At 41.7% G+C, this 144179-nt stretch overlaps 2 protein-coding genes across 8 annotated transcripts; one reads left to right on the top strand and one right to left on the bottom strand.

Annotated features, from left to right (window-relative positions):
- Positions 1-27415: 27415 nt before the first annotated feature.
- On the bottom strand, positions 27416-74894 carry MOSPD2 (motile sperm domain containing 2). 3 transcript variants are annotated; one of them, XM_014607777.3, is made up of 15 exons: positions 74799-74894; positions 74632-74698; positions 59766-59921; positions 58587-58673; positions 55750-55904; positions 50251-50311; positions 47693-47731; positions 44988-45112; positions 42220-42390; positions 36292-36404; positions 35940-36036; positions 34586-34682; positions 33456-33585; positions 30674-30773; positions 27416-30056 (listed from the first exon to the last, which is right to left on the bottom strand). In XM_014607777.3, the coding sequence occupies exons 1-15, from the start codon at positions 74805-74807 to the stop codon at positions 29910-29912; spliced, it is 1554 nt and encodes a 517-aa protein (XP_014463263.1). In that variant the 5' UTR covers positions 74808-74894; the 3' UTR covers positions 27416-29909. The 3 variants fall into 3 exon arrangements, with proteins under 3 accessions (XP_014463263.1, XP_006261145.2, XP_059576890.1); XM_006261083.4 differs by having other exon boundaries at positions 74632-74701; positions 74799-74893; XM_059720907.1 differs by lacking the exons at positions 74632-74698; positions 74799-74894 and adding an exon at positions 71675-71764.
- A 53-nt stretch (positions 74895-74947) lies between these two features.
- Positions 74948-108128, top strand: FANCB (FA complementation group B). Of its 5 annotated transcripts, none has more exons than XM_006261084.2 (9): positions 74948-75021; positions 79815-80851; positions 81993-82145; positions 82675-82767; positions 99079-99207; positions 99770-99936; positions 102852-103291; positions 105305-105542; positions 107586-108128. In XM_006261084.2, exons 2-9 carry the CDS (start codon positions 79919-79921, stop codon positions 108004-108006), a joined length of 2574 nt encoding a protein of 857 aa, XP_006261146.1. In that variant the 5' UTR covers positions 74948-75021; positions 79815-79918; the 3' UTR covers positions 108007-108128. The 5 variants fall into 5 exon arrangements, with proteins under 5 accessions (XP_006261146.1, XP_019350606.1, XP_059576889.1 ...); XM_019495061.1 differs by having other exon boundaries at positions 74969-75032; XM_059720906.1 differs by lacking the exon at positions 74948-75021 and adding an exon at positions 75694-76080.
- The last annotated feature ends 36051 nt before the right edge of the window (positions 108129-144179 follow it).

The raw sequence follows: 144179 nt of genomic DNA on the forward strand, positions 1-144179 counted from the left end.
CCCTAATAAGTACATGCATTTCTGCTAGTCCTAGATTGAGAGAGATGGTAAATAATAAATTCTTATTTCTTTTTTTTCCCCATAATTTTCATTATTTTATAGACCTCTATTATATTTCCCTCACAGCCATCTTTTTTCTAAGCTAAAAAGTCCTTTCATATTTAGTTTCTCTTCATACAGATGCCTCTTTATGCCCCTGATCATCTCTGTTGACCTTTTCTGTATATTTTTACTTATAATATATACTTTGGGAGGTGAGGGGACCAAAACCACACACAGTATCCAAGGTGTCATCATGCTGCAGATTTATAGTGTCATAATGATTTATAGTGTCACACCAGAGGGCAGGGAACAACTACAAGCAGACCTGGACAGGTTGGACATATGGGCAGAAAACAACAGAATGCAACTCAACAAGGAGAAATGCAAAGTGCTGCACCTAGGGAGGAAAAATGTCCAGCATACTTACTGCCTAGGAAATGACCTGCTTGGTGGCACAGAAGCGGAAAGGAATCTTGGAGTCCTAGTGGACTCCAAGATGAACATGAGTCATCAGTGTGACGAAGTCATCAGAAAATCTAATGGCACTTTATCGTGCATAAGCAGATACATGACGAACAGAACCAAGGAGCTGATAATTCCCCTCTATCGGGCGCTGGTCAGACCGCAGTTGGAATACTGCGTGCAATTTTGGGCGCCGCACTTCAAGAGGGATGTGGATAACCTACAGAGGGTCCAGAGAAGGGCCACTTGTATGGTTAAGGGCTTGCAGGCCAAGCCCTATGAGGAGAGACTAGGGCACCTGGACCTCTTCAGCCTCCTCAAGAGAAGGTTGAGAGGCGACCTTGTGGCTGCCTATAAGTTCATCACGGGGGCACAGAAGGGAATTGGTGAGGATTTATTCACCAAGGCGCCCCTGGGGGTTACAAGAAATAATGGCCATAAGCTAGCAGAGAGCAGATTTAGACTGGACATTAGGAAGAACTTCTTCACGGTTAGAGTGGCCAAAGTCTGGAACGGGCTCCCAAGGGAGGTGGTGCTCTCCCCTACCCTGGGGGTCTTCAAGAGGAGGTTAGATAGGCATCTAGCTGGGGTCAGCTAAACCCAGCACTCTTTCCTGCCTATGCATGGGGTCGGTGTCGATGATCTATTGAGATCCCTTCTGACCCTAACATCTATGAATCTATGAATGACTTTTTTCTGTTTTGGTTTAAATTTCTTTCTTAATAATTTCTAACATCCAAACAGAAAGTTTGGAACACTAGCCCAAGTTTTCAGAGAACTATCAACACTAATTCCAAGTACTTCTTCTTGAATAGTAACAGCTAGTGTAGAGCATATTGTTGTATATGTACATCTCAGATTATTTTTCCCATACGCATCACTTTGCATTCATCAACATTGAAGTTCATCTGTCATTTTGTTGCCAGCTTGTCTTCATAATCTCATCTCCCCAGTGGTTAGTATTCTGGTCTACTATTGATCTTCTTTTCAAAACCTTTTTATCATTAGTATTGCTTTCCCCCAGACTCTGACTAGACTTTCTGATTGTCACACAACTCCATGTTTCCACTGAAGTCTAAGCAGTGTGGAGTATAGAGGAAAGTGACTAGCGCTTGGTGCTTCTGCCTCAGCTGCCTCTTTGTACACCATCCTCATGAATTGCTGTTATGGTAAGTTAAATGCTGTGAGCCAGTGCCCTCCTCTCTCCCCTCCTTACCATACATCTGCGCAACCTGTAAGCTCTTATGATATCTTTTGAAAGTTTAAAGGCATGAAATGCCAGACTCTCAGCCCACCTAAATTTCTGAACAACGGTTGGTTTCAGTGGATTGAAAAAAAAGGCCCCAACATGTTCTTCAGTTGTTTGGGGGAATGGCTTCTTTCATGGGCAGATCTAGAATTTTGAAGAGGGGGTGCAGATGGTGAGGTGCAACAGCACATATAAAACAACACTTTTTTCTCCAGTTAAAAATAAACCAGAGGTTTTACTAATATGCCAAGGGCCTAGGGCTGTAGTAGTCAGTTTAGGATCAAAGCAAGAACAAATATAATTTAATTGGAATGAGTTAAAAACAATCTGCAGGGCTGTGAAATAAGAGCTTCATTACCAGGGGCAGCTAACAGCAGAATTGCAGAAGAAAGGATAACTTGATTCATGGAACATCAAGATCATTAAAAAGAAGAGAGGATTGTTAATACTGGTGTAATGAAGAGTTTAGAAGAGATTAGGTAGATGATAATGAACCATGAAGTCAAGTGACTCCATCACTTATGCCGGACTAGATATGCTGCAGCCACTGCCAGGCAATTAGTTTTAAACTTTGGGTGGAGCAAGAATCAAAGTGGGAGTGGGGTGCAAGTACACCAGAGCACCCCCCTGGATCCACCCCTGGCTTCTTTATGTTTACAGAAGAAAACTATTTTTAAAAACATTACATTTTTGTATTACTGGCACTTCACATAGCACTGTAGCTCTCAGATCGAGAACCAGCTGTGAGCCTGAACTCTCAATGACAGCGGGATTAGAGAATGGTACAGTTTAATAAGCAGGGAGAAGCCACTGTAATTACTTCTAAAAAGGGCTTTTTAATATCTTTCTTAAAAAACATTTTGGAAACAGGAATGCCTGAGTGCTATCATAAAGACAGCATTGCAAAGCAGCTACCAGTTTTCAAACTAGCTTCTCACTGCTAGAGGATTGCATCAAAAATCATTAAAGTTCAGGCTCTTGAGTTTGATGAAATAGGAAAGCATCCTGAGAAATAATTTACTGTGTAAATATTTTATCAGGGACAATGGGTGGCTTGACAGCTGGATATTACTCTTGCTAGACTCTGTGTAACATGTACAATTGTGTAGCTTTTATCTGAATGACAAGATCACTCATGGACTAAGTGCTTACATTTTAAGAGTAGTATGACCAAAAATGTCCCTGCTGCTGGGTGCCCAACCTGAGATATATTAGACCTGATTTTTGGAACACCAAGCATCCTTGACTCCAGTAGACAAGAAGCATGGTCAGTTACTTGACCCTTAGTTTAGGATGCTGCCCCAGAATTCCTGTGTCACAGGACAAGTTACTTTGCCTCTCTGTGCTTCATCTGTAAGGTATGAAGGATACCATGTTCATATCTCACAGGAAGGTTGTGAAGAGAAATCCATTTAAGGTTATAAATGCTTCATATACTGTGGGCATGTGTCTCACATACACCATTTTAACTAGAATCAAAATCAATAAAAGTTATGGGTTCTTAGCATTTTGTGAAAATAATGGCTGAATCATCCAATGGCTGGCATAAACAAAAAACTAAGTCACCCCAACTCTTTAGGTTCTTTTTAAAATAAAGGTATAAACAACTTGATTTTTCACAAAAACTTACTATATAGGGCATACTCTGAGGGATTGTGATAACTTGCACTGGTGTAACTACAATGATTAAGTTATGCTTGTTCATGCCCACACTGTAAACAGGTTGGACTGGACAATGGATACATTTTCTTAGTGAAGTCCTAGAGCAGAAAATATATATGAGTCCACACAGGGGCTACGGGACAGAAGTTACACATAAACCAGTTTAAGTGATTGAAAACTGATTTAAACCTGTAACAGAACAGACGTTCAGTGTACATAAACCACTTTCAAAATGGCCAAAAGCAGTTTAAGATAAACCTGGTTAAATGTGGTATCAGATTTAACTGATTTAGGTCACTCAGGCTTATGGAACTTCTGACCCAGATCCCTTTCTGGTTCAAGTTAACCCACGGTCCCCCAGCATCCCAGGATACTTTGCAGCCCTGGACTATGCTGTCTGCTCCAGTGGAGCAGGGAATGCCTCACCCCTCTGCTCCTTAGCCTGCTTCCTGCCAGCATCCACCAGCCTATAGGAACTGGGGGGGGCGGGGGGAGGAAGCAGGGGAAAAGATCCCCAGACCCCCCTAGCCAGGATCTACACAACATGTGGGGGGAGTGAAAGCCCCTGTGGTGGGGACTTTTTGACCCTTCCCAGCTGCTGATTACTACAGCAGCTGCCACAGGAAGGAGGGAGAAGCAATCCTCAAAGCCCAGCGTGGAGGCACTAGGAAGCCCCTGCCTGGAGGGGCTCCCCCCACCCCAGCCCAGGGTCCCCCAGCCTAGGGCAGCCCCAGGGAGCTGAGGGGAATTCTTCCCCTCCCCAACCCCATAGCTGCTTGCCTCAGCCCCTGCGAGTCTGAGGCAAAACTAGTTTCAGGGAGTGGAAGGGCTTCCCTCCGCTCTCTGAGGCTGCCCGGGGCTATCCCTGGGACTTGCAGGGGCTGAGACAAGCAGCTGTAGGGCTCAGGAGGGGAAGAATTTCCCTCATCTCCCTAGGGCTGGGGAGCCCTGGGCTGGGGTGGTGGGAAGCCTCCCCAAGGCAGGGCTTTCTGGTGCTCTCATGCTAGGCTACATGGGCAGGCACCCAGCCTAGAGGACTTTTTCTCCCTGCCTCTTGTGGCAGCAGCTGAAGCAATGAGCAGCTGGGAAGGGGAAGCGGGGGAATTCCCCTCAGGTGCCCAGGGCTGTCTGGGCTGGGGGAAACCTTTTGAGGAGGAGCCTCCCCCAAGGTGGGCCAGCACCCAGATAGGGGGCTTCTTAACCTCTTGTGTGGGGACAGCAGAGGGTTGGGGACACTTGACTGGGCTGGCAATGGCCAGCAAGCTGGGAAACATGTTCTAGTGCCCCCTGCTTACTGGCCTGGGTCAGTAAACGCCTCCCTCTGCCTTTCTCAATTGAAAAGTGAATGCACTTTCAGTTGGTTGTTTGTTCAACCTATGCAGCTAAGAGGAAGCTGCCTAGATTGAGTAGATTCTGCCTCAGGCTTTTTGACTGTCTGTACTTAGCCATGGTGCCACCAGGAAGGATCAGCCTGGAGGCTAGACTTAGAAATATTTTAGCAATATTTATAGAGAAGTAAAGTCTGGTTTTATGTGAATGAGCCACTCCAAAATGAATACAAAACCAGCATTTGGTTTTAATTTGGAATTCTGATATCAATTCAAAAATAGTCTATCCAGTGTCTTCATTTCAACACTCAGATTGGTATTGAACATATCCACTCTACCCGTTATTTTGTTAATACTGCTATAAGATTTTGAGGCCCTATGCATTTATTGAAGTCACAGTCATATTTTGCTTTGTTCAGAATTCCAATAGAGAAGGTCCTTATTTGGAGCAGAATTATCCAAGTCATTAGAGAGAAATAGATACTTAAGATACATTTTTTTACCCAATATTACCCATCTTCTCATCATAAATATGAACCATCCCAACCTTTCAATTTCAGAACCGGTAAGAAGTAATCTCTTCAAAGTCACTCAGAATTCCTTGACCATGATGAAATGAGACTAATGGAAATGTCAGGAAAACTAAAAAGAATTATCAGAAATGAAGCATAACAAAAAGTTATTGCAGCCAAAGATGACAGTCAGGATTTGAATTGAATATAGCTGCCAAAGTTATCCTTTTATCCCACATTCTGAAAGCAGGGACCATATCTATACAGTATCTATAACAAGAGCTGATGCTGGCTAGGGCTTCTGGGAACTACCAAAAAAAACCAAAACCCACCCCAAATAATGGCCAACAATGCTAAAAGCAACAAAAATCAGTCTTCTCATTGAGTCATTGACTTCCTCACTTAAATTCACTGCTCTCTGACTGCTATTCAGTATAGGTCTAGTTTGTATAGGGAGGTAGCTTAAACTTAAATTCTAATCAGCTGGATATATGTAGGTTATCTTGCTGAGGCTGAGGCAGAGGTTCCTCCACAGAACTCCTATTGATGTGTTTTAATAAGAACTTTAACAAGTGAAGAAAAACCTGACTGAGTTCCAAACTGCTGAGAGAGAACCATTTAAAAAGAAAATAATAATTTCTTCATCCCATCAATTTACCTTCTCTTTCCATTCTCGTCCATACTACCTCTGAGTTTGACTTTTCTTCTGAAATGAACCAAACTGTACATATTTTATCTCATGTCTAAAACCTTAATTGGAATGGAGTCTGCTAGTTTGAACATAAATTTCTGTACGTGATTCAGGAAAAAAATACCCAGAACTACTGAGAGTGCGGGGAATTATAGCATTTGGCAACAGCCTCTACAATTATATATTAGTCATTGTAGAGTATTCTCCACACTCTCATTTGTTGCAATTATTACATTTTAGCATGGTGTAATGTAAGTAGAGATGACCACATAGAAAGGAAAAATGCGTAAACATTTCTGTGGATAATATCTTTTATTGGGCCAGCTGTTTAGCTGGGAGGGACACAGGCAAGCTTTTGGGCACCACTGTACTCTTTGGCATCCAAGGCCATTAACACTCAAACATGTGTGAAGCTTTGAAGATCACCTGGGGTCTGAGCTTGGAGCCTGCCCCAGCAGCAGGCAGCTCCTGGGGGTAGGGAGCAATGTCCCAGCCCCTGCTCTGATTGCTTGGTTCTCCCCCTGGCTGCTGCAGGAGGGCAGAACAGGGTGGGAGCATCCCTTTCCAGGCTACTCCCATTCAGCATGTCCAGACAAGCATAGACATTTGGTTCCCCTGGGACAACTAGCAGTGGTGCACATAGTGCCACTGCTACTTGTCCCTGGAGAATGCCCATGCTGTGTGCAGTTTGGCACGCAGCAAGTTACCCCAAGTGCGGTAGGGGAGGCTGGGGCCAACACTGTGCTGGCTCAGCAGCCTTACCTGGGGTTGTGGGGACCTCCTAGGGCTGCAGCAGCAGCAATTCTGCCATGCAGAGCCTGGCCAGCAGCTGCAGTGTGGCTTTGGGTGGTCCAACTGGTCTCAGCTCTTTGTTCTTGGGGCTCCTGGCACAGGATGCAGCCTGTCTGACTCACAAAGAACTCTCCCCCTCCCCACCTCTGCCTGAACAAGAACTGATTAGAGGAAGGACTTACAAAAGACAAGGAAGATGCATTGGGAAGACACACCTAAAACCCTCCAGACAAAGTTGATAGGAGTGAAGCAACTCCCCTGGTCTCATTTACATCAGAGACGGAAATGGATGACAACTCATTTAAATGGGAGATGGGACAGGCATGCACCTTCATTAGCATTCAGAATGGGGAACAGAGATTCCAAGGCAAGGACTGCACTGAATTCGGGGATCAGAAAAGCAGGGGAGCACTGCATGAGGGGGAATCCTTGCTTCAAATGCTAATCAACCCACATCTACACACACCCAGCTCAGCATTTATGAGATCAATTCTAGTAATGATTCCTCTGTTGGTACCCAAAACACTGAATCTGCCTGCCTGTATTGTGAGCTTCCTCACAGTAATGCCACCCATAGCCAGGGGTGATTAGTTCCTATTATCCACCATATGAGCCACGGTTTACCCATAAACAAACCTAGCATTCTCTCTTGAGCCATTGTTAGTTGTCTACAAAACCCCTACCCAAGCTCAAGTTTCTGTCCTGGTGCTTGGATCCAAAAAGCTGCACCAGTTTCACTCCTTTTCTGCCTGGAATCCCTCCATGGGTCATGCTGAGGGCTCTGCCTGCCTGCAAGCTCCAACAAACACCTGGGAACCTCGACTAGTTCAAGCTTCACTGAGTGGTGAGACCCCAACTCTCTCTCTCTCTCTCTCTCTCTCTGACTCCAAGCTCTCTGAACCTCACTTACTCTTTCTTCCTCTTGACCTCCCCATTTGCTCTGCAGCAACGCTTCTTTTACCTAAGTCAAAGATCCCTGTAATTCCTAATACTACAGTGGGGTCTGCTCATCAAGGGGGGGTTACTACTAGGACCATTGTGATAAGAGATTGTGACGTACTGAGTTTTGAGGCACATGACGGTATCGGCTGAAAGTGCTGATCGGACCCAGCCTGCTCAGATGTACTCTGTTAGCATGTGTGTATGTGTGTCTAACTGCATTTATTACTGTCCTGCTGAAGTAAGGGATGAACTGAGTTCAAGGTACATGAGGGTGTCAGCTTATCAACGCCGAATAGTCCGGCCTGACTCAGATACGCTCTGTTAACCTGTGTGCTTGTGTCTGACTGCATTTCACTGTTGTTTTTCCTAACTCCGTATGTGTTTGAGGAGAGGTAGCTAACAAGAAAGGGCAGAGAGATCTGAAACGTGTAATCGGTCTTCTTCAACAACAGGGACAGAGGATTCAGTCTTACAGCAACGTGAGACTAAAAAATCCAGCAACATTACTGTCAGATAAAATAAACATCTCTAAAGTGAAACTCAGATCACAGCTTGAACATTTGCTATAGTCTGTTCAAATGAGACCAACAAGCAATGGAAGCTTTTGTGTCCTATGATTTGAAATAAAAGCTGTCCCTGCTGTTCAGGACTCACTGAGAAATGCTGTAGATATGTCACAAAGGACTCAGGGGTGCAGACACCAGTACAGAGTACAATGCTCATTCTCACAAGTGGTTATATTGAAGTAATTGTTTAAAGGACTAGGCCTAGTCATACCAACATATCTCCACCTGAGGGTCATTCTGCTACAAACACTGTTTTCTCCATTTAGAACAATGAATCATTTCAACGAGGATTCATCAGCAAGTCAGATACAAAGTCAGTGTTAAATATTTATATTCCCTCCACAGTTCAGAAATGAATTTAGTGCATGTCTGAAGAGGCATTTGTCTATAGTAAAAGCCAACAACTAATAAAAATGAGTTGAATCTTTCAAGTAAACTGATATTAGTTCCTTATCAACCATTTGTTTACTGAATTTGCTTTACTGAAAATACAAATAACTTTGTTAATCACACACTTTTCTATTTAAATGTGGATAGCTAACATTTTGTCAAATGAAGCTGAAGGTTGTCTTCCAATGCTTCACTCCATTTTGCAAAGCTGCAATATCATGCCTAAGTGAAAACAGATGGTACTTTTTCATTCAATCCGCAATACATGTCACCTGAAATGTGTGTGGGGGGATAGTTTCTGAAGAAAAAAATTCTGACATGGTCTGTGTCTTCCTTGAATATATCCTAAAGGTATCAGGTACACTGCCTGAAGAATGTTAGTCTTTATGGAAATTTAAGCTCTAGTATATGGACCTTTATTGTATACAGAGGGGGAGGAGGCTAAAAATAGTGTTTGAAATAAGTATGGGGCACTCATTTCAAGATGACCTGAGAACAACTTTCAGGAAGGAAAAATTGTTTTATAAGCAAGATGCATTCTGAAGTACGGTTATATAAAAATATAATCCTGCTTCCTCCAAGGAAGCAGTCCTAAAACCAGATTCTGTGTTGGGTCAACCTGAGTGTTTTGTAGTCCGCAGGTTTGTCATTACCCTGAAATAGAATAGTTTTCTGAAAGCATACTGTTAGGTTTACAATAATTTGGATTATTAAGAAGTATTAGCTTTACAGCTGAATACAAGGCATGACCTGTGGCCTAGTAATGCAGCTGACCACAAGGCAAAATGATAGCTAGGCCTTTGCTTGTGTCAAGTAATCATTTTAACTGCAACAAGCATTTTCTGAGTTAAAAAGTGAATCTGTGTCTGTGTGCTAAAAAAAATCAGCTACAGCAAGAAGTAAGATAAGACAGAGAAACCATTGTTTGAGCTTACTGGTTGTGTCCTTGAGAAGTATCTTCTACTGTGTGAGGTTTTGCTAACATAATGTTACTGTTACTTAACTTTTAGCTTTTAAAAAAGTGCTAGTTCAGCTTAATAGAAATATGCTGTTACAAAGATTTGTAGAGCACCGCCCCAAGTATTGCTTTTTGTTAACCATATAGTCTTGCTTTGTTGTAAGAAGTATAAAAGATCGCCTTACCCTTGAGGGGGGGCCATTTTGCCTTTTGCTGGCTTTATGGTCTTTGCTCGAGCAAATAAACAGCTGTCTTTCTTTACCCGCGTTGTCTGTCAATCAAATTACAGCTAGACAACGGACCTTAGGGAGGTTTCTCCCACCACAGTTTGAAACAGTGAAAAAATAAAAGCTACAATGCTCATTTCAACCCTAATGTCTTTGAGCCTAATCCCTCATGAGTCTAATAGACAAGAAATTGCATTGCCATACTTCTTCAAATTAATATCCCCCTCGTTATCAAGTGGTAACTGTTGCAAATGAATGTTCTAGACTACTATGAGCTAAACTGTTTTGAAAGAGCCTCAATTTTTACATGAGATTGAACGCAATTAAACTATGTTGCAAAATGGTGGGATGGAAAGACGCGTAGGTGTATTGAGGTAGTTGAGATGAAACATAATACTGCAACGAAAGCAGTGTCACCTATACAAGTCCTTGTCTTTAAGCTTGACATCTTTAACAAATTCACTCCCCTATTCTGAACGTTTTAGCACTTTTCTAGTTTTATTTTTGAAAGCCTCTCTCACTACCTGCCAATGAACATTGCAATGGATCGCTTATACTCCTCGCTTGTCATTTTGAGCAGTTAAGTTTTCATCAGATAAGATAACAGGGTATAGAGTATGCAAAAAACCTATCATTTGGAACAAAGAGCCTCCTGCTGGATACACAATAGTGCTTAAATAACTTTTGTTCCAAAATATTTTCTAGCAAAGCAACACAACCATTCTTGCAAGTCATGTCAGGTACCTCATCTGTACAAGTATTGTCAAACTTGGATCAATCAAACTTCATATTTTCACTGTCATACCTTTACACTTTTGTTTTTCAGTTCTTCAAGCAAATCTGAGGCAATGATGGTAGAATAAAGCAGGCAAAGGTCACATGGTTCCTCAGTCATATCACTGTTTTGAACCAGACAAAATCAGCTCACTGTTTAGTATTGGGAGCACCCAACTTCCATCAGTTGGAAACCAAAAATATATACATGCAACAGATGAAAATGTAATTGGTACTGGAAGATCATTGGACATCTCCATTCTTTTCATCACTGTGTTATTGGAAAATAAGATCCCATCAATCATTTTCTGTTTTCTTTTGGGTCACCACTACAGGCAATAAAATTGACAGACTTTCCTTCATACCTTCCTTACAGTTTGAAAAAGAATTTTTCCTCAAACCTGCTAGTAGCAGGGATAGTCCATGTAACTTCTCTCTTTGCAATGTCATCTTCATATTTTCACTTTTAAGTCTTGGACTTACAGATCAACATTTTGATGATGGTGATAATAATAAATAACTTGTTAGAAGAAGGCTGATGAATGTTCAAACAAGCACAGAGTCATTAGGAAAATTTGTCACAGATGAATATCTGGCTTAGCTTTGCTGGGGACTTCTTGTCATCTTCTTTTTTTTCTTTCTTGTTTTCTCTGGAACTACATAGCGGGCCAGGTGTGACAACACCATCTATTTCCTTTATAGGCCTTAGTATTAGCCTATAAAGATGGATAAAAATGGTGATTTCCTCTGTTGTTCATCAGAATTCTAATTGAAAATTGTTTTAGTTATTTATTATTTTTGTTTTAATTCTAGATTTTTTTAAACTTTTGAGCAAGCCACAAATGTTGTTATTAAATAGTGTTTATGCCAATTTTTAAGGCTCAAGCGATACAGGGTTGTCTAGAGTTGGCCTAGATCCTTATCTAGAGAGCAACAAGTTACACAAGATGTACTTTTCTTTGAAATCAAGAATATTTTGGTTTGATAACCTATTACCACCAAAAAATGTTTCCAGCACAATTCCTTCTATAATCTTCTCATTCTGCCAAAGCTATCAAAGATTACTGCTCAGCTAGGGACAAATTAAAAATAGAAAGCCTACCAGAGAGGTTGTCTTGTGCAACCTAAAAACGGAGAACAATATATTCATAGATCCATAGATGCTAGGGTCGGAAGAGACCTCAATAGATCATTGAGTCCGACCCCATGCATAGGCAGGAAAGAGTGCTGGGTTTAGATGACCCCAGCTAGATGCTTATCTAACCTCCTCTTGAAGACCCCCAAGGTAGGGGAGAGCACCACCTCCCCTGGGAGCCCGTTCCAGACCTTGGCCACTCTAACTGTGAAGAAGTTCTTCCTAATGTCTAGTCTAAATCTGCTCTCTGTTAGCTTGTGGCCATTATTTCTTGTAACCCCTGGGGTCGCCTTGGTGAGTAAAGCCTCACAAATTCCCTTCTGTGCCCCCAAGATGAACTTATAGGCAGCCACAAGGTCGCTTCTCAACCTTCTCTTGCGGAGGCTGAAGAGGTCCAGGTGCCCTAGTCTCTCCTCATAGGGCTTGGCCTGCAAGCCCTTAACCATACGAGTGGCCCTTGTCTGGACCCTCTCCAGGTTATCCACATCCCTCTTGAAGTGCAGTGCCCAGAATTGCACGCAGTACTCCAACTGCGGTCTGACCAGCGCCCGATAGAGGGGAAGTATCCCATCCTTGGATCTATTTGTCATGCATCTGCTGATGCACGATAAAGTGCCACTCGCTTTTCTGATGGCTTCGTCACACTGCCGACTCATGTTCATCTTGGAGTCCACTAGGACTCCAAGATCCCTTTCCGCTTCTGTGCCACCAAGCAGGTCATTTCCTAGGCAGTAGGTATGCTGGACATTTTTCCTTCCTAGGTGCAGCACTTTGCATTTCTCCTTGTTGAATTGCATTCTGTTGTTTTGTGCCATTTGTCCAACCTGTCCAGGTCTGCTTGTAGTTGTTCCCTGCCCTCCAGTGTGACCACTTTCTCTCCACAGTTTTGTGTCATCCGCAAACTTGGACAGAGCACACTTCACTCCCTTGTCCAAGTCGCCGATGAAGATATTGAAGAGTATCGGTCCAAGGACCGAGCCCTGCAGGACCCCACTGCCCACACCCTTCCAGGTCAATACCGACCCATCCACTATGAGTCTTTGGGTGTGACCCTCTAGCCAATTCATCACCCACTGGACTGTGTAGTCATCTAAGTCACAGCCTCTTAACTTGCTCACCAGTATGGGGTGGGATACCGTATCGAAGGCCTTCCTGAAGTCTAAGTATACGACATCCACCCCAGCTCCTGCGTCCAGTCGTTTTGTAACCTGGTCATAAAAAGAGACTAGATTAGTCAGGCACGATCTACCTGCTACGAACCCGTGCTGGTTTCCCCTCAGCATAATTTGTCCTGCCGGGCTCTTGCAAATGTGAGCCTTGATAATTTTTTCAAAGACTTTGCCTAGGATGGAGGTGAGACTGACTGGCCTATAGTTGCCTGGGTCCTCCTTCCTCCCCGTTTTGAAAATGGGGACCACATTGGCCCTTTTCCAGTCCCCCGGGACCTGGCCCATGCACCACAAGTGTTCAAACATTCCCGCCAGTGGCTGTGCAATGACGTCAGCCAGTGCCTTCAGTACCCTCGGATGGAGCTCATCCGGGCCTGCTGACTTAAACACATCCAGTTCCTCCAAGTGACTCTGCACCATCTCAGGGTCTACGCATGGTAGTCTGGTGCCTTGCTGCTGCCTCTCTACAATCCCAGTGAGAGCCTTGTCATGCACCTCACTTAGGAACATCGAAGCAAAGAACTCGTTAAGGAGTTCAGCCTTGTCCCCCCTGTCCGTCACCAATTGCTTCTGCCCATTTAGTAGGGGTCCTATTCCATCCTGGGCCTTCCTTTTACTCCCTATGCATCTAAAAAACAATTTTTTATTATCCTTTACTTGGGATGCCATCCTCAGCTCCATGGTAGCTTTGGCCCGTCTAACTGCCTCCCTACAAGTGCGAGCAGAGGAGGTATATTCATCTTTGGTAATCTCTCCCCGTTTCCACTTTTTATATGCTCCCTCCCCATTTAGTCCGCAGGCTGCCCTGGATTTCTCTGGTCAGCCAAGGAAGCCTCCTGGCTCCTTTCCCTCTTTTGCCTCGGGATCGTCTCCCTCTGTGCCCAAAGGATCATTTTCTTAAGGTACACCACCCTTCCTGGGCTCCCATCTCTTCAAAACTCCTACTCCGCAGTGCGTCCTTGACTAATCGCCTGAGTTCATTGAAATCAGCTTTCCTAAAGTCTAGCACTTTCACCCTACTAATTACCTTACCCACTCGACAACTTATGATGAACTCTATTATTTGGTGATCACTGTCCCCCAGGTGACTACCAATCTGTAGGTCCCCTACCATATCATCCCCCATTGCCAATACCAGGTCCAGTAAGGCATTCCCCCTAGTGGGACCGTGTACCTCCTGCATCAGGTGGAGGTCCTGTATGCAGAATAGGAACATGCATGAACGGTGGGACTTTGCTGTCTGTGTCTCCCAGCAGATGTCTGGGTAGTTTAGGTCCCCCATGACTACCGCCTCCTTAGTTTTTATGGTCTCTGAGAGCTGCCTTATTGCTTACCTGCTTTTTGCATACCTGTGCTGTATTGCTGTCCGCCCCATGGATTGCAGGTTCCCAATGTTCTCCTTCTTCAGGCTGGGCTGCCCTTGTGGGTGCCACATAGTTTGGTGGTCCATGGCTTCCCCCGCCCTCATCTTCCCCTCCCCCCGATGAGCCTAGTTTAAAGCCCACCGGAGGAGATCCACCAACCTAGAAGAGAACACACGCTTACCTTTGGGGGACAGGTGAAGCCCATCCCAACTGATCATGTCCCTTGTCGTGATGCGCGGGTCGTTGTCCAGGAAGCCGAAGCCTGCTTCGAGACACCATTGCCAAAGCCACCAGTTGGTCTCTCTAATTCAGTTCTTGTGCCATCTTCCGTGTCTGCTCACTGGTAGGACAGAACCGCTCACTGGTAGGACAGAACCAGTGTATTTATATATTAATATTTAATTTTTATATTTTTATATTTTATATATTAATATTTAATATTTAATTATTATATATTAATATTTATATACTGCTCTGTAGACACAACTGGATATTTGCTGTAGTGAAAAGAAAGCTGTTGAAACAGTATATTATGGGGCAAATGACACTATAAAGAAATATTAGAACTACATAATTAAGCTGCATTGTTAACATAATTTGGTAATTGAATGAAACTTACTATGCTTTGGTCTTAAAAGAAATTAGGACCTCGCTGAAAATGTATGACTATCAGCAGCTAAAATGGACTCTGTGGGCACATCTGCATGTGAATTAATGCACGTTTCCTAATGTGCATTAAATTTAGTACCTCCAATATGAGGTACTAAATAAATGTGCATCAACCCATGCTAATGCACAATAGTGCCAGTGCATGCTTTTTTAGTGACTCTTAATGTGCGGTAGCCTATTCTACTGCACATTAGTGTATTAGCATGTTTTTATGTGTTGCTTTAATTTGCAGTAGAATAAGCTATTGCACATTAAGGTATATGTGTTGATGCACCCTGTATAAGAAAAAATAATTCTTAATAAGTGGCTTTCATTCACTATCAAGTAAAAAAACATTATTTTTATTTATGAGACCATTTTATATTTCATTTGATATAATTGCTTCCTTACAAGCAAAACAATGGTTGTGATTCTTCAAGATGTCCATTCATGTTTTATTCTTGGTGCACATTCTTGGATACATCCCATGTCCTTGAGATCAGAATTCAAGTACTCTTCTCTCCCCTTTCAAAGGTATGAAGGACAAAATAGAACTAATTGTCCATCATTTCTTCTGAATCCAGATTTTATTAGACACTATACTAGTGAGGAAGGAGAGCACGTTATAGATTACATATAAACAACACATATTTAGGAGCCTGTTACTATTAGGTAATTAATCATTCTTTCATCTTCTAAGGGTTGTCCACAATCTATTACACTCTTGTGACTTGCAGACAGCAACCTGATGACAAGGATGCCCAGAATCTCCTACAGACTGCAACATAATCAGAGTTAGAAGCCAAAAATAGTATCTGATAAGCAAATGTGCTTGTCCCCAGGTAGCTGCTTTCCAAATTACAGGTCTGGTAACACTTCTCAAATCCAGACTAGAGCTCCACATTTCTTTTTCTTTGGTAACTAAAGGGAAATGGTATTGAAAACTCTTCCTTCCGAATAGAAGAGAATTTCTATTGCTCCAACAGTAAGGAGTGATTTCACCTCCGGAATTAATTATCTTATGAGAAGCATCCTAGAAAAGGTGTCTACAGACAGAAATGATTGGAAACTGAACATAATAGGTTTTGATGACTTTTAGGCCTAATCCATGATCATATTGTTTGAAGTTTCATAAAAATATATCAACTGATCCACAAATGCGGAAAGGAAAATCTATTCAATATGATTCCTGGGAAATGGAGTCTGCCACAGGTCCGATCTGCCATGCAGGTTGGACTTTGCCTGCCCCATGCCTTCACCAAGGTCAACAAGAGAGAACAATGTAATGTGATGCAATGATTGAACGTTATCCTGGCCTATAGGAATCCGGCCATAGTCTAGAGCACCTTAATTTATGTAAATTATCTTCCCGTTTCCTCTATTTGAATCCTGTAAATTCTTCTCGAGGCTCCTGGCTTAAAGCTACTTTATCCTGAATCCCTGCTTGTGTATATTGAGCTATCTTTTAATACTCTACTTGTGAAGCCATTTCCATTTATTATTCAATGTGCATAGGACAGGGTATTTTCTACCAACCAAAAACAGGTAAACTCTATTGTCAGAAACAGTTCAGCTTGCTACTGCAGCTGATTCTTTTATACTCTCCCAAAACCACAAGGTCTCTTAATTAAATGCTTTTATTCACCCCTTGTGGAGCATATGCACTTATGCAGCTCCCATTAGCCTTAATAGGAATCATGCTTGCGCTTCAAGAGGCAAGGAGACTTACTGCTCACTCGGGGTAAGCACTTCCCATGAGAAGTTAGTCCAAAACTGTGTATTTTAAAAAGTTTGTGAACACCTAAACTTGTTTCCTGCAAGTTACTGGAATTATTGTGTAGCAAGCTCAGAGCTCCCCCAAACTGCAAAATAACTCAGGTAGAACAGTCTGTGAGCTTCTTTGATAAGTAAAGAATGTCATGAAACATTAAAGATACTTTTATTTCAGCTGTATGCAGTTTCCTCAGAATTTGTCATCTAGCCATTGTATGCAGCAAATATCTTTCTTCCCCAGCTTTGAGAAGAGAGCACTTTGGAAGTCTTCCCTTCCATTTGCATCAAAAATGAAACCATTGTAACCTCGGACAAAGCACTCAAATATCATCTGAGACTTGAACCCTGTCACAGTACATGTCATAATCATTCAGCACTGAACAGCAGTGATTCTCTGTACTGGAGACTAGAGGCACATGACAAAATATTGCTATATTATGCATTGCACTAAGCTGGCTCTTATTGTTGTCTCCTCTTGACCCACTTCAAAATATAGTCCCAAACATCCAAAAACGAGAAGTGCTGGGGAAGGTTATTGCTGTTGTTCATCAGAAAATGATAGATGAAAATAAAGAGTTTGCTTCCGTGACCTGCCTGTCAAACCTTGTCCCAGATTCACTGTGATCTGGAAGTAAATTAAAATAAGATGAGTAAAACTGCCTGGCCCAAATAGTTAGTAAACTGAGAACCATTTTGGCATGTTATGAGATGATGTTCATCATTTATCTTAGTCAAAATGCAGCCTGTTAGGATGCCATCTTGGAACTTGCGGCTCTGGGTTGAACTCCCTGATATACCATGAATTTTCTGCGTGACCTGTCTTGGAGGCCTAGAACCAGAAATACTTGGGTTCCTAAACTACATGTCAGGAGGCATGTCTACATGAGACATTTACTGCAGAGCTGACTAATTAGCTGTGAAGTAAACATCTCGGTGTCTACACATGTGCCTCTATTGGGCTGGAGTAAACTAACTTACTCCGCAGTAAGTTCAGTAAAAGTACTTATCCTGCTGCAGAGTAAAAAACATGGCAGCAGCACATGTGCAGATGCTAGAGAGGTTGGCTGGGGCATGAGGGTTTTTCAGTGCAGGGGCTGCCTACCAGCTAGCCCCATACTGAAGCTCTCTTGTGCCCCAGTTGGCCCCTCTGCAGTACATTGAGCCAGGGGGAGCAACCCCAGGCTGGCAGGCTAACCCCCACGGCCCTCTACCAGCCAGGGCTGCTCCAACCCCGCTCCACATGCTGTACCTGAATAAACTGCAGAGCTTATTATTCCAAAGTTTATTGCTCTTGGCATGCTGTGCACCCAGGAGCAATAAACTTTGGAGCAATAAGCTCTGCAGTTTATTCAGGCACTGTAATAGCACATGTAGACATGCCCAGTTAGGATTTAAGTGCTGAAGTCTACAAATACTCCGCTTAAATGTCTGAAAGGCGGTAGGTGCCTTTTTCACCAGTGGACGTACTCATATGTCTAATGTGCAGGCCCACCATTACCACCATCTTGGCTAGGTTGAGCTAAGCATCATGGCATCTCTCTCTCATGCCTAAACCTCTTCAGGTTTCACAGTTGAGGTGTCTCAGCACTTATGCTGCAAAAAGGCCCGACAAAGTAGGCACGCTCAGAGCAGACACAGCACTCACTGACAGCACTAGATTCAGTACAAAGCACAGCAGCCACAGCCATGTTTATACAACAGTCTAGCATCTACAGCACTCACCGAGCAGTGGGAAACCTTGGTTCTGTGCCCTTTTTGACCTGAGGGGATTACAAAAGTTGCCTAATATCCATTTCCTGAAGTATTACCCAACTGCCAGGCTGAAGCCACTGTGTGGAAAGGAATGCAAGAGTCATGAGGCCAAGAAAGAGAGAAAGCAGGAAGGCACCTGTCTGTGCATGTTGTTTAAATGACTGCCTAATGAAAAATAAATGAGCAACGCTTGGTGTTGGAACAAGAGCCTGGCACCCACCTACATTCCACAATTTGGGGCCCTCATTACCAAATACAGGGCCATGATCCTTCTTGTTCACCCTAGTCACAATTTCTCTGCTTCTTTCTGCTGAGCAGTCCAGCTTCACTTACAGGGGCAGAAAGTGGCTCCAGTACAGATCAGCGCCTCACTTTGGCATTAGGATACTTTCCTAAAGATTGCTCGATTAGGGTTTGATCATCCCAAGGATGAACTCTGCCTCATCTCCTAGACAGATGCCCTAGCAGTAGTGTATGAAGCTCACTGAGTGCCTGGGCTGAGTGCTGGGGTAAGGGGTGGCAGCAAGAGTACACCGACCAGAATAAACGGAGCACCATTCTGCTTACCTCCACTCATGCACCCTGCTCCCCTCCCCTAGATACATTGTACTGCCAGGCTCCTGTGGGTGATCTTCCCCTGCTTCAAAGACCCAAGTGTGTGTGTGGGGGGATTCTTGTACCCCCTCATTATCAGCCCCTCCTCATCCCACCCTAGTTATGCTCCTGTGCTCTAGCCACTAGGCTGTAACAGAATAAGGTGGATAGTGGCAGCAACATTTTGAAAAAGCAGCAATCCAGCCATCTTCACCCAAAGGAACAACTAGGGAAGAACTAGTTCAGGAGAGAGCATGGGCTGTGAACTGCTCTTCCACACAGGCTTGCAGGAAGGTATCTGAAATAGCTAACACTGATTTAAAAAAAAAAGACGCAGGCTTTCAGGCACAACTCTCCATTCGGTGTTTCCTATCGACTGGCTTAGGCGCCCACTCCCTCACTCTGTCTGCTGGCTGGTGTAAGCAGCACTTTTAGGTGCCTACCTCTCCCCAGTGACTGCCTGATTTGAATGAAGCTGGTCAATTCCATTCTGGAAGAGACAACCTAAACATTCAGCCTCATAAAGCCTAGTTCCCTCTGTGGATCTGGCCCTTAGCGCCTGTGCCTCAGGGAACCATTATGAGCTCAAAGCACATTAGACACAGGTGCATCACTTAAATACTGTAACAGTGGGTTTGGCTGAATCTCCAAATCCGAATCGAATCAGGGGACCCATAAAAAGGTCTGAATCAATTTGAAGCTCTCTGAATCGATTCGGAAAAGATTCGGAGAGCTTCGATGATTCAGGCAGTCTCCGCTGGCTGCAGCAGGGAGCTGGAGCCGGACTTGCAGCTGGTAAGTAGGGGGCGGGGGCGGGGCAGAGGAGAGGGGAGGGGACCATGGGGGGACCCCTGCCAGCCCCCATCCCCTGCCTGCTCCCTCAGCCCCTCCTGACACCTGCCGGCTCCCCCAACCCCCACTCCCCCATGGCTGCCCTACCCAGCCCAGCTCCTGGCCCTTAAAAAAAAAAAAAAAAAAAAAAAAAAAAAAAAAAAAAAAAAAAAAAAAAAAAAAAAAGCCCCTCCTTAGCTGGTGCTGCCGGGAGGAGGGGTGATCCCCACTGCCCCACGCCATGTGGGGGGCTCTGCCATGAGCCCCCCAACCCTCCCCCGCTCCCCCATGGCTGCCCCAGCTCCAGCCCTTTAAGGGAAAAAAAGCAAAACAACAAAACCTGGGACTCAGTGCTCCTGCAATGGCCTCGGGGCTTCAGCAGGCTCATGTAGAGCCCCCCATGCAGTGGGGATCAACCCCCCACCAGGCAGGAATGGTGAGTGTGGGGTTTTTTGGTTTTTTTCTTAAAAAAAAGGGCCAGAGCTGGGGTGGGCAAGGCAGGCATGGGGGGGGGGGGGAGGTGGGCTGGGATGGGGGTGGTCAGAAGGCTCATACAGAGCCCCCACATGGCATAGGTAGCAGAGTTTGCCTCACCAGGCAGGAGCCAGTGAGTTGTGGCTTCTTTTTTCCCCAAAGTGCTGGGAGCTGGGGTGAACGGGGCAGCCATTGCCAGGGCTGGGAGTGGGCAGGGGATGGGCCTGGGTGATTCTGATTTGGCTGAATCAATTTGGGACGGTGATTCAAATCACCAAATTGAATCACTGTCCCCCAAATTGCTTGAATCCAAATCTGAAGGGAATACTAGCTGCTTCACACAGGGCTACTGGTTGCCTCCCTTCAGTTATGCTACTGCTTCAGTAAACTAACCATCCCTGGTAAAGGTGACCTCAAGCATCCTGCCTCCTACCTCAGAAGCAGCATGCTTTGGATGTGCTAATTAGTACCCCTATGTTAACTTACCAATATAGCTGTGGCTACACTGCCTTTAATTTAGGTAGCTTATAACTTTTGCAAGTTGGGGGGGGGGAGGTGTTAATGTAGTTTTGGAATTTTTGTTTGTTTATGGATGCAGCTTTATTCTCCTTTTTCAGTATTCTCCAAAAGGATCTGTCACCCCTACTATTTAATATTATATATTAAATGCATCCTATGCCCAGTGCATGAATAAAAACTTCAGCAGGCTTTTTTAATGTAATTAAAGGAGGTTTATACTGGATGGCATCACAGCCTTTGGGAAATTTTAGGAAAAGCTTTTGATTTTTCAATTTTTAAACTGTATTTCAAAAGATGTTACGATGACATAGGAATTAGCAAATACACATTTCAACCTAAATGCTAAATCAGGTGTGTTTAGACGCTAAGTCACAACAGCAAATAATGCTATTGAGTACAAATGGCTGAAAAGATCAAATACCAAATAATGAATCCTGTGACCTAGAGAGAAAATAAAGTAATTTCACATAACTGCAAATACTAAGAATTCCCTTCATATGCTACTGTGTTCTTTCCCCACACCCTGCTGTCCCTTTGGTGCATCCTTTGTCTCCTTCCTTCACTCCACATCCAAGCTACCACATGAAGTACTGCCCATGTGGAAGTAGCTTTTTAATGAACAAACACAAACCTAGCCTCTTGTGGAAGAGAGTGAATTATGAAAACGCATGCAGACATTGGACCAAAATAATGCCAGAATTCAAGTAAATTGTTCAAAACCAAAGTTAACTAGTCATTTGGAAAAACAAACAAACAAACAACTTAGTCTTATTTTTCTGGTAAAATTTTAATTACTGAAGAGCTTCACAGATATTTACAAAGATACCTGGGAATGTAAAAGTCTACTGGAAGTCAACAGGGCTTGGCTAAGCTCCTGCATTGCTTGGGAAAATACAACTTTGAGTAGGTGGAGCTGAGATACCATTCATTCTTTGTTAACCTGACCCCAAATCTTGACGCTTCTGAAAAAAATCTGGTACATAGACCTACACAGACAAGAAAATGGCCACACTGTTACCAGATTTGCCCATCACCTTGGGGTGGGATCATTTATTAGGGATACGTTTCTAGGGTCTTGGTAATTCTGTCAATGTGCTGCTTGTGTTACTTGTGTTTCTATACGGAGCTATGTATCTCCCTTCTGCAAGTTCTCACCCCAAATGGAGCTATCTTGCAGGACTCAGTTTCAATGGGGCTGGGTTCCTCCAGCCACCACATCAGTCATACACACAAACACACACAGATTAACGTGACATGCTTGACCTGGCCGGGTTGGTCAGCATGGATGGGCTGACACCCTCATATGCCAAGAATCAGTTCATCAGAGCAACAATAAACTGCAGTCAGACACAAGCACACAGGTAAACAGAATACCTCTGAATCCAGCTGGGTGTCCAGATGACACCCTCATGGGCCAGCATTCAGTTCATTAGGGCACGTCTGAGCCAAACTGGGTCAATCAGCCTGTACAAGCTGATCCCCTTATGTTTCAAACTCAGCACGTCCCAATCTTTAGCCTCTTGTTGAGCAGACCCCACAGTATTTTTGGGCTTCACCAGGATCTTTAGCTGAGGTAAAAGAAGTGTTGCTGCAGAGCAAGTGAGGAAGGAGAAGTAGAGAAGAAAAATGTACCTAGTTACTACTGGTTTGACTATAAACGTTATTTATTGCTAAGTACATGAAATATATTATAGTATTAATAGTAATAGACATGCAAAGGAAAAACAAACACAAACAATTACAATACTACCCTGGTTTCACTAAGTATTTGGGGAAACTTAGCTCAAGCTTAACTAATACAGCTGAGGTTCAGAAATTTATGCTTAGAGAGGAGAGAGAGAGATAGCGCTGGGATCTCACCAGTCCAAGGTACTCGGGTTGCAAAGCTGACAGGTAAAGTTAGTAGCACAATCCTTGAAGGGAGACGATACATTTCCTCCAGCCTCTCAAGAAGAACAGTGAATGGTATCAGAGATTTTTTCTTCTTGAAGCACACACACTGCTGCTTTTTAGATTTTTAGACCCTCAGATCAGCTTCTTCAATGCATTCTCAATAGTGTAAATCACTGTCTTTTCTCTTGACAAGGGGTTAACTGGTTTGGAGCATCTCAAGAAACTGATTGATAATCAGAAAACACATAAGGTTAGGGAGTAACCAGATACTTAGGAGACAGCTTGAAAGTCCTATGGATAGCAGATATACTGATGGGATATCTCATGGTTTCTTCAGAAACGATAGCTTGCAGCATCAGGATTTTGGGTTTTTACTTGTTCTGAACAAGCCTCAGCTTAGCCTGACTTTTCCAGATCTTACTATAGTCTTTTAACAGACTTAAGGCAATTATTGGAGTGTTCATAACCTTTTGTGGATAGGACTTCCACCAGTTGTCCTGGGAAAAGTATGACAACACTTGTAGTCAGGGCTCCAACAGGCTGTGAAATCTCCACCAACCTTAGACCTGAGTGTTCACAGATGGATGCTGAACTGAGGGGGACATGGCCAGACCTCAGCAGGTTTAAAACCCCATCCTGGCCTGCAGAGACCCCAGCCAGGGTGTGCCCTGCTTTTTCCCCTTGCTCGTGGCTTAGCATGGCTTAGGACCCCCAGCCCAGTGGGTGATCCTGCTGTGCTGTCTGTCCCAGCTGCCAGGGCTTGGCTTTGCTTGGGGGCAGCCCAGAAGCAAAGGCCTGACTGGGGGTGGGGGGCGGGGGGAGAGGGAGGAAGAGAACCACCCACACCACCAAACTGCAGTCAGCCACCGGGCAGGCAGACAGTGACAGAGAAGCTGTAGGGGTAGCACCCCACGCCTGGTACACATGGACATGCTGCACCATGGCTTCTCCATCATTGCTGCCTGGGCCATGGCCAGACACCAACCAGCATGGCCTCCTTAAGGTGAAGAGGACAGGGAAGGGTTTTATTTCTCCCTGTCCCCTCTCCCACCAGGGGACAGCAGCCAGTCTGCCAACCCCGGGCATCACCTCTGCTGCTTGCCCCCGGCCAGGCAGACCCTGGCTGGGGTCCTGCCTGGGGAGGGAGGAAGAGTAAACCCCACTCCTGAGCAGTTGCTGGCTCAGATCCCTAGTTGTTTGTCCCAGTTTCTACTTCTTGTAAGCTTCCTTCTTGTGCTTTAGCTGACTGAAGAGCTCCCTGCTAAGTCAAGCTGGTCTTTTCTCATACATGCTAGTGTTCCTGCACATCAGGATGGTTTGTTCCAGCACCCTCAGCAAGGTTTAAAATACAACCAGCTCCCCGGGACTACTCTCCCAGGGGATCCTGCCCATCAGTTCCCTGAGCCAAAGTCTACTTTTCTTAAGTCCAGCATTCTTACTCTGTTCTCCTTTCTTCCTTCCCTCAAGATCCTGAACTCAATCATCTTGTGGTTGCTGCTACCGAAGCTGCTATTCACTTCTACATTCCTCACCAATTCTTCCGTTTGTGAGCACCAGGTCAAGAAGAGCATGGTCCCTAGTTGGCTTCTCCAACATTTTTACCAGAAAGTTGTCCCCACACTTTACAAAACATTAGCAGTGCACAGGCAATCCAGGATATTGCTCTTCCTGCAGATGGTCAGGATGACTGAAGTCCCTTATGAGAACCAGGGCCTGTGATTGGGGAAACTTCTGCTAGCTGTTTGAAGAAAGCCTCATTCACCTCATCCCCTTGGTCTGGTGGTCATCTATAGCAAATACCCAGCACAACATCACCCTTGTTGCTTTCCCTCCTGACACAAACCCAGAGACTTTCAACAGGCCTATTTCCAGTTTCATGCCAATTGCCTTACTTCCTCAAGAAGAATGAGAAAGCTTCCCGTTGTCCCTTCCTGCTTGTGCTTCCTCCAGGTCTCCCACTTACCTTAGGGCTTTGGTCTCCATCCTCTGGTGAACCTAGTTTAAAGCCCTCCTCACATTCGATGCCAGCAAGTTAAGCATCATATTTGTATGTGCTAGTTGTACTAGATTAATGAGACATCTGTGGTGTTTGTAGACCTGCTTTTTCATTTAGCAATTTATCAATGGTAGCATGCTAGTACATGAAAGAAAAGCTTAACAAATTTTGTTTGTGCTTCTTTTTCATGCTATGACTGTCATCTGTATTTATTTAAATAATGTTCCTCATTTCTGAGATTTTCCCTGGGGCTTATAGACCAGGTGTTCAGGGATAGTTACAAGCTGTCAAAAATGAAACTGTTTGTTAATGATTTATAGTGGAGACAGGAGCTGAGGAAACACAGGAATGTTATTTTGAAAATTAAAAATCCACACACCTAGAATTTTAGCAGCATAGATTATAATTAACCAAAGAAAGTTGAAATAAAACTTTTTTTCCCCCCAACAGGGAAAAAAACCCGATAGTGGTTGTGGCACTGGATAATACTCAAGAAACCTGGTGTGTATTCTCAGCTCTGCTACAGACTTCCTTTGTGACCCTAAGCAACTCACAAGGGAGCTGAAACAAAGTCCACTGCAGTCCGACTCTTTATTGCTGCTTCACTTAATCCAAAATCTTTCCAGACCTCTTGTGTTATAGAGCCAGAGGAAGAACTTCTATAATCCCCTATTACAGGAAGAACAATGCTGCGGAGAGCCTCAAATGCAAAAAGAGAGCGTAAATCACACCACAAAGGAAACTGACTTCCCATGCAGAAGCTGCTAAAGTTGTAAAGCAGCAGCTGATTAATCATCCTGAGTATCTTGTGGTTATAAACAGAGGGTTTGGATGAGTTGACTACATGTAAAGGAGAATTTAAATGTAGTGCCCTAAAGGAAAGAACACTAACAGAACTACTTGTCTCTTCACAAGGTCTTAACACACAGTCTGCTGGCTTCCAGCAACAAGGGTACACATGCACTCAGCCATATAGTTAGCACCCATGTGCACACCTCCACAACACGTGCATGCACACAATTCAGTCCACTCTTCAGAATTTCACCCAAATACATTCCAAATAGAGTGATGGGGAGAGGAAGCAGTTTAACATTTCCAGCATGAAAATGGAAACAATGCAGGAGTAGTATTTCTAGTAATACATGGAGCACTGCTTCTGCACAGCAGTTTTCTCCACAAGTAGTATTTGAACAATCTGTTTGCAAAAATGACAGAGAACTGATACCTGTAGTGAGGTGCTACTTTGAGATAAAAGGTCACCTTTTTACCAGGTGCACATGGAGGAAACGTACATGGAGATTCTGATGCTAAATATTGGAAGGTATTTTAAACTGATTATTTTTTTAAATTTGAAGAAAGGAACAAAATATGCTAATCATTTACCTTGGTGTATAAATAACATACCAAAACAATATCAAATCAGTGATTCTTCTGATCCAGCATGCTATCTCCCATGAAGAAAAGTAATAAAACTTCAATAGCAGTAGTAGTAATACTTCAAAAACTGATTTAAAAAACACCAAACACCTCCCCCCCCCCTCGAAAAAATACAGAAAAACACAAGAAAACACTCCCTTAACTTGCTGACACTGGGTTGAAGGGTGGGGGGGGAGGGAGGGTCCATCAGCTGATGAGCTTCCAGGTCTCCACCTAAAACAATGAGGTAACAGCTCCATGGAGGGCTGCATCAAACCAGCATAAGGCTGCATGGCAAGGTTACACTACCACACATTCCACTGAAGGCAGGATGGAAAAAAAGTTCACAAAAATGTTCCACGCATTTTGTGGCTGATTTCTCCTTTTGTCATGCCCCTGAACATGTGGTACCTGGTTTGTTTATGATATGACTGACAGCTTAATTGCGTCCTTATTGTAACTTGTGCCAGGGTCCTAAGGGAATCCTGTAGTTCAAGCAGTAGGCTTCCAGTACCATCTCTCCAAGTGTGAGTGCATATTATTAATCTAATAATAATTCATTATTTGAAGCACATGCACTCATAGTTTAAATGTGATAAGGAAACGAGGAAGTCCTATACAATTTCTCCCTGTTTCTATTCTATTTATATTATCAAATACCCAGTTTTTGAAAATTCATAAAGGGATATAAAGGTAAAAATGCATAAAGGGATATGAAGATTGAAGGAAATACCTAAAATGAAACTTGATAACAGTCTGCCTTTTAAATTAAGCCATTACTTAAAAAAACAAACAAAAACAAAAACAAAAAAATCGATCTGACTGTTGTGTTTAAATAAGCAACTGTTACACAAAACAAAGAGTTAAAAGTTATAAAAGCTTAAAACAATTGATAATGATAACAGGTAGCTAGCTTATTTTATACAATATTTCATTCAAGGATATGTTTTGAGAAATTTCAATGATGTTATGGAATGACAAAATAATAAAGCTTACTGCTCTACACCAATAAGGTAAAGTCCACTAGAATCGATATCTGTTTAACAAATGAAGCTGGTATGCATTTGTCTTCTTGGTTCAAGTCCATAATTTCACTTTGTGTGTGGAACTGAAATTCTGATTAGGTTTACCAATTATAAAATATAATTATGCTTACATGCCATTCCCACACTGCTGTTCCATTGTGCTAGGCCCCGTACCTTTAAATAAAGTGAGATTTAACTCTAGTTATTTTAAGACTCTGAACAACACTGAAGACCATTTTTATTCCTTATATTTATTTTAAGTGAAGTTATTCTTCTACTAAAACATATTAAAATAGAAAACAGTGATCTGATCAATTATACAAAGAAAATACCAATATAGTAATAAAAATACTGAAAAAATATGAAAGCACCAAAACATTAGAATATTTATGTTGGTAAAGATTCTAAGAATATATTTCTCGCAATTTTACAATAAAGTGCTATTAAATCCAGTCAAAATTAGCATAAGAATTTTATAAACAGGGTTAGTAAAGCTTATCTCAAATTTACAAATTACTGTATTTTACTGAGATCACTTTACAACTAAGGATATACAATTAAATCCTTTCTTTAAAGTAAGACATTTGGAATCTGAATTCTAGGAAAACATTTTAAATTGTGGTAACTTGTTTGAACAGTAATAGTGTCTAACTTGTTAGGGAAAACAAAAGCAAAGAAAGCCTGGTGAATAGACCCTAAAATAATTAACTGATGAAAACTAAGACCTCTGCTAGAATAAAATAAAGAGTAAGTCAATTCAGGATAGATAACTGAGTATGAAATATAATACCATAAAGATCTGCCATGAACATAGTAAATTTTCAGTAATCACACTGGACTGTAGTCTGATTCACTGCAAGAAGTTAACTAATTTAGATGTATTCACTCAATATCAGAATTTTTTCAAAAAACAAAATTGAATTCATGTGAATGATGCTATACCAATCATCACCATTAAAAAAAGAAGGCAGTGTCGTGAGAGGCAGACCTAAAGTTTCACTTCATGCTTTCCTTTTTAGAGGGTTTTGAGGGTAAACTATAAGAAATTCTACAATGATCTTTTATAATCTATTTTATAAATTAAATCCAGCAGCCCAGTATTAATGAGCAGTGTGAGTAACACACAAGCCAATTCATGATAAAGACCAAATTCTGCATTTTTAAATTTTAAACATTTACAGTGGTGAGGGGAAATGATACTGGATCAGGTCTCCTTTCAAGCTTTTACTTTTTAGGTCATTTTAATATAAATATTTACAGCAATGACCACAAAGATTCTTTGCTAGAACATATTTTTACTCACTTTATACACCCTTTCTAAATGCCTTCTGTAAATAGCAGAAATGGAAGATACTGTGCTGTTTACATTTTCTCTTACACATCCAATCTTTTCCTGACCTGGCTTTTTTCTTCTAAATATTTATGAAGGATTAATGTATATATTGCACCTCTCAGGAAACATTCCTACATTTATTCTGTTTAGCTTTTATATGAATCATAATTAATTTCTGATGACCTTCTCAACAGCACATTGATCTAAAGCAGGGGTTTTCAACCTTTTTTAGTCTAAGTACCCCTGGCAGCCAAACACAAGTGAAGGGGGAGGGGGAGGGGGTAGTGCTCAGCCAGACTAATCAGGGGTGGGAAGTAGTGCGTGGTCGGACACGGAGCAGGGAGGCGGGGACAGTGCACCCCTGCCTTCCATGGACGAGGCGGGGTGGGGAAGCTCACTGGGCTGGTGTTTGGTGCCTGTGGCAGCCATGTGTGAGCTTTCCTGCCCTGCAGAGGGGCACTGCTGCCCTCATCCCACTTCTAGCCCTGGGAGGCAGCAGCGCTCCATCCCTGCCTGCCCGCACATACCCCCTATGACTGGTCCAAGTACCCCCAGGGGTAGGTGTACCTCCGGTTGACAACCCCTGCTCTACAGTTTGAATAAAGAGTTCTGAAAGTTTCAGAAAGTGAAATTAATACACTTTAAGAAAAAGAGCCCAACAGAACAGAAATACCTATAATAAATTAAACCAGCCTTCAAAAAGTATTTTCATCAATTATCTTTGGAATTATTACAGAATTTTTTCCTGGGGAATATGGCTACTGTATGTATGCTTTTTGGCATGTAATATTTGTAATAATTTTACATTCAGAAACCAAAAATAAAGGACACAACCATGATAAGAATTCTGTTCCTCAATTTCAAAATGCACCATCACCAAATTATCGCATCTCTCTGTCCATATGTTCATACATATGGAGCACACACATACAACCTATGAAGAAATCTAGCCTATAACTACTCTACTTCATAAAAAAAAAAAAAAATAATAGCTTGCAATTCTTGAATTAATTTAAACAGTCTACTTGTACCTTTTTAGGGGACATTTAGAACACTTGAACAAAAAGGGAGAAAATTATAGCAGTTTTCAATTACAGTTACATTTAGTCATCATTTCAGTTTGATAATATCCACCAACATGTCTCGTGGACATAAATCCTAAGCCTTCTCTCTTCTTTCTGCACCGTAATAAAGCATTAAGATAGTTTCACTACATTTCTTAACAGTTCTTGGTCACTCATTTCTTCTTTTAACCGCAACTATTTTACTTTTCAGTCTTGAAAGCACAGACACATCATTTTTGGCAATTCCAGGGTTTAACAGAGCAGCTTTGGATCCTTTCTTTTCAAACCGTTTATGATAGGCAGCATGTGTAGTAACAGGCAATACTATTTAGCTCTGCTGGGTATGCAACAAGTAGAAGGAGAAGGCAGCCATAGCAACTAAGAGTAATGCTAAAACAACTGTTATCTGCTGGAACCAGATGCAGCAATCAATCTGTTCTTGAAGTCTTTTATTTACTTGTAATAACTGAGTTAGCTAAAAACAAACAAACAAACAAAAAAACAGGTTTCAGAAATTAAGAACAGTTTTTAAACTAATGAGTTCTGCTATTACTAATTTTAGTTGTAGGCAATTATAAGAAGTCACAGTGTGGACATGACCAGCATTTTAAAAGATACATTTAAAAAAAATGTATTTTAAAAAGATGGGCATAATAAAACTCAAAGAATACATTTTCTTTTAAAGCATGCTCTAATAATCTGGATCACTTCTGTAAAATTAAAAAATTACTAGCACTATGAATCAATCCATCCTGCTCTAGGTCAAGAAAATAACATCTTTCTACTAAGTGGCAGCACTGATACTTAAGACCACTAATAATTGTTACATATATTAAATACAAAAGGTGATGAGAGAAATGGAAAGTGCAGTAGAGAATTTTTATTAAACATGTGAAGATTCATTTAAGTAGTTATGTTGTTAATTATTGTTTACAGTTCAGTGAGGTTTTTAACTCTTTGCATGGAAATACTTTCTGCACTGAATTTCTTTTCTATTGTTTAACTAAATCTTTTTTCAACTGCCATTTATAGTTGTAAGGCAGTTTATAAATTTTGTTCAAGGTTCATTTGTATGGAAGAGTACTTTCTTACCTGTAAGTGTAAATCTTCATTGGTTTTGGCAGGAATAAATGAATTCTCTTTTAATGTCAAAGTAGAAGGCTTGCTATTTTCTACAACATGACATCTTAACCTGTTAAAAATTCAAGTACAATTTAACAAAGAACATATTATAAAAGTTTGTTATTTTCAGATTGTTGAAAGGAATTAAGAAGAAACTTTTCATAATGTTTCATAATTAACTGGTAAAAGAATTAAAATTGTGACACAACATTCTCTTCACAGAACCTGATTCTGACCCCTAAAAATCTATCAGAGTTGGATCACTTCCCAAATGCTGTTAAATTGCCTCAAGAATGTAATGCATAACATTAGAACAGATATAACTGAACGTTTCCTTAAAATAAAGACAAAACTAAAGTTAAAATACATATGTACAACCTACTGCTGAATTTAATCCAGAATTCAATACTGCAGGAATGCTGTTTCGCTTGTACTGGAAATGGATATTCTCACTTTTGCAATGTAATTTAACATCTCCATCCCTTTTGTGTTTGAAGCAAGCAGAAACAATTTCAATGCCTAATTATGCTTGGTTATCACCTTGAAGGCCTCAAGTATACAATGCTAATAAAAAAGGGAATGCATCTGAATTAACAATGAAAGCATTTTATAAATTCATGCTATGAACCTTTTTTTGAAACAAATCACTTAGTTTGAAATGAACACATTCCAAATTTATCCCAAGATTCCAAAAACTTATCCCAAGACATTTAGTATTCTCTGAGACAAATTTTATAAATTTTGTGAGAAGAAAGCACAAAAAAAGGGAGAAAATGCTTTAGAACTGACTTTGGGAAAAAGAGAAAAAATGTTAACCATCTACCTTAGGGAAAGGAGTTGGTAAAACAGATATTAATCTGAAATTATAATTATTCAGATAGTGCATATACTGTATAACTGAATCAAATGATGACATGCTCTCCTGATTTTGATACGAGTTTTCCTTGAAACGAAAGATCAGCGTGGGTCATATCATATTACTAGAACCCAAATTTCCAGTACATTTATTTTTATTGTTATTAGACAAATATTCTGCAGGATTCTGTGCCAGTAAAAAAACCCAACTCCCCCCCCCCTCATTACTGTCAAGAATACTAGCAAAGAAACCTAAAATGACATAATACGTAAAGTCAGAAAATGCAAATATAAAGATACCGTTTCCTATATGTGGAAGATTACTGCATGTGAATAAAAAGTATGTCTATGTTTTCATATATGAAACTTCAAAAAAGCCTCCCAAGAGAATTAAGGAGATTAACTCCTTGCACGTCTACTGAACAAAATAAGCAGCTATGAGAATATAATCCCCAAATTACTTGAGAAGTAATGTTGCTTTTATTGTCTCTGGACAGAAGGAGGGCCACCCTGCACAACAATGACAGATCAGAGACTGTACCCAGCAGCTGCAATTATGAACTGCTATCTTTAAAAAAAAATTAGCATCGTATGTATCCTTTTATCAGTATCCATGCACCATTTTGAATTTCAATGTCAGGTTCAACATTCAGATAAAAAACGAACAAACATGTAAACTGAAGAAACAGATTTCATGAAGATTTCATTTCCTGATTTAGTGAAATCCACGCTTGACTAATGATGAAGTATATAAGTAAAGACAATTAAAGTTAAAATGAACATCTGAGGATGAAAAAAAATCTACAGTAATACAAAAATAATAATTGATATTACATATAGCTTTCTTAAAACTTCATGTTATGTGAACAAGATGATCCAGAAGCAGTTTATGCCAGGAAATGAATACTGGGGTACAAGTAGGGGTACACAGCTAAAGATTTTTTTTGGCTGATACTGATAGCCGATTATTAGCAAGCCATATCAGCCAATACTGAACCAATAACTGATTTATAGGAATGCAGCTGGGCAGCTTGGAGAGTAGCATCCTGCTGGGAAGTCCGTGGGGGGGGGGAGGGGCGTGCGGGAGGGAAGGGGTATGAGGGGGAAAGATCAAGGCACCCATGGAGAGGGAAGGAATGAGGCAGGGGCCAGGGCAGATGCTTCCCAGCCATGGCGGTGAATGTAGCCCTGGGGCTGGGAGTGGGACAGAGCCGTGGGCAGCTCATCCAGGGGGTGAGGAAAAGGGGTTGGCTCCCTGCCACTATGCACCCCCCTGGGGGAGGCATGGGGGCATGTGCCTCCCCTCCCCCCCCCCAATTTGTGCACGGGGCAGAGTGGGGTTGCCTGCTGCAGACTTGGAGCCAGGGGCAACACCAGCCTCTTCCTGGTGGGGGGGCTGGGCTCAGAGAAAGCAGGAGTGGGGCAGGCTCAGCTGTGTGGGGTGGGTGGAGAACAGCTATAGCCACCCCAAAATTATGATATGGCTGGCCAATAAGGTTACAGAATTCTTTTCATTTTCTTTTTAGAAAAACCTTAAGAAATTCCATTTGAAATCTCAAAGGAAAAAATGCTAAATTAAGTTATGTTCATTTAAGGGACACACTCTTCCTCCATTAATCCTTTTGGTATATTCATTCACTTATATCTGCTCACTTTAGTGGCAAAAATATTTTTTACTGCTTATTATTCCAGTTAACATATAAAAAAGAGCCAACATAATTACAAAAGCGTGAGTTGAATTCTATTACATCTGATATAACCAAAATCCACACAAGACAACAGAGATGTACGGGTATCATTAAGACAAGAAACATTATCACTAGTGACAATGAGCAAATACTAGGATAAAATTACACAACCCATATAAACAGCATTTTAGCCAAGTCAATAGGCTTACCTATGTTCCATTACTTTGTTTCTAGGGACTTCTTTCCAGAACTGAGCCAATTCTGATGCACCTGCTCCAGAAGCCTGGTCCATTTCTGCTGCCATTATTAGGAAGCGGTCATGCAGGGAAGCTAAAAAACCTGCTCTCAACCAAAAAAAAAAACAAACCAAAAACAAAAACAAAGAAACAAATCACCATAAATAAACCAAATAAACTTAACAGAAATAATGCTTTTTAAGTAAGTACTTTAGGAACAAACTTAAATAGCAACTTTAAGAAAAAGCTTGAATTGGCAATTAATAATCTTCAACAGAACAGCACAAAAATATGAATAACAACTGAAATAGTTGTCCAAGATTTCATTTCTCAATGCATTTTCCCCAGAATGGAGATTTACTTAGCTAATTTTTTAAAACAGCATAGCAGTGCAAGTGAAAGACCAAAAATCTTGGCATTATTGGTATACTTGTTCTGTTGTTCCCTCATGTTGCATTTGATAAGGTTTATAAAAAAGGAGGACAAACTAAGAATTACTTTAGCCTAGCAAAATTATACCATCATTTTGACATGATTACTCGTAGAAAACTATATTTCAAAATCTGGTCCTTTGGAGATGAGAGAGAAGCAACACACAACACCACACTTAATAGGAATGTTTTAAATGGGAACTTATTGGCATATGCATCTGGCAACGACACACAGGAAACAAAACAAATGACTATGGGACAAGTGCATTCTACACACATCTGCCCAATGCTGTATTATTGGGGTTGGCAACGTTTTTGAATGGAGTACCAAAAATATGTGCAACCTCAAATTGTCTGACAGAACTGCATGCAGCCTGAATCTTGTGGCATCACAGCCCCAGCCCCTTCCTCAAGGCACGAGTGCCAAGCAAAATGCCTGTGTGTGACAATCTCTGGCACTTGTGCCAGGGGTTGCTAACACTCACTATAAAATAAGCCCCCCAAAAGTTCACAAGTGCCAAGACATAACTTTGATAATAATCTAGATTTCCCCAAAAATATTCTGTAGGATATTCCACATATTCTGTAGGATATACAGAAATAAATCCTAAGAAGAGGTGCTCATTTGTGTTCTCTTCATAGACTTTCTTGACAAATAAAAATTTTGCTTACCACCATGGAGAGAAACTACTATGTCTAATGATGTACCAGGTTCACAGCTGCTGTTACTTGGTTTAACTCTATACTTTTCAGGAGCAGTTGTTCTCACCTGAGAAACAAAAAAAGCAAACAAACAAACATATAGTGCATACACGCCAATTTAATAACAGTACAAGCTTCTAGTTTTCAACTGCTAAATTATAAAAAAAAAAAAAAAAAAAACCAACCCAACCCCCACAAATCTTAAGATTCTCCCCCCAACCATCCCCTCCTAAAAAACAGGGTGAAATATTCTTGGAATGACACCTGCCTTTACCTTTCAAAAAGAATAAAAAAAAATAAAATAAAAAAAAATGGAGGAGTGACTAAGAATTACTTATTCAAAAATTCTGGGTATCAGTGCTTACAATTTACCAGTTTTGTTCTTCGTTTTTGGTAAGAATAAATTGCTTCTCTCTCTCTTTTTGTCTCCCAAACAAATAAAATATGGAACAAGATTATTGAATGTAACAACTGAAACTGCTGGTTTGACAGTTTTGAAAATAGAATTAATCTTTATACTCAGAAAACATGTAGGAAGTGGCGATAAGCCAAATCTAGGAACATCTACACCCATTTAAATTTCCTGTATGCATCAAGCATGAAACAGTTGGTACTCAATTCCTCTAAAATGATCTGCTGATCATTCAGCAACATTTGTACTGCTGATTGATCCCATGTCATTTTTTGTTTTGTTTAATTTGTTTGGGTTTTTTTTGGGGGGGGGGGAGGGAAGGGGAGGACTTTGGGGAAGAGAGGGAGAAGGGACAACATACAACCCCCCCCCCATCTCACTTTTCAGTGGTTCCCCTTCATTCTTTTTTGGGGAAATCTAGATTATTATCAAAATTTGCCATTACCCTTAAATGCCCTTCACATGAGTTTCCCTCAGGGAGTCACACTCTTAACCCAACTTCTAACAGCTGGGGGCTGCATGAATAGTGACCCACACTAGCATGGGCCATGGGTGCCCAGGACTGCATGCCCCCCCACTACTTCTGCACCATGTGCCCCGTCACCCCCACTGCACCACATGCCCAGCCACAAGCTCCATTACTGCACCATGCTGCAGAGCACCAGCTGTGAGCTTCCCCAGCACTGTGAGCTGCACCATGTTGCAGCTAGAGCAATGGGGAGGAGTGGCAGCCAGGTGGGAGCCCAAAGGCTGAAATTTAACACCTTGTGAACTACATGCAACCCATGGGCTGTCAAGTTGAACAGCCCAGCTCTTTTTTGGGGTGGGTTTGATATGCACCAGATTTTACTTTGGCAAATTTTCATTTTCTAGGCAAGCATGTTCAGCAAGGCAAAACAATGAATTATTTACCTTAAATGCCACTATATTTTTAGTAACATTTGTCAGAACGATCAGGCATTTCTTCTCTCCAGTTTCTTTGGATCCAAAATACAGCTCTTCTGCAGGACTAATTTAAAATAAAATAATTTTTGTTTTAACATGTTTTCAGGGCAAATAAGCCAACCAAAAAATTTATCCAAAAACAAATGATTTTATAAAAAAAGAATAAAAACAGAAACTTTTCTAAAAGACACTTTTGAATTGACTAATATTAATGTAATTCTTGATTTCAGTTCTTCTGGTTTTATAAAAAATTCTAGGGCCTATACAGAAGATGAAAAGAATTAACAAAATAAACAAAGGCAATATTGAATGTTATTACCTGATATGCAATAAAGGTCCTTTAAAAGTGGTTAATGTTTTCCTTGCATTTTTTGCTTTGGAATCTGTTTTGTCATTTTCTTCTGGCTTGGAAATTTGTTCTACAAAACTTACCTAAGGAAAAATAGAGGGCAAATAATATTATCAGTCATCAACTATATATCAGTCTATATATTAGTGTTAGGCAGATGTTTCTGCATCAAATATGCTGGCAAGACTTCTTTTTAATGCATGCTATAAAAAAGATACCAGATGCCTAACAACTTGGTCAGGTCCTTAAACTTTCAAGCATGCAAAATACAGACACCAAGGAAGATTCTAGTTTATACACTACTTGCCTCAATCATGCAGTGACTGCAAAACAGTAATAAATAATAAAGAACTGTAACTGATTGTGGGATTTTTCTAATAGTGTTTTACAGGGTCCAATACTAGGTCTGATACTATTCAATATTTTAATCAATGATCTGGATGTAAATATAAAAGCTAATGCTGATAAAAGTGCAGATCACAATAATATTGATAATGTGGTAAATGATTACATTCATTCAAAGCAGTCTATCACATAGTCCCAATGAAACAGACTCCTTTTTAATCCAGGCACATGAAAATACACTCTGTGGCAGCTGGAGCCAGGCACAAGAGCTGGGGACCCCGTGGTCACAGCCAGGCACCCCAGGACCAGGTCAGGGAAGCCCGGGAACTTCAGGATACTTGCTGGGGAGAGAGCCAGGGAGGGGTCAGAAGCTGCACGAGCCGATGCCGTGTCACCTCTTAAAGCATGTCAATCAAGTTTGGTGGCGCCAGGCTGACAACGTTAGCCTCTGGTGCTACCACAGGAAGTTTAAAAGGCCCAACAAGGGAGAGAGTGGCTGCGGGGCTGGAGCACTCTGGGAGCAGTGTTGCCTGTGAAGCTGCAACTCCAGGACAATCATGGGCCAGCCGAGCCCTGCAGAAGCTGAAGCGGAGTCAGCACCTAGAAGCTGGAGCACCCAGTTGGCAAGGCTGCTTTGAACAGGCTACCTTTCTTTTTTTTCCTCTCTCTCTTTTTTTTTTGTTTTACACTTTCATTCATTTTGTTTCCAGTTTGAGGACTCACCATACTCAAAAGTGAGGCAATGGAGCTGAGGATGGCTGCTGGGAGAATATTGCCAGACTCCAACCTCAACAACCGATCAGGAAGTCAGAGCTGGCCAGGACTGAGTTTGAGTTGCTTTCTTTAGTATTTTGATCATTACCCATTTGCTATCAGCACCAACACAGTGACCGGGGAAAAACTGCATTGTCACACGGGCATTTGGCGGTGAAAAAGATACTGGATAAGCCTGGGGAAAATACAACGTATGGCCAAGCCTCAATGGGCTGGGTCCAGAAACCTGAGGAGGTGACAACTGACAGCACAATCTCTACTGCATGGCTGGTGAGTTGAAGGGGTGTAGGGAAGGTGGAGCCCCAAGGTTGACTACACTGGATGCGGGAGTACTACCCATCCCGGGCAGGAGAATACCCCACTGAACTCCTCCTTGAAGTAATTTTCCAGCAAGACATGGCAGGTGAGTAAGAGAGCCCTGCGTGGGGGTCAAGGAGGCTCACAAGAGCAGAGTTTACAGTGCAGAGACTTGACACACTCACATAGGAACAAGAAATGCTACCGATTCTGAACGTTCTCTTGGAAAACAGATATTCTGAAACAGACTTATGAGTCATAATGGCCAAAAACAATGTCATCCTGTAGCAAAACAAGTAATGTAATTTTTAGATATATGAACCGAGATGCTAACTAGAAATAGGAAGGTGCTTCATCTTTGTGGCATTGGCGACGCCAACAATGAAATGCATAACTTTGGCTATAATTTAAAAAAGATGCAGAAAAATGGTAGAGAGAGCAAAGAAGAAATGTAACAAACATAATTCAAGGATAAGAAGAAAATGCTTTTAAGTGAGTCAAGAGTTTAGAACTTAAAGAATTAATCTTCCATATGTAATCCAGAAGACTGAGAGATGCCTTGATTATAGTGAGCCAGTACCTCCACCTGAAGGAAGTAACAGCTCCCAAAGGACTGGCTAGTTTTGTGGAGGCATAACAAAATCCAATGGTAGAATGCTTAAGCTAGACAAATTCAGATTAGGCATTACATGAAAACATCACTGTAAGAGTGGTTCTTGTGTATAATCAACTACAAAGAAAACGACAGAGCCTCTGTACCTTCATATTAAGATGGGATGCTATTCTAGAAGTTATGTTTCAGCCAAATACAAGATATGCTTTAATCCAATAGTTCCCAAACTCTGCTCCACTAAGCCAAGGCAAAACAGTCCACAGCTGGCACTGTCTTTTCTATGCAATGAATTTGCATAGAAAGAAACTGAGGAAATATTGCTTTAATCAAGCACAAGTTACTAGGCTCAATATAGGATCAGAAGGTGAAATTTAATGGCTCACGCAACAGTTATTTAGTTAGACCAAATGTTCTAATAGTCCCTTCTGGTACTAAACTCAATGAATCTAATTTCATTTCTTTGGCAGTCCTAGTTATAAAAATAAAAGCTTAAAATAACGAATATTTATAGACTAAAGAATAAATAAAGAATAATATTAAAATTATTAAGCTTAAAGGGTACAAGTTATTCTAAAATTAATATTGTGAAGCAGAAATGATATTAGCAGTGAATTCCAGATTCTGGACTACAATAGCAGTTTTAGTAATTCTCTAGGGCAGTGGTGCTCAGTCTTTTTAACCCATGGGTCAGATGGACAGTGTCCAGGGCCCCCTTTGGCCCCGTTCTAGTTGGTGAGGGAAGGAAGGTGGCCTAGCCCCGATCCAGTTGCATGTTGAGCAGGGAGAAGTGTGGCCTGGCCTGACCTGGCCTCTCAGTCTTGCAAATTCAGCAGCAGGGATAGGTGGCCATATTAAATTGCCACTGCTTCACTGGTGTCAAATTGCCCAAACCTTGGGAAGCCCCACAGGCTGGATGCCATGACTTGGCGGAGTGGATTTGGACCAAGAGCTGAGGGTTGAGCAACTTTGCTCTAGGGGAAGTATTTCCTATAGACTACCACCACTGTATAGTGGAATACAAATTTAAGTAAAACTGGATCTTGATCTATTTTAATAAACTTTGCATAGGTTTAAGGCTACATCTACACAAATCATTTCCTTCATTTCCTTTAGATCCATATAAAGGTTAACTGAATTTGTGTAATCAATAAAATGTCTAACATACTCTGCTCTCTCAACCTCTTCAGATGCTAGTGTTAGTCTTACATTTTGTCTACTTTCTCGTGATTAAAACATCCTTTTGAGAAAAATGAGATATATGATTAAATAATAATGCATTAGATACTTGAGGAAAAATTAAAATTTAAACACACTTTTTGGATATATTAACTTTTTTCCATTTTAAATATTAAGACTGACACCAAATATTATGTACAGAAATACTAAATAATTTTCTGTGCATTTTAATCTGTTCATAAAAATCAACTGTTCAATATTTAACTTTTTTAAGAAGCAGAACTGAAAAATAAAATAAAAATAAATGCAACTCATTCTTACATTTTTCACTAAAAGCTAAAAAGATATCTAACATAAAATTATACATTTTGTGGACATTAGGACTGGAAAGAACCTCACAAGATCATCGGGTCCAGCCCCCTGTCCAAAGGGCAGGCAGTCAGCAGGGATTAAATGATCCCATCAAGATAGGCATCCAAGTGTTTCTTAAAAGGAATCCATAGTAGGTGCCTGCACCACCTCTGGGGGGGAAGTCTATTCCAGGTCCTGGGGACTCGGACAGTAAAGAAGTTTTTCCCTATGTCCAGCCTAAAACAGTCTTCCAAGAGTTTGTGATTGCTGAACCTAGTCTTCCCATGGGGTGCCCTGATGAACAGATGTTCTCCCAGTTCCTGGTGCACACCCCTTTTGTACTTATAGGATGCCACCAAGTCAACCCTGAGCCTACACTGAAGAGCACCGTCTCTCAGCCTCTCCTCATAAAGCCTGCTCTCTTGTCCTCCAGTCATTCCTGTGGCTCTCCTCTGGAGTCTCTCAAGCTTCTCCCCATCTTTTCTGAACTGCAGAGCACGGACCTGGACACAGTATTCCAGCTGTGGTCTCACCAAGGCCGAGTAAAGTGGAATGATGACTTCCTGAGTCTTATTTGCTTTGCCAGCTGTGGCACTGCACTGGTGGCTCATGTTCCATCTTCTGCCCTTCATCTTAGGATAAAAGGAACCTTAAAAGTCACCTAAATTCACCCCTTGCCTAAAAGCAGGATCAGCTATCCCAGCTCACAGGTCCCCAGTGGGTCTCCAGAAATTGGGGGACATAGCCAGAGGCCTGGATGGAGTGGCCTGCTGAATTCAGGGGACTTGGTGTAAATGGCAAATCAGTGGCACGAGGATAATCAAAAGCTGATAAAGGCATGGCTACCTTCCAGCTGCTTTGTCACCACAACTGCCACAGCCCTATCTTGTTGATCGCTGGCCCTATGCTGGAGGCGCCACTATGTACCCTATACTGACATTTGAGCTAATGCTGCCATGCCCTGCATGGCAGAGACAGCTCAAGCCCCAGCACAGGGCATACTATGGTGCTGGAGCCAGAGCTGCTGCATACCCTAGGTCAGAACTGGAGCTGAAGCCTGTCACAACCCAAGGGTGTGATTTTGTTTGTGTGCACTTCGGCACTGCTAAATTATTTCCCGTCACTCGTAGCTTTCTTTGCAGGGTGCATTTCTAGGTTGCAAAAGAGAAATGCACGGTGCAAGGAGTTCCCGCCATTCGCATGCAAATTTGTGTCCCACTATTGGCCAGTTCTAAATTATTCCCACGTGGCGGCTAGCGATTGGCTTGCTAGCCGTATAAGAGGCTTGAGTGGTTTCCGCCCAAGTTGGAGGACTCCACAACCATCTGGAGGAGGAGAACTTCACATCTCATGAAGATCTCTAAGTGCTGCGGAGCCTATTGGATCCAGCGTGCATCTCAAAAAGGCTACAGGGGTCTGATCAACCTCTGGCCTCTCCCCGTCGCCGAATGATCCCTCGACGTACCCTTCCCTGCGCGCAAGTTCCACGGAGCCTAGCAAACTTCGTGTGAGTGTATTCAGAGCTCTCTGCTTCGAGTTATTTTCTTCGGTTGACACGACGGGCTCGCGGTTTAGAGCCTTCAACCAGATTGGGGTAGAAGGTTCGCATGGAAGGAACTCTAGTCCGCCTCTCTTCTTTTCTGTCTGTAACCGCAACTCAAGCAAGTTTTCCTGCCTGCACCGTGACCATCTTCGGTGTAAGTAAAATAATCTTAAATCAACCGCTAAGCATCCGTGCCTAATTCTAGTCCACCGGCCTGCATTCCCCGACCCGGCGTGTCCGGGCTGCTGGCCACAGCCTGCCGCGCGCCCCCGAGGGCCTTGGACCGCTCCCGGCCCGCACAAAGCCACTGAAGCCTTAGGCTGGAACCACCCCATGCCCTGAGCTGGATCAGGCCTGCAAGGAAATCTGTGGTATGGATTTAGTCCAGGGTGTAAAATGAGTCTGACACCTCTGACGTGTATATAGGCTGCTGTCTGTCAGTAGTGATTTAGAATCACTTAAAAACAAAACAAAACAAACCTTAGTGAGGTAGTCTATTCCACTAATTCTGAATTCCATTCTAATTTTTTCTAGTATTTAACAAATCCCCCTTATTAGAATTTAAATCTATTACTTCTTTTTCTGTCCCAAGCAAGCATAAACAGCTGTTTGTAACTTCCTCCATATAACAGCCTTTTATACATTAAAGAGATATATGATTTTCCCTAGTCTGCTCTTTTTTCTAAAGTTAAGAAACTCAATTCTTTCAACAAATTCTGTAGAAATTGACCAGAATAAATACCCCTTGTCAAACCTTTCATGTACTGTTTTTTTCTTAGCCTTTGGATTTAACAGATACCTTTTTTGGATTGAGGCTTTGTTCTTCATTGGAATCAGTAGTCTCTTTGCTGTCTGCTTCTATCTCCTCTTTATTCTCATTTTCATCTTCACTAGCAATGGGCCCATTTTCACACAACGGAGTTTGAAAGTCATCATCAACCAGTGGAGGGTAGCTAAACTTGAAAGTATCCTATAATACAATTTGATTTAATAGACAAGTATACCAATAGGAAGGAAAAGCAATTTCACCGCTCTAAAGTAGATCTCTTAAGAGTTAATCTTTTCTTTCATCCATTATCTTCACATATTTTATTTATGTATTTTATGTTACAGGGGACCCTTATGCAAAAATATGATTTATCAACTATTGTGGGCTTTGTCCACTATAATAATAAAATATGACAATCATCTAATTAAAGCTACTAAATTATAGCTAGTGGCATGGTTTACATACTCAAATGAGCTATAGAATTTGTTCTGTTTTGAAACTAGGCATTTAAAGGATTAGCCTAAGGAGAAGAAAAACATTGAGCCATATTTGGTTTGAATCATTTCAGATGCTTTTATATTACACAGAGCCAACTTCAACAACAAAAAAAATTGGATTTTCAGACACTCTTTGTACTTCTGTAACTGTTTTGGCTTCAAAGAAAATCCTACAGGCAGTTAAGTCCATGGTTTGACTTGTAAAATAAAAATGGCCCGTCTATTAATGTTTAAAGAACTAATACTGCATATATATGTATTAAGCTATTGTAATGCCAACTTTTAGCCCGTACAACACACACCATCCACTGATTACAGAGGATATTTTTAATAAGCAAGCTAGGTCAGTATAGCAATCTAAATATCAAGACCTCACATACACTGAAGACATTTGAATTGGTAAATGTTGAACGGGTAAGAACTTCTAAATAATAAAACTCAGTGGAGAAACCATAAAGAATAGGTTCTGTTGGGCAAAGCTATTTCTCAAGTGGTTGAAATAAAGTATGAGCTGCTTTATAATCAACTATTTGGATGTACCTTGGGAAAAACTGTGGAGCAGACAGGTCAGCATGGTCACTTGGAAACCCTGAACACAAACATGTACTTAGGTTGGGTGGAAGAAAGGGGAGTGGAGGGAGGAAGGGGTTGGAGGCTGATTCCAAGTGTCCTTCTACTAATAATGCAGTACTTGAATGCAATACAAACAGCTGGACTCTTAACATCCTTCTGAATTAGCTTTCTTGAGCTCCTGTGTATTCAGACATCTTGGCAGAGGGGCAATATTACTGAAAAGGATGGAAATGTCTTTCCTGGTCCAAACAAAGCAAAGACAGTGGTCAGTCAAATGCCTTTATACTATTCACACCACTTCAGTGGGGCAAGTCCTATATAAAACTTTCCCTTCCTCCATTTATGGAGGATAACATCAAAAATATAAAGACATCAGAATTCATTAAGGTTTGCCTTTCAAAAAGGATGAAAATGATCTTACGTTCCACTGAAATAAGTCATCAAGTTACTAAAACAGCTATGAAATCTTTTTTACTCTTAATATACAAAGATTTGGAAATTAGTTAAGGCTACTGAATGTTAACTTGATTATTAAACAGTTAAATTTGTGACTTACTAGCATCAAATGTACTCTCATCTTGTCACAGTATATCTACTTACAATTATACCTACAAAATGCTGGCTGGCTCCATGGCAGCGCACGTATACAATTGGCAGGGATCTGCATTTTCCGTTTGCCACAGAAAAAAGCAGCAATACCTGGATTTTCTCATTTTAAAGGAGAAAAATGCAGGAAACAGTGAGTTTCCCCTTGCAGGCTGGCAGAGTTCCAGCCTGTAAAGGGCTGGGGGGAATGGGAGGAGAGTGGACAGGCAGGAGACACCATATGCATGTACATGCTCACACATGCACATGGCCACCAGGAAGCCTGGAGAGCAGCTCCTAGCAGGTAAGTCTGGTGGTGGTGGGTGGAAGAATTGAGGCCCCCATAGGGAGTTAGGCAGGGCTGGAGGGAGAGAGTTGGGCAGGGCTGGAAGTGCTGCTTAGCTGGAGCAGTGCATGGGGCTTGGGGCCTGGAATACCTAGCCACAGGGCCCAGGCATGAAATGGGACAGGGCTGTAGGCGGCTTGTCCTGGAGGTGGGCTAGGAGCTGGCTCCCCACTGTTGCACGCACTACCAGGGGAGTCATGGGGGGCATGTGTTCCCCAGATTTGTGAGCAGGGCGGAGGGGGCTTTCTGCTGCAGGCTTGAACCTTCCTGCCCTGCTGCTTTCCTTCTGGGGCCTCTGCAGTCCAACAGGTGGGACCTGGCATGGCAGGGCACAGCTGGACCCGGATAGGGAAGCTCGTTTACACTGCTGAAAACTCCATGCTACCATGGTGAGGAGCTCCTTGCCCACCTAGTAGCAGTGAAGGGCACAACGCTGCCCCACCAACCCTGCTGCTGCCAGGCAGGCAGGGGGCACCTTCCCATGGTGGTGAGGATCTCCTAGCAGCAGTAACAATTTTCCCCGCTGAGTCCCACTCCACCCTGCTGCACTGGGTCCCACCCACTAGGCTACGGAGGCCCCAGGGCCAGAGCTGCAAAAGGTCCTGCCATGCTCCGCTACAAAAAAATGGCAACTGGTGCTGTGCTTGGACCATGAAATTGTGGTGGGGAGAGAAGTAGGGGCAGCCCTCATGAATTAGGTAAGTCCCTATATATAAATGCATATTATAGGCATACAAAAAATAAATTGGATTAAAAAATAGCATTTACAAAGTATTTTGAACTTCCAGTATACTTACAGTTCCACCCATATGAAGGGGTAAATACTCTGCATTGATGTAGACCTGCACATCATTCTTATTTGTGAACTTCAACATGTTTACTGCCTCTGGACCAAGCCAACTCTTCACAATTTTGAATGCAGCTAGACAGAAAATAATTATATATGAAGTTGCTTGAAACAAATTCTGTAGTTTCAGTTATTACTAGTTATTGATAAAAAACTAAGTATTCATAAAAGACCACATACTGAATTGCCAGAAATACCTACCATTGAGTTTGATCTGCCTTATTCATTATAAAAAGCTGCGAAGGCAGAAGGATGCAAAGCCAAAGAGGGACATGAAACCAGGGCTGTGTGATATAAAACCTTAACTGGCATTAATGTTACAGATACATTACTGATGAATGTCAAAGTCTTAACCAAGTAATACAGGTCTTAACAAATAGCTGCCTATACATTTTTTCTGATGCATCATTTTGAACATGACAGATTTTTCAAATAATGTACTTCACAATTTTCGCCATTTGTACTAGTTTCATCTCCCTCTACCTTTTAGCACTAACAAACTATGTAAACTTCTGGAGTTATAAAATAAAAATGCAAATAATGGAAGTTGTCTTTAAATTTTGCAGAGAAAGGATTATGTACAAGCAGTAACTTTTTTCCACTGAACATACTGCCTCCACAAGCCACACAACAAGAATTGTGTGCGTGGGCAGGGGACTGTTTTGAGTAGCTGTTTTCTGTGAGAAGATGCTCTTAATTCCAGAAATCCACAGATCAAAGGTATAGATATATCCTTTCCCCTATTCAGTTTATTTCTATATCTAAAAGCCTCATTTGGATCTGGATCCAATACCAAGAAGAGGGAAAGTAAACATGCCCTATCAAGGCCATGCATTTTGATAGCAATAATTAATGATGTAAGCAATCTTTTTAAATGGCACATGATGTATCTATAGTGCTCATAAGATGTTGTAAAAAAAACATTCTCCATCCACCTGTGCCAAACACAGAAATGAGGCAGCCAATGGACAGTGCAGATCTTCCAACTGCTGCTCTCAAGTGACTAAAAGCAGAGGTTGAAGGTGCCATCAGGGTGGCTTTACTGCCTCATTTCAGGGTTTTCACATGTCAACTGTGAGAAAGTTGGCGAGGCATGCTACCCAGTGGTGCTCTCAGTAATACCATGGCAGTGGTACAGTGATACTCCTGTATCCTGCAGTAGCAGACTATAAAAACGAAAGTTTTTAAGGGAGCAACTAAACAATCCCTGAAGCACTGTCCACGGAAAAATCAGCACCTGGTCTTTTCAAGACAATAGTAATTTGTGAATATGTGAGGTGAACTCCATGCATCAGACCTACCCTTTTATAGAAAAGGGCCAAGACTACTGTAACAGCTTCCTGTGAGACAGATCTCTGAAAAAGGATAGGAAGGATGGGGTTTGATATTTTTTCCACCTAGCACAGTAAAAAGCCCTCCAGGACCTTGTTTTGCCTAAAAGAAACGCACAAACAATCCACAAAAGAGAGGGGGGGAAAAGTAAGGAACTTAATCTTTCTTCTATGGCACCTGGCTTGCAGACGCTTGTTGTCTGGCCCATGGAGCTCCCAGAAGAGCTAGAAATTTGGGGGCAGGACCTGCTGCAGAAACCAGGGTATAAGCCCTGCTGCAGATGTGTTGGGGATCTGGATCTGGCCTGGAAAAGTTGGATACCCATGCTCTATAAAAAGTTTTGGCCCTCCATTTTATTCTCAAACTGACCTAGGTGAAAAAATTACTAGTTGTTGCCAAGGTAGCTGAAGAATACAAGGGAAGCTTTTGAAGGATGTCCATTAGCAACCTTCCCCTGAATACACATTGGTAATCCTCTAAGACCTGCTGTAAAAACAAACTAGGTATACTCAGTCACTGACCTGGTGTCTTATAGCCTTACCAAGGCCTCACTAGCCTCTCAGAGAGGTAACAAACTGATCAAGCTTTCTGCACTTTGGGCAGACTAGAGCAATTATTTTGAAAAAAATGGGAGGAATGTAAGTATATTTCCATCTCTGGGCAGTCTGTTATTCTTAATGACAGCTACTTAAATGTACTGAAATGTTACATTAATTTTGCTTAATGACAGCTGTTCAGTGTTTCCAAATGTTATAGTAATTTCAAAGAAAATAGAATGCACATATAGGAAAAAGGTACTTTTTATGACTTTATATATATATTCCTGACAACCTAATAGGAGAATAACCCATCTATCTTCCAAGTGTGTTGGCTAGGATCATTTATGAACACTCACACTGCCTCCCACCCCACCTCAGTATAGAAGCATATGGCAATATCAGTGTCATGTGTGCTGGACATGTATTGGCTAAGCCTAGCAATCATGGAAGTAAAGCAGATCCTGAGTATGGGAGAATGAGTAAGTGAAGGTCTTGAACTAGTCTATTTATTAAAGGTTGCTTAGTTAAAGGTGAATGAAAGCCCTGGCTTTTATTCTGAAGGACTGCTATAAAATCCTTGAGTCACAGTAAAAGAGTGCCAGGAAAAAATGTCATAACTTAGTAACTGACAAATTTGAAGTAGTATGTATTTAAGTAGAATTTGATCTACCAAGAAAAGCAAAAATGTATAAAACAAGAAAAGTACTTGTTTGAATCAATAAAGATTGTCAGATTAAAAAAAACAATCCATATAAACTTATATTGCTAATATACTTGGACTTACCATTCATTATCCATGGCATTTCAAAGATAACTATCTTTGCTGAAATCAAAACGAGAGAGGCAGAGACTTAGAACTAAAGGTGTTACACATTTCAAGAATAATGAAAGGGACAAAAAGGGTGTAGAGGTATTATTAAAATAAAAATGCTCATCTGAAAAAGCAATTTTTATGCTTTTGGGGAAATAATAGCTCCCCCCTCCCATTTGTAAAAATATGAATGGATGTATATAAAAATATGTATGGTAAGTTGAATAAAGACAATTTGGAAGCTGACTGGAAGCTATATGAAATCACACTATTTTCTGTTTTGGTGTATGAAAATAATTATAGCATATGAAAATGGCTACCAACATTTTGTGTAGAGAAAGCTCACCATAATTATTCAGTTCAATAACCAAAGAGCAATAGCAAGCAACAAGCAATAGCTTTATTATTTTCTGATCTTAATGAGAAAGTAAATGTTCATTTCTTTGGCAAACAGAAAAGTATGATGTTTTAAGACTAAAGTGCTTATATCAAAAGAACTGGACATTTTTTCAGGAAAATTATTTACTTAAAAATGCTGTACTGAAGCAACCAAAACTATTTGTGAATTCAGTAAATAGCCTGACCAAAAATATTCTTTCCCCAGAAATAACAAAATAGTTCACTGTGGAGACAAACTTTGAATTTTTTTAGTGAGAAGGAAGAGGTCTTGGTGACCTGCCTGAGCCCTATAACAGAACTGCTCATAAACTCATTTGAGAAGTGGTTCAGATCCCCTCTGTGCCAGATTTGGAGCACTGACTTGAAACTAGATCACAAGGTATCACAACAAGCTGTCTCAATGTTTAAGTATTCACTTCACAGGAAAGTACAATAAATGACTTTGTAGTGGGGAAACTCATCAGGGTTTGTAGTTAGAAGACTCATCAGTAGACTTGGGTTCCAGTTCCTCTTCCAATGAAGATTTAAATTACTGTATTAAAAATGGAACATCTCCAAACAGGAAAGACTGAGACTTTTACCCATAAAGTTCTTATGCCTGGCTACAGAGTCAATCCCTGTGGCCCAATTACACTGAAGTATTTATACCAAAGGGAACAGCTTTAAAATGGAACAGACAGACACCTCCCCCAACACCTTATACAAGAATTGTAGTTTAGTTACGGGGACTCTCCTCAGAACATGGAAGGTCTGAGGTCAATACTCTACTCTAGATCTGGTGGAAAGGGAATCAATGAGCCTGTTCTTTTACACTGCAGGTGATTGCCCTAAGTATTGGGTATATGAAAAGAAATATAATCACCTCTTCAGTTACATCAGGGTGTCTAACTAGCAGCCTGCGAGGGGTTATATTGCACTGCCCACCTCTTCAGGCTCCTATCTGGCTGCTGCTCCCAACATTGTTCCAGCTGCTGCAGCAGCTGGGGGAATCCAGACTCCCCCTTCCTCCAATTCTGCCTTCTACCCTTTGCCACTGCTCCAGGGGGCAGCGCAGTACAAAACAACACAACCATCAGCGCTGTGGGAAACCTGCAGCCCAGAGTGCCCGAATGGTGGGATACAACTGGGAAGTTTACAATTAGGAAGCCCAGTACAGCAAAAGCACAGGGGGCAGCATACGGATACCCAAGCACAGTTCAGGAGAGGGTGCACACAGCAGCAGTTACGGGACAAAGCATAGTGTGGGGGGAACCCAGAGGGCGGAGCCATAGCCCCCAGTGGTGCAGGTGCAGCTCTTGCTAGTATGGACCCCAGGCAGTTAGCCCTGAGTTCCATGAATGATGTCTAAGCACCTTTGTGAACCTAGTCTGTGATATTATATTTCACTTCGCTTTTATTTAAAATCCCCCAAAACACTACTTATAAAACGTGATCATAATGCATTATCTGACCCAAAAACAAGGTTTTTTTCAATCAAGCAAAAAAGATTCCATCTTGTGTGTTTGATCCCTCAAAAATGTCAGCTGCCAAACTGAAAAAAATCAATTATTTTTATGACTTAAAGGAACTGCTAACTTTAAAAAAAAAAATGTTTGTGATGTTTCATTTAAAAGAACCTAAAATGTACAAAAAGAAACAAAAACTTGACAACCTCTTATCCAAAAGATTCAAGTCCCCAGTTCTAGTCGGTCTTTGGCCTCTATTACGAGGTTGCTAAAAAAGCACCAGTTGTGTAAGGATTTGGCCAAACCCTACAACTATATAAGAAAAGTGAAGGGAATGTCTGTACTGAAATGTCTCAACTCTTAGAATTTCTCTCTAAAGTTGAAAGTACTCAAAATCACTCATGTTTCCAAACCAATGCTTTAAACCCCCTGGTTTTTAGTAAAATCAAAACATTACAAGTGAACTGTAAACAAAAATTATACTCAGAATTAAAATTCTGGGTATTTCCACTAGTATGAGAACCTGGTGAAGACATTTTGCACACAAATGTGCCAACCTTCACAACACCAAGTTTCTGAGACAAGTCGAAGTGCTTAAGAAAATATTTGCAAATTTTAAGGGAAAAAAGGCTCTCCATCAGTTGTAAATGTATCCAATGTGAAATTTATCTAAGACATGCAACTTACTGAGAAAATTAGGATAATAATCTTGAAAACAGTTGATGATGAACCGAACAAAGTCCAAATCCTGAAACAAACACAAATAATAAATGGAGTTTGAATCATAAAGCAGAAATCTTTAAAATGACTAATTTTGCAATAAAAAAAAAAATAGATCTAGATTAACTCATTAAATTAAAATCACAATGAAAATTATAAAGCCTGGGTATATATATTAAGTTACAAAGATTCTAGGTCCCAGTGTAATGTGATGGCCACAAACCTTTGAAGATCTAACAAGTGTGTTTAAGTTGAATCGCAGTGCATAACCATCTTTAAAACTACTTTCAGTGTACAAATTAAGCACATAAGTTAGTTTTCCGCTGAATTAAGGCAGTTCAAAACTCAGGAGCTTTTCTTTATGACTCCATATTGTGGTCTGTACAGTAGAAATAAACCTCTATTACTAAATGAAAAAATACCATATAGCTTTTCTTACGAGTTGCAAGTGATTCTCAACCAGGGAGCCATGACACTGATATACCACGATTAAATAAGGGGTGGGGGAAACCCAATAAAACCCCAGTCATGAATATCTTTGTAAAAATATGAAGCGTGAAAAAGGTCTTATACTAGACAAAAATTATAACTACAAGCAGACCTTAGAATTTACTTTTCAAGTAAGAAAGGTGAAGGAAAGGAAAGGAAAAGCTACTTGTCCGAAAGAATGCCAATTATTTTATAGGGGCGTTACCCCCATAATATATTTCACTCTTGGTCTACACTTACTCAAGACTAAAATTTTGGTAGGCAATACCTATTTAAGCCGAGAGTTCTCATGCTCCTTTAATAAGGGTGTAAAAGACAGAATAAGATCAACACCACACAGTTCCTTTTTCCAGTGCAGAATTCAATTATAGGCGGGCCCCAATGAAGAGGGGATTTTACAGAATTTCTCTTTTGGATTGCAAATCTCCAGAAGATATATTTTATCAGAGTGGAAAACCACGGATGGAGGATCTGTCATGACTTCTCATTCATATTTTTCCAGAAAAAGTAATTGCTATTACAAAAGGAGGTTTACAGCTTTATAAAATGGTAAGAATGGTAAGATTAATGATTAATTGTTTAAAATAAAAACTAACAAATGTCTAGAAGTCTTTTAGGGACACCAGAAAACATAAGGGTATCTGTATCTGTCTGGCAATAATCTATGCTCACAAACTAAAAATCTCTTCCATTTAACCACCAAAATCTGATGGAATTGTTCTCATCATTGGCTGGAATATTCAATACATCTGACAAATACAACAACCTGGCTACTGGCATCCATCCAAAGAAACATCAACATCTGATGTTTTCAAGTTTGGAATTAGTATTGATGTTTGTTTCAGAAGACATCTGAATAACTGCATCTGTTTTGAATTACCAGAACTCCTTGAGAAAGGGCAAATATCATAATGATTTAAATGACATCTTGGCCAATTTTATGGAGTACCCCTGAGTTCAGTGACATCAATGCATAGGCATACACTACTAAATGGGACCAATCAAATGAATGCAACTGAAAGGGACCTTGTGCCTTCCAACTCTGGAATATGAAACCTGATGCTTGCAAACAGCTCTACTGGACTGATGCTTTTATTATCAGAAAATTGCAATGGCAAAAACTTTAATTGTTCAAACTGTCCACCACAATTCTATATACACAGGAAGTTAAACTGCTGTGAGGTTTGTTTATGAATGCATCAATTCCATATTCCAAATGCTTCTTTACTGAAGTGGGTAATGGTGATCCCGTTTGCTTTTGATCACGAGTTGGACAGACAGTCCTTCCTTGTAGCAGAGAGAACTCAAATCTTGCCTTGTGGACCTGAATTCATGTATGAAAAGGTCTCTTTGCAAATACATTTGCCTTGGATTTGATGATGATGTGGGTATGCCCTTGTCCCCCACCTGCGGGGGAAAAAAAAGCAGCAATGCAATGATTATTAGAGCCTTGGTTAGAAGACTCTGGCTTTGCCTGCAGCAAAATGAATCTGAAATCACAGGAACACTTCTCAACATAGCAGGCTGCTGCTTCAAGGAATTCAATCAGACCTGTATCATACCAGGGGTGGAGGGAAGAGGCTGTACACAGCTCCATTATATGCACCATGTGCACCTCCCTACACACACACACACACACACACACAAATTTTGCTTAGTCTGGTAGTAATTATAAAGATCTGCTGGGCCCTCAAAAAGGGGTCCACAGAGAAACAGACAGAGGAGCTCAGTTTCAAAAGTACAGAGCCAAGAAAGAAATGAGTGGTTGTCAGCTGTGCACTGCCCTATACAGCCTCAGTATAGGAATCCAAGGGCACAATACATACATGCAGTTCAAACAGACATTATTAAGCAAATTGCAAACATACGCATACAAAACAGCAGAATATAAACTTTCAATGAAATTTAACTTGTCTACTTAAATTACTTTTCCCAATGACATAAGATTTACAAGTAATACACACACAATTTTTAATAATGAAAAAAAACTTTTCATGAAATTCAGTGTGTGTCCATCTTGAAAGAGAGAGCATTTTTCATTAAAATGAAGAACATGATACTAAGTTCTAGATCGTAAGTAGACTGCAAAAAAATGTTCAAGATAGGATTTAAGCACATATTTAATTCCACTTGTTGAACAAAGCACTTATTTCTAAATACCAACAACTTCACTTCAGTGGTATTTAATCATGTACTAATGCAGTTCTCTAAATTGGAAAAGACTGCTAAAACAGAACCTAAAAATAAGAGGCATATATTAAAACGACAGGGGGAAAAATACACTTAGCACAAAATGGAATCAACAAGTCAAAAGAATTGACTGTTATAGAAATATCCAAACTGTGCTTTGTTAAGTGATTTTTTTTGAAACCTAGAAAGATGGATTAATTTATTTTGTGAAGGTTACTGTGGGTTGCCTGGGAAACTGCTCTGATCCCCGTGTTGAACTAATCTATAACTACAATACATTTATCAATAGCTCCCCAAGTAGATGTAAAACCTACTGGTCTGAAATACATTTCAACACTTATTTCTAAATCCCTAGTATATAAAATACTGTATTTAGAAACATACAAATATCCCAATGTCTCACTAACCTTGAAAACATTCAACATTAATCGTTTTGTTCAAACTGTTTTCTGGAATAATTACAAACTGAAATATTTAGACAGATACCTAAAAACCATCCCTCTTTTAATGTTGTACTTATGCGAGACAAAAACCTAAAGAAAATAGTGGTGCTCACTCTATACAGAGGAAAACCCTACTTTTTATATTTCACTTTCTTTTTACAATTACATTATTCTGGAATATCAGAGTACAGAACTGAATTATACTGTTATGTTTTTTCTATTGTGCTCTCTTCAAAATTACAGCATCATGGAACACCTAACAGCATTTAGTAATTTTTCCAACTAATAGTTTGTTCCTTTGAGTACAGGGTAGGAGTCTCAGTGTTTTAAGATCAGGGCTTAGATTAAATGGTTTAGGTTCAGCTTCAGTCAGTGTTAAAGAATATTGGTAGGCTGGAGAAGAAACTAGAAAAAACAAACGTGGATTTTATTATTACCGTTGACTGAAGAAGTGAGACAGACATAGGCCAACAGTTCAGAAGCGATATAGGATCACAGCTGTTCCTAGGTACCTAAAACAGCAGATATGGCTACACTATCTTTTCCTCCATCTGTCCTATGTATAAGCATAATAGTTTCTTCAGTATCTTTACCACACTGCAATCATTTCTGCCTTTGGAATCTTGTCTTCTGTGATTTCCTTTCTATTTACTCCATTCATGAGCAGCAGAGACATTTGACCTAGAGCAGCAGTTCCCAAACTCTGACAGATTGCGTACCACCAATTTAAAATGATACAACCTTAAGTACCACCAGCAAATTTTCGTCATATAAAGCAATTATAATAAATCTGTTAACGCATACCACTGACAGGTTGTCTGTGTACCACTGGTGGTACATGTACCACTGATTGGGAACTGCTAACCTAGTCTCTTCTCTCTTTAGACAGGAGAACCTGCTGGTATTGAGCAATCGATCAAGGATCCTTTAATCTGAAATTCACTTCCCTTCAGTGGTTTACCAGAGTGAAGCTGTTAAGTTCTAGATGCACTATAAAGTCCATCTTTTTACTTTAACTTGCAACAGAGGAAAAATGGCTTGAATTACAGAATGGTACAGTATGGTAAGACAAGGGTATACTCCATTATCAACATAGTGACCTATATCATAGGAAGATATACTAGATGTCTATTGTTAACATTGATTTTTAGATGCTTTACTTTGCACAATGCAAAAACATGTTACTTTAAATGTACTTTGGAATACTACATAAAAATGCAGAGTATACCCAATGTCCTGTCATCTAAACGTATGGTAAAGTAGGAGTGACTGGTAGTAAACAATTACGTTCTCAGATGTACTCTGATCAGCAGCCACGTATGAGAGTTTTCTTTTCATGCATTTCTGAATCTTTATCAAAGACTGTATTAGGACACTGTGGGCACAGTAGTAAAAAGGATGAATGCTGAAAATACAGGAAATGCAAGAAAATTCTGGAGTAACTTGCAATACTTTGCAGTATCAATTTAAAATTAAACCTTTTAAACTATTCGGGACATTTAAGGGATGTAGCAGCATCTCAGCTATACATTTCAATTTTTAGTTTATCTATGTCCAATTTCAGGTAACCAAATAAACATTAGAATGAACACTAAATGAACTACCAACTTACAAAATGAGCAAATGCATGAGCTTTCAATTATTTTTGTCACAGGTGATCTTCAGCTTTTTTTTTCATGTATCCATTAAAGAAAGAACTGTCTTTTTAAAAACCATTCATGATTTTATACATCCTAAAGGAACAAGAAAAAAAGAAAAGGTCTTGTTCCTCTCTATGTGCCACTAATAAGTTTACTAACAGATTTAAACATCAATTATTAAACTATTTCTTTGGTAATCATTTTAACAAAATAATTAAAGCTATTTCTGCATGCACAGACATATCAGGTTAGGGTAGCAGAACACAGTTGCTGTAGAGTCATATTGGGACAATATTCCCTCCCCCTCTTTCCAATAGTTCAAATAACGCAACTCAGGCTAAAAAAAAAAGAGAGAGAAGACAACAGTATCAGAAGTCAAAGTTGCTCCTGGATGCCCTACAGACCACCTCCCATGACTTCTGCAGTACTAGAAACTCCAACCCAGGTCTTCCCCAGGCAACCTCTAAGATGTAGTCATTCACTGCCAAAAATCTAGAGCAAATCAAGAATACAAGATGTTGAAAACAGAATAAAATAAAAGGTATGGACCGATTGGAGAGATTATAGCAGTCATGAGTAGAGAGCTAGTGGGGCAGAGAGGTTTTGACTCTGGGGTTCTTTGTGCATAATAAAGATCAACTGTGATTCATAAAATATGGGACTTCAGATTAGTCTAGACAGAAATTATTAATTTAAATGCTTACGATTTGACTGATTCCAGTTTCTGCCATGTCAAACACAACCGTTAAGGGCTTTCCATGGTCTCTTCTGTTATAATGCTCTAACCAAAATGCTACAAACTTCTTTTTCTCAGACAGCACTTTAGGATCTTTTGTATGACACTTCACCCTGAACCAGACTACAAAGAAAAAAAATAAAAAGACTGAACAATTTATCGTCAGAATAGCAAATTATTATTACTGATTTAATATATATGCATATCATAGTGTACACTGTCTTAAGAAATCCATTTTCATCTACTGCAACTGTTTCTACAAACAGAAGTGGCAAAATTGTCTGCTTTTGTTGCTGTTGCTTTCATCCAAAAAATACCCCAAACAGTACAAAAGGGGAGAGGGGGTGGAAATTATAAGCCGAAAACCATAGTCATAGTACTGGCATCAGACTGTGGGACTATCAACCTTGTGTTCATTCCTCTTTGTGTAAACAACCAATAGTTCTGAAATTTCCAACTTGAAACTTGGCGTGAATGGAGGTGTTGCTTCCTAAATTTAATTTGGATAGCCCTTGATAATTTTTATATTATTTGTATAATGTTAGGTCATTGCAAGCGTGCCTGTGCTTTTACTGAATTTAAGGGGTAATCTATTTTATAGAAGATGATTTGCAAAATAATTATTTCAATTGCTTACACAATAAAGACAATTCAAGCTAAAAACAATTCCCAGGAAGTCTGCCTGCTTCCAACTGGTGACAGGCTGCCAAAATGGCAAAGGAAGACAATCCCCAAGCCACCAAATTATTTAAATCTGTAAACTGCAAAAGGTACCCAAAACAGCAATTTTTAAATCTAAGGACCAATAAATCAAGGGGACAACAAAAGCACTAGCAAGATTCTATAGCCAAAGACTACTGGGTGCTATATAGAGAGTGCTCTGAACTTAGCACCCAGTAGTCCTCTCCAGTCAAATTTCTCAAGAAACAAAGTGATATTTTTCTGGTAATTACTTCATTACAGTATTGAAATGCTATTGCAATTTAAGGCATTAGCCACTTCTGTTAAACATCCCATTATTTCGACCAGTGGTTGGCAACCTTTTTGGAGCAGTGAACTGGAATGATCCGGTCCTGGAGAGTAAAGACATTAAGACTTGGCTGCTGTTGCCAAGCATGGCACATGCAAAGCCCCCTGCTGCCAAACACTGCCAAAGCCCCCTAGGTTGCGAGCCATAACTGACCCATGGGCCATCGATTACCAGTTCCCAGAGACCATGCCTTTCTGGAGAAGAAAGATATAATTACACCTTGATAAACAGAAAGGACAGAATTTAGCTGACATTTAAAGATTAATATTAATTGATTTGGCAGTATCAACACTACTTTGAGTGGTTTATTTTGAATAATTGATATAAGTATTTTCCTTCTGTTTCACAGATTTAAATTATTCCGTTTTGCCCATTTGTAAACCATTTAGGTTATCCAGCATATAGCATGAACAATTTGTGTATCCTTACATAAAATTATTTTGCCTGTGTACGACGCATTGAGAAATAACTCAAAATTAATTTTGCAGTAAGGTACACTTTTGTTCCCCCAGGGGTACACCACCTCTCAAAAGGTATTATTTCAGCTGAAAGCTCTCCATAGAGCAACAGAGGAGAGCTGATGCCTAAAATAACTGTTACTACTTGTCATGCATTTTGTTTTCATTTCCTTTTCCATTATATTTAAAAGAATGTCCAATTTAATAATTATTTACTTGTTTTCAGCTGCAGTTTCCTGTAAGACAGTAATCAGTTCCTGCAACTAAACAGTGGAAGTTCAATTTCTAAACTAGGACTGAGTTCAAAAAAGCAACTTTAGGGCTTTGTTCTTCCTCTAAAGTCACTTGGGTACTCGACCTGAAGCACCCACCTTTCTATTTCACAGCTGTAATACTGTTATTGCATAGGAATCATGATACATCTGTGGAAATTCAAATGGGTGCTACAGATGAGAACGAGTTAACTGCAAATAAGGCTTAACATGGCTGTATAAGTCAAAGCAGAAGAAACACCGTATTTCAATTCTGCATTAAAGAGTGAGGTAGAGAATATAGTGTAATAAACAACAAAAAATTAATCTACTGAATTCATGATTTCATGGACTCTGCGAAATCCAGATAATGCCCATGAAATCTGGGAAGAGGGGGAACTTAATGAAAATAAAATGCTGGCTCCCCAGAGGGAGAAAAGGCTGCCTGTTTGCAGAGTGGCCAGCAAGATGGCTGCTGCCCCTCCCCCACAGCTGACTGGCTACAAGCCTGCCTATGTGACCCCACCTTTCTACATCACAGCAGTGAGGGACAGGACTGTATGATAGACAGCCGTTGCAGTCAATCAGCAGTGAGGGGCAGAGCCACCAGGTCTCCTCGGCCAGAGGCATGGGGGGGGGGGGAGGGGAAGAGGAGGGGCGCGCTGCACTTTGCCCACAAACTACACAAACTAGCTGCCCAGGCCCATATTCTGTCTGCAAGAGTTAGGGGGCAGCCTCTGCGAATTGATAAATCCCTAATCATAAGCTTCTCCTATTGTAGTGTTTATTTACAATATCCAAAACCAAATTTTAAGCTGCAAAACATGACTGCTTTAAATTTTTTTCTTTTCTAGTAAAATGTTCTTGGGATCAACAAAATAGATGCTACTAGAAAAATTCATTTCACCATTTGTTAACTATCTATTTTGTCACAAGCACTCAAATTCACTTGAAAAGTAGAACCCAATATATGCAACTGCTCCTTTTCTTTGAAACATTTTAGCAGTTTCAGTCAGAAAAAAGACATAGTAGTATTTAAATAAAAACTTTAATTAGATAAACTTACATAACTTGTAGCCCTCTTTATCATATCCATGCAGGTAAAGAGCACCAGTGTCAAACAGCCATTTTGGAAGAACAGATTCAGTCAAATCTACAAAGTAAATGGAAGGATTATTTTAATAAGTTGCTAAAAGTCAGTTTTAACCATTTTAAATTACTAGAAAATACAGAATTTTAAAATAGAACAGGAAAATTAATCTTCAGAATTAATGTCTATTTTGCAGCATTCAGATGATGATGCCGCTGCAATGGTCCAGGGGATGTGAGAAAGGCAAGAATTGTTGTGGGCGATATCTTTTATAGCAGCAACTGTATGAGTGGTATAGACATAAATAGTCTATTTTGTAAATGAACTGCAAAACAGAGGTGTTAAAACCAATTTACAAACTTTAATCACTTTCCTGTTCCGGTCTGAATGAGGCTATAAAAAGTTTAGCCTCTATTCAGGAAGAGAGGAGAATGAGTCAAGGTTGCAAAAAGAGAGGTACAAACATTTGGTCTCTCTTCCTTTCCTTCTGAATGTTTTCTCCGTTAAAACCCTCTTTCATTTTTTCTTTATTTAGCTTTAAGTCTTTGGGACAGAGACACTGTTTTTTATGGAGTACACAACAATAAACACCTTGTTTCATTGGGGCCTCTGAACACTACAGTATTTACTATGGTTATAATATTACTTATTTTTATTAACATATCACTGAAGTACCCCCATCACGGAGGAGTCTGCTTTGCTAAGCAACGTACAAACAACACAAATTTAAAACCAAGGAAAACTGATAAATGTAAGCAAGGGAATAAAAGGAAACAGAAATAATAGTGGTCAGCGTGACAACTAGCAGTCATGGCAAAACCTCCAGCTCGACTCTTGTGGAGGTTTCCTCCTGAAGAACATGCCCTGCTATGCTGGATAAAACAGCTGCAGTGCATAAAATCAACCACTTCAACTTCCAAATTATTTCTGATCCATTAAGTTACTGCACATCTCCACTCTAAATCACAGCATTCAATTAGACACTGATATGGCAGCTTGACAAAAAAATGTATCTCAACTTACCTTGGCTTAATGCAACACTATATATGTAGAGCTACATAGGCTACATGCAACACAATGCATAATGTTAGCTATCACTTGGTAAAAAAGTGACAAAATAATATCAATATGATTATACAATAAATGACACCTTACCGTTAACTGCATATTGTTTCCTCCACTGAAAGCTTTCATCAATCATCTTCAGTGTATCATCCATAACATCATGTCGCCAAATCAAGTAATTTTCAACCAAAAGATCATCTTGCTGCAATCTTTCCACATCCCTGGAATCATATTTATCTGATTTACCTTAAAAAAAAAATTGCAATATTCTAAATATGTAGTATTTAGCACTCAAGAGAAGAGGGTTTCTGTCTGCTTAACTTATGTTATTCAGGGAAATAGAGTAGTTACCCGGATAGCAAAACTTTTATCTGTACATGCAGTGTCTATACTAGGGGTCTCTGTCAATATCAATACTATACCAGAGTTCCTTTCACTACATGCAGGTAAAATTAACACAGGTCAGCCTAAAGGCAGGGCAAACAACAGTTAAATCATCTACTGAAATGAATGGGACTAACCTGATGTCTAGATTAAACATGGAGTCCTATGGCAAGTCAACTTGATGCCCTGGAGAAATGGTGGGTGGGGCAAAGAGGGGGAGAACCAACTTACTGGGCACTGGTCCTACAAATCTCCTTGTAACTTCTCGGTGTTCTGTTGGACTCTCCAATGTCCAGATGAACCCAGCCTGTCTCCTGGTAGCCCCCAGTCACTACTGCTGGCTGGGCACTGCAGGCACAACCCTGACTTCCTGCTGCCAGCTGTGACAACTGCCGAGCCAGGCAAGCTGCCAGTGACCCCTGCCACATGGTGCCAGCCCCAGATATCACAGGCCCAATCCAGCCCATTGGCCAAGGGTTGTGGATCCCTGCTACACCAGCATAACTTCATTGACAAAGGCTCACTAGAACAGTTAAACCTCACACCAGCCTGGTTTCTATAATTAATTTGCAACTGTAGACATAATCCAGTGGTTCTCAACCTTGTTAGACTTAAGGCACCTCTTAGAAAATGCCAGCCAGCTCTTAACTTTTTATCACTAATTTCTTGACTATGGAAACATGAGAGAGCAATTCTTCTACTGCAGAACTCAAAAAGACCACAACAGGTCAGATTGTTTTTGACAATATGGATTCATTTTGGAAATTTCTGGATTTATCCTATGAATGTGTAAATGTGTGTGCATGTAACAGTGTTAATATTGCCCAGTTATCCTTAGAAATGACTGAATGTAGTTCATCGCATGCTAGGCACTGTGCCTGTTTCACTCTGTCCACAGGTACCTAGCATGCTCTGAATAATTAAGGTAAGATCCTATGATTTAAAAAAGTATTTGTGTGCTTTGAAAGATTTACAAGTACACAGGGTTTTTAAGGTTTTCTTTATTTCTCATACCTTGTATTATTGATTTCTTCCTGTGGTTATCGTCTCTGAAATCATTACTAACAGATTTTACTTAAAATACAATCTGTACTTTATAAATTATATTTGTTAACCCTCATTTATTGAAGGGGAGAAACTGTTTCTCTTTTCAGCAGTATGCAGCTGATAAAACCCTTCAGAAGGAATTAAAAAACACCAAATGATTATTAAAATAACATAGGATGAAAAGGGAAGCATTTCTGTGGATCTTATCTTTTACTGAACCAACTGCATGGCATAAAGTTAGACAAGCTTTCAAATGCACAGCATTCTTCATCAGGTCTGAAGGAAGAAGCAGTCACAGTGATGATTAAAAAATGATGTTGGCCTGTGAATTTGAAGGGAGAATCTCCAGAGGTAGCAGACAGTTAGCAGAGAAAAGAAGGTTAATTAATGGGAGATAAAGACCTATCAAAATGGAATGGGGGCATTATCAACTGTAACATGAAGGAGGAACTTTAGGAATCAAGTAGATTATTATGACAGTCAATATCAGCATTCAGCCCTTGGCTCACAGGATCATAGCAAAGTATGGTTGGAAGGGACTTCATAAGGTAATCCAGTCCAGCCCCCTGCTCAAGGCACAATCATTCCTGCCTAAACCATTCCAGCCAAGTGTCTGTCTAAACTGCTTTTGAAAGTTTCCAAGCACAAAGATTCCCACAACTTCTTTAGGTAGCCTGTTCCAATACCTGACCGCTCACACAGAAAGTTCTTCCTAGTCTCCAGCTTAAATTTCCCCTACTGTAGCTTGAAGTCATTACTTAGCATGCAGGCAGATTGTAATTTTTTGCTCCCAAGATTGCCTTTTAAAAAAGGTTTTAAATTTCCCTTGAGCGCAATACTAGTTAGGTAAGAATGGGAGGGGTTATTCCGTGAAAAAAAATGTGCTCCTATTGGCATGCGTGCACACCTGTCTTTTTTTTTCCCCTGCAAGAGTTCATTCTGGTTCATGCAAATCGGTCTAGTTTCTTCCACGGTTACTAGGGCACGTGGTGTATTACATCAGATATATCACATTTCGGGAAAGGCACATGTAGGATCCATGGATTCTGATGGATTAGTTGTGGGGGGGTGTTGATAGTTCTTGTCTATTGCTTTAGATTTAGATTTAAAAGGCCTAAGGATCAAACAATTTCTGCTTTGTTTTTACCAAATTCAAAGTATACAACATTTAATTTACAAGTATGTTTGTAATGTATATTACCAATTTCTAGACATAAAACACTAAATATAAGAGTAGTATATACAATTACATAAAACAAACTCATTAGTAGAACATTAAGGTCCAAGTCAAACACTTTGAAATTCAAGATTAAAGCTGGCCATTCAGCCCTTATTTGGCTACGTTTTGCGATACTTTAATGCAGACTTTAATTACATGATCACAATATGTTTTCCACAGAAACCTGCTTCATTTAGTCTGCAAGACATATGGCACCCAACTGATGAGTAACTACATATTTTGCTTATTCCTTATTTTCCAGTGTTCCTATTCCCCACTTCGTAATTAAAAAAAACACACCATTGCATTCATTTTCTTTAAAAATAATAATAAAGCCATATTTAACATTAAATCTGAAATTATAACAAATGTTAAGGTCTAAACCCATTTTTTCCCCAAAATAATGAATGAATGAACGAACCAAGTAAAAACATAGGTTGTGTTTTCTGCCAGTGTTCTAAAGAAAAAAAATGCTGGTGGAATCTCCATGAACAAGTTTCTGATACCTATACAGCTTCTGGGAGATTATTTTCGTCATTTTTCTTTACTCATGAAGTTCAGTTTATTCAAAATTAAGAAACCTATAGGGCTAGCTTGGGCTGGGCTGTGTGTCTCATCCCATGCACCCCGGCCTCCAAAAAACCAGGGCTAAGCCATGCCCCTTTCCTCCATGGAGCCAAGCCATGTCACCTCTCCCTACAGGGCTGGCTTGAGCCTGGACCATACTCCTCCCCCACACCACACCATCAGCCAAGCCATGCCTCTTTTTCCCCACAGGGCCATGCCCCCTTTCCCTCCGGGGCTGAGTTGAGGCTGAGCTGCTTGCCACTCCCAGCCCCGCCTCCTCCATGTGGCTGGGCGGTGCCCGCTACACTGACCTTCCTTCCAGACTGGGACCATAAGCAAGATCTCAGCCCACAGACAGAGAGGGCACCACCTATCTGACCCACTAGGAAAAAAGGTTGTGCACCACTGTCTTACCTGATCACCAAACATTAGTAATGTTGCAGATTACCAGTGCATAAACAACTCTAATTGTGGAATGGACATCAGTAAGGAAAAAAGTCCAAGGATTTCGTGTAATACCAGGAGAGATCCCTTTAATGCGCTGTGTCAGATCCAGTGCAACTAGGACTTCAATGACAAGGCAGGGCATATAGCATCAAGTGAACTCTTAATTAGGCACTGAAGTATGCTATGACTTTGAGGAAACATAAAGAAATCTTAAAACCTACTTATTACTCCATAATAATTGACGTATAAAACCCCCAATTTAATAAGTACAAAACAATCATACAAGTAAAGCAACAAGACATTCCAAATGAATCAGAAACCTTTCTTTTACTGATTAATGACATACAAATCCCAAAGCTCAAAATATCTCTTCTTGAAAAGCAAGTCTTAAAATTACTGCTATTAAAGTTAGGCAACCCTGGACTTTTGGATTTGTGTGGTAACACAATTAGCATACCATCAAGTTTGCATATATCTAGGGTTATTTTTAAGTCTTTAGCATTCAGGTATATTACAATACTGCTAAAATCTCTACTCTTTACTTAATTACACATACAGTCCAGGATGCTGATACTGTTTCCATATGTGTCACTCACCACCACTTTTTGTTGTGTAGCTGTACGCAGAGAATAATTTTGTTAACATTTTTATTTTGTTAAAAAGCAAAAAATTGGCCAACTTTAACACGCTCTTTGGTTAAAGAGCAAAGAGCATAGAGCATAAAGCAAAGAGCATAGAGAACTTGTGACATCCAACCATGCCTGTCAGTGTATGTGGGGCTATGCTTAAAAGGAACTGATTATTGTACATAACTGCCAGACCAAGTTGTACCATTTAGAAACCAAGCCCTGACGCATACAAAAAGACGACAGAATTGCCACCAGGCAGAACTGAATACAGAGAGGGGAGATGTACTTCCATATTTGAGAGCAAAGTTTGACCATACATAATTTTTCACAAAGGTGGATTAAGTTTTGAACTTCGGCCTTTTAATTCGTGTTAATGGAAAAAAATAGCACAATTAAGTTGAGTAAAGCCTGTCCATTCTTCTCTAGATCCTCTAACAGAAGACACGATTCAATTAAGTTATTGGGGGAAGGAACAAGCTGAATTCAGGGAGATCACGAAAGAGACATGCTATGCAGTACACTCACCTCCACAATGATTCCAAAGCTGGGACTGCTCAGAACAGGGAGGATGCTAGGAGTTGGGGTGGCAAAGACCAGAAGATCTACCAATACATACGGGTCACTCAATTGAGTTAAAATTTGTTATGACGACAACGTGGATACATTGATTACCACAAAACCAATAATCAGGTCTACGCGTATTTTTAATTAGACATTTAAAAGAAAACCACAGAAAGTCTAATATTGTTGATGTAAAACTTAACTTTTTATAGATTCCTTTTAACATCGCAATGGAAAGTCTAGTGACTATTACACTGGGTAATTTTTCTTTTACTTCAAAAACTGATGAAGCTTCTTTTGCAAGATAAATATGGCCAGTACAATGCTTTTTTTAGTATATTATCCAGTTCTCCGCCCAGTAACGTTCACATATTACACATACTTGTTTACAGACAGATTCAAACACACCTCTACACTATGCATACGTGTCAAATTTTGTCTCAACTTGCTTGTGCAATGCTACTGACTCATATGAAGCATCCCAAAAACATTAACAGAACAAAAGGACATCATACACTGAATCAATTAATCACTTCTTAGAACAAACTATCATTAAAAGAAAACCAGACTCCTAGCCACAGGAAACAAAGTAGCATGAAGGATAGTGAAAGATGTGAAACATTCACACCATTAAGAGTGCTTCAATTCAGATACGCATGGCTCTAAAATTAGATGTACATATCAAAACTGAAGATGCACCAATATTACTAATATCCAGAATCAAAAATGTCATGTATTTGTTGAAGAATCCTAAGTTTCTTTTGGCAATTTAGAACTACCTAGTGCACATTATTATATTTCACAGTAGGGGTGCACAGATAGAGATTTTGGGGGCCGATACCAACAGTTGATTTTTAAGGAGGCATATTGGCCGATACCAATCTGATTTCCGATATAGCTGCATGCAGCTGGTAAGTTTGTTGCGGTAAAGGGGGGTGGGGGGAAGTAAAGGGGCGTGGTGGGGGGGCAGATCAACACCCTCCACAGTGAGGGAGCAGTGGGGCTGGGATAGGCGCTGCCCAACTGGGGCAGGGAGGGCGTGTGCCTCTGGATCTATGCTGCGCAGGCTGCAGCTGCGGGCTGGGGCCAGGGGTCATGCTGTGCTTGGAGCGGGTCCTAGCAGCACTGGGAGCACAGCCCCCAGCTACAGCTTGCCCAGCCCACCCCACGCATATCTGGCAGCACACAGCCCCCGTGCCCTCCTGGACGAGCAGCAGGAGCAGCGGTGGGAGCTGCCAGACAAGCTACCGGACAAGCCACTCCCAGACCAGCAGCTCGCTTTGGTGGGAGCCACCCCCACCTTCACCGCGGCCCCCAGACAAACTGCAGCAGTCCTGTACCCGCCTTGCCCGGACACTGCCTACCCCAACCCCACTATTCAGTCACCGCAGGGGACACTGATCTGCCCCCCCTCCCCTCTCACTACAGATTTACCAGCTACACACACCCGTCCATGCTGCCTGTGTGCTGTGCTGCAGCTGTGCACAAGCATGGGCATTTATCGGTCAAATTATGAGCCACATCAGGCCGATTTCCGATATAGTCAATTTTCTTTATATCGGTGCTGACCCAATATCAAACCGATGTATCAGTACACCTCTATTTCACAGTATTTGCAGTAAAGTATTTTTATTCATAAAAGTTCTTGTATTTCTTAACAGGTAATTAACAATTCTTAACAATAGGTATGCATTCTTTATACTAGTTACAGGCTACCTTATAATTTAAGATAGTAAAAAACATTGGCTCCAGCCTTAATAGCTGTATCAGACCCATGTGAAAAGGCTACCCTAAGGAAGAAGTAAATATATTTATAAAGATTTTGACATAGGAAAATATTTGGGAAATGAACTCCTTCACCAAGCAGTTTGTAAGACATGAAAAACAGGTTATCAGCTCCATAGGGGATAAGGTGGGGGCAAGGGGTGGAAATAGCTCACTAGCAGAACTTATGTTCACAAAGCTTTCAAATCTCAGAGACCCCTTACTCAACAGAAACAAAATCTCATTCATCATATTAAGTTCAATTAGTTAAAGTTTAATCCCGATTAGAAATACTGGTCCTTAATGTGGTTACTTGAGATAGCACCTCTCTAAGGTATTCATTACCAAATTAAACAGTTACTTAAGTCATTACAATCTAACACAGCCATCTCAAAAAGGTATTTGTTCCCCGGTAACTAGAGTTCTGATTACGGTTCACACTGTTGCACATTCTTGGGAGTCTGAGCACAAGGTGACCCACTCAAAGATAGGAAGTCTGAAGATATTAAATAAAAGCTCTCTCTCACACAAACTGAACACTGGATATTAAGGCTAAATTTACAGACTATCATCTGAACGTATTGAAAGAGCTCCATATGTCAGCTCTGAAAACATTCATGACGTGGACGTTTCACAGGCAGATTATAAAGGTTGCTTTGGTTTTAAAAAAATAGACCCTGCGGCTCTCAGGGGATTTAGGTCAATACCCAGTTATACTGTGTGTCAACACGTCACCTAATAAATGCAAAACTACATAATCCAATCTTTAGGCCTCTGGACTGTAACTAAAAGGTAAGTCTATTCATTCTTCCCCCTGCCCAGATAAAAGCTAAATGTTGTTTTCATAAGGGAACAGCTTTACCAAGAATCTGATTTTACTGGACAGGGAGACTACATTAGCTAAAACTTGAAAAAGTTCAGACTAGGGTAAAGCTGAGTTCTTAACTTCACATTTCACTCTGAAGAGGGAGATAATAGGCCCTCACTACTTTGAAAACACTTTATTCAGTTGACGGACTGAAATAAATTTACCCAATACCTTCTACATTTTATAAACATAGCCTAATATAAATCTAGAAAATGAGATTACTTGCTGAATTAATTAAGGGCAAAGATTTTCAATATCAGAAACATGATTCCTGACTACTTCCTCCATACGTACTTCATTCTTCTTCAAGTGTCAAACTGCTTAATTACACCACAAAAGACAATGCTCTAACAGGGCTGTCAAATATATGGTCTGTGGGTCAGATCTAGTCTGCAGAGCTCCATAATCCAGCCCCCAGTGTTGCTTCACTGACCGACACGCTGCACCAGTCCCAGGCTGTGCCACCCATGCCGTTTGCTGAGACTTGGTCCCACCAGCCTGGGCAGGTGCTGCATGTGCTAGATCAGGTACATGGGACAAGGATCCTTGGGCCTGATCTAACCAATGAAGTGGTTCTGCACCACTTATCTGGTTCACAGGACCAGATATGTTTGATGCCCTAATGTACACAATATTTCAATCTGTATTAAGTAGTAGCTGTCAATATTTTTAGAAAACTTGAATCATCTATTCTGACTATGCCATGTTCCCAAGACTAATCATACTTTTATACAGTACTTGCATGTTGACACACAATAAAGCAAAACAAAACCAAAAAACAACCTCATTCTGAAACAAAGCCCCTCCCTCCCAGCAAAACTAAGTTATCCAAAGTGAAAACACATAGGTTTTAACAATGTGCATTCATTGTAATTGCTGAAGTCCATCTTCCCAAAGATTATGGTTTTTTTGAAACAGAATTACCAAATAAAAAAAATGGTTTCAATGAACGTTTACCAGCCTCTAGACTAGAAGTTTCACTGTTAAATGCAGAACATTTAGATACTCGTGCTGGGAGGTCCACTTCGAGTACAGCAGATATATATATACTCTAGCTCTCCTTTCTGATTTTCTGGATTGCCTTTTAATTCAGTTGTCTCTGAGACTAAGTATACAGTTACAGCCTCAACTCAAAAAGACGTTCAAGAATAGAGAACTTGCAACACATTTTTGCAGTAGATTCCAAACCTTGGGGAAGGCATATAATGGGATTTAATTGTTTATATTCTGAAATCTATTTTCCAAACCTATATTTGATCTTCTCAAATCCATAACAATCTACAGTTACTTTTATCTCCTTTATTCTTTTAGAAATTTGGAAGCAACAAGATAAAACTAGTTATGAGAGAAGAAGGCATCTAAAGGACACAGCGGTACCTGACTATAATGTAAAAAGCTGTTCTCACTGGCATTAAAATCTCTTGCTTAAAGCAATTCCACTCCATTACTGGAAGGATAAAGAGTTCCCAGAAAGAATTAAAGGGATTAAATCTACCAGTGAATTTTAACACACTCCCTTTAGCAGCACAGTTTTGAGGAAGATCCAACACTTAGTATTATAACTGCAGATTTTTATTTTTGGAACCTAATTTTTTTTTTTTATTGAAAGAAAAAAGCCTGAAAGGTTTCAGATGAATTGACCAACCTTGCCTCTGACAACTTGGGCATTATTTGTTAAGTAACAGATTTAGAATATTTCTCTTTACCCAAGTGCTGCCTACAAGGAATAAGCAGCAGACGTTGGTGTGTGTTTAACCACAATGCCTTGTGTGAACAGCAGGTCTTTCTTTACATCAAGCAACAGGTGACCCAAGCTCATACATCTTGGAAGAACAAATTTAGACCATACTTAGAGGATAAATATGAAGGCTTGTATCCTGTAAAAAACCACAGCAGATTAGGAATCAAGGATGACAGCTAAATGAACATAAACTGTAGCCAAAAGACAACTTTAAGTTCCACCTTGGAAACACTGAATAAAAAAGGTAATCTGTGTTACCTCTGCTATGAAACAAGTGAGATGACTTCTGGAATAGTGTGTCCAGTTCTGGCTTTGATACTTAAAAACATATATATATATATATATATATACACACTGAAACATTGGAGAGGCTTAAAAGAAGAGCCACAAGAATGATTCAAGAAGAAGAAAAAAAAACATGAGAAATTTAAGGGAGTTCAAACCACTTAGCGTATACCAGTATCAAATAAAAGGTGACTTATTTATGTACTAGATATACATCTACAAGGGAAGAATAAAATGAACAATAAAAGACTTTTTTTTTTTTAATCTACCAGGTCAAAGTGTAACAAGGGTTGTCTATGCTAATGAGTTACTGCCACTGTACTACAGCAGCAGTGCTAAGGCTGCTGGCTTCCATGGTAGAGATACAAGTCTGCTGACATAGATTTTTTTTCTGTGGCCACTGCAAAACAGCTTTCCCAAACAACAAAAGTCCATCTGGCAGGAGCTACCTTCTGTCAAGCAAAGCTCGGGTGGCCACAAAGTATAATCTTCTGACATACCTACCAGATGTAGTTCAACTGGCACTTTGTAATGTGAACAAGGACAATATCTTAGAGCTGGAAATTGAAGCTAGACACATTAAAACTGGAAAAAAGGTGCACGTTTTAAAATGGTAGGCATTATTAATCATTGGAACAACTTACTAAATGATGTAGTAAACATTTAATCATGCTGCATCTTTAAATAATGTCTTTCTAAGTGATTCAACTTTAACCAAAAATTCCTGCGCTTGATGGAAGGATTAAGCTATGCATTTGCACAAGATAAACGCACAGAATAAAGTAATATTGGTTCTTTCTGACCTCGCAAATTAATAGAAGCAACCTAGGCAGACAAGGTTCTTTGGGTGAATCTGGTCTCTTTTATTAGACCAACTTAAATGGTTGGAAAAAAATTTAAGCAAGCTTTCCAACTATTTAAAGTTGGTCTAATCAAAGATATCAGATTACCCAAAGAACCTTGTCTGCCTATGTTCTTAGACCAGGAGCAGGCAAAATGCGGCCCGGGGCCCAGATGCGGCCTGCCAGGCCATTCTATCCAGCCCACGGGGCCCCTAAAAAATTTAGGAAATTAATATTTATCTGCCCCTGGCTGCCTATCATGCAGCCCTCAATGGCTTGCCAAAATTCAGTAAACTACCCTCTGCCCAAAATAACTGCCTGCCCCTGCCTTAGACCAACATGGCTACAACCTAAACCCCTACAAGCAACCTATATGTCTCAGAAACATGCACATCACTGACTGTTGTTCAAAGGGCAGATTCAGCTGCTTTCTTCTCCAGACCATTCCTGTTCCAAGTAGTCTGGAAAAGGAGGCTTTGTATGCTGACCCTGTTTCTTGTAATAAGATTATTAATTTCCAAAGACTTATTTCTGAAGTTACTTATCACAGGAAATCCATAAAAATCCATTAAATCCGTAACTGTACATCTCCACCAAACTAAATATGAAATGATTAGCTGTCCTGTTAACTTAAAAGAAAGTATCACTAGAGGGTGGTTCTCCTTAGTTTGGATTATTTTCATAAGAAACTTGAACTTTCAACTGGATCTGTTGAAAAGGACTCCAAGCACCACTTTCCCCCTTTTATTGTTGGTATAGTACATTTAATAAGCCCTTTGCTTAAAGAGATGGATTGTTTATGCACACATACGCACATATGTACGTACACACACATACACGTTCGTGATCAGGGATCCTGGTTTTCTCCAATACAAAAAAAAAATCCCCACTTTTTGGATTAAAAAAAAAAAAAAAGTAACCCAAAATCCACATTTTTCCATTATGAAAATGAAACACCACTATATAGATATCTATATTATAAAATAAAAATCCTAATCTTTTTGTTTATTTTGATTGGTTTTCTTGTTTTTTTACACAGGATACAGACCTCCATATCTACCCTCTAAGTATGATCCAAATTTGTTCTTCCAAGATGTACGATCTTGGATCACCTATTGCCAGACCTGAAGAAAGAAAAAGAAAGATTTGCCTTCTGTGTGAACAGCAACAGTGTGGTTAAACACATACCAAAGCCTGTACCAAAGCCTGCTTCTTATTCTTTGGAGGCAGCATGTTTAGAAAGTACAGGAACAAGATGAAGCATTCTGGGTTTTCCCAGGTTATGCAAGCAAAAAAAGTTTGGGTTTCACACATGAAATCTTAAATGAAGAGAAATCTTGGATAAGGAAAATCATGATCAAGAATTATCCATAATAATTCTCATTATGGATTACAAATATGCACATTTTACATCACAGAAATACCCACTGAAGTCAAGTTCAAGGATAAGTTTGCAGGCTTGAGGCCTATGCATGAAAGAGGTACATTTCAGGTGGAACAGTTATCATGTTGAGCAATTGAATGCTTCTGTTCACTTGTTTGCACTGAAACTGCTGAAAAGGAAGGAGAGTTGCTACTACCTACATGGAATCTAAATCACAACTGATATCCCATTAAAGCATATTTACTCTTGGAAGATACATACCTTAACAACATTAAATCATGCTGCTGAATGTTGGGTGACTGTAACACCATGCATTTTCCCTCTAAGTTGAAGTCCGTCAAGTCTGAAAAGAAGGCCAGCTATTGTGCCCGGTCAAATATTCACACCTGGAAATTTCCACATTTTGAAGCGAATTGGGATTACAATAGCCTACACGTGTTGAGAACTCACAAGCACCTCATACCTGGGTGAGCAGTGCCACACACGTTGGGGCCCCCAGATGGCAGGAGGCACAAGGCTCAAGGAATCAAGGTAACTTATACCTCCCTCATAGCTAATAAAGCCATATGGGACACAAGATCCTTCCTGTCTCAAGCTGGGAGTTGGACTAGGTCAGAGGTTCTCAACCTTTTTTGTACCAGAACCCATTTGTAAACATTGATGTAAATAATAATATTTTAAATGGAAAACAGACCCCTGGCCCCTCACTCTGGATCCACCGTCTCCCACCCCAGGCTCCACTTCCCAGTGAATGGGTCAGGGAGTGGGTATGTGGGCAGGGGACACGTGCCTCCTGCCACCCCCCAGGGTTACCTGAGGGAAGCTGTGAGAGCTGCTCTCCACACTGCCTGGCAGTCACGTGCATGTGTGAACGCACTCCCTGCCAGATCGCCCTCCTCCTACCTCCCCCAGCCCCAAAAAGCAGGCTGGCAGACTTCCAGCCGCAAGGGGCAAAGGGAACCCACCTTTTCCCATGTTTTTCTCCTTTAAAGGCGAATCCATGTTTAAAGTTTGTTCATACATTCTTGCGACCCATAGGTCAAGAAACACTGCATTAGATAACCTCCTGAGGTCCCTTGCAGCCCTACTTCTGTACAATTTCTATGGCCTTGTCTCTCCCCAGCAAAGGAGCACTGACATCAGGCAACACAGTCCTCAAATAAATGACTGACCCTAGGCACCAGGGAGCACCAACGTGCAACCCCACAGCAAAGCTGCTCTGCAGCAAGGGAGATGCTCAGCCCACCTGGCCCAGGGGCAGCCCCTGGGAGAGGTCAGCTCTTCACTTCTGCTACCTTCCAGACAGTGTTGCCAAGTGTACAATAATAACTGTATTTGTACAATAGTTTCAACTGTTGTACAATATATAACCAATAAATTGCAGAAGTATTCAAAATGCATGATTTTTTTAAAATGAAATCTTCATAATTTTAAGAGAAAGCAAGTTTTACCACCTGAAACCAGAGACCCTGCTCCTGCCTTTGTTCAAGGTAATTTGCATTATTACAGAGCCCAGAGATACCTCACCACATAAGAAATTCTGGCCCAGAAGAGCACTCTGTCCTTTTCCCCTTCTGTGAAATATAAAGCATCATAACCAGAAGGAAATATGACTCTACATCCTGCCTGTTACCAAATGACTTCAAGGTAAAAAGACTATTCCAACTTTTCTCTGAGCCCTACCTGCATAAAATGAACTGTTCCAAACAGGAGATTTTACCACTCCTTCAACTCTATGAAATATGAACTTTCATTACTACCTAGGAGAACTTTTACAGTCTTTTCTCCTTTGCCTAAAGAACAGCACTTGTGCCCAAAAGCTTGCAAATAAAGACATTTCTTTGCAAAAATCTAGTTGGCCTAATAAAATATATCACCTCTATGACAAGTTCCAATTCCAAAATGCACAATAATTTGAGGTAGCTAACTGATGCAGCACATGAAAAACCCAAGTCACTCTCATGGAGTCTTAACCAACTTTGGGGTATGCTGTCAAGCACTTTCTTATGACTGCTTGCCATGAAAAATATATATATTTTTTTTATATATTTCATGTTCCAGATCAAATTAGCCAAATCAGTTCCAAATCAAAGCAATTGCACAGAAGTCAATCATTCCAACAACCATATCGATTGATCAGGCAGAACTCAATCGTTCTAAACAATGTGTACGGTGCTACAATCCACGAGCATCCTCCATCCCAGGCTTTTCACCCTGGGACTCCCAAATCCAATAGCGACCATCTCATGTGCAGGCCTGAGCCGAGAGGTCTTGAGGTTGGGATGCTCCCAGATACTATAGGCAAGCATCCTCCATCCCAGACTCTTTAGTCCAGGACTTCAGATTTACTGGGGGGGGGGGGGGGGGAGTTTCATACTCCAGGTCAAAGTAGCCAAATCAGTTGGGAGCCAAATCTCAACTCAACTCTTCAAGAAAACTATACCTAGTGCTACAGCTTGCAAATATCTTCTACTTTTCAGCCTGGGGCCCATGCATACTCCCAAATCCAGTGGCAGACATCCTACGTGCAGGACCAGGCCCAGAGGCATCGGGGTTCAGATGTCCCTGAGTCTCGCTTGCCCTTAGCCAAGTGCCAAAGAAGCAAGCTAGGGAGGAATCTGCCATTTCCATAAGGTAGGCGTGTCACTGAGATCCTGCCAGTGGAGGCATTTTTACATATATAAGCACCACAAGTTAAGTGTTGAAAGGTGCTCAGCACTGCAATGCCTGCAGTTAAGTGGCAAAACACACGTCAGTGCTGAGAAAATGGTGGTGGTATGCTTTTGAACTTAAAACACACAGAAGGTGGTTTAGTTCAAAAGCGCCCTGCTGCCATTTTCCACGTGTGGACGCATGTTTTGCTGCTTATACACCTGCAGACAATGCAGCACCATGCATTTTAAGTCAACTCGATTACTCAAGTCTGCTCCAAAGTGATGGATCGCCAGTGTGCTACGGGACCAAAAAGTATGTGTGTAAATGCTCCGGGAAATGAATAACACAATGTGGGGCACCCTGTGTGCAGAGCATCCGACAGGGGTGCCCCTTCCACCTACACAGGTCATCATTCACGGCCATGTCATTCGGGGAACAGACCAGTGCAGCCAAGACGCTGGATCTTATCCACTTTGACGACCCAGGTCTCTCTCACTCACTGTCCACTTGTAATATAAAACACATAAGACTTATTCGCATGGGTGGGGATATCAGATACCGACCTGGCAGCTGCTCCGCCACGAAGCGCCGCCGGATCTCGCTGACTAGCGCGGCCTTGTCCGCCGGCTGCTGCTGCGGGGGAAACAGAGGAGACACCGCGTCAGGCCACCAACCACCCCAAACCGCAACCGCCGCCCGTTGGTGAAGAAGGGAGACACCCGCGCCTCACCTCAGCCATAGCCCCACTAAGACTCCCCGGCGCGCGGCGGCCGCGGACAGCAACAAGTGGCGCGGGGCGGGGCGGGCCCGCGTGACCCGGCAGCCACCGCCTGGCACCGGCCACAACAACTCCCCTCCCCCCGCCGCTTCCGGGGTGGGCGGGGCTTGCCGTCCCCTCCCAGCGTGCTTTGCGTGGCGGGAACGTTCGGAGCCGGTGCGCGGCTCGGGCAGCGGTGAGAGTTCCGTGAGTGCCGCGCGGGCGGGGCAGGTCACGTGGTTCCAGCGGCGGGGGTCGGTGTGGGCTCCGGGGGCTCTGCTCCACTCTGCTCCTTTCCCCTCCCCCTGCGGCTGCGAATGGAAGAGTGGCTCCTTTGTCTCGTATTTGCATATGCATATGTTGGCCTTGCGGTTATTTAATTGAGGTGGCAGGAGAGATCCTGAGATGGCGGGAGAATTGAAGGGTCATGTGGTGGACTTAGTCCCCAGCTTGGGTCTCTCTGGCTCAGGCTGCCCTTCTCTCCGCCTGATTCCTAGGCTGGTTTCCATCGCGCTCAGGCCCCGTCTCAGGCATTCAGGGCACTTGTACGCGTGCGGCGGGGGCAGGGTGCCTCTGATGGGCTGTAACTACAGCCCCTTGGAGGGGACTCAGTGAATTGAGTCAGCTGCTGTGACCGTGCTCCAGGAGACACCAGCCTCACGTGTATCTGCGTCCCCACTCTGGAAAATGGCGGTGGGGCACTTGAACTGGAGCTCATTGAACAAGCTTTAGTTAAAATACCCCCCACTAGTATTTTTCACTGTGGGGGTGCTGATACACGTGATGTTCCAGGATGTTCCAGGTGCTTTAATTAACGTGGCTCTGGAGCCATGCTAATTAAAGCATCTTCCCTGCCCCCCCCCCCCCTTGCTTCCAGAATCATGTCCATAAACATCTTAAAACTCTGCTTGGCTTTTTGGCTAAGATCAAGCGAGACTGGGGACGTTTGAACCCCAAGGCCTGTGGGCCTTGGGCTTGCGCACAGGATGCCTGGCTTGATGTAGGCTGTATCTGAAGCCCCAGAACGATGGTCCCAGGAGGTAGCCCTGTGGTAGAGCTGTGAGGGCTTGACCATTGAGCTTTGCTCGCTCAAACTTTGAAACTTCACTGTTGGGCTTTACACAATTGAATTTAGAACTGATTTGGCCTTGAACAATGTAAAAAAATAAATTAAAACTAGAAGCATAACTCTCTTTGTGATGCTGCTGTACAAGGGGATGCTGGTCTGTGACTCCTGGGAAGCAGATATGTAGAGGTGAATGACTTGTCTGTTTTCATAGCATTAAATATTTTGGGGAGATTGCGCATATATTATTTTGGTTACAAGTATGGACCAGTAGCTAGATTGGACGAAGTTTGTAGCAAATGGCTTCTTCTTTTATTCTCTCTTTCTCTCTTTTGTTCTTTAAGTGGAATTGGCTATTTGTGGCTCAGTTCTCAGAAAAAAAAAAAAGGGAAAGTTTTGCTGATAATACAAAAAAATCTGTTTATTTCACTTTGATTGTAGCTAGGTCTTTCCAGAGGGAAAGCTTTTGCTGATAAACAGATTTTTTTGATATTTTTTCACTTTGATATCAGTCTTTTTTACTATTATGTAACTTTCAAGTGATAACTGGCCTGGGAATGGCATGTCAGCCTTATCTGGAAAGGAGGGAGTGAGAAGAGCAGAAAGAAGTACAAATTGTGCCAGAAGATTCAAATGTGTGCAAACTGTCTGCTTCAAAATTTGGAACTTGTAGCACTGCTGAATCTGTTTTCTTGAAAGATGGCTGCTTGATCACAAGGAGTTTGCAATATCTATTTTTAGGTGTTTTTCAAGCACAAATTTAGAGGAAATGTATATTATTAATCTCAAAAAGATGACTAACTATAAATGTCAGTTACAGGAAAAAAATAGCAAAGTTCTCTTTGTGTAGTTCTCTTATGCACTTTTTTAAATAAGAGTTCTGCAATTTTCTTTCCTCAGTATCTGTTTGTTTTCCTGCCAAAGGCAAATTAAAGAGAAAAATAAAGCAATTTTTAGCCTACCCTTGAGTTTGGGGGCTTGATAATGTAAATTAACTACTGTTGCCTCAGAAACTTTCTAAAACTGTTAGTTTAGTTAAGATATAAATTATCTGTCTGATGGGTCTGGTTACTTGTCTAGAAATGATTATCTAGGCCAGGGATGTTCAGTCTGTGGCCTGCAGGCCAAATGTGGCCTGCAGAGCCATCACATCTGGCCCTCAAGGCTCCCCATGGGTCCAGAAATTTGGCAGTGGGGAAATGGTGACCATTAATATAGCCACCCTGCCCCCTGCCAATCCCCAATCTTTGTGTTGCCATTCAGAGGCAAGTTAGGTGCCTTTCCTCTTTAGGGCTAGGCCATGCTCCCTTCCGCTGTGGGGCCAGTTAGGGCCTAAGCCTCCTGCCTCCCCAGGCTCAGGCCCCCTTCCCTCCTTTTGGGGCTAGGTTGGGGCCTGGCTATGCCCCTTCAGCCCCCAGGGCTGAACCATGCCCTGTTTCCTCTCCATGGGGCCAGGTAAGGTCCTTTCCTCTGTGGGGCTGCATTGGGGCCAGCCTGCCCCTTCCCTCCCCTACCTCCGCACAGCCAGATGGTGCCTACCTAGGCACCAGATGGGGAACACTGGCTGGTTCCAAACTGCAGACAGACCAGGCTCTGCCAGTCTGACCTGCCAGGCAAAAACGTTGAGCACCACTGTTCTAGGCAACAAGTAATCTTACTCTTAGGGGAGGAGGGAGAGAACTCTTGTCCTTTGAAGGTGTTTTTATAACTGTACTCAAGAATAAATTATCTGTAAATGGAATTTTGCTTGAAGGGAAAAAAAATCAAGCTTGAGAGATTTTTAGAATTGCGATTCTCTCATCTGCTTAATTTCTTTTTCTTACCTTCTTGAGTTTTATGATTCCCTAAGTATGAAATAACCTTTTGGTTGCTCTAAACTGGTTCTGCTCTTTCCTAGCAAAGAGGTGGTCACCAGATGGTGGTGAGGAGCAAGTATTTGTCATACCCTCAGGACCTTTCCTGTGGGGTTTCCCAGGCCTCTGTACTGTTGCCCCTTGTTCTGAATGTGTCTGAGGCCACTGGACAAAATAGTGCAGAGATTTGGAACGAGGCATCATCAATACAGTGATGACACCCAACCTACCCCTCTTTCTCAGATGACCCCATGCCCTACAGTCTTAGCCCTTTTCCCGGTTCCTGGCTGCATCCAGAGACTGGATGCAGGTGATCCAATGAAAACTGAAACCAGACAAGTGAGAGATGATGTTGGTGGGTAGACTGTGTACAGATTGAATTGGGGTGGGGAGGACTCAGATACTGATCATCAACTGGGTGCAGCCTTCTCTTGTTACTTGGGTTCATAGCCTTGGGATGCTCCTGGATCCTTTGTTGCACCTAGATCTTCAGGTGATGACCATGGACCTTTCACCAATTCTCTCTGGTGAGGAGGCTGTGATCCTTTCTTTTAGACTCTGACATAGCCACTATCATCCACAGCTTCATAGTTTAGCCATCAAATTACTGCAGTGTGCTGTATGTGAAGTTGCCCTTGATGACTATCCAGAAGTTGCAGCTGGTGCAAAATGTGGGAGCCTGCCTTCTGACAGAGGTGTGTCACCCAGAACGTATAACTCCATTGCTCCAAACTCTGTGTTGACTTTGTGGACGCAATTCAAGGTGCTGGTTTTGACCTATAAGCCCTAAATAGCCTGAGGCCTTTATACCAAAGGGACCACATTCTGCCTTACACCTCATTGTGATCCCTAAAGTCCATTGAGATAAACGTTCTGCAAGTGCCATCAATATACCAGTCTGCTTGGCAAACATACTTGGCTGGTCATACTCAGTACTCATTCCTCAGCTCTGGAAATGCCTCCCTTTGGACACCACCCAGAGCACAAGGATAGATATATTTTGAAAGTGCTGTGAGATCTGTTTGGGAACACGGAGCCTTGTTACAGAGTAATTTTAAGAGGCTTGTGGAGTTCCTGGATTGGCTGCATGTTAACACCTTTTAAAGTACTTTATTCACTTTAAAGTTACACAACTCCATGGCATGATTATTTCTAATCCGCCTAGTTTTGCAGGCTCCAGAGAAACAAGGATCAGGTCCCTCCAGAACTTGCCCCACCTTGCGCCACTGCTGGCCAGGCTGCCAGCCAGCTGGCCAAGTGCCACCTGAGAGCTCCAGAGATAAAAAGTTCAGGCCCCTTGGAGCTCAGGTGATACCCAGCCAGCTGGCAAGGGTCAAGTTTCAGTGAGACTAGAGATCTGCTTCTCCAGGTCTCTCTGATCTTGAAGCAGCTGGCACAATGGTGGGCTTGTTTTCTGCTTTCTGCCCAGCGGGAGCAGGGAGCTTCTAGCGGCAAGTCACAGCTGTGCAGGTGAAGGACAGTCAAATCACGTTTTTCACCTTAAGGTGTGACTGCTTCACTAATCTGATCAACACTAAGCTGATTAACATTTGTGTGGCTTTCAGCACAAGGTCTATGTTTAGCAGACAAAGCTAGGCTGGGATATAGTTCAGGCAGGGCATATGTTTTATACAGTTACTGTACTAACTTTTTAAGTTATTTTGTTTTTTTGCCTTATAAGCTAGTTTGTCGTCTTATTGTAAGCCACTTTGAGTCTGTTTGGAAGTTTAGTGTATAAATTGAATAACTGAATGCACTGAGTTTAAGTTATGTTATGAAATTGCCATTAACCAGTAAACTAATGCTTTTGGTAAATGTCATTTTCCAAATTTGTCTCGTTAAGTTGAAAAATACTAATTTTTTTCCAACAAAATGTTTATTACCCATCAAAATTTGGCTAATTAGTTGCTTATTTTGATTGCTGTTCCCTAATTCTGACTGTGAGGTAGATTATACACTAACTTTATAACCATTAGGGTAAACCATATGATTGTAATCTGTACTCCTTGTTATGCATTTCTTCTGAAAAATCTGTTAATCCAGAATTTTTTTTTCTGTTCACATTTGCAGATTGAAAAAGCCTGAATGAGTTGATTTTTTTTTCCCAAAGAAAGAAGGCTTCTAATGAAAAATGGAGATATTCAGTCTTGATGTAGTCAAATAACTAGAAAAAGATGCTGTCAGATAGACAAGAACAAATCTTGTCTTACAATGGAGAGGTCCTCATTTTTCATCTGTCTAAAGCAAAATGTGGAGAGGGGACAGTTAATAAAACAGCAAGATTACATGTCAGAAGAATGGTATTTGACAGTGACACTAAACTGTTTGTTCAAAAATCTTCTGGACTGTTCAGCATGCATGGTGGGCACTTGGGAATCGAAATGGTTTGTTGTAGTTGTGCAGCAGACTTCAGGACAGGAATTAATCTTCCTTGTATCTTGATGAAAAAGAAGGGAAAAAACAGTGTCTTCAAATATTTTTTATTGTTGCTTCACAACTCCAATGAATTTGAACCATGCTTAAATTTTAAATTGGACTATGATCTTAAAGAAGATATCAGGTTGTTTACTGGCCCATCAGTGTTATGGAGGCATGCACAAAAACTCTTCTATATCTCTCCCACAACTTGTACAGTGCTTAGTGCTCCCATTCATCTTTCTTCCATTCAGTGGGCAGGTGACATTGAGAATGAAGGCATCATTGTATTGGGAGTGAGAACTGTTTGTTTGCCAGAGGGAGGAGATTGGCAAAAGCTTTGCAGCTCAGATGAAGCCATATGGGGTAGCAAATTCTTTGGATATTCTCTTGAAAATCAGAAAATATTAAGTGGCACCTGCTTTTTGCCCTATGCTTACAGCACTGTGGTATCTTGTGTACATGTCTGCAAGTTTAACGTCTTGAAAAGCCAGTTTATTACATCAGTTGTTGCTGTCACCCACAAGAACCAGCTGATTTGGTTCCAAGATGGGCTTCCTAAAGATGTCTGTCAGCTTCCATATGAGGAACCCTACTTAATACAAATCGCCACAACAAGTGGAAACAACTTATTCTTTATTGTGTCTTTTGCTTCTGGAGATGTGTGCGCTGTGTGGAAGGACAGCTTTCAGGTACCAAAAGTGTTAAAAAAAAAGCTATTGTTATTAGTAATACTGAAGTCCTGTTTCCATCTATATTTTTCTTGTCACCGAAGTTTCCAAACATGAAAAGCTAGTGTGTTAACCCTCTATAACTTCTTACTCTCCTACTCCATTCAAATGAAAAATATAGTACTTAAATATTTTTTGCTAACATTTTTCTGATTTTGTCTGAAAATAGTTCATTCCTTAATTTTAAAAAAATTGTGAACAAGGGCTAATATGTCTGTTGCTATTTTGGTTCTTTAGAATTGTAAATGTTAATCTAAAACAATATTATTAATACAATTGCTAAATCTGTTTTAGGGACCTTGTATACATTTTTTTGGCTGACATCACTTTAAACTCCCTGCTTTGCAGCATATTCACTTGGCCTATTTCACTCTCTACCCAGAACAAACACTTAATTGGAAAGACCTAGACAACTTCTTTTGTTTCGGTTCAATGTGTCTAAATTCAAAGGAAAGACCACATAAACTATTAGTATTTTTTTTGATGTGATGTTAGTAAGCTCTGCACAATTTTTTTTTTCTGGAAACTCATAGTTTACTTCTTCAGCTTTCTGTATTTAACAGAAATAATATTAAAATTCCCCTTTGGCCTCTGTCAATGTAATTTGAACTTTCAGTAGAACTGTGAAAAATTCCAAATACTAAAGATAAACATCTCCAAAACTTCTCTAGAAATAAACAATTTTTCAGGAAACAGCAGGACTTAGCTAATCATCTTTTTCTAATATAGATGTCAATCACATGACCATCTCAAGGTTTGATTAGTTCTCTATTGTCAATTCTGTTTTTAAACATTGAAGAATTGCAGTGTCATTCAAAAAAAACCTGTTATCTAGAAGGTGGACTTCTCTTTTTAAAACATTATGCATGTTATATGTGGGGAAAACAGGGACGCATTCAGTAACGGAACAAGGGTTGCAATTTGGCACTTCTGCTTCATAGTATTGCCCTCTAGTCACCAGACTACAGTGCTGCTTTGTGCAAAATAGTATGTGCTCTCTTGTGATTCTTTGAGAAAAGTAAACAAATTGAAACAAACTCATGCCTCAGATACAGATGTCTTAGAAAACGGTGTACCTTTTAACTTGTTTTTTTTACTGCAGGTTGCTGCCAAATGGGAGAAAGTAAAATCTGTTCTGGTAGATGATTTTATGGGCACTGGAACTGAACAAATTTTATTGGTTTTTGGGGATAGAACCAATGCAGATATTTTAAGCTCTTTCAGGATAACAGATTTTGGAGAAATCAACTATTCAGTAAGTTCAATTTGTCTGTTATTTAAACACACATCAATGAAACTTAAAGGAAAAAAACCCTCTCAGATCATTAGAATTGTGTGTGTAAAGTGAAATGGAATGTGTGCCTGGAAATATTCTTTACATAATGCAATGACCCTTGCTTTTAATAATGAAATTATGATAAACAAGAATATGTTGAAGTAACTTTTACTAAGTTGATAACATCAGATCTTTGGGGAAATTAAAATAATGCTGCTGAAGATGTTTCATGTTGTAACGACACTTGCTAGAGTACTTGGGGCGGGGGGGGTTGGTCAAACAGACTCTTAATTAAGATTCTAGTATTTGCTAATTAACCTCTCAATAAATGGTCTTTCTAGTATCTATTATCAATTTTGAATTGTCTTCAGTAGGTAAGATTTGCTTTAATTGCAGGTTGTGGCTTTCTAATTTCTTATTCTGGACTTTTCTATAACTTCATGTCAATAAGCTCTGCACCTTCCTTCTGCTGCTAAATTAATGTTTTGTTTTGTTTTGTTTTTTTAAGAGTGAAATCAGTTGTAAAGAAGATGCTCCTGTTACAGCAGAACTACAAGAGAATGGTTCTCTTACTATACAGGCTCTTGAAGCAAGATTACAGGTACACATTAATAACTTCTGCCTCTCTAATTATAAATATGCCTATCATTACATGTCTATTGAAAAATGTAATTAAAGCCAAAATACAAAAATATATAGTGAAAGGGGGAATTCACTATTAAAACATCATTTCACTCCTCTTTCAGCAAGTAATCTTCATTGTCAATCTTCATTTACTTGTAGTTGAATATGTGCTTCAGATAATAAACTAAAATAATGTTGTCTCAGAAAAGCATTTTTTGCATATTGGTAGAAAGGGCAGGGGCAAGATTACAAATGCATTCAGGTAATTGCAAGGCTCCAGCTTAATCTGGTAAAGTAAAAGTTTGACAATTCTGGAACTACTCCTTTAAAACATTATGATATCCATTATGCACATATGTTTAAATGCCAGCTGTGTCTTAGCGGTGGAATTTACACCTGGGGGAGAGGGGTCCACTGGGTTATATATATATATAGACTTGGCAATCAGTGACGTGGATCCTAATTCTGCTCTTGCTTCCAGTTCAGACTGTGACCATGGACCAGACACTTGCTGTCTTGGTGACTTGTTCCCATTTATCACTAGTTGATTTACTGGTATAGGTTTACAAAATGGTGTAAAGAAAACTAAAACACCAGACAAAAGTAATAGAAAAATTAAGCCTACATCCAGTTTCTCTACTTTTGTTATTTTAGATTTTTAGTGGAGTTCTATATTCATTATTCTAATTCTTCCTGCAAAATGTGGAGGAACATGTTTAATGCATTAGAGTTTCACCGGTTCCATCAGACTGAATCTGTTTGGATATAGCTCATAATATCTATTCTTTGCTGGACCCATTCTAGCACTAGATTGACTTTTTCTAGTTTATTTGCCTCATCTCACAATATTACTCAAGTAATTACATAAATATTAAGTTCATTAGGTCTGTCAGGAGCATTAGTTTTATCTTTACACTCCCTGGATGAGCTAGACCGTATCACTCAAGTGTGTCTATGTTACTTCCTAAAATATTTCAGAAAATATTTTTATAATGGTAATTGGATGCAGCACAAGGCAGGGCCGTGTTGTTCTATATACTTACCTATAATCAATAGGTAGATAAGAGATCTCTGTGTATCTTCATGGCTAGGGACAGACGTTACACATAAACGGGTTTAAATAATCAGAAACTAGTTTAAACCTGCAACAGAACAGATGTTCAGTACACATAAACCAGTTTCAACCAAACCTGGTTGAATGTAGTATCAGACTTTACTGATTTGGCTCAAAGAGGCTTGTGCAGTGTCTGTCCCAAACTTCATCAAGCCTGGTGATGCCAAACTTCACTTTTTTCAGCGTCTAGTCCTGATAATTTGGGTAAGGGCTATGCTCTAGAAAAATTATTCTAGAAAAAGAAAGATATGCACACTGTAATCTTTAGGGATAAGTCCCTAAGGTGCCTGGCCTCATGACATTTCATAAATTACTACCTCACTAGTTCATTTTTGAAGCGTATATCTCCTTCCTTTTTGCATCTCTTTCTGGAAAGGCTGTTTGGGTTATGCCAGATCCTCTTCTGCAATACTGCTGTCTGACAGGTTTTTCCCTTTATATACAAATCAGGGAGAATAACTGGCTCTATGGCATTACTGTAGAAAGGATCTGGAGACCATAAGGATCACAAACCGTGAGAGTCACCGATGAGATGCTGTTACAGAAAAACAAACGTCTTTCTGAGAAATGCAGAACTAAAACTCTTGGTTCAGAGATGATACCTTTTATTAGACCAACTAAGAAATCACAAAAAAATATACGTTTCTTTGCACACTTTCAGGCACATGCACCCTTCTTCAGGCTGAGGGAAAATTAAAGATGGTAGGAAGTCCCCATAGGTAAAAATAAACTTCATTTTGCACAGAGGAAACTGAAGGTAGATGTCTGTTCTTCTGGATCCATGAGAGTTCATTTATGTGATTTGCTCTTTAATGTGCACATAAGGCAAAATTTCTTCCTGGGTGGTGTCAGATGGCAGAAAGGCAGAGAGGTGTAGAAATCTTTCTTTGTGTACGGGCCGGGAGCGGTCCGAGGCCCTCGGGGGCGCACGGTGGTCTGTGGCCAGCAGCCCTGGCACGCGGGTCGGGGAATGCAGGCTGGAGGACTAGAATTAGGCACGGACGCTTAGCGGTTGATTAAAGATTATTTTACTTACACTGTAGATGGTCGCGGTGCAGGCAGGAAAACTTACTTGAGTTGCGGTTACAGACAGGAAAGAAGAAAAGCGGACAAGAGTTCTAAACTCGTGAACTCTAGCCCAATCCGGCTGAAGGCTCTAAAAACGCAAGCCCGTCGTGTCAACCGAAGAAAACAACTCGGAGAAGAGCTCTGGATACACTCACACGAAGTTTGCTAGGCTCCGTGGAACTTGCACGCAGGGAAGGGGTTTGTCAAGGGATCGTTCGGCAACGGGGAGAGGCCAGAGGTTGATCAGACCCCTATAGCCTTCTTAAGGTACACGCTGGGTCCGTTAGGCTCCGTAGACGTGAAGTCCTCCTCCTCCTCCAGATGGTTGTGGAGTCCTCCCTTGCGGGTTTCTCCTTGGAGTCCTCCAACTTGGGCGGAAACCGCTCAAGCCTTTTATACGGCTAGCAAGCCAATCGCTAGCTGCTACGTGGGAATAATTTAGAACTGGCCAATAGTGGGACACAAATTTGCATGCGGGTGGCGGGAACTTCTTTGCACCGGGGTTTTCTCTTTGCAACTGAGAAATGCACCTTGCAAAGAAAGCTCCTTGTGGCGGGAAATAATTTAGCAGTGCCGAAGCGCGCACACAAAATCACACCCTTGGGTTGTGACATCCCCCCTTGCTGAAGGCACAGCTGAATTATACCACACGCTCGTCACTCGGGTGATCGAGAGCTCTTACCACGGGTCGCTGAACTAAACGGGTAAACACAAAATTCGCTAACATAAGAAGTTCGTCCTCTAGGGATCGAACCGAATAATAACCAGCACAAATACATATACACATAATCAGATTCATAACAAAAAACTGCGCGATCAGGGCTTCAGTGGGCGTCATGGCGAAGTCGCGCGTCAAGCCCTCACTTCCTTCGATGATGTTATCCTTCTTGGGGCTTCTCTCCGCCATGCACTCTGAATTCTGGATCTGTAAACAAAACTCTTAGAAAATAAGTTAACGTATATCAAAATATTTACAAAGTTTCCATGGAATTACACTATCATTTCTAAAACATATAATACAGGTGTTTGCTACCTCAAACTACCCTCTCTTGCACACTCAACTAGATGAAATCGTCGAGGAGCCGTCATCTAGTTCTTCTAGATAATGGAAATCTAACTCATAGGCCAGTTGCCATTGGCCTGTGTCCCCTAAAATCCGAAGTTGCCGCTTATTGAGTCCAGAACGCTGTAGGAGAAATCCAAACATGTATCGCTCCTCTGGTGTTCTCTGTGGCAATGATGGAAGATCGGATTCGCGGTGTCTTGCGCCTTGAGTCTCGGTCGGGTGTCGACGTTCCCGATCACTGGATAATCTTGGCTCCATCAGGATACGCAGTTGTGACAGCTGACGAAGGAGGTTACTCACGGGTTGGTTCACCATTGGGTTAAGCAGAATCCGGAGGACGACGATGTTCTTTCGCCCATAAACCTCAAGACAACTGTCTATGCTGTGAATGGTTACTGGAACGGTTCCAGGATCTCATAGATGACAGTGAGGCCATGGTCTTATTCGCTGGAGTGATGTCAGTCCCAGCGCACATGCTCTGGGGTTCCAGGCACAGTACGAGACTCCGATGATCACTAGCATGAGTTGCTCTGCGCCGGTATGTTCTGGCCGTCCGTAATGCCATGCGTGGACTTTCTGACCGATCAGTCCTGCAACAAGCGCTGGCAGTGGCGTAGGCCAGTGAACGTTGAACGCCACCACGTCGATGTCAGTGACATGTCCTCTACTCCACGAAGCATGTCTGACCAAGAAGCTTGCTTCTTCCTGGTTCAGCAGGTCGGATCCAAGTTCCACGACCAAACGTCCCAACCACACAGCTAGAGTTTCTTCAGGTTGGATTCTTGATTCTCTGCACAACTCCTGCAATTCAGTTCTGGTGCGAGCATAGTAGGCAGTAGCAACTTGGATGGTTGTTGTTACAGGCTGAACTACTGCTGCAGGAGTCATTGCTGCTGTTATTACTTCAGGCAGGAGGGGCGGATGCACTCCTCCGCTCGATTCTCCCTTCCGTCGGCATGAAGGCATGGTCGCTGGAAGCGACGCTGCGTCGGTGGGCGGGGTCGCTGGAAATGACACTGCGTCAGTGGGCGGAGTCGCTGGCCGAACTCTCGCGGGTTCCTCCGAAGCTCCACCCTTCTCTTCCGGTTCTTCCACGCGGTCTCTTGCTCAGCACCATCTTGGCGTGGCGTCTCACGATTCTTTTTCGCAGCCGCTTCTTTGACCACTTGAACGGCCATACGCAGCTGGGCTTTTAAACTTAAATTCTTCTGCATTAAATCAGTTACAGTACGAAAAGTTGTAGTTAACACTCCCCCCTTGTCGTATTGTGGGGCCACCCTCTCATCTGCGGCGTGTTCCTCCATCTCCAGATCTTCGCGGAGCTCGGATGGAAGCTCGCGACCCCTTAATCTAGACGCCAGCTTAAAGGGGGCTAACCGGTCGATTTGGCACTGGTTCTTCACTCTCCCGAGCACATCTTAGGCAACGGGCACGCTCCCGGGTGAGGGCCGGGCTCGCCTCGCCCGCCGGGTTGACTCTGGCGAGGGACACAGTGTTGAGGGGCCTGAACAGGACCCGCTCATCACTTATTATACACCGGAATGCCGCGGGGTGCAGATACACTTCCCTCTCTCTCGGGGCTCCGTCTTCGGAAGCTCCCTCTTCTCCCTTCAGCGAAAGGCGTCCACTGATAAACCTCTCTCCCGTTCCACCCGCCTGGTGGTAAGCGATATGCGCCTCCAGTTCCATAAACCTTTCCACTTGGTGTTTTCCACTGCGCCAAGGGCAGTTCTTAACTAATTCTAGCTCCAGCGTGCCTTCCCGTGATCCCATCCTCATCGGCATGTGTGGGCCGGGAGCGGTCCGAGGCCCTCGGGGGTGCGCGACAGGCTGTGGCCAGCAGCCCTTGGCATGCGGGTCGGGGAATGCAGGCTGGTGGACTAGAATTAGGCATGGACGCTTAGCGGTTGATTAAAGATTATTTTACTTACACCGTAGATGGTCACGGTGCAGGCAGGAAAACTTGCTTGAGTTGCGGTTATAGACAGGAAAGAAGAAAAGCAGACAAGAGTTCTAAACTCGCGAACACTAGCTCAATCCGGCTGAAGGCTCTAAAAACGTGAGCCCGTTGTGTCAACCGAAGAAAACAACTCAGAGAAGAGCTCTGGATACACTCGCGCGAAGTTTGCTAGGCTTTGTGGAACTTGCGTGCAGGGAAGGGGTTCGTCGTGGGATCGTTCGGCGATGGGGGGAGGCCAGAGGTTGATCAGACCCCTATAGCCTTCTTAAGGTACACGCTGGGTCCATTAGGCTCCGCAGCGCTTAGAGTTCTTCACAAGACGTGAAGTCCTCCTCCTCCTCCAGATGGTTGTGGAGTCCTCCCTTGCGGGGTTCTTCTTGGACTCCTCCAACTTGGGCGGAAACCGCTCAAGCCTCTTATACAGCTAGCAAGCCAATCGCTAGCTGCCACATGGGAATAATTTAGAACTGGCCAATAGTGGGACACAAATTTGCATGCGGGTGGCAGGAACTTCTTTGCACCGGGGTTTTCTCTTTGCAACTGAGAAATGCACCTTGCAAAGAAAGCTCCTCGTGGCGGGAAATAATTTAGCAGTGCCGAAGCACGCAGACACACAATCACACCCTTGGGTTGTGACACTTTGTTTGGCTATGAAGTTTATAATTCCAAAATTGGCTAAAATTTGGCAACTTCCATGTTTCAGGGATGTATTTGGTAGCCATGTTGGTCTGAGACAAAAAGGAATGCAGAACTCTAAAACTCTTGGTTCAGAGATGATACTTTATTTAATTTAAAATCTATTTTATTTAAAAATATCATTCTGAGATGCATTTATAGGTCTATCATACATAACATGTGGGAGGTAAATGTTCTGTTCTTGATGTTGGTGAGACTTCAGCTGGAATACTCTGTTCAGTTTTGGGCACCCTAGTTCCAGAGAATGTAGAACAATTGAAAAGAAGCCAAGGTACAGTAAGAAGTATAGCAATAGGACATACCAGGAAAGGTTACATAAATTGAATTTGTTTACTGTAGAAGAGACAAGATTAAGGGTAGATATAAATCTTTGGGTATGTGGAGCACTTGATCAGTTGTTCATTTTCATTTTGTGTAGGACAAGAAATTGGCCTTCAAAGATTTGCAGTAAAGGTTTAGATTATCTGTTAAGGCAAACTTTCTAACTAAAAATAATTAAGCCCCAGAACAGGTTACATAGGTACGTCGTGGAGTCTTATTTGCTGTAGGTTTGTAAGAACAGGTTAGACAAACATTTGTCAAGGTTGGTCTTGGGTGTATTTATTCTGCCTCAAGGTGAGGGATAGACTAAATGATAACCTTTTCAGTTTTATTTTTTTAGTCCAGTTTGGTCCTTGTAAGCTTATTGATTGTAACCTTTTGGAGTTTACTTCTGAGTGCTTTGACTTTCTCTTTTCTTGGCTCTTTTGGACTGTCAGACACTTAGCAGCAACAAAAAAAAATCTATATTCCTGCCCAAATTTTTATATTATGTTATGTTCTTCAATGCACCAGCATTGACAAATACGACAGAAAGTTGTATTCCTCTGTTGCTTTTTTCTGCTTTTATCTTCCCTGTGATGGTAAAATAGACTCTTCTCTTCTCTCTCTGTTAAAGGTGCTTCATAAGGATTACCTTGGATGCTCTCTTTTATTTATGCCAGTTGGTTTCTGTTTGACCAGTTTGTTTCTGTGTGTTGACATCTGAAGTTTGAGTTACAAATGCATCTATTGCTTCCTTGGGTGAAGGCAAGCTGCTGGTTGCTCTCCTTGGCAATGAAATCTTTCCTTCCAAACCCCAGGATGTTTCATATTTTCTTATTTTTGGAAGAACCTAGTTTCCTTTCTAATGTTTTGGCACATCTTCAGCTCTCCCAGCAATATGTTAATATTAAGATTACATCTGAATTGAAAATTCTCTATTGCATTTCTTGTGCTGGAATATGGTTGATTGCTGTACAATTAATAATGTTCAGCTGCCTTCCTCAGCCATGATGCTATTTCTTTCTTAGTTTACATTGGCTAATATGAAGCTATTGTATGAATTATTTGTACTTTTTGTCATATACTGTAATATTACCATTTTATTTCTGATTTTAAAGAATGCATGTTTACGTATAATTGACTTTGGGCTCTGGTTGAGGATCAGGCAACACATTTCCTATAAAACCTGCTGTTACCCACAACCACAGGAAATCAAAATGTTGAAACTAAGATAGGGTGAGCAAACCATGATGCCTGCAGAGCATAGCTTATTCAGTATTGTTGCCTCTGAATCTGTAAAGGTGGGGAACCTATGGCCTAAATCTTCTAAGTGTTTGTCATCTACTCTTGCAATACTAATGTTTTGCGTTGCCTATCCACTTAATCTTCCAGTCTGTATTAGCATCACATAGCAACTACAAGACAATCCAGCCCTATTTCATAATGTAGTCCATGTTTAACAGCTCTGTCTTCTGATTTTTCACCCTCGGAGCATAATGCATTGTCTGTACATTGCCATTATGATATTAATGACTTTAGCTGAAATGCCATAGGACTGAAAGATATTCTGCAATGTATGTGCAGCCTGTCAGTTGCCTTTTGCACGCTAATTAAATTGATTGAGAAGGCTTGCTATTTTATGTTGTCTTCCATATTGCCCCTTAACACATCTAGTCTATGGAAGATCTCTTGAACCTGAATCCAACCTCTGAGTTTTGCATCTACTATCTTTCAGACTTTTTCATTTGAAACTTTCCTTAACACAGAGAGAATTTAATTCTTCTCCAATAGTTTCCAGTCATTGAAGTTTTCAAGGTATTGTGACAGTGATTCAATGTCAGAAGATGCTTTGGGATTTTTTTCCCCAGATTCCATTGTATAGTTCTCTGTTTTGTCAGGACAGTGGTGTCAAGTGCTTTTAGCATTTCTCTTGTGATTTGATAGTACTCTGCCACTTTGTTTTTCTGCTTCTTGATTGCAGCATTCATTTTGGGCATCTTTGGAAAGTGTTAGTGTCAGCTGTTCTGGTTCACTATTCAGCAGAGTAGAATGTTGAGGTCGGGGTGGACATGTTGAGAATCGTTGTGAAATGATTTGCCTTATCAGTCTGTTCAGCCTCAGTTATAAGCATTTGTCCATCTTTGTTTTTGATTGGCCTGTTTCCTATTTCAAAATTTCCTCAGAAAGTTTTAGTTACTAAAACCACAGAACCATTTCTACCATAGCAACATTTTCACCTTCAACTGCTAGGTGTCCAGCCTATCCATAGTTTCATAGTTGGTAGGGTCGGAAGGGAACTGAGCAGATCATTGAATCTGACCCCCTGCCATGGGCAGGAAAGAATGCTGGGGTCAAACAACCCTGGGAAGGTGTCTATCTAGCCTCCTAGACCCCCAGGGTAGGAGCGAGCACCACTTCCCTTAGAAGTTGGTTCCAGATCCTAGCCGCCCTAACTGTGAAGTAGTGCCTTCTAATGTCTAGCCGCAATCTACTCTCAATCAACTTATGGCTGCTGTTCCTTGTTACTCCCAGTAGTGCTCAGGGGAACAAGGACTCCCATTGCCTGCTGGTCTCCCTTGGCCAGTTTATAGACAGCCACCAGATCCCCTCTCAGCCTCTCTAGTGGAGGCTGAACAGGTTCAGGTCTCGTAGCCCCTCCTCATAGGGCCTGCCCTGCTGCCCCCTGATCCTGCGAGTCGCCGTCCTTTGGACCCTCTCTATGTTGTCCACATTCCTCCTGAAGTGCAGTACCCAGAACTGGACGCAGTACTCCAACTGTGGCCTGACCAATGTCATATAGAGGGGGAGGATCATCTCCTTGGACCTGCTCGTGATGCATCTGTGGGTGCATGACAAGGTGCGATTAGCTTTCCTGACTGCATCGCCACATTGGCGGCCCACGTTCATCTTGGAGTCTATGACTCCAAGATCCTTTTCTGCCTCTGTGCTGATGAGAAGGGAGTTCTCCAGCCTGTAAGTATACTGCTGGTTCTTTCTCCCTAGGTGCAGTACCCTGCATTTGTCAGTACTGAATCCCATCTTATTCTTATCCGCCCACCCCTGTAACCTGTCCAGATCCAATTGCAGCCTGTCCCTCCCTTCTAGCACTACTTCTCCCCACATCTTAGTGTCATCTGTGAATTTGAACAAGGTGCTTTTCACCCCCTTGTCCAAGTTGCTGATGAAGATGTTGAACAGTGCGTGCCTGAGGACCAAGCCCTGGGGAACCCCACTGCCCACATCCCTTCAGGTCGAAAATGACCCATCCACCACCACTCTCTGGGTGCGGCCCTCCAGCCAATTGGCAACCAATCTGACTGTGTAGGCATCAACACCACAATCTCCTAACTTTTTTTAATGAGAATGGGGTGACATGGTGTCGAAGGCTTTCCTAAAGTCCAGAAAGACTACATCCACCATGACACCTGCATCCAAGGATTTTGTGACCTGGTCGTAGAAGCCCACCAGGTTGGTCTGACAGGACCTGCCTCTAATGAACCTATGTTGGTTGCCCCTAAGCATATACTCCCCTGCTTGCCCCTCTCAGATGAGCACCTGGATAATTTTCTTGAAGAGCTTCTCCAGGACCAAGGTAAAACTAACAGGCCTATAATTTCCTGAGTCCTCCTTCCTCCCTTTTTTGAAAATGGGGACCACATTGCCCCTTTTCCAGTCCTCTGGCACCTCGCCAGAGCACCACGAGTACTCGTAAAGCTCTGCCAGGGGTCCCGCAATGACCTCTGCTAATTCCCTCAGCACTCTGGGGTGGAGATCCTCAGGACCTGCTGATTTGAACATGTCCAGTCCCACCAGAAGTTCCGCGACTAGGTCCTCTCTGACCCTGGGCCTGGCTGCACTTCCCCTGGGACCATCGGGGATCCCGGTGTGGGGGATGACCTGGTCCCTGCTCAGAAAAACGAAGGCAAAGAAATTGTTAAATAGGTTAGCTTTGTCGTCTGGTAAGACCCCCCCAGATTTCCAAGCGTGTCCTGAAGAGACCCCACGTTACCCGGAACCTTCTTTTTACACCCTATGTATTTAAAATAGGATTTCTTGTTATGCTTGATCCGGGTTGCTAGTCCTAGTTCCATCTCCACCTTGGCCTTCCTAACAGCCCCTCTACAATCCTGAGCAATGGAGGTATAGTCCTCCCTGGTGATGGCCCCTCCCTTCCATTGGGTGTACACCTCATTCTTAGCTTTGAGATGTTCCTGGATGCTTTTGGTGAGCCCTGGGGGCTTTTGAGCACTCTTGCCCCCTTTGATCTGTGTTGGAATTGCCACCCTTTGGGCTTGGAGAATCATCTCCTTCAGGAACGACCACTCTTCTTGGACTCCCAACTCCCTATCCCTCCGGGACCTCAGTGCCTCCCCGACTAGTCTCCTTAACTCAATGAAATCGGCCCTTCTGAAGTCCAGGGCTGCTGTCTTGCTACAGGCCTTTGCCACCCTGTGCAAAGGCCATTTCACTATTTTGGCGGTTTCTTTCCTCTGTTGAGCTGCGTTGTCTCTTGGCTTCACTAATTCTTATTCTTTGTTGATATCAAACTGTAACTGCTGCCCTTTGAATTACTTAGCCTCTGAGCAGTGTCCGTTTTTCTTTGATTTCATTTGTTCTTGCCTCCCTCTCTTTCAGATAGTGCCTCTAGTCTGTTCTTTTCAGTTCAAGTTAAAATTTTGTGCAGTACCTTTTTCCCCCAGTTTTTGTATTGTTTGATTATTATTTTTTCTTCTTTCTGTTTGAAGTTGATGTTAGCTTATTTTCAGTTTAGCAATGCAAAAATTGCTGCTACTAAGTCTGTTGCTTGATGTGTCCTTATAGCTGTCAGAGATAAATGTAACATGAATTTCCAACTGATACAGATATGGCTAATTTGATATTTTTATTTTGCAATTTGGCAAGCTCCCGTCTTTGTTCCTTCACACAAACATACCGAGGATACTTTTAAGAACTAGGGCAGATACCAAACATGATTCAGTGAGTCTCTTGTCAGCTCATGCTTCCCCCTTGGTCTTTCCATTTCCTGCTTGTCACTCTGATTTGACATTAAATCTGCCCATCAGAAAGAACAAGTCATATATTGGAGTTCTTCAGTTACATCTCAGGCAGAGTGTATAGGTGGAACTTATATTTGTCCTCTCCACTACTTTCCTCTGTTGGAGTACAGCTGTACATGATAGACATCTTTTAAGAAGCTCTTTTAGAATCTGGCTTTTCTGATGCATTTAGGTTCCCAACTAATGAGTGAATTTGTATGTGATGATGAACATTTTTTAGATGAGATGCTTCGTCTCTTGCATGAACTGATTTTTATCCACACCTGTAAATCTGTTCTCCTTAATGCTGGGGTGGGCAAAATGTGGCCCAAGGGCCAGATTCAGCCCGCCAGGACATTCTATCCGGCCCATAGGGCCCCTAAAAAAATTTAGAAAATTAATATTAATCTGTCCTGGGCTGCCTGTCATGCGGCCCTTGATGGCTTGCCGAAACTCAGTAATCGGCCCTCTGCCCAAAATAATTGCCCACCTCTGCCCTAATGGGATTTCAGTTGCATAGTTATCCATCTCCCTTATGTGGGATCTTTATTATTTGAAATATTCTCATCACATTCCAATTACCAACTTTGTGCTATTTTCTTGTAGCCAGATTTTTCAAGTTTCTGATTTCTAGATACCAGCTTTCATTTCATGTAGCATGAGAGTTTAGCATTGGTCTGGCAGGAAGCCATTTTTTTCTTCTTTTTTTTTCCAGAAAGGGTACCCAGTTATGTTTGTTTAACCAGAAACAAAACTGAGCTACCACTCTGGTTTTGCAGCTCTTATGAGGCTTGGTGGGATTAGTCTTGCTCACTTTATCTGGACTTGAGAGTGGCAGCTACACTGAGTTCGGTATCAAATCTTTACTGATGTTATCTTCAGGAATGATAATGCATGCACATTGCACATTAGTGGTGTGTGTGTGATATTTTTACATATCTTTGGAGACTATTTTTTTCCAGAGGTTGTAGATTTTTATATATTTCCTGTCTACTTCTGAGAGAGTAGTGCTAATTACACTCATACCAGTGTACTGTGCTTATGAATGCAGCATAAAAGCCTAATTAGATCCTACACCCCAAATTCTCTGGAATGGATGATGGGCTTTTGAGACTTTAGATGTTCAAATTGCTGCTGATCCGACCCACCAAGCCATTCTATCCAGCCTGCAGGGCCCCTAAAAAATTTAGAAAATTAATATTTATCTGCCCCTGGTTGCCTGTCATGTGGTCCTCGATGGCTTGCCAAAACTCAGTAAGCGGCCCTCTGCCTGAAATAATTGCCCATCCCTCCTCCAGCATCTACACATGCAGGGCTGGTAGGCTAGAGTAAACCAGTTAACTCCACCACAGGATAGTACCTGTAAAAACAAGTACTATCTTGCAGCAGAGTTCTTTACTCTGCAGCAGTGCACATGTAGATGCTGACAGAGCTGGCTAGAGCACAAGGGTGCTTCAGCATGGGGACTGCCCGCTGACTAGTCCTGCACTTGAACACCCTCGTGCCCTGGCCAGACCCTTCACAACATGTTGAGCTGGGTTGGAGCTGCGTTGGGCTAGCAGGCTGAACCCCCAACCCAGCTCAACATGCTGTGGTCCCAGGAACACGTGTAAACGATCCACCTAGTAGCAATAAATTCTAGCACAATATGTGCTGGAATTCATTGCATCACATTAATATGTATGTGTAGATGTGCCCTGTGTCAATTTCCCATCCCATTCTCTTTGAGAGGATCTCTGTCTGATGTTGTTGAACTGAAAATGTTAATGGTTGCCACTAGTTGGTTCTTTGATCTGTACAGCATTACAGCTGGTTGACGCTTCTGCATCTCTTTACCAGATATCAGGGATTCCATCATTTTGCCCATCTTGTCTCTTAACTTTTACTTAAAAGCAAAAGTTCTACCCAAGTGAAGTCTGGAACATCTTTTGACATGTTTTAAAAATAATTAAATGTTGTGTTCAAAAGTTATTGGCTTTCTGTATAACACAGTAAACAAAATACCATCAAAATAAGTATAACAGAGAGAATGGTTTGTTTGGCTGGTAATCAATGCCAACATAAAAATTCCAAAATATATGGGAGTATACATATGTATATATGTACATGTATGTATGTCTGTATATATACACACACTAGGGCTGTGCGAAATTTCGGTAGCTGTTTTACTTCGTTTGGAATTTGGATGTTTCAATGGTCAAAAACCAAAACTGAAACGAAACGCAGGATTCCCAAATAGCTTCAAAACGAAACGGGCAATCCAAAACATTTTGGAAATTTTCCTAAATGATTTGGATGTTTCCAAAAGGATTCAAATGTTTTGGAGCTGTTTTGGAGACAGGCTTCCAGGGAAAGAGGGAGGAGGAGGAGGAGTGGGGGGCAAGAATTGCTCTGATATTGACATCTGTAGCTGGTGGCCAGTGATAAGGATCTGTCCCTGAGGTCCCTTCCAATCCCAGTGCTGGGGAATCGAGCTGGGGAAATGCTCAGATCCCTGAACATTCCCCCAGTTCCCAGTTCAATTCCTCAGCTCCCCAGTCTTTCCCTCAGCTCTTCCCGGGGGGTGCAGGCCCCCGGATGATGTGGGATGACAGCAGGCTGCCACTGCCAGCTGGTGATGGTGGTGGCTCAGTATTTCCCCAGCCAGCAGCAGCAGCCTGCTGAAACCCTGCACACGGATCCAGGGGCCATGCCCCCTGGGAAGAGCTGGGGGGAATGTTTTAGAGAGCTGGGGAATCGAACCAGGAGCTCTGGCTGACAGATGGATCCGGCCCAGCTCCCAGGCAGCACCTGGCCTCCTGCCAAGCTGTGCTGTACACGCGCAATGGTGCAGGTGCCAGGCAGGGGAGGTGATCCCTACTGCCCCCCACTGCATGGGGGGCTCTGCCACAAGCCCTCAGAGGCCCCAATTGCCGCTCTCAAATCTGGTGAGTGCAGGGCTTTTTTAAAGCTCTGAACTCACCAACTGCGGAGTATGCAGATGATAGCAGGCTGCTGCTGCCAGCTGGGGCCAGCGCCAGCACCCAAGTCTGCCTGGTACAGCCTGTGCCAAGCTCCATGAAGAACCTAGTGCTGGCACTAGCCCCATACAGCTGCAGCAGCCTGTTGTCATCCCGCATGCAGATCTGGGGCTGCACACCCACCAGGAGGTCTGCAGGGCTGTGCCAGACTCCTCCCTGGAGGAATGGGCCCCCGGATATGGATGCAGGATGACAGCAGAATGCCGCAGCCAGCAAGCGATACTAGTTTTGCTTTGAACAGTTTGAGGTGCAGTTTCCCAGAAACCCTGTACCTATCTCCTTGAACCTTGGCAGACATCATGGCCTCAAAAGGAGCTACCATCCCTGCAAGTTTAATCTGAATCAGGCAAGAAATGACAAAGTTCTAGGAGTTTTGTGATTCCCCATTATGGCCAAAACACCATCGAAATTCCAAAAGTTTTGGCTGAAACAAAATGGGACAGTGATTTGAAACACCAAAACGAATTGCTATCCTTCTGAAATGCCAAATATGAAACCAAACAAAACACAGGCGTTTTGGACAGCCCTAATATATACTCACATGTATGCACACACGTCGTATATTTTATATACATACACATATACACATGTGTGCGCACACGTGTGTGTGTGTGTGTGTGTGTGTGTGTGTGTGTGTGTGTGTGTGTGTGTGTGTGTGTGTGTGTATGAAGCAGAAAATAATACACACATACAGGTCAGTCGCATCTTACGCGGGGGTTAGGTGCTGAAGTCAGCACGTAAAGTGAAAATCGGTGACTATACGCGAGGTGGGAGCGGGGGCGGGGCTTGAGTTTGCACACGGCACCATGCTTAGAGCTGTGCGGCCGGCAGCAGCAGCACCGCATGGGGTGGTGGTCAGGATGGCTGTGTGCCACCTGGCCACCACCACGCTGCCGCTGCCACCCGGCAGCCAGCCACACAGCTCCGGGCACGGCTCCATGGCAACAGTGGGAGGTTTTGGAGGCAGTGGCCATCGCCGCCATAATGGGCCTCCAGGTAAGTGACAGCGCCACATGCAAGCTCAAGCCCTGCCCCCCTCCCACCCCGCATGTAGTTGAATTCGTACAAGTTAAATGCGTGTATGATGCTACTGACCTATGCAGACACAATTTTATATAGATATCTATCTATAGACATATATATCTTTGTATATAATCTATTTATACTTGTGTGTTTGTATGTATTACCTTCTGCTTTTGCTTTATTTATAAATATACAGCAAAAGCTCTGTTATCTGGCTTCCCCCAGGAATGGGGATGCTGGTTAATCAAATGTGCACTATCCGGTGTACTCCTCAGCATCAGTGTGCCTTGGGACAGGGAGGGGGGGCCCTGTGCAGGCTGCTTTGCCCCTGCACAGGCTGCTTTGTTCCAGGCCGTGGGCCGAACAAGTAGAGAAGAACGCGGCTCACAGTGGCAAAAGTTGAAGTGGGTTTCGCTTTTGCTGTGTCCCTCAGATGCCGATTAGTGGAGCTTTCCAGTTGATAAAGTGCCGGATAACAGCTTTTGCTGTATATACAAATAAAATGAAGCAGAAAGTAGTAATCAGTTTAGTGGATCTATAATAAGAGTCTAACTTCAGGCTCACAAGTTTGTTTTGAAAATGGGATAATTTTCTCTTCAAAATTTAACCTAAGAGAATAATTTTTCAGCATCCAACTTTTAAAGTCTTGATTTAAATAACCTGTTTCAAATAAAAAGCAGTTTATTTTTGGCATTTTCAAGATTATACCTATTCTTAGATTAGTCTGATCTTCACTACAAAGTTGTGCCAGCATAGCTATGTTTGTTTTACACTCCTCAGTCTGTGTAGCTATACTGGCAAAAACCCTTGTTTGGATGAAGCTATACCAAGTGAAAATAGCTTCTGCTGATTAGATTTCTGCCATTCAGGCAGATGCTTTTAGCTAACTTGCAGAAAAATGCTATCTTTTGTTGTATCTCCATTAGGTGTTTTACACAGCTATGGTGGCAGCCAATTTATAATGCAATTGGGCATTAAGAAATGTCTTTTTATACCCTACAGGCTGGTTATACTTCTGTTCAAAAACTACAGCAGCATCTAGTGCTCAAAGAGAAGGTCCTTTTTGAATCTTGCAGAGCATTAATCAATCTTGTTCAAGAGAGAGAGCATGTTTTACCAACTGCAGAAGAGGTAAGATGTAGGTGTTATGACAACTTAATCCATTTTACAAAATACATTTTAATCTTTTTTTTCAGAGCTGGAGAGGAGTTATAGTGGAGAAAACAAAAATATTGAATGTTGCATATCCAAAGTATCTCTGGTTTTAGCTAGTCTTGAGAATAATCCTATTAGGAAATGGCTAACAAATGAATAGTTTTAGGTGCAAAACATGTCACGCGATCAAGAGGGAATAATGCCAAAACAAAGTTAATGACAGCCTTGTTCAAGCCAGTTGGATTGTGTAGCAGTTCAGGGTTGTGATAATCTTGCAGCGGAAGGATGAATTTTGAATTTGGGTTAATGCATATGAGTTCATGACAAAAAAACAATTGTATAAATATATTTCAAATATACTGCAGAGATTAACTAGGTAGATTTCACACTTCACTTATCTTAATTCTCTCCTTAGGTGATTTGTGCATTTTGAGATAAATTAGAGAAAAACATTTTAGGTTCTGCAGTGACTATAATACTTGCACTTCATTTATCTTAACATGTATTTTCTTTTCTCTCTTTTTTTTTTTTTTATAAGGAAGGTCTTGTTTCTCTCTGGGATGATACAGAAAATCCTTTTTCTTCTCTTAATAAAGAGACGGCATTGGCATCTAAGGATCCAGAACAAATCATAGAGAACTTGTGGCAACGTGTAGTGGATGATAGTTTGGTAATTGGAGTACAAATAACAGAATCGCTTAACTTGTAAGTAAATAGGTGTACCTAATAACATAAATTCCAAAAGAATTATTATGAATAGCCTTATGGATTGTGCCCTGCAGTTGCAAAAGTGACTGCAAAGGAAAAATTAGATTGCTCTCTTTTGGCTTTCATATTTAAAAAAAAAAAATCAAAAAACTGTATTTTTCGGCATAAAATTAACATAAAGAAATGTGAAAAAACAGGTAGAGCTAGAAGCGTTGAACACACAATTCTATCTTTGTATAATCTGGATGAATCAGTGCTGAAGGTTTTTTTTCTAACTTGTGTTTCGTGAATTAGGCTGTTTCTTTATTAGGAATGTTTTGCCAGCGGGAAGCAAAGCCAGCATGTACAAAGATTTTTGCTGGTAGAGCTTCTTTCTCCTCTCTCCATGACTAGAATAAGCTGTAGTGACAAATCAACACTTTTGGCAGTACTTGGAAGCTAGATCAGGCATTTGTTAGCACAACTACATTTGACAGAAACTATACCTCTTAATATCCTTAAGTGACATAACTTTGTCGGTAGTAGTTTATAGAATAGACGTGACTTAGTATAAAATCTACATGTTGCTTTCTTAACATTAGTTTCTTACCATTCTTGGCAAGCAGGGGCTATTGACAGATAAGAAAATGATAAAAATTATAGAAGGGGAACAGGGAGAGGCAGGACAGTTTCCATGTTGAAGTTGTATCATTCATAGTTAAACTGCCTCAGCTTAACTCCACTCACCGCAGGATAAGATGAAAGTACATAATAGTTACTGTGCAGCAGCAGACCTACTTGTAAGTCCCTGTTTATATCATTCTTGTCATTTGAGAAAAGTAAAATAGAAGACATTACTGACCCCTTGAATATCATTTGGTTCCAATTAGTGCATGAGACACTTATGGGTTTTGAACTGAATTATGTGAGGCATAAATTAGATTTATTTACAGCATGTAGAAATTATCTATATAATTTTGTCTTTAATATATGGTGTTCATGATGTGTGTGTGTGTGTGTTGCTTGTTGGTAATTAAGCAAGCTAAACTACTGTTACCTTTTGCCCTAGAAAAGTATAATTACCGAGTATTTCATTTGCAAACTACAAAAGAGATGGAACTCTCCTGTTTTGAACTACCTTCCTGCAAGCAAGGTAGTTCAAGTTAGATAAATTAAGCTTAAAGAATTCCAGTTCCACTGAAAATCAAACTAGTGATTGTGAGTGAACCAACCTGCTGCTCTGCCTAAGCCATAGGTGTAGTTTCTCAACTACCAGATTCCCAGAATTTTTATGAAACCTTATGTCATCATCTTGGTAGCCACTATGGAGCCACTGGAGGAAGAGATTTTAAGAGCAATAATTTTAAAAATATTTTGCTCTTGTGCACTTCTCATTGGTGGATCTGAAACATCTTTGCCAAGGAAATCAACAATGCTGTTCTTAGAAATGGTGAAGCAGCTAAAAAAAGGTGAAGTGACTGTCAGGGTTATGTAGTGTATCACTGACCGTTCCCGGAATAGAACCAACTCTTCAAAATGCGTGTTTGATGCTTGCTCCACTTAGCCCTCAAAATACTCTTTTCCAGATTTAATAGCACTTCATTGATTATTTTTCCCTTTTTACTAATAAAGGAAAATTGCAGTGTTGTGTTATGTTATGTCATGTAAGCTGATGTCGCTTCGCTGCAAAGAATTTATAGGACTTCCAAGGGCCTGTCATTCTTTGAATGGCATTAGTTGAATGATTAAATCAGGGATTGGCAACATTTTTTGCTAGAGGGCTAAAAACATCCCACCCTTTACCCATGCCTTGACTTGGCATACCAGGGGCAGACTGTGGAAAACTGTGAGGAGCCTAATCCTCGTTGCTGGTGGTGGCTGCACCCAGGCCTCCAGGCGGAGGGTAGAGGAGGGGCCAGGGTTGTACTTCCCTGACACCTTCCCTTCCTTGTGCCCTGAGGTGCACATGTAGTCACTGCCACCACAGAGCCTGGCCAGGGCTCCAGAACCCAGTGCAGCTATTTATAGCCTCCTGGCTGCTGCCAGCTACAGAGCCCAGACTGCTTGTAGCAGGGTTTGCAACCTCTTGGATACTTGCTGCAAGCAGCCTGGGCTCTGTGGCTGGCTGCAACTGCCCAGAGCCCAGACTGACTGTGGCATGCCAAGAAAAATGGCCTTGCTTGCCATGGTTTGGCATGTGTGCCGGGGGTTGCCAACTCCTAGACTAAATCAAGTGTTCTTAAAAGCTGTTGAAACAAAACCCAATCTGAGACCACTATGCAAAGTAAGAAGAGTTCAGAAATTTCACATAGCTATTTTCCTTTCCTTTAAATGATAATATAGAATCTTAATTTGAAATCCATGTGTTAGTTAAACAGAACTGGACAAGACTTCTAAAATTAAAGATGGAATACAGCTATGTCTTTCACTCTTTTAATACTTAAAGAAAGAAGGATGGTTACTGTTCTAACATTTAAAATATTTCTATTGTACTATAAGAAAATAAAATACCATATACATAAGAAGGGTTAAACTATTTAGTTTGCCCATGGCAGATATTTTTCAATAGAAGTGAAGATTTAGGCACTCAAATTCTACTGACTTTTGAGTAGGAGTTGTTCATCCATCTTCCACTGGTTTTGAAAATATAGGCTGGGATTTTTATTGAGAGCAACTAAAACATATCATTGAAATACCTTCACAAAGCTTATTGTATACCTTTGTACTGTTGCATTAAAAAGTCTCTTTTATTGTATACATTGATAATTTTTTCTGTTCATGTGAGAAGGTCTGACAAAATTTAATTTTGAATCTGCAAGACATGAAAGCTCTAAATGTTAGTCAGTTAGTACCTGTATTGGAGATGTAAAAAAGCATGGTTAATGATAAAATATGAGTTTTGAAATCCAGTAATCTTGCATGTGTTTCCATAGGTCACTGAATGATGTCAGTTTATCCCTAGTCATGGATCAAGACTCCACTTCATTTTCTCCTATTAGGTGTCAAAATAAAATTGTTAAACTAAACAAGGCTTTCTCGGCAATATCCATCTCTTCATGCCAGATAGAACCACCAACGAAAAAGATAAAATTGGACTTCCATAGCAAGAATTATGTGAAAAAAGAATACCATGAAAGATCTTGTAAAGTTCTGGCAGATGGAGTAAAAACATTCATTGCTGTTACCCAACTTTCACCACTACTTGCTTTTCGTAATGTGCGTTGTACAGTGCTCCTGCACGCGAAGAGGAGAAAACATCAAGATGGCGTCTTACAGGGAAACAAGAAAATTACTCTGATGTGTGGAAAAATTTCATTAAATCTGGGAGATATTTCAAGTGGAAAATATTCAATAAATTTGTTGAATGACAATAGTAAGTGTACAAGCGAAAAAGTCCATATAATCTTTTTATTTTTTGTTGTTATTATGAAAAAAACTGGTTAAATTTCCTAACTTTTTTTTTTTCCTTCAGACCATGGTAAAGTCATCCTAATGTTGCCCTTGTCCTTGCCCTTTCATAAGATTCTGTATTCAGTTTCAATCACTATTTCAAGAAGTAGATAACTGGAATAGACTTTTCTTAGAGAAGAGTGACAAATGTATTAACGGCGTAGAAATACTTCTAAGTGAGTAGAGATTGAAAAGATGGGTTATTCAATTTAGAGAATTAGGAGGCGCTCATATAAAAATACGTTTTTAAAGATGGTGTTGGGAAAGTACCCTATGAGCTTCATTGTACTTAAATTGTCAAAAAACAAGAGCAGCACTCTTAACAGTCCTTCAGGACAAATAAATTATGTGGCAGCACTTAATTTTGTGCCTGCTGTAAAAAATGAGGCACAAAACCAACTTGGACTGCTCCTTTTTCCTGTTAAAAGTATAGGGGTGCTCTGATAAAGATTTTCTTAGCCAATACCAATGGCCAGCTGTTAACCAGCCATATCGTCTGATACTGATCCAATAGCTGATTTACAGGAATGCAGCCCAGTAGCATCTGGCCGGTAAGTCTTTGTGGCTGGGGGAAGGGCCATGGGGGAGGGAAGGGGCATGGGGGTGCAGATGGAGGCCCCTGGATTTGTGTGTGGGGTGAAAGCGAGCTGCTTGCTGTGAGCTCAGGGCCAGGGGCTGCACCAGCCTCTTCCTGGCAGGGGGCTCCATTTGGGGTGGGCAGCAGCTCTGGGAGGGGGGCTACACGGTGGGCTACCACCACTCCAAAATTCCCTGTAGTTCTCCCTCCCAGCACCACTGCTGCCTACCCCAAGCACAAACCCCCCCACTGGGAAAAGGCTGGTACAGCCCCTGGCCTTGATCCCGCAACAGGTAGCTCACCACCCTGTGCACATGTGTCCTCCGGGGCTTCACAGAATGATGGGGAACAGTCTGTGGCTCCATCCCACTCCTGGGGTGGCATTCACCACCCTGGCTGGGTAGCATTCCCTCATTGGAAGCCGCTATCTGTCCGCCCCCCGACACACCCTTTCTCCCTGCACAGACTTACCAGATGCTGCTCTCCAAGCTGCTGGGCTACATTCCTGGCCATGTGCATGCTGCAGCTGCGCACATGTACACGGCATTTATCGATGACATTATCAGCTATACCAGCCAAAAAAAAACCTGTTGCCAGTAATGTTAATTTTCCTTTTATTGGTGCTGAGCCGATATGTCACCAATATATTGGTGCACCTCTAATATAGTTATACAAAATAGAATTTTACTGAGATAAATGGCTAACATTTTTTAGATTAACTTTGAGCAATAACATTGAAATCCCTGAAACTGTTGTTGAACTATTCAGCAGTAGATCAGACCATCAAGGGCATATCTACACTGTAAACTTGCCTTCACTTACAGATACTCTGACATGCCGTGCTGCTCCACCGAGGCCACTTCTTAAACTGAAAGCAATATAACTATGTTTGAAGTGCTACAGCCTCGTTAGCACTGATACTTACCAGGGAATATTAGCTCACTTCTAGTATCACTGCAGATGCTTCACTTCTGCTTATTTGTCAGGCAGCATAGGTAGAGCACACAAAGTGTGTTTGATAGTGTTCCTGCTTGGCATAGTAAGCTTGAAGTGTAGACATATCCTTATTTATTTAAAAGAATAGTTCCCAGTTGGCCAGATTTAGATTTACATTACCTACATTGTTGCCTGCAAAAGCTCACGCCTCTCTAAATCAGTTAGTCTATGCCAAGGTGTACTGAAGAATCACAGTTCCAGTTTCCTTCTGGTAATAGTAACAAACAAACAAACAAACAAAAAGTAAATTAGAATTAAGGTTGAAATCTAAACAGAAATCCCATTTTCGCTCAGCATTTAAATTATTTATGAAAATACCAAATGTTTGGTTCAAAACCCTTTTTGTTTGTTTTTTTCTTTCAGGTACAATGGAAGATGTATTTGCTATTCTTGGGGTCTCTCTCAAATTCTCCTTTCACATAGTCTCATCTGAATGTACACTGACTCTTGTGAACATGTGGCTACAGGAACAAATGAAATGTACATCAATCAAAGAATGTCCTGAAAATATGGTCTGTCATAAATTGGGAAGTCTGCATGGCACAGTCTTTAACTGGAATTTGAAAACTCCATTCAAAGGAAATTTAACATTGTTTTGCAGGTAATGGTTTGAAAAGATTAGGGAATACTCAGGCCTCCTTAACAAACCTGAGGCAGAAGAATAACTTTTTCATTATTACTCTGTGCCATAGTAGTTATACGCATAGCAGTGACAGCATCTAAGGCTATTTTTAAATGACAAAGCTATCTATGCTTGTTAGAAAGTACGATTTGGATGGCCTTTTTTGATCATACATAGGTGCTCTGCATAGATAAGTGAGCATAAAATCTAAGTATATACAGTACTAACACTAATGTCAGAAAATGTAAAGTTATACGAACATAAAATATTCTATATTCCACAGTTGTAAGAGTTCACTTGCTGTCCTGAGTGTGTCTTGGGATCTGTGCGAATATTCCTTTGGAATTGGGAGTCGGAGTTTTCATTACTAACCTTATAGCTTCAGATGAAGGCTATCATTTTACAAGCTTCCTTGTGGGCTGTATTTTTTTTTTTTTAAACAGCCTGTGTCAATTTGCAGCATGCAGATATCAGCTGATCACACTAATCCCATACTTTTTCAGTTCATCATGTTGTACATTTTAATGACTTCAGTTCTAACTGCAAGATTGTATTGATTTAGGAAAATCATACATTCCAGTAAATACAATATGGATATATTTAAATAAAAATAAGCTTCCATTTGTCTTTATGGCTGTCATGAAAACTAAAAGACCTACAAACTGCAAATTAAACTATTTGTCACTTTTTCAGTTGGGTAATAGTACCTCAAATTTAATTTTTTTCTCAGTTTCGTAAACACGCCCAATTAATTCCTGTTTGTCAAGATCCGATAAATGAGATAAATATTTCTGAATAGTTTTGATTGCATTTTCGTTACTTTTTCCACATGCATCACTTAGACTGAAATTAACTATGTTTAGACTTGTTCATTGAGTAAGCTATAGAATTTCTGATACCAGACCAAGGAGCGTGTTGATGGTAATAAAACTCCTGTTTTATCATTTGGTATAGCAGTGTTCACATTGTACGTATTTCTCAAACATGAAAAATGGTAAATTCCTTGACCTGAAGAGTTTACAGCCTAAAAGTCAAAATAACGAAAAGGTTACTGTCATCTCTGGTGGGTAGAGCCTTCTCTTTAAAATATGTATCTGATGGATTTAAGTTGTATTAAACTTCAAGCAATAGTTAACTTTTCCTTATTCACAATTAACTTTGTTCAAATAGTTGGTATTTCTTTAACACAAAACTGAAACCACAGGCTACATTCAGCTAAGATGACCAAAATTTCACTAACTCCTTGCACATGGTTACTTCTAAAGAAGGATAACTTCATCTTTTATTGTTTTCAAATAGATGGTTATTGGATTGCCTTTAAAAGAAATGGTTGGCCCTATATTGTGGTTAAAAAAACAGAAGAAATTGTGAATATTGCTTGTTTCATGAGTCAGGTCTGTTTAGATTAGTGGGCTCTCAAGTTTGTCTAATCTGTAGTTTCAATAGAGTCTTTTCTGAGGAGCAGAGCCTAGCCCAACAGAGCAAAAAATAGCATTTGACAGGTCCCTGCAGTTTCCTTTTTCACAGAGATCAGTATCTATAGTACTTTTACATCCCACATGCCGTAGAAGAAGCTGGGAGAGCAGCTTTTCTATTGGCTGTATAATTGTTTCTAGTTTTATTTAAAACCCAGGAAAACATTGCATACTTCAACCAAGGATTAAGACTGGTTAAGTTTTAGCATACCCAGCCATACAAACCCTTAAACAAGGAAAATACTGTAGGATTACAGTGCACATCTGCTGGTAGTGACAGTACTTAAGAAATAGATGACATGATACTGTTAACTTAAGGTATTTTTTTTCACTTGAGTATCAGCTAATGGTGCAAAAGCCTGCTTGGTTTCAGTGTCTTTGCTGGTGAGCATTTACTCTACCTACAGTAGCTGGTTATAAAAGTAAACAGATCTGTAGATTATTTTCCCCATTCAGTTTAAAGTAACATTTTAATCATTCTTTCTGTAGAGATTTTTGAGAGAAATGAGAAAGATGTGTTTCACTGGTAATGCTTTTATTTTTACAGAAATAAAGCTGTCTTGTTCCAGTGTCTTCATAGTCTCGTTAACATTCTCCCACCAAACTGTAAAATAAAATACCAAAGGTTAGAAAGCAAGGACATCCTTGCTAACCAGTTTGTACTGGCTTTGGAAAAGGAAATGGTCACCCTGAGAGAGTCATTCTCCGCTGCAGAAAGTGAACTTGGAGACAACTTCATATCAAGGTATGAAGCAGGAAAGATGGTGAACAGTGTCGCAGTGGCTTCTTTATTGGATAATAAGCAACCAATGCAGCAATTCAGAAAGGAGCTTCAATGTGACCAGAAGCAAAGCACATTGGGTATGAACCAAACAGTGAGTGGTAACCTTTACAGAGGAATTGCTTTGAAAATGGCTGAGGCTCAGCTGAATTCTGATATGATTGCATGGAAACTGAACAACTCATAACTCTGTCTCCTTAACTTTATTTTGAATATTTTTATTAATGATTATATCAAGCACTATTTATATTTTATTTTTCCATTTGTAATTTCATCTTAAAAGATGGAGAATAAAACTACTTTTTTCTACCTGTTTGTTACTACTGTTTGTCAAATATTGCAACACTATTTTTGAAGGTGTCTAATTGTTTTGGAGACTGTAAGGGAGGGAGTTAACAGGAAGGTTCCATTGATAGTCTTGATATGGTTCAAGCAATTCCTAGAACACTTAACATTTTGTCCTGTAGAGTCATCAGGGTTTTCAGCTGGCCAAGTACTTTCAAAATAACATTCTAGGTTTGATTTTTCCCCCCACCCCTTCTCCCTCTGCCTTTAAATCACTTCACTGAGTTGGTGAGGAATTCGAACTCTTGTTCTCGTTCCTTGAAATAGTAAATCTAGTTTTACTTGTGTATACAAATGGTTCCAGAACACAATTTAGTTGGAGTGGACAGCTCAGAAATGCATATAGGATGCATCAAGGCAGAGGCAGTAAATATTAGAGACTAACTAATAGCAAAAAAATAAAGAGCCAGCTTATAGTCAAAATACAAAACAAATAATAAACCAAACTACAGAACAGTTCTCAGGACAGTGTTTTGCTTATGTAATGGTGGCGGAAAGGAAATGGAAATATGATTGTCAACTGAGGCAAAGTATGAATATGCACTATGTATCTAAGGTCATGTAAGTCAAAATCACCTCTGGGCTCCAGGCCAAATCTGGGCTGCAGAGAGGCATCCTAGCCCAGATATGTGAGGCTAGCAGCACAGAGCCACATCTGCGGCAGCGCAGGTCCAGTAGCAGGTGGTATCGTGTAGCTCGAGCCAAATGATATCACAGAATCAGGACCCTCTGATGGCACAGGGCTGCATTCAGGTGGCAGTGGGGGGCTGCCACCGATGGCCATGTTTGGGGACCAGGGACCCCAAGTTGTGGCAAACCAAGTCCCCCGACTTTTGGTAGCCCACTGGACTACTGATGGGACAGATAGAACAGTTCCATAGCCTAGCTCCAGCCTGCAAACCATATATATGACACCCTGGTTTCAGGTACAAGTTAGTATTCACCTTAATATCTGGTGATTAATTTATTTGATTCCAAATTATGTATATTGGCTGTGAGAAAAGATTGGAATCTGTTTTACATGTTGCATGAGTGCCCTTATGCCCCTGGATTGTTGATGCTTCTTTCCTGAAGACATATTGTGCCCATCTGAAGTACCTTATGCATAAGAAGTAATGGCAGAGAGATTACACTAATCTGCCTAATAGTTAACAATTAACTTTTCTGTTACCTCTCTTTGATCCTGGAGTAATATAGGAGAGCCTTTTACAAGTACAGGTGAAGGGTTTTGATCCTGGAGCAGGGGCAAGGTGTAGGGGGTGCACGTGGATGCACATGCACCCCCTGAGCATGGCAGTGCACCCCCTACAAAAAGCTGCTTGACATCCCCCACCGCTGACTCCACCAGCGGCGTCTGTGGGCAGTCTGCAATCCCCACTGACTGCCACCAATGCTGCTGGCGGCGTCTGTGGGTGATCGCTGACCTCTGGTTGGCGTTCACCCCCCCCTCCCCCCCCGTGCCACCGACAGCACTGGCAGTGTCTGCGGGAGCTCCCGCTTACTGCCACCATGCTCCTGCCACTGTCACTGTGCCCCACCCCCAGCTGCCAGGGGCACGTGCCATTCATGTCCTGGAGTGATATAAGAGAGCCGTTTACAAGTACAGATGAAGGGTTTTTATCCTTGATACGTGTGTGTGTCTCTGTCTGTATTTTATCCGAAAAAGTATTTTCATCCTGTACCTAAGGCAATCTCCCCCATTCATCAGAAAACTAAAGCTCAGTATGCTGTCTGTTTCTACTTCTACTTTATTTCACCCTCATCTATGAAAGACTGTCTGCTGGTTGCCCATTTTCATGTGGTTTTATGCAAACCACAAAAAAATCAAGGGTCTGCAGTGATGGTTCAGCACTAGCAATGTAAAATCCTTTCACTTGACCTCTTGTAAGCTCCAAGAGATTTTTACAGTTCATATAGCAGTCTCAGTGACATGTGTTAGATCAGGGGCGGGTAATTATTTCGGGTGGAGGGCCGCTTATTGAGTTTTGGCAAGCCATTGAGGGCCACGTTACAGGCAGCCAGGGGCAGATTATATTAATTTTCTAAATTTTTAGGGGCTCCGCGGGTCAGACAGAATGGCCTGGCAAGCCACATCCAGCCCACAGGCCGCGATTTGCCCACTCCTGTGTCAGGTTGACATAATATCCTGGTGTTTCTATTGCTGGACAACTAGTTAATAACATGATTGATCCAGTCAGCATTTTCTGTTTAGACTCAATTTCCACTTTCAAAAGAGAACTTGGGGATTTCCAGTAATAGAATAGATATTTGTACAAGCAAAACATATATATACACACACACATGCTTGGTAACTGGTATTTCAAGATGTGCTGTACAGATGTGTTCCAGCATCCACTTTTCCTCTCAGCTACTATGGACTCTTACATCATCAAGAGTGTACGCGAGCCTATACATGAGCATACAAGCTGCTTCAACATGCTGGAATTCCAGCGCGTCGGAGTAGACATTAATCGAGTCTGCTAGAGCGTAGTACATACCACACTCCTGCATCTCATGTATTAGTGTCCCCACGCTTAAAAATGGCAGTGGGGGCACTTGAACTAAGCATGTCAAATGAGCTTTAATTCAAACATCTCTGCCACCATTTTATAGCACAGGAACTCTGAAACAAGACGTGGCAGCACTTTAACTAGAGAGCCTCTGGCACCCACTCCAATTAAAGCACCACCCCTCCCCCAAACCCAGAGCACATGTAAAAATCCCCCTAGAGTCTGGAAATGGTTGAGTATTGGTCAGAGCAGTCTCTGATCTTGGTTGGAGACATTAGACATGCAGCAACCCCAAGTAAACACCGTTGACTAAAGTCTCTGGCTCAGTAGCATATGCACAAGAAGTGGAATATATATATGCACCTGAATGTGGACCTGCACATACCTGAAATGTGTGCACAGGGTACATGTTTGCACCTGAAGTGGAATATATATATACACAATGTACTTTGAAGAACAGCTTTACTTACAGTAAATAATTTTTTTCTTAGCCTTTGCTCTGTGAATAGACCATCCACTGTTTTTTTGTTTTTGTTTCTATTCCCCCTTCCCCTTGCTACTGGAGCAGCCCAAATGGAGCAAAGCTAAAGATCAGGATTGCTTTCAGAATTCGAAGACTTGCTTACAGTCCTGCCAGGAGAATTAGTAAAGTTTTTCAGCTACTTTTCTTGTGGTATATGCATCTCTTCATACCTTCTAATAGGGGTGTGTGAAACCAGCCGTATTCGATTCGAATTCGATTTGGCCAAATCTGAAGATTCAATGCTGATTCGGAGAATCAGTAATTCAGCCATAGATACAGCTTTAAAAGTTTTTTTTCTAAATACCTTGAGGTACGAAGCGCAGCTTGTAAACACTGCGATAGTGGGGCAGGTGGAGTCCCACAGGAGCGCAAGGGGGGGGCCTGCATGCTCAGCAGTGAACATGGAAGTAGACCAGAAGTATTTCTGGTCTATTTACAGGTCCACTGCCAAGTGCATGGGGACCTCCCCCTACAACCCCCTGGCTCGGTGATCAGCACGGGGGGACCCTGGGTGCCCCCCTAGACCTAGAATGAACCAGTTGCTGAGCTGGGGGGTGAGGGGGGGAGTCCCCTGCACACTCCCCAGCAGACCCAGAAGTGGACCGGAAGTGCTTCTGGTCCACTTCTGGGTCTGCTGCCGAGCACACTGGGGACCTTCCCTCCCCCCCCCCGGCATTGTGCTCCCGTGGGATGCTCCATCCGCCCTATCATTTCAGCATTCACAAGCTGCCTGGTACCTTGAAGTATGTAGAAAAACTATTTAAAGCTCTCTCTATGTCCAAATCATCAAATGTCTCTGAATCAATTCAGAGGGTTCCGCTTCGATTTGAAGAGATTAAAGGGTCCCCTGATTCAGTTCAGATTCGGAGATTCAGTTGCCGAATCCACCTGAATCTCTGTTGGATTGAATCAGCTATCGAAGCTTTGCACAGCCCTACCTTCTAAGCACTTCTACAAGAGCAGTTCACTCCTTTAGCTCTCAAAACTCAATAAGCAAGATCATCTTTGCCAGCAGGATTTTTGGGGAGTAAGTTCAAACTGCATCCTTCCCACTGCCTGGTTCACTCTTGTTGACCTGTTAATGGGAAATCCTTAGGATATGATGATCATCCTAGGTTCTTAGGAGAGTAAATCTATTCACTTCTTCAGAAGGATGCCAAAGTTTCAACTTTGTATTTACAGGAAAAAGAAGATTGAAAGCAGTCCATGCTTCCTTTAATGGTAAGAGGCTGAGCTGGTCAATGGAGATGAAATTCAGGATGACATCTACTTCCACTCACTGCAATCTCCCCAGTATGGACCTGGCAGTAGTAAATTTGCATGTTCTTAATAACACAATTGCCATTTCTATTGTCCATTTAATGGTGTTTGTGAAGATTTTAATAGTGATTGCTATGTTCAGAAATCTCTTGCAACCAAGGTTTCAGAGAGATCTGCCTCACCCAAGTTTTAATTAATCAGCATTTTTGTGGCAAGCCTCTGTAATATTTTCAACTAGCTTATGCCAGAGCTGCTTAACAATATGCTTCTTCATATAACCTTTTCCCAATGAAACAGCAACAAAAATTAAAGATCAACATTATCATAAAGCAGAGCTTCAAATATTTCTAAACAATCTAGTAACTAAACCAACTAACGGTATTCAGTTTACCCCTGGTGTGCCCCATACTGCTTGGAAACCACCATCAGGTAGCAGCAAGCCCACTAGATTTGACTGTTCCATGTTCTCAGGTCCATCTCTGAACCTTCTATGGTGGTTGCCTGTCTGGGGTCAGTTGAGTGCCCCTTGTACAACTGCTTTGTCTGATTTGGAAATGGTGTTGCTAATGTGTCTAATGGTAACAATGGTGAACCACTTTTTGTGATACCATTGCTCTTCATGATCTTTGGCTTCCATGTAGAGTACCACTTTCACAATGTGAAGGCTACTCCTGAAACCACAAGGAGTTCTTGTTTTGCCTTTCTTGCCTCCTTTACATCTGAAAGTCCCCAACATCATTTCTTAGAACAGTTAATTGAACAATGTCAGCAGGTGATAATCCATGCTCCATTGGTACCATTCTGTAGCAGTACTAAGTATATACCAGAGACTTATTCTCTGCATGCAATGTTTGCAGGTGTTTTTATTTTGACACAGTTTTCAACAAACTCATTAGATTTGTGTTAATGAGAAGTAGCAGCTGTATCAAATCCTGTACTTTACTTGAATTCATGCCCACTAAAATGTGATTCACAGGCACACATAACTGTCATGTATACAATGTCTAGCAAGTATAATTCAATATGTTATCATGTCCAGCATTAGTATTTTCTTGTAAGATATCTTGGGAAATTATTAATCTAGGACAGGTGCTCTGTGTGTTTTCCAGGCCAGTGTAAACAAATCTGTGCCTATTTTGCTCCTGGTACTATTTTTTTTTTCTGACACCAATATGAACTTGGTGTCTATTTTTGGTACATGACAAGCATTAGCTTCTTCAATGTTGTTCATTTGAAATCCATATAAAACATGGATCTCAAATAAAATATGACCCTTGTCTTAGACTTCTCATTTATTTCATGTATCATTTTTTGCACTTTTCTGTATTGTTCTAGGAGTTGTTGTTTTTAATACCATCTAAACATAGCCACACCTAATACTGAGGGCTAACCTTTAAATTGAGCAGAGGGTTGGAAATACTGTCTTGGCCACCCTGTGCTAAAAGTTTTGTTTCCTTTATGTTGAGTCTCATCCTCAGCAGTAGTTCTGGCAAACGCTAGTATTGTTGTAGATCAGAAAGATAAACATTTTTTTATGGGATTGCCACACACACATAATTTAGTTCTATATTTTGCTTCATTGCACTTCTGTCAAATTCTCTAAAGTCTGCAGCCGCTCCAGCTTTCCCAGGCTTGTTTTCAGTTTGTAAATTATATATTTGGAGCTGGGAAAGAAAATTGTCTTCTGGGAAAGTTTTCAGATTCCCTTAGATCAGTGCTTTGTAACCTTTTTTCTACCTCAAGCTGGAACAGCCTGATCTGGTTGCTTTTGGGAAGGGGTGGGGAGCAGGGAAGAATGGAGAGAGGGTGGCCCAGCTCTGCAGGACTTTGGGAATTTGGCAGTGAGGGAGGGGTGGCAATATTACTTGCCACTGCTATCCCGCTATCATATTTCCTGATGTGTAGGGAGACCCTTTGCCCCATCCCATAACTCCACAGGCCAAAGGTTGAGCACCCCTACTTTAGATAATGTCTACAAATGGCTTTAGGTAATACAGGTCTACCTTAAGTAGAAGCATGGACTTTTTACAGCTATAGATAAAGACAGGGTCTCCTTTTATATTTGAGCTTATTGGCAATCCATATTTACCCCATATGCTCAGTTCATGTTCTGTCCTTGTGATGCTAAATGTTAAAGTGGCTTTAATTCTGCACCTCTTATTTTCAATTGTCTGTAGCTTATATTCAAATGCCACTATTGTTTCTGGCACCATATTAACTTGTGCACCTATGTTTAAAACTAACAAGCATTTGCTTTCAGACTGATAGTGTGTTCATCCTCTGTTCTAACTTTGTTGCTCCTATCAAAAATTGACTTGAGTGAGTGGTGATGTTTTTTGTCCATGCTATACTGGAATTTGCAAACTCTTGCAAAGTGATATAATTCATTGCAATTCTTGCATTTTTTCAGTTGTCAGGCACTGCTTTTTCCTGTGGCATGTTGTTACAGTGTATACAGGTCCATATGCTTCTGTTTTTTTCAAGATTGGCTCTTCAGTCTTAGTCACAAACCATTCAATATTTTCACCTTTTTATACATATGACTGAAGCCAATGGAGAGCCAAGATATGTATGACCAAAGATGGTGGAGAGCCAGGATCCACAACAGCAGCCCTGTTTAGATGGGGCAAGTGAGGGAAGAAGATACTGTGTTAAAAAATGTTTCATTTTTTACATGCAGTGCAGCTCTTTTCTGAATTATAGTTTCATAGCTGACCTTGTCTGCCTGAGTTAATGGAAAACTGTAATAAAAAATACCCCAAAACAAACGAGTCAAAAACCCCAAGGTACTTTAGAATCTGCTATTGTCAGAAATAGTCATTTTTTGTCTATGCTGGCACCTACTGCTTGCTCTTAGGGTAAGGGTATAGAAAAGGCTTGTCCAACATACAGCCCACGGGCTGCCATGCGGCCCACCAAGCCATTTTCTGTGGCCGGCGATGCTGCAATGGGAAACGAAAGTAAACACAGTTTACTTTCATTCCCACCCCTTGTCTCTCCCCCGGCCCCTCAGCAGCTTCCTAATGGCTGCTGAAGGGCTGGGGAAGGGACAGGGTTCCCACACGCAGCGCATCAGCTTGACATTGCCAACACGGTGCGTGTGGGAAGAGGAGAGCTGTGTGCCGCTCATGACAGGATGAGCCCAGCCGGAGCAGCAGGGGCTCAGCTGCTCTTTCCCCCTACCTGTGCTGGTCAGTCCCAAGCAGCACAAAGCTCCGCCACCACCTCTGCTGACTGGTGCCGACCCTGGCGGGTCTGTCCCATCTGGAGCAGCATGCAGCTGAAGCCGGATTCCCACGTGCTGCTGGGGCCAGGAGGAGCCCAGCCAGGTCGGCACCGGGCAGCAGAAGCAGCGGCAGAGCCATGTGCTGCTCGGGACTGACCGGTGCAGGCACGGGGGAAATGCAGCTGAGCCCCTGGCGCTCCGGTCGGGCTCATCCCATCCCGAGCGGCACACGGCTCCGGCGCCGCTTCTGCTGGCTGGTGCAGACCCTGCTGGGCTCCTCCTGTCCCCAGCAGCACATGGGAACCCAGCTTCAGCCGCATACTGCTCCAGATGGGATGGACCCAGCCGGCTCAGCACCATCCAGGAAAAGCGGCATGCAGCTGAAGCTGGCTTCCCACATGCTAATAGGGATGGGAGGAGCCCGGCCGGGTCGGCACTGGCCAGCAGAAGCGGCAGCAGAGCCATGTGCCGCTCAGGACGGGACGAGCCCGGCCAGAGCGGCAGAGGCTCAGCTGCATTTTCGCCCTGCCTGCGCCCATCAGTCCCAAGTGGCACACAGCTCCGCTGCCACTTCTGGCCAGTGCTGACCCGGCTGGACTCCTCCCATGCCCAGTAGCACATGGGAAGCCAGCTTCAGCTGCGTGCTGCTCCGGATAGGACAGACCCTCCTGGGTCAGCACCAGCCAGCAGAAGTGGCGGCGGAGCAGTGTGCTGCTTGGGACTGACCAGCGCAGGTAGGGGGAAAGTGCAGCTGAGCCCCTGCTGCTCTGGCTGGGCTCATCCTGAGGTTCGTTTCATGTTTGTAAAATGCTTGGAGAGCCCCACATAGATGCACTGCATAGAAATGCAAAATATATATTTGACTTATTTGGTTGGCACCTTGGGCTGAGATTTTCAAAGCTGAATCAAAAGGCCAACTTCCATTAAAATGAATGGGATTTAGAGGGCTCCAAATCTTTTATGACAACTTTGTAACATGCCTATCTACTCCTTTTTGCAAATCTCAGCCATAGTTTGGAAGCTCAGCCAAAGAACATAAGAGCTTCAGAACATAAGAGCATAAAAAGTGCCATGCTTGGTCAACCCCATGGTCCATCTACCTCAGTATCCTGTCCCAAACAGTGGCAGAGGTAGATGCTATAGAGGGAGAGTTTTGAACTGGTTATTTAGACCCATTTCATTGTCACTTCCTGCAACTTCATTGGTGTCAAAGGTCACGTGACATCACTTCCTGATGTGATACCACTTCCTGTGAAGTCTTTGAATATGGCTCGCCGGCCCACTGGGTGATAAACAATTCATGATCCGGCTCGACATTCAGAAAGTTTGGACACCCCTGGTATAGATATACTTGAATATATCTAAAGGATACCAGTGTAAGATGTTGTGATGCAACTGTTATTTGCATGTTCTTGTAGTGATATAAATGTAGCAAAACCATTGCAACTTTTACCATCCATGATTTAAAATGTAGCAATATAACTAACTTGTAATGCTGCAGAAGTATACAAATGTAACAGGTAGTAACAGCTGACATGCAACCCTCAGCAGCAGCAATTTCTTCCCCTTTTAATGCAGTTAGGTTATAGATGGATGTAATCTAACTGCTATTTTTAAGCCTTATCCAGCTATTCTTCATGTTTCCAGACAGCTTCAGTTTCAGGGCTATTAACACTCTTCCACTCCCCATCCCCATCCCCACCCTCTCCCTACCTCCACACACCTCCCTTCCAGTTAGCCTTGGACTCATGTGATGATTAGTAATAGCAGGGAGCCAAGGGGTCCAACATAAGTTTCCTTCATTCAGTGCCTCTCAAGTGTTGGATACCATGAACATCTTAATAATATAACAGTCGTTCTAACTGGCTTCTGCTACAGCCTCTTAAAGTTGAATGCCCCCACAGTGATAACCAAAGAATCTGCAGACTAATAGGATGGTTGAATGAGAGTACATGATGGTTTGACCACTGGACTGTGACTGAAAACACGCTTGAGTTCTCACATCAGCAGTACCACTGTCTCGCTCCATAACCTTAGGCAAATAACTTTTCTTTCAGTGCCTTCATCAATAAATAGGAATAAAACCTATCTACTTAACAGCAATATTAAAATTAATGATAGGACAGTGCTTTAAGAGTGCAGAGCACTGAAAGTGTTAGTAACTGTGAATGCAGAGTTTTTAATCCTTTTCAGTTGCACAGCAAAAAACCATGCACTGTTTTTTTGAGAAGCCATAGGGCATACTTTTCTAAATAGATAACAATCCAGTAATACAATTAGTTTTATAATATAAGTACCTGGTCAAAATGAATAGCTATTCCTCCTAGGCCTCCTGCCTCCTTTATTCATGTTGTATAGGGCCTTATTTTCAGTAAGTAATACCATTGACTGTGACATGACTAATTATAAAATAAAGTTCTGTTTAACATCAGCAAGATCAGGAAATAGTAGCTCACAATGAACTATCTGGTACAGATTTTCTCTGTGACAGCCTAGGCCAGGGGTGTTCAACCCCAGCCTGTGGACCAGATCCAGCCTGCTATCATAGTTTCATAGTAGCTAGGGTCAGGAGGGACCTGAACAGACCATCTAGCCTGCCACAGGCAGGAATGAATGCTGGGTTCACAAGACCCCAGACAGGTGATCATCCAACCTCCTCTTGAATTTTCGCATCATCCATCTTCTGGGACTCCCTATGGCTCCAGAAATTTGCAGCAAGGGAGCAGGGACACCACTCCCCGGCTGCCAGATTTCCAGATCCATGGACAGCCCCAGGCTCTGTATGCTCAGACCATCAGAAGAGCTCTTCCAAAGCTGCTAAAAACTGATCTGATGCATTTTAAGACAGCTTCTTGATGTTATATGTTAATTAACCTAAAGCAATTGGGTCTGCCTCTACAGAAGAAAAATCAGTCTGTATTCTGGTCCCTTAACTAGGTAACCAGGGTAGTTTAAATGGGGAGAAACTGCTGATGAGGGGAGGGGAGGGGAGGGGAGGGGGAGACCCCTTATTCTCTTAAAGCTTTTTTTGTCATTCATTACTAATGAAAAAAAAAAACAGTGAATGGTAGATATAAGGGGAAAAAGATGAGCACAATTTTAATTATTATAATAGAATATTTAGTACAGTAGCACACTCCTACCAAAGGATGCCTTTGCAGAGACATGAACATTTGCTTTGAACCATATCTGAGCAATATTTGCATACACATTTTCTCCAGTGCCTCCAAATAGTTCCCCAGGTGCCTAACATGCTAACTGATGCAGGTTTTAAATGTCTTGCCTGCAGCCGCTTTGAGGCTCTAAGGTGGAATTAGATGAACAGGGTACAACTGATATGTGTATTCCATTTGCTTGAGATCTATCTTTAGAGTTCAGAATGTCCATTTATGCTGTAAGTTTCCACGAAAAGTTAGAAAATATGAAAACTATTTCCCCTAATAACTATAGAAAGAGGAGCCTGCCTTGAGAGAGTGCTGAATTTATAAGTATAATCTTATCCTTACAACAGCAGCTGTGTGAGTTTTGTCTAAATAAGGGAGTAAGTTCCCAAACCCAGCTTTTGGAGGTTATGGCAGCTGAAACAGCCATCTCCAGGCTTGTTTTCTCTATCCTTCTAATTCATCTTGGCAACTCATGCTATTCAGACAGTTTGTGCCTACCAATATAATACTACAAAGGCTGATGCCCACATTTCTGTGGACACTTACCTTTATACTGTTCCAGTCACTTCTTCTGAAGAAACTCTGAAGTGTCCGAGATCTTGGAATCTTGTGATTTCTGCAAGCAGGTCTGAGATACTCAGTTATAAAGCCATTTCATGGCAACAGCAGTCCCAGCATTGGAGACCTACCACCATGGGCGACTGGTGCTTCCAAGGGTCTGCGGGGGGGGCACCAGTGGCCAATTGCTCACGGGAGGGGTCCCCAACAGCCAGTCAACAATGACGGTGGGGGGGCAGTCCCTCTGCGACTGATTGCCGACCCCAGAAGTACTGGCAGCAAACCTAAAGTGCCATCGGCTTCTTAGGTAGGGCACTGACTGGCGCTCCCCACTCCCTGGCCAACAAGGGCCAATTTCGGGGGGGGGGCACATCCCCCCCCCCCCCGCCCCCCTGTGCCTGTCCTACAGGTCGCCTATGCTTACCAGTGCCAGGAAAGGCCTGATCAAATGAAGTTTTGGATCTCTGTGATGGTAAAATTATGCCCAGAGTCATCTTCATTTTGAACTCAGTGGGTGCACTCCGATAAATGGGAACTTGCATTTCCCTAGGGAATGCCCATGCCACATGTGCTCTGGTGCACAACAGGTTACCCCAGGTGGGATAGGGGAGACTAGAGTCAGCAACTGTGCTGGCCCCAGCAGCCTTACCTTAGGACCTGGAGGCCTCTTGGAGCTGCAACCATGTGCTCCTGCAGCTGGAAGCCTGGCTAGCAGCCAGAGCATGACTGGCTGGCCAGGCTCCAGTTTTGGGTGGCTCACACTACTGCCATGTGTGGCACCATGCTTTTGATTTGCATGAGATTTTTTGATCCCAGATCTCCCAGAGCCAACCCCTCCCTCCCCCCTTGCACTGCAAGTGCAGATTTTGCAGTGCCACATACTACATACCCACACTCATCTGGACGCGCCCAGCGTAAGCAATTCTTTACATTGGCTTCACAATCTCCTCTCCATTTTTGAGCTGGTGGGTATGAATTCTTTTGAGCAACTGTCCAGGTCTGAATGACTTTTCCCCCTATAGAAAATACTGGTTGACATGTCTAGACGTATAACTTGCAGCCTATGTCTTGCTGTGGCTAATAGGACTGTGAGAAATTTTGCCACTAGTTTTGTTTTGGCACTGTTTCGACCTGTTTCGAGGTCAAAACAGCAAAATCAAAATGAAACAGATATGGTCAAAACAGCCTTCAAACAAAATGAGGCAAGTCGAAATGTTTCCCTGTTTCGACACCGTTTCGACGTTTCGCCCATAGGCTATAATGGGGAAGGACAAAACAGCCTACAACTGTGCCATTTCTGGCCTGATTTGGATGAAACTTGCAGAAATGGTAGCCCATTCTCAGGGCATAAATCAGGCCATGTTTCAAGAAGATAGGTGCAGGGGGTTCAAAGAAACTGCACCCCAAATTCTGAGAGCCAAACTTGTGTCATGTGCATATGTTAAGCCACAGCAGGGTCTGAACTACAGAGAAGCTAGCCGCTGCTGAGGCCACAAACTCTGCCATGTTTCAAGGTGGTAGGGTTTGGAGAAACTGCACCCTTAACTCCTGAAAGAAAAACTCATATCACGTGTATGCAGTAAGCTACAGCAGGGTAAAAACTGCAGGCATGCTAGGCCCTGTGGAGGCCACAGAGCCTGCCACATTTCAAGGAGATAGGTGCAGGGAGTTCGGGGAAACTACTTCAAAATCCTGAAAGCAAAACTCATGTCACGTGTATGTGTTAAGACACAGCAGAGTCAAAATTGCAGGCATGCTAGCTCCTGCTGAGACCACGAAGCCTGCCACATTTCAAGGAGATAAGTATAGGGGTTGGGGGGAAACTGCACCTGAAGCTGCAGACAAGTAAAACTCATGACATGGGTAAAACTGTGCGTGTTAAGACGCAGCAGGGTAAAAGCTGCAGGGGTAGTGGCCTCTGCTGCGGCCACAAAGCCTGCCAGCTGTTAAGGAGATCGATGCAGGGGGGTTCTGGGGTCCTGCACCCTTAGCTGCTGACAGGCAAAACTTGTGACATGGGTGCTTGTGCAACTGACTGTCTCTGTCTTGGGGCAGTTGATAGTCTGTATTGATTATTTCCTCTCCTTAGGCCTGGTTTTGTCCATGCTCGTCAAGTCATTATGTAGTAGCTAGGTACTGTGTATTGAGCTGGTCCCTGAGTGAATCATGATTAATTGGTAACTGGTAACACAGTAGCTGAGCAGCCAGGCCTGCAGTAGTCCCCCACCCACCCCAGTACCCCAAGACGGACACAGTTGCACAAGCACCCATGTCACGAGTTTTGCTTGTCTGCAGTTTGAGGTGCAGTTTTCCCCAAACCCCTGCACTTAATCTCCTTGTAACTTGGCAGGCTTTGTGGCCTCAGCAGGGGCCACCACCCCTGCAGTTTTCATCCTGCTGTGCCTTAACACACACAGGATCATCTATACCATGAGTTTTGCCTGTCAGAAGCTTGAGGTGCAGTTCCCCCCACACCCTACACCTATCACCTTGAAAATTGATAGGTTTTGTGGCCTCATCAGGGGCTACCATCCTTCTGGTTTTGACCCTGCTGTGGCTTAATACATACACGTGACATGAGTTTTGCTTTCAAGATTTTGGGGTGCAGTTTTCCCAACCTCCCTACACTGATCTTTTTGAAACTTGGCAGACTTTGTGGCCTCAGCAGGGGCCAGCAGGCCTGAAGTTTTGACCCCACTGTGGCTTAACACATACACGTGATGCAAGTTTTGTTCTCAAAATTTTGGGTTGTAGTTTCTCTGAACTCCCTACATCTATTTTCTTGAAACATTGCATGCATCATGCCCTCAGAAGGGGCTATCATTTCTGCAAGTTTCATCCAAATCTGGCCAGAAATAACAAAGTTATAGCCGGTTTGACCTTCCCCATTATACCCTATGGGTGAAACGTTGAAACAGGGTCAAAATGGCAAAACGTTTCGATGGAATAAAACAGAACAGCTGTTTCAACTCAAAAGAAAAGTCTAAATGAAACACTGTTCTGCCAAAATGTCAAAACGCTGGTCGAAACAAAACACTGCCGTTTTGCACAGCCCTAGTGACTAACACCAGCCAAAGGTAAATCGGAAAGAGCCTTCTGCAAGAATTATGACCTTCCATGTATTGATAGCATTGAAGTGATGTACCCACAATACATGGGTGACTGGTGTCACCTTAGTCAAGGAGGGCACATGCCCCTCCCCAGCAACCAGTCAGCAACTGGTGGGGGGTCCCCTCCGTGGCCAATCTCGCCGACTGGGTGGTGGTCCCCTGCAGCAAAGCTAACAGATTGGGAAGCAGTCATGGGGCTATGTCTGGCATTCCCACTCCCCAGCTGGCACTTGCATGGGGGGCAACAGCACTCCCTCCTGCCCCACCTGCCCATCGCCTAAGTGGGGAGTGTTGCCAGTCAAGAGGTGCATGTGCACCCCCATACACCCCCTACGCATCGCCACAGCCACAATGGTTCAGGAATTATGTGAAAGTCAAGAATTCTTTTTGGTTGATATCTTCTATCAGACCAACTGCATGGCTGGAATACAGTTAGATGAGCTTTTAAATAAAAAGCATTCATAACTAATCTGAGGAATGCCTTGCATTTGAAAGTTTATCTAACTTTATTCCAACCATGCAGTTGGTCCAATAAAAAATCTTTGCCTTTTGAGCTTTCATGTACTTATTTTTGTCCTTTTGAGTACTTGGTCAGTTTGAAGGAAAATACATCTAAACTACCTTCAGAGCTTCTGCTCCAAGTAATTTCTTCTGTTAAAGCAGTGGTTTTCAACCTTTTTACATTTGCGGGTCCCTAAAAATTTTTGAATGGAGGTGCAGACCCCTTTGAATTTAAGTGTGGGTATTCACATACTTTTGATTGATCATAGTTGTCATTACAGGTTGAAAACCACTGCCGTGAGATTAATAGCAACCAATGGATTGCCATGCTGCCTTAATGAAGCCTCAACACTGAACCATCAATCTCAGCTATAATTTTCTGTTTCCCCAAACAGCCTATGACTATGTGAAGAATTTGTCTATGCACAACTTCAACTTAAAAATTCCAGCTCAACTTTAAGAATGGTCTGTATCCTTGTATCTTACAACTGTCTTTTACAGATTTCTACCCAATGTCATCTGTGCTAATGTAGATGGGAATGGGACCAGCATATTTATTCAGAAATAGGTTGATAATTTGAGAAATAGCACCTGAACAGATCTTGCTGTGGGGGTGGGAGAAATAACTGCCTCCTAATTAAAACCAGATTTTTTTCAATTTCTTTTTTTCTTCCTTTCACAAAAACAAAAATGTGTTTAAAAGTTTTGTTTCATTCCAAAGTGGAACAAAAATGAGACCTTCTTAAAACTTTGAGAAAAATATGCCCATGCAAAAATACCCCAAACCAGGATATTCAAGTGCGATATAGAAAACCTAGATTTGGGTGCTTGAGTCAGGGACTTGAACCTCAGTCTCCCACATCTCAAACAAAAGCCCTAACCCAAGATTCTGTGTAAGTGCATGACAAGCATGTTAAATGGATTTCACAAAATGGTGTTTTTTATTTGTTGAAGAAGAAGGTTTCATTAAAAATAATTATGACCCTCTCCATGGAGTGTCTCCCTGGCTGTCTATGGCTGGAGGTAACACAATTCCTAGACTAAGACTACTCAGCTAGGAAAGAAAGCTGGTACACATACCGTTATTCTGTAATTTGTTTACTAGATGTTCCTAGGAGCCTAAAAGTTTGTCTGCCATTTCTACTTGGTTTGCTGGCATCTTAATAAGTGCTGTCACCTAGTGTAAGTTGAGGCTTGACTCAGTAAATCAAGAATCACTTAGACATGGGAAGTGATTTGTCACTTATCCTCTCATCCCGTGGTGGTTCAACTTCAGAGGCATATAAGGATTTTACCCACGTGATCTGGTTACAGATTGCCCAAAGTGCACCTTATACTGGGGAAGGGATGGAGACAAACCCTTTCCCAGCTTTCAGTCTCTCAGACCTCTTTCCCTGACAGAACAAGAGTTCATGGTAGATGAACAGAAGGCCTCATTCCCATCTACAGCAGCCTAAAATTTGGGCCCAATCCCCTCCCACTCCAGCCCAACTCTTCTCTTCTCCTGGTATACTGACATTGCTTGGGCTGAAAACCAGACAGGCATAATTACTATTACACTGAAACCTGAAGCAGGGTTTGAGCAAGCAGACAGACTTCTCTTCATGCCCAGACATCTTCCAGGATGGAGAGGGATGAATGTTGACCTTGAAAGAGGAATGTGAGAACTTCTGTGTTGGAAAGAAGCCCAGCAATCCTTTCCTGAGGGAGGAAGGAGGAAAGAGACAGATCAGTAGAGATGCCATGTAAAGGCATTATGACCAGCAAGGAGTTATAGCTAGGCACCCTGATGCACTTAAGAGTTGCTGATTATGCAGATATAAATGGTTCAGCTACTATTGTAAAATCCACATTACTAATCTTTAACAATGGGATAGGGATGTTTGGGCTTTCTATTTACTGAAACAGCAGATATTCATGTCCACTAATTCCAGGGTCCCACACAAGATGAACCTATTATTGCACATCACTTGGCAAACTTTGCATTCTTCTTTTGATGTGTTTCATTCAGGTACTTCAGTGAAGAAAAGAAAAATGGCATTTTTTGTGAGAAGCAAGGGTTTTTTGGTGATATCTTTCCCTGGACCAACTGTATTGCTGGGAGAGATTGTGGACAAGCTTCCAAACACAACGTGTCTAGTTCATGTCAAATTGTTGGCTAGAGAAAGAACATACATACACTACAAATCTTGTTTGAATGTTTCAATGAATTGGTTCATAAAGCCAAATATCTATCATTCTATCAAAATAAATTCTTATTTTACATCCTTTGTGTGACCATGTAATTTATTGTGAATGCCAAATTAAAGAAATCTCCAATCCAAAAAGAAATTGGCACTAGTTTTGCTAGGTTCAAAATTTTTTTGGATGCCTTGTTAATTTACAACCAGTTATTTTAAACTGTATCTTTATTGTTAGCCAACCTGGTAATATGTTAGTAATGTCCGCTGGCAACAACAACAGAAAGAGCCTAAGTTTACTGTAGTATCTCTTACACCTGTATATCTTTTCTGTTGGGTTTATCTTTACAAAATCCTTTGATCCAGGGGTGACCAAGATATGGTCCGCTCATCCTGCCACCAAATTTCTGGATATAAGGGGACCCCCACAATCCAGATAACATGGATATGCTTGCTGGCTTGGGCCTGTGGACCAACCCTAGGTGTCAGATCCAGCTAACAGACTAGCCCTGTACCACTCATCCAGCCTGTATGGCTGGACAAATTGGTATCACTGTTTTGAACTATCCTAAAGAAACTTTTTATTAATTCTGGAAACATGAGTGGAAAATCTTGGAAGAAAAATATCTCACCGAAGAATTGTGGATTCAGTGGATTCATAAAACCTAGTTTATTTTAGCTGTGGATAAATCGGTTTCACGGATTTCATAGATTTTTAAGGTCAGGAGGGACCTTGCTAGGTCATCAAGTCCGACCCCCTACCCTGGGCAGGAAAAAGCACTGGGGTCAGATTTTTTTTCAAAAAAATTCCAAATCCAAGAGTCAGTCCAGAACCATAATTGGCCCTATTACTAGCAAACATCCTCCACCCCTGTCTGGGGTTTCAGATGTTTCCAAAACCTTTGACAGGCATCCTACTTGCAGGCCCAAGCCAGGAGACTCAGGGTTTGGATGCCCGCAAGTTTAGCTTGCCCTCAGCCTTAAGGCCCCAGGGGGAAGCTGGGTGGGGGATCTCCCATTTCCATAAAGTGTGCTTAAAGCCAAGACCTTCCCACTCCAGCAGCTAAGTGGAAGGTTTACTATACATTATCTTGGCAGGTACTATCCCTGTGCCAGGAGAACAGTCTTCCCCAGTGCGGCTAGGAAGACTGCCTTTGTGGTCATGGTGTTTCCCTTGCCACAGGTAAGCATAGACTACACCCCCAGCCAGGTGCTTGTCCAGTCTCCTCTTAAAGACCTGCAGGGTAGGGGAGAGCACCACCTCCCTTGAAAGCCCATTTCAGATTCTGGTAACTCTTACCATAAAGAAGTTCTTTCTGATGTCCAATCTAAATTTGATCTATGTCAGTTTGTGGCCGTTAATTTGTCTCATAAGCAAAAAGAAAAGTCTCATGAGCTCAAAAAGTTGCTGTAAACATTTTTAGTGTATAAAATGTACATTTAATTTTGCAAACTAGTATGAAATCAGAAGAGCAGCATTTGCATTATAGATATATTCAGGAATCCAAACTTTAACTGACTAGAGGCAGCAGCAAGTTGTCATAATAGATTATTTTTCATATTGTCAGAATTTCCATTTCTTAGGTTGTCAGAACTTTTTACATAATTTGACAGCTTTTAATGGTGTAAATCTAACCTACAGATGCACTTGATCTGTAGGCAGCTCATTCCACAACGGTGGAAAACTCATGGACCTTGACTGCCACCTCCTCTACTTTTATGCAGCATCTCAGGCAATTGCTATCCCCTGTTTCCCCTGCCAGCTCACTTGAACTGGGCTTTATTTTTATATCCATCCCTAAGACATTTAGTTATAGTTGCACCTCAGCCCCTCTTGATACCTATTCCACTTTAAAACCAACTCCCTGGGAGGGCAATGTCATTCAGGCAGGGCTGAGAGGGTCAATTGACTTCATGGCTCATTGCCATTTTCCTGATTCCTGTTAGTGTTAATCTCCCTCCATTCCACAGGTGTTAATGACTTTCTATCCTTTCTAATGGTCTTGATGTTCCATTATCCTTCTTTCTGCAATTTAGCTGTCTGTTAGCCATTCCTGACAATGTCTCTCTTCTATTTCATAGTCCTGCAGACTGTTTTTTCGCTCTAGATAAAAATCTCAACCCTGATGTGGTAATATTAACTCAGGTGTAGAAATGACTGACAGTGAAGGATTGGAGGCACTGTCAAGATGCTCAAGGAAGCATAGATTTTGTTTTATGAATGTGAATAATAGTTGTACATTTAAATACAATGGCTACAAAACTAATAATATAGTATCTTTTATCTGTTTTGACTATTTTTTTTGTTTAGGTTATTGTGTTGTTTTTCTTTAATATATAACATGGCAAATTAGTGAACATTCCAATAGTTATGTTTGCTTTTCCTTTAATCATAAACTGAATAATATATTGCTAGCCTCCCAACATAGTACTAAATCTTCTAGTTTCTCTTTAACTGGAGAAAAATGTGTTGTGTGATATGTGGTATTATGCCGCACCGTCTGCATCCCCCTTTTCAAAATCCTGCATCTGCCCAGGGATGCATATATGTGCAATGCAAGTCTTAATGTCTCATAGATACTTGAACATGATTATCCTTGATTTTTTTTATTTGCTAATAATGCATTATATCAATTTTTTCTTCCAGTGAAATTGCTGCTACCTTTTAGAAGACAGCAATATCAAATATTCTGGCAACAAATATAATTTCAATTCTTGAACAAGTTTTAGGAAATAATTAGATTTTATTCCATTTAGAATCTAATGCAGTCCATATTTTTTCAGAGTTTTGACTCCTCTTTACAGCTTTTGCAGTTCTTTAATGAATTCTTGATGCCTGACTGAAATCTATAGCAAAGCTTCTTTTGACTTGTGTGGGGATACATTTTTTCACCTTTTGTCCCTGAAAAAAAAAGTCCTTAATCTATAAATGTTCATTTCAGGGATTCAAGTTCTTTTTATTTATTTATTTTTTGTTTAATGAAAGTTCTTCACTATTTCAGTAATTAATTGAACTTCCCTACTTGCAACATAAAATTTCTTCCCATCAATGGGGAGTGAGCAGGTGAATTTATCAAAACAGGTTGATAATCAGGGTTTACACATTGCCCTGTCTATTAACAGATGCTTTGAGCAATAGTGGGTCTTTTAAACCATTAGAACACTCAGTCTAAATTATAATTAAGTTGGAGAGCTGGAAATAAATTCCTAATTGACTAATAAGTTCAGTCTCTTAAGCACCATTCTCCTTATACTACTCATCCCATCCCAATAAATGCACTTAATTGTGGCACTGGCTGCCCAGTTCTTGTAGCTGGCCAGAGGAAGTGCAGGGTTCCCCCTGCACAACCCTGCTGCAAAGGTTTGGGGCACAGAGCAGAGAGGGAGGAGAGGAGCACCATTCTGCTTGCTCCACTAGCTCCCTGCCCCTCCCTAGTATATTGCTTGGTGCAGTGCTGTTCAGCCCAGCAGATACACCCCAGCAGGGGTAGTATAGGACTTCTCCTGCTTTACCAAAGACTCCTGGCAGGGGGATCCTAGTATCTCCTCATAGCTGGCATCTGGGGTGGGTGTCACTCCACCCTCATTTTGCTACTGTAAGGAACTACTTAATAAAGTAAGAAGGCTTAAATATATTATCTTGAAATGAGGAAAATATTAGCAGTAATCAACTAACCAGCTGTTTGTAGGCAACCATCAGATGACTTTAAATGGTCTGCCATCACATAGGAGCTGATGAGAACCAATTTTTTATAGCCTCAGTTCATAGATGTCTCTGTGCTGTTGGTATGTTACAAGTTATTAGCACAGAGCTTGTCTCTTCATCCTCAAAAGTTTCCACAGGATCTTGGTGGGCATATTTACATGAGACATTTTACTGCACAATAGAGCTAACTACTCTGCAGTAAGCATCCATGTCTATATGTGCAGATGCTTACTGCACAGTAATTGGCTCTAATCATGAGTAAATTTGCTACCTGCAAATGCAAGTAGTATGCATTAATTTACCTGTACCTTCTTCCTGGAATCTCATACCAATCTGTTAGAATTGGAGTCAATGCTATCCATGTAAATTATGCAAGTCTTATCCATGGTTTATCTACTGATATAGCAAGCTCAACTATAAATGAGTATTTCACTTGAGGGGGGGAAAAAGGAAAAAATATAGGAAGGAATTTATTTTCCTGCTTTCTTTAAGAATGAGAGAACACACTGTAAAAAGAACTGTCTGGTGTGTATGGTATCAAATCCTGTTAAAATAAAATGAAAATCTTTTCCAAAATGATAAAAAGAATAGAAATGTCAAATCAGATTCCAGTATATTATTTCGGCAGAAAAATGCCACTTACAAAATTATCATTAAAAAGTTATATTGAAATTAGGTCATCCATTTTCTGTCAGTTTAAATAATTGATCAATAGTATATTTGTTGGAGTTGATAATTAGAATGCACTTTGCAGGATTTGGCCTTTTATTGATGCTTAGACTTGGGCTGGACACAGGTTCAGATGATCAGGGAGAATTCTCCCATTCTTCCCCTCCTTGGTCTACCCCCAACCCTCCTGAAAGTGGCCTTTTTCTTAACGAATCTAAACCCCAAAACCTTAAATGACCCAAAAACCTCTGTGCTCCATTCACAAATATATTAAATTTGGTGTCCTGGCCAAATTTGCATAATAAGCTTCTAGTTATTTAAAATACTGGTGTCGGCACCATTCACCAATGTATTCTTTACCACTCCATCCTAAAAATTGTGCAGTATTGTGGCATTCACTTAAACAGCTGTTTCCTTTTCACTGTGGAAGTGGTTGCATTTCAGCTTCAGATAAAGCTTGTCCTTTGTGTCATGTTCATTTTATGTTATGTTCCAGATGCTGCAGTTGACTCTAGAGTAACACAAGTATTGTTCTGGATGGAATCCATTACAAGGTTGGGGCCTGAGCCTATGAATTACTTGGGAATCCTGTGAAGTTATCAGGCTTTGTACAAAGGCATTTTATTTGTGGGAATAACAATAGCTAAAATTAATTGGTTGAAATCCTGGCCCCATTCAAAAATTCTGTTCTTAGTCTTTGCCAGAGTGGGCATGTTTTGTGATAGCTGGCATGTTATAGCTCAAGCTATTTTTTGGTGATTTCTTCCTCCTACTTTTTGCTTCCCCACTCTTCTAATAGTTTGGAATAGCAAGGTAAGTGTGTCTGCGGTAAAAACAAAAGACCTGATATTTGTCAAAGGCTTAAAAAAAAAAAAAGACCGCTTTTCTGGTGAAAACTGGTCTTGATTTGGCAGAATGATGAATATTCAATATCTGAACTTTAGACATGAATAACAAGGGTGTCAGAATTCGTGTTTAGCTATGTTCAGGGTGAAGGTAGTCTATATGAGGCCAGAAGTATTTTCTGAAGGGTATGCATACATCTAATGTGTGACAGCATAATGACACAATGTTTCTTGCTTGAAAGTGCTCAAGACCTATGGGAGCTTTTTGAAACATTCTTTTCAACTATACAAATCTTTAAAATAGTGTTTTTTTCTTTGTCATTGCACTCCTTATTGAGTGACCAGTTTGTAGGACACAGAAGTCCATGTCTCATTCAGTATGGACCTGTGTAAAGTCAACAAAGTGGCCTTCCTCAGGCTGAATAAAACCCACCTCTGTCCAGAGGTCTAACAAAGAGCGACACCCTCACTGAAGTCCTGTTTAAGGTTCATTTTATTGAATTTACCTTACCAATAAAAAATATTGCTTCTAGATTATACCTACTCACAAGGATATTTTGACTTAGAGATGTCACACTATCACTGAAATGATCAATGACTTTCTGATAGTCTCTCTACTTCTCTGTCCCCTTTCTGGTGTGGGTCAGAGAGATCTGAAAGGGTCAAGGAAGGAACAAGTGTCCCAAAGTAATAGTCCCCAACCTCCACATGGGTTGTCAGGGGCAGAAGCAGACTGGTGGATTTTTGTGACTGTAGTCCCATGGGTTACAATCCTGTCGTGTTGATCAATCCCCTCTCCAGCAGCAACAGAGGGGGCCTCTGTAGAGCTATAGTTGATAATACATTGAACATTCTCATTCTGTATGCAATCTTTTCTGCCCCTCATCCCATGCAGAAACTCTGCACTTGTTTCCAGTGGTCCAAGTGCGTTTCCTGTCTCTAGTCTCCATGGGCCTGGTTAACCTCTTGATTGAGGCTCTCAGTCATATTTAAATGTACTTCTTTGACACATACTATGGTATAAATAGCTATCCCACTCATAAATAGCTCATCATGCTACTAAAATGACAGTGACAGGGCATTGTACTGTTGGTTTATTTATATCTCTAAGAGCTGTGTGGGCTAGGTAACAGCATGTCAGATTTGTTCTGTGAATTACTTGGATTTTTTTTGTCTTCCCTCACAAGTTATTCATCAAAATCTTTTTAAAGTTGTTGATTCCTTTTTTATTAGTGACACTGCCTCTCCCTCCTCCTACCCCACCCCTCCTCCCCCCCAAAGATACTTTGAGATGCAAATACTTTGATGGCATCCACACACAAAGCCATAACCAACTGTTTGGTCATAAGAGACCCAGAACCACAATTTAAGTAGTCCTGATATAACCTTTTTCCTTTGTCTGACCCTCACAATCAAGCCAAGCAAATGTTTGGTTTAGGCTTAAAAGCTAAACAGTCCTTATGAAATGGAGAGTTGGAAGTTCATTTGAGGCATGTGGGACAAACTAAGCATCTGTCTTCCAGTCTTACAATACTAAGTGCCATTGTGTAGAGTTCATTTTCTACCATTAATTGTCTGCTCCATTTTCAAGAGAACACTTTTAGTGGTGGGTGGATTCAAAATGTAGGCCTTAGAGCAAACATGATGGGATATGACTACTTTTACCACTCTGAGCTGAGATTGACAGGGTACAATGATTAGGTCTCAGACAATGAGCAATTTGCTGTGGGTAGCTTAATGCTTTAACTCATGCAGTTGTCTCACCTTTACATGAACCTTATGCTTCAATTATACTTTTTCAGAAATCTCTTTGAGAGGGAGAGTCAACCTAAAGGTACAGTAGTGGAAAGTAACAAATAACTGTAATTCAGTGCCTTCATTAATTCAATAATTGGTTTAGCTATTCCCAACTGAATATTTATGAACCTTCATTAGGAGGTAGTGACTGCTATAGGGAGCAAGCTGTAAAAATGGGGAACCTTTGTGACCTGGATTGTTTCTGAGAAATTGCCACTTCATCTAAAATAGAATGTGTTCATTTATATCACTTGTGAAAGTAATTGCCACTATAAGGCCACTTTCTTAGGGCATACTAACAAGGTAAACAGACATGGTAGAATTTTGTCCACACTTCTCAGTAGTTCAGACTCTGTGATCATTTAGTTATATCAGGTGTGTGTGTTGTTTTTTTGTTTGTTTGTTTGTTTTTGCAAGGAATCAGAATTTGCAATAAGATAGCAATACACAAGAATAATGCTTTACCTTTCATCTGCATTATAAACCAGGGTCCAAGTAAGTAGCTTGAATTATTGTGTAGATCTAGTTGATCTAACTTTTAATAAAAATGAATCTTTACAGAAAAAAAAGTTGAGCCTACCTTATTTTATGTAGTAAAGCCAAAGGAGAAAACTCATCTTCCCTTATCAAATAAGTATTATAACTTGCCAACATTTTCAGGATTGGGTGCTTCTGTTTTCAGAAACCCAGCTTGGCATCCTAAAGGGCCCTGACTTTCAGATTGCGGTGATCAATTCTTCTCTCAAAGACAGCAGATGTTTTAAAGGAGTCTGAGTACCTTGAAATTGAATCACCTCAGATCAGCAGTCACTCTTGAAAATCTTGTCCATAATATTGATTTTATAGACTATTCATTTAAGTGAAATGAACAAACAATATAATCCATATTTAGGCACTCGAGGAAACAATATTTTTTGACAATATGGAGAAACTTGTGAGAAGCCATTTCTAAGAAAATAATTGATCCTGGACTGAATCATAGTTCAAATAGGATCCTATTTGATCCCAACACTCAACCCTCCTGGATTTCAGCAAGAGAAATATATCTGTTGTCACTGTAGCATCTGCTCAGTTAATGGGACTATACATGGAACCTATGATTCTAGACAGAGGGAGGTTATCAGTGTTGGACAAATCTTTTGCTCTCTTAGAACTCATTGCCATTGACGTTGGTGGGAATCTTAACCTCAATGAGACTTTGTTTAGGTTGTTGTTCCTATCTTCAACTGAAATAAGAACGTTTTAATGGTAGAAAGGACAACTCAATATTCATGGGCAGACCTAGGACTTTGAAAAGCAGGGTGCAGATGCACAAGAAGCTTCACTAATAAATAGGGCCCTAGAGCTATATTACTCAATTTAAGATTGAAGTGAAAAATAAAAACTTTATTGGAATATGCATTAATGTGTTATACCATATATTATATATAAAAGACAACAAACTAAGCAAACATAATCCAAATATGTTGTTTCACTAGTCCTGGAGTTATTATAATTACATGAACACCTCTTTTCCAGATTCATAAAACAAAATCAAGCTTCTTGAGCATCTAGACACTGCCCCCAGTTCTCATTGAAAGTGGTTTCCACACATGAGCTGATGTTCACCTTAGTTAGTATTTAATGTTTTCAGCTACAGTTAAAAATAGTCTGCAGTGCTGTGAAATGAGAGCTATGTTGCTAGGAACAGCTAACAGATAGTATCATTGCAGAAGTAAGGATGGCTGGAGTAATGGAACCATTAAGGGCCATTTAAAATAAAAGAGGGTCATTAACACCTGTGGAGTTAAGGGTTTAGAAGGAATCAAGCAAATTATAATAAACCATTTACTCAATTGACTTGTTTACTGCTGCTGGAAAGTTAGCTTTAAACTTTGGATGGATTGGGAATCAAAGCAGGGTACAAGCATTACCCCCCTGGATCTACCCTTGGTCACATGCATGCATGAAATATATAAAAATAGCTAGTATGGAGCTCTGGGACTTTTTTGTTAGTATCTTTCAGATTAGTAGATGATGAGACTAACATATCGCTCACATTAAAAACCGAAAATGGACTTGGGTAGATTGGGAACTAACACTACACAAACTGGTTGTACAACAACTGGATGTTTCTCACTGCAACAGACAACTTGTTTTGGGATATTGCCACTTTCAGCTGCCTATTTCTTTTTCTTTGACATCACCAAACATTTTTATGGATCATATTTAATAAGTAAAAGTAGCATCCCTCTTTGTGGTCACTTTTCCTTTGTATAACAGATAAATACTGTATAAATACATACTTTTAATACTACATTAAAGAAAATGAAAACAAGTCCACACAGCTCAACTCCCTCCATTCCTTCCCCCACCCACCATCTCCATATTCCTTGAACCCAGATCTGAGACTTCTGGAGCTAAATTTTGTACAAGAATTTGGTAGTAAAATTGCACCTGGCTAGGGTTTGGGTTATTGAAATGAAACAGAGTAAAGAGTGAAGTATTTGTATTAGTGTCTAATTTGTTCTTTAAGTGGTATGGATAGAACTTGTGGGTGTGTGTCTCCTTTCTTACAAATTGCTTGTTTGCTGGTAGTTTCCCCTTCTGTGTAACTTTACACAACAGATTACAAACAGAATAGTGTTCACTTCCTGAAGGGGTTTTGGCAACATCTGAAGTTCTGGAAGGAAATATTGTATTAGCAGGAGCTTGAATCTTAAGTTGTCTCAGACTGAGAAAAAAGCAGTTTGCTTCTCTTCTCTGCTTGATCCCTTTACACATAGACCTGTAGGAGTGTAATGTTTATGGCAGTGTAAGGACTCAGCAGTGTTCATGTTAGTATCAGCATTTATTTGTACAAAAGGAGCAGGAGCAGATGGAGCAGGAGTAGACTCTCCCACTGCCCAGCTCAAAGCTGAGAGTAGATATTTTGTTACACCCTAGAATGCATTGCATGCGGTCCTCACCGTTCCTACTCCAGAATCACAACTCTTCAGCATGGTAGTAGAATAGGGTTGCTATATATCACAATTCAGCTTCAATTGCATTTCTGGCTGCCTCAGTTGTGGGCTAAGTTGTGGTGAAGATAGGGTTACCATACATCTGGGTTTTCCTGGACATGTTCTCTTTTTGGATCCTCTCATCCAGGGGGGGCTGTGGCTTGGGAGTGAGGGGCAGGGGTGGGTCATGGGCATATCAATGCCCCCCCCCCCAATCTTATATCTCCCTCCTCTTCTTCCTTTCCTCTCCTCCCCCCTCCATAGGTGTTCTCTTTTTTGAAACTGGAAATATTGTAACCCTAGATGAAGCCTCTTCTAGAGTACGATTTAAAGGGGTGGTGGTACTATGTGTAACCTAGGCTCTCCAGAGGCTTGAACTTGACTACGTTAACATATGGGGAGATGTTGTGTCTTATTTAGATCAGACCTTTCAACATGCATTAACTAGCAGGAGTTTGCTACCATGTTTCTGATCTCACATTCTATTTCTCAAGACAGTCAGTCATTCAGGAAAGGCTTTGATACTTCTGAATTTCTAGTAAAGTTAAAAGGTGTATAAACTTATCATAATATACACACATGCATTACTTGTCAGGTCTCACTTTATATACTATAAAAGTATGATAATGTATTGAAGGATTGTTTCCAGATCCACCCTTCCAGCCTTGTATCAGGTATTATGTAAATTGGATTCTGTACTGGAATTAATATAAAGTATATTCTAATGTAATTGTGTGCAGGTAAGATCATTGGAGTGCCTTCTTTTGTGTTTGTACAGCATCCAGCACTGTGTAGGTACAATTGAGACAAATATTTATGACAAAGTTCTGCCTCAGTTTTTCAATTACTTTAAATGTATCCATACTTTAAAATAGTTTTGTTTTTTCTAGTTGGACTTTTAACACTCAAATGGCCTCCTTCTGTAATCATGTGCCTGGGACTAAATCAAGCATCCCACTGATATCTAAAGCCTTGATTCTCTCCCTATGTCCATAAACCAATATGGCTACAGCCAACAACACTTGATTCTCATTTCACTTTTCAACAGTTTTGCGTGGATGTAATGCTACCAATGTCAACTCTTCTGCCTGGTTTACATTAGTGTAAAAGGAGAATCCAGCCAAAGGTCCTTATTCAGGACTCTATCCCTATTCAATAATCTGAGTTTGTCTTCAGGTATATCTGAAAGTCTTTAAGCACATGAATAAAATTAAGCATGTACTATGCTAGTAGGGTACAATAAAATAAAGGCACAAAGTGTTAATGAATTTGAGCTTTATATTTAATTCCTTGAGTTTTAATACTATACCTTAATTTTGAATAAAGTTCTGGCTGGATATGTGTTTGGATCCAATTGATTTGACCTGTAACATTTATATTAATGGCATCAAAAGAATTCATGTTTCTTTTACATATAAATGTAAACATTAAATTAATATATGTTTAATATTGACATTCTTAACAATAATTGCAATTTTTGCTTTAGTCAGTAGGTGGCATGTACTTGTGTGTTGTAAGAAAGTTGAGTACTAGACAGTAGGGCTGTGTGAAATTTCAACAGGTGTTTCATTTCACTCAAAATGTTTCAAAAGTTTTGAAATGTTTTGAGTTTTGAAGCTGGGCTTTCTTGCAGCTAAATAGAAACTAAGGAGAGAGAGGGGGAAGAGGAGGGGAAGGACTGCTCTGATTATTGACATCTAGCTCCTTGTTCAATTCCCCAGCTCTCTGATCACTTCCCCTAGCTCTCTGATCATTTCTCCAGCTCTTCCTGAGGGGGGTGCAGGTCTCCGATCTGTGTGCAGGGTTTCAGCAGGCTGCTGCTGAAACTGCAGTGACAGCCTGCTGAAACCCTGCACGCAGATCTAGAGGCCCATGCCCCCTGGGAATAGCTGGGGAAAGTGATCAGAGAGCTGGTGAATCAAACAGGGGCCTGGGAAATCAAACCAGGAGCTGAAGGAAGGTCTCTGAACATTTCCCCAGTTCCCGGTTGGATTCCTCAGCTCCCCGATATTTCCCACAGCTCTCTGATAACTTCTCCCAGCTCTTCCTGGGGGGCACGGGCCCCCAGATGATGCAGGATGACAGCAAGCTGCTGCCGCCAGCTGGTGATGGCAGCGACTCTGGAATATTTCCCCAGCTGGCAGCAGCAGCAGCAGCAGCCTGCTAAAGCACTGCACGCAGATCCAGGGGCTTGTGTCCCCCAGGAAGGTTACAGGGCTGTGCTAGACTCCTCCTGAGGGGTGCTGGCCCCAGGATCTGCACACAGGATGACAGCAGGCTGCTGCTGCTGGCTGGGACCGGTGCAGGGTGCTGCTCATGTTGAGCTCTAGGAAGACTGGTTCTAGTGCAGGCCCCAGCCAGCAGCAGCAGCATGCTGTCACCCTGCACGTAGATCTGTGGGCCCGCATAGGAGAGCTGCAGGGCTGTGCCGGACTCTTTCTGGGGGGCATGGGCCCACGAATCTGCTCACAGGATGAAAGCAGGCTGTCACTGCTGACTGGGACCAGCACTGGGCACAGCCTGTGCTGAACACCAGGAAGACTGGTGCTGGCACTGGCCCCAGCCGGCAGTGGCAGTATGCTGTCATCCTACGCATGGATCCAGGAGCTCGCACCCCCGGGGATGGTTGTAGGGCTGCATAAGACTCCTCCTGGGAGGTGAGGGCCCCTGGATCTACATGCGGGATGACAGCATACTGCCACTGCCAGCTGGGGCCAGCACTGGCACTAGGTTCTTCCTGGCACAACCCGCACCAAGCGCCAGGAAGAACCCAGTGCTGGTGATGGCCCCAGCCTATGTCACCCTATGCACAGATCTGGCCCCAGCCTTCTGTCACCCTATGCACAGATCTGGAGGCCTGCACTGTGCAGGAGGGCTGTGGGGTTGTCTCTCCCGGATCTGCGTGTGGGATGACAGAAGGCTGCTGCAGCCAGCAAGTGATATGAGTTTTACTTTGAACAGTTTGAGGTGCAGTTTCCCAGAAACCCCTGCATCTAGCTCCTTGAAACTGGGCAGACTTCATGCCCTCTGTTGGGGCTACCATCCCTGCAATTTTCATCCACATTAGGTAACAAATGATAAAGTTATAGGCATTCTCATGATTCCCCATTATAACCTAAGGGCAAAATGTCGAAATGCATCAACAGTGAAACAATTTCAATGAAACAAAAGGGAACTGCACTTCAAAACAGTAACATGAAACACTGTCCCTTCAAAATGGTGAAACGGAAGTCTAAATGAAACAGTGTTGTTTCGCACAGCCCTACTAGACAGGATAAAAGGTTAGTGTAGTACTCAACTTTCTTCCAGCACACAAGTACATGCCACCTAGTGACCAAAGCAAGAATTGCAATTTATTATTAAGCATATTAATATTTAATGTATATGATATGTATATATGTAATATTTATATTACATATAGCAAACTGTAGGCAGCCAGTCTTGATCCCAATCATTTAAAGGTAGCTAACTTATTTTGATTTGAATAATGTCATATGAAAACATGAATTTACAATCACTTTTTAGTAAGTACTTTTTAAGTCCTCTATTCAAAATACTATACAGTTCCAAAATATCAAAATTATAATTTTATTTTTAGTTATTGATAGGTAGCTAGTCATGACTTGTAATAACACCTTGCTTTCTTGTTTAGCTGTAATTTTTTAATTTAGAATAATATACATTAAGTATTGCTCAGGATATCTATAGCATTAGCCAGAATTGCATGTCAGCTAAAATAGCAGATGGTCTGCAGCTGTGTTCCAGTATGTCTTTCCTATGCCCTTTAATTGTGTGATATTTTGCCACGTTTGTACTCATGTACATTGACTTTTCCTTCCCTAAGAGCTAAAATTCCTACTTAGGCATTTAAAAAAAAAACAAAACCCCAAAAAACCCCACCCAAAACCCTAACATTTTTGTAGTAAAAATAGGCCGTTTTGCCTTAAGAATTGTAAGTTTCCTATTGCAAAAATACCATTTTACCAAGAAGGTCTTTCAAGACAAAATTGCTTTTAGAAGCACTGGAAAGGATTGTTTTGATTTGCTGTTGAGAGACTTCCACAGAGGTTTTATGATATTTATTGTGCATTGACTACTTGACTCAGTTGTCCTGCATTTGGCTAATCAGACCTTTCAAAGATCCATTTTATGGCTCTTTTCCTATTTATGTGTTGCTAAATTGCTGTGCATGCTTTGGGGTTTGAGTGGACTGATGGTTTGTTTTATCATCTTCGATCAGTACTATTGTAGTAATGTTGGCTACAATCCTCTCTTTCTTGTGTGAGGTACTGACTGTCGTACTAGTATGGAAACCATTCTGATGCAATTGCCTCAGAACAGCCCAGCCTCTTGAAGTGGTACATAGCTCCTCGTTGTGCTGTCTTATGTATGTGAGCAATAAGTATGTGTGTACACCAATGGCTTGTGTTCTCCATGGGAGAATCTTTTCTGCAGTGATGTGATTAAGTCCTTTTCTTCCTTAAAAAGGACATTTTTTCTTGAATATTTCTACAAGTATTCACTTCAAGCTAATCCTTAGGTAGTGGGCAATAGAAATGCACTTTCTCTGGTCTCTAAAGAACATTATAGAAGATATCAGGCCTTATCGGGTGTGTGTAGATGACACGTGCATTGAAGTAGAGCGTCCAAAAATTTTAATGCAGCTTTTTTTTGGCGTGGTGCATTTTTGTTTGTATGACACAGCTTTCGTGTTCACAAGAACGGTGCTTTCGAGCAAGTTAAGCCTTATGTGTCATTTTCTGCAGATTTCAGTAGGGAGTCTCAAATATCAATTTACCCCCTGGAATGTCTTTCCTAATGTATTACAGTAGGAGGCGCATGTGAACCACCCAGGCTCCCCAGTCCCCACCCCTGGACTCTCACTGGACAGTCCTGACTGTCACTACAAGTCTCCCCTGGTCATGGTCATGGTCACACCAAAATCCTTGACACTTGCACCTGCCTATGCTTGGTTAGTCTGGTCTCTCTGTTAGTACACGGTCCCAAAGACCCTATCCCAATCCCAAAGACAAGCCACTTGAAACCTCTCCTCCTGTTCCTTTCCCTTCCCATTTCACCATGTTACAAATATATGTGTTTTATCTTTCATTTACTATATCTGCTATGATAACTGCTATGATATCAGAAAATAATCAGGGTTTACAGTAGCGAGCGGGTAGGTGTTCCTTGCTGCCTGTTTGATTGGCAATTGCTGTCGACAATGTTGGTGGTGGCGAGCTCTTCTGGCTTTTTTTTCCCCTGTGGTTTTTTTTTTTGGACTACATTTCCCAGCATTCCCAAGCCCACTGATCTTCGTACAGTTTCCAATAGGGGTTCCCATTGGAACCCTCCCATTCCCTGCCCAGGTACACTGTCAATCTGTTTGTGTAATGCCACATACGGCTTTTGGAGGTGTGTTGTGAATTGTTTTAAAAATGTTTTTGGAATGTTTTTGAAAATGTGGGTTGCTGCTTGGCTTGGTTTCCCTCCCCACCACCACCTAGCCCACCAAGAGCTATAGTTAACCTTCTCACCCATGTGGGGAGGGGGAGGCCTCATTCAGATGTGGGTGATGGTGTGCAATGCCCCCTCCCCCAAACCACTCACAATCTGGAAGCAGCAACCCCCTAGCCCAGTTCAGATTTCCTCCCCCTTCCCCTGACCATCTGCAACACTGCATGCCCTTGTAGACAGACACAGATTTAAAGTGTAAATGAATTTATTTTAACATAACCAAGAGAAAGAACAAAGCACTCCTAGGTGTTGTTGTCAGCAATATATCCTGCCAGACAATCAAGCACAAGGGCTGCCAGACCAGCCTCTCCTTGAGGATATCTCCTCGGTCCCTGTGGTGCTGCTATTGCCCAGACACGTCTCTGTTGTCTGGCCATTGCCTGTTGCGCTTCTTCTTCTTACAACTCCTTAAAAACCTCTTTGCACCTCTCACAGATATTGTGCAGCACGCAGACTGCCACTACAAAGATCATGATATTCTCGCTCCATCTCGAGCCAGCACCTAAGTGCCCTCTACCATCCTTTCAGTTGGTCAAACGCACATTCCATGGCCACCTGCAACTGCTCAGACGGTAGTTAAAAACCAGCTTCTGTGGGTCGGTGACTCTCCTTCCATAAGGCTTCATGAGCCAGGGCTTTAGGGAGTAGGCAGCCATCCGCTAATGTAACCCAGGGAACGGTGACACCGCAGATCACTGTCTCCTCCATGTTGGGTGTGTAGTGTCCTTTCTCCATGAGGCCAGGCAGAGGGGAGTTTCTCAACATGAACACATCATGTGTGCTGTCGGCCCACCCAGTATAAATGTTCATAAACCAGCCCTGGTGGTCCACCATGGCTTCCAGGATCGTGGAGGCATATCCTTTCCTGTTTGTGAAAGTCCTCCTCCTCCCCGCAGGGCAGAACACTGGGATGTGAGTGCTGTCTAAAGCCCCCACACAGTTTGGGAAACCCTTCTTATTAAAGCCATCTATGACTTGCTGTGGATTCACCAGGAGGATAATTTTGTTTACAGCAATCTCCTTAAGCAGCTGGCATACCTCATGAGTTGCCAGCCCGACCATGCAGGCAGCCATGCTAAACTGGTTCATGATGTAGTGGAGGCTGGATGAGCTGGCCAGTTCCATGATAGCCACTGCAACCCTCTTGTCTGGTGGGGTGGCCTAACGCATGTTAATGTCCTACCTTACGATGCGGGGCCCCATCATCGAGATGATATGATACAACAGCTTTTCATTTGGAACATCTCCAGCCATTTCTGGTCATTCCAAGTGGCCAGCACAATTCGTTCCCACCAGTCCAAGCTGCTGCCATGGGCCCACACCATGTGGATTCTGGTCCTCCTCAGGTTTCTCAACAGAGGCCCGGTCAAATTTCACTTCTTCGCTTTCCTCTGTGTATTCCAAGTCCTCTGGGTACCTATATCTTCTTCTTATTGTCATTAATGCTGTTAAAGCAGGAACACAACTTGCCACTGAACACTGTGGCACAGTTCCTATCCTTCTCAAGCATTCCAGCAGTAATCCGCAGGTAAACAGCATTTGCAAAAGCAGTACTGCCACCTCCTCCTCCTCCTTCTCCTCCTGCTCACCCATGTCCTCCATATTCTCCATGTCAGAGGACTGTTCACTGTGTTGTTCTCCATTGTCACATATTTCATCTCCATTCTCCATTTTGCCCCTCTCTGTCAGCAGCGGCTTCTCACCTATTTGCACCGAGCGGAGGGCAGGGACTGTAAGGTGTTGTGTGGTCTGGAGCTTGGTGTAGCTGCTTTTTCAACACTTTACCCCAGTTCCCCAGGGCATTGGGGATTTTGCACATCCTTTCATCCTGTAATCAAGCTTGCAAACAAAAAATGTGTTGCCTACTCCTCTCCTGGTAATGTAGGCTACTCAAAACTTTTGTCACTATAGGGAAAACAGGCTGTGCTTCTGTAATAAAATTATTTTGCACAAGCAGGCAGGTAGATATTGATTTTTGCAACATTCCAGGCCACTGAGCGGCCATCCCAAAGTACAATGGCCTTATTTACCCCATGACCAAGTCTTTTTTGTTGTTAACTGGGTACTTCATCACTTTTGGGTGTTTTGACACTTAGAGGTAATGACTTCACAATCCTTGGAATTTTCCCAGACCCTCATGCAAGCATAGTCTGAGTATAAAGGTGCCCCTCCTCCCTGCCAAATTTGCCAGCTCCCTTTCATAAATAACTTATGCTGTTGACCACAAACTGCTTCACCATGTCTCAGAAAGTCAAGGCCAGCAGTATGGAGTCTATGGCCCAGGAGGCTGATATGTCTAGCACCCATGGACTCAGCTGGACCCAGAAAGAACTGAAGGACTTTATGATCCTTTGCTCCAACCAAATGTCAATTGACAGGTTGGAGAGTAGGAGGAATAAGCCTGTTTATGTTGAGATTGCAAAGGGCATGAGGGCACAATCATGACTAGGCCCAGGTCCAGTGCAAGATCAGGTCCCTGAGATGAGCATTTTACAGAGCCAAAGATGCGAACTCTCATTCTGGGGCAGGTTGCACAATTGCCCCCTTCTATGACAAGCTGCCCATTGTCCTTTCTAAGGATGTGGGCAACAACTCGGGTATGGAGACTATCAGCACTGGGGTTGGGCAGGAGGAAGAGGTGGCAGCAGCCCCTTCTGAGGGTGAAACTATGAGCATGTCTCAGCTGTATGGAGACCACTCCTTGCTCCGTGGTGAGTGACAGGAAGAACCGTCGATCACCATACACTTAATGCCACTTAGCCCCTCCATTCCATGGACTAGCACAGATAATGAAGTGGAGGAGGTGGAGGGTCAGGAAGAAAACCATGCGGCTGATACATCATCTACTGTTACCGAGACCTGAGAACATGATGGACCTGGTAAGTCTCTTATAATGTGCCTCTTACCACTGCCAGGCAATGCCCAGGTTCGTGCTGGCTGGGTTTGGGATCTCAGGGGGAGGGGGAGAAATTCACGTGTTGCTGTAGATGAGTCACCATGTTCTTTCTGCGGTGGTGCATGACAAGTTTGATAGCACATAATGTAACAGACACCAGACTAATTATTTGCTTTAATTAATTTTTTTGCAGCTAATACAGGCAGTGGCAGTCATGGACCTGTTTCCAAAGTGAATACTTGTAAGTTTTGGGCAATATGAGTGGTGCCTAACTGTTGCAGGGTCTGTTTCTGTGCCTGCCAGCATATTGTGCACTGCATGGTGGGGGTGGGGTTGTGTACTTTCCTCCTTTGGGATGGAAGGCAACCATTGCTTTTTTCTTTGTTTATCCTATGAAACCTTGTTCGAGGTTTTGACAGATTCCTCAGTAGCCAGAGCAGAATGCACAGATGCCTGGTGGGATGAACACCGTGAGTTGCTGCATAAGGAGGATGCCATCCTCAAGGAAGTGTTAGACACCATGCGGATTTTGAAAGACTTGGTTGATGAGTCCTATGTTGAATTACAGAGGTCAC

Source organism: Alligator mississippiensis, chromosome 1 (assembly GCF_030867095.1).
Source record: "Alligator mississippiensis isolate rAllMis1 chromosome 1, rAllMis1, whole genome shotgun sequence".
Lineage (NCBI taxonomy): Eukaryota > Metazoa > Chordata > Crocodylia > Alligatoridae > Alligator > Alligator mississippiensis.

Coding starts and splice junctions, on each gene's coding strand:
- FANCB (XM_006261084.2), top strand. CDS start 79,919: ATGCTGTCAGATAGACAAGAACAAATCTTGTCTTACAATGGAGAGGTC. Junction 82,768..99,078: donor CTCTTGAAGCAAGATTACAG/GTACACATTAAT, acceptor TATACCCTACAG/GCTGGTTATACTTCTGTTCA. Junction 99,937..102,851: donor ATAACAGAATCGCTTAACTT/GTAAGTAAATAG, acceptor GTGTTTCCATAG/GTCACTGAATGATGTCAGTT.
- MOSPD2 (XM_006261083.4), bottom strand. Junction 50,312..55,749: donor AAACTGGAATCAGTCAAATC/GTAAGCATTTAA, acceptor TGTTTGTTTCAG/GATTTGGACTTTGTTCGGTT. Junction 42,391..44,987: donor CCCTTCATATGGGTGGAACT/GTAAGTATACTG, acceptor ATTGTATTATAG/GATACTTTCAAGTTTAGCTA.